Genomic DNA, 140,899 nt, shown 5'->3' on the forward strand with positions numbered 1-140,899 from the left:
CCAAATGATTCATAACACTTAGTGCCCCATCCCCACGACCAGGGCACATCAGTATTATTTCAGTATCAGACCCACCCCCCTTCTGAAAATCTCTTTCTCAGGTGATACTATAATGAGTCCCACCCTTGCATTTCCCTATGAATAAAGCAAGGTTCAATGCAATGTAAGATGCCCAGTTGTGTTTAATTTCAATAACACACCTTAAAATGTTAAATTCCATATTATAAATATATGAGCATTCTGTTCCCGTGCGTGGAAGCAGCATTTCCTTCAAAACAGGATGACAAGGGGGTTGTATGGTATATTAAAATTATGAATCTCTTGTGCAGAATGCAAAATTATAGTGCTACCTTAAAGGCTGGCCCATTATGATTATGATACATTGTGCTCTTGATCTTTGTTGCAGATATGCTTCTTTGTAGGGCGTTAAATTATTTGCACAATTCAGTTGATTCAGTAGATAGACCATCTGTGTGGCAAGGTTAAAAGCTTGTGAACCACTGATGAAAAATCAAATGGCCTGTTTTCATGTCAAGGCCATATAAGATGCTACCTTTACTAGCAAGATTATTAAAAAAAACAGCTTACATCATTCAAAAACAGTGAAATGTCAGTCAACACTTATCAGAAAAAAAATAATCAAAAAAGGAATATTAAGACGAAAGCGCTTAAAAATTTAATGAGAATTTTACCCACAGTTCTCTGCAATTTCTTGTTAAGCTAATCAAACAGTCTTTCGTGAGGCATTTCTTTCTTTCAACCAGAAAAAAAATAATACATTGCAGTCCATAAAAACACGGCAGTCGCACTGTAACAATAACTTAACAAACGTTGTCTACTGTGTGCTTCGCATGGTGTACTGGGAAACGCACATACATGTTTACATGTAGCACGTTAGCAATGATGTATAGTAGAACCATCTTAAAAGGCCAAGTTCCACTGTTATGGACAAATGGGGCCATTGTCCATATACCACTGTCTGTCTGCCAGGGCTCAGTACTGCCCTCTGAGAACAGCAGATATTAACCTTGGCAAACCTGTATGGTGTTTATTTCTGAGTCCACCAAGACCAAATTGCTGTACTTGATTTACCCAGTTTCTGCGCTATCCTTGTTAATGAATTCTCCTGTTCTCTCAGTGTACACAGTTGTTTTAAGTTGTTTTTCAGCCATAGTTTGTCCTCTGCTATTCATGATGGTGCATGCCTCTGACTCCAAATGCAATCTCCACGCATGAAAACACAGGCTAAATGCAAGACCAAACACTCATTGCTCTTTTATGTGTGAACAATCTATGCAAAAAGAAACACCGGAGCAACAGTTAACACCTGTCGGTCATCCATTTAACTTATCCGTTATCCAAAAGCTAATTGTCTGTTCTTTTGTTCATTTTTTAAATCTCAAAACAAGATGTCTTAACTATACAGCAAAAATTAATTTCACTCTACAGTTCCCATATTTTTGGAGGGGACTGCATGTAATTGTCACATAAGTAAATGCTTTAAAAATGTTTACAAGCTGTGGTTGCAGCTTCTTAATTATTCTGTAGTTGTACTCTTACCAAAAGACAAATTCATATGAAGATACAAGTTCTGGTATTAGTAAGATCATTAATTTGGATCCAAAAAACATATAAAGTTGCAACCTGCAAAATTATAATGCATGTCATTTGGTTTGGTAAATATTAATGACACTTTTCACCATACATGCATATTCCACTGGGAAGTAGAGGGAGGTACTGAATGCAATGCGATTACCCAGAAACCAAGTCTGATCCAGTATTGGAAATAGCAGTTTCCTGAATATAGAAATCATTTCATATGGTCAATATGGTGTTTTCCTTTGCAAAACAATGTAATAGTCTCAGTCTCAAATTGGAACTGAATTGTTTTGGTCTCGGTCTCCAGTACTTTGTCATTTTAATTAGGAATGCCTTCATACTGTCCCTTGGGTTTGATTTGGGTTTTTTGTGTCATTTCATTTATCACAATGCAAACTCACTTGCAATGAAATGGATGCATTTCAGTCCTACTCTGTCACATTTTGTATCCTTTTTGTATCCTTTGTATCCTTTTGTTACTCATACGATGAGTAATTTCACAAAATTAAATTCAGTTTAATATTGATATACATAGAACAGAATATATGAAGAACCTGAATACACACACACACACACACCCATATATATCTGAATATATTCATTTTCCCCCCGTGAGGAAACCCCCCCAATTCTGCCCTCAGACTGTATCAATGAGTGATGCATTTAGACAGATCTATTTAAAGATCTTTCAGTACACTGGTTAGTAATGGATTTATGCCCCTGAAAAAAAAAAAAAAAAAAAAAAAAAAAACTCATAAGATAATTAATACTGGAGATAACTGGACAGAAATACTGCACCGTGTCATTGACATTATTGTACACCAAATGACACCTCCTCCCCCCATGCCTCACATGCTCTCTGGAAGCATTTAAGATAGTGTATTTCAGAGATAAAGTCTACACTATACTTATTAGCTCAATCTCCTCAAAGCACCACCAAGTGTCAAATGAAATGCATTATGGTTACGCTTGAAATTAAACTGCCATATTGCCACGCTGGTATTGGATTTTGAAATTACACTGTTTCCAGTTGCACAAAGAAGAATAGACATTGCTCAATAGTTTTTACACACTGAACACTGAATCCAAAAAAATCTATAACTGGTTTTGACCAAGTGTGGTATGAATCTGTATTTTTATATAATGTACAGTAATTACAGTAATTACTACTATAATCAATGCTCTTCATTTTTAACCCCAATTGTATGAGGCATTTCAGCACCAGGTTTGAAAACCCCTGCACATTAGATGTCTACAATGGCTCCAGGTTGTCTAGGCTTTATTGATTGCACATTTACCCCAGCATATGCTCTTTACTGATGGTTGAATGACTCGTGGCAGTACAGTGTGCTTGTGTATCGATAATGTGCTCCTGCATGAGAGGCTGCCACCATTTCATGACCCAGATCCTGTGTATGGAATAGCAGACAAACTTCAAACAAGGAAGCAAACAAACCAGACAGACTTTAGCTCTGGAGCAAGACTGCAGTATACCAGCCAACACATATCACTTCCGGAAAATTTCCATTAAAAAGTTACCATTTCCTAGTCTCAGATAGTGAAAATGTTCACGTTTTTGATGATTAATGGCAGGTGACTACATGTCCTATTAAAAATTCTGTATCTATGTCCCTGCATTGCAAACCATAGACAGCGGAGTCTGTTTGATTAAGAGCTTTTGTGATAGTGTCCCTGTTACTGTCACTGCAGACACTATGGCCATTTGTACAGTATAGCCAGCTGCTGTAGATTTGTTTTTTATGCTGAATTCAATGGCAGGTGCAGCTGACCACAAAAAAGAAAATTCGGAAAAATAGGTGGGTTTATCTGCCCGTGGATATTATTTTGAAATATCAGCCAAACATATTTACAGTTAAATGACAAAAACCCTAATGTATTATGTAGGCTATATTACAAAGAATTCAGGGTGAAATTCAAGGTCAAGGTCAAGTTAATGAAATCTTTGGTTTTGTAGTCTAATTCCTCTTCAGGTGCAATACTATTCGCTTAATTGTATCACTGTGAAGCAAAAAAAAAATTTGTTGGTGTGTATCTATACAGACAAAGAATTATTCCCTGTGTCCTTGTTATAACGGAAACAGTAACATAGTTTGTTGTAATCAAAATTCATTAGCAAAGTGCAACTATAATAGAGAAAATTATCATATTAGAAAAACTGAGGAAAAAAAGCTGTCAGCTGCTGGTGTAGCTCCTTATTATCAACAGGTGCAGGAGAAGTTAATTCAATGCATCTCCTCTCGCAAGCCATCGCCAACAAGCATACACTATGATTACCAACAAAATCAGTGGGCTTTATTAAAATGTTTGTAGAAACAATTGTATATTGTTCTTGAAATAATTTATTACAAGAAAGTTATGCTGGATTCATAAACCGTGACTGACATGTAATTTCTGTTCCCATTGTTGTTCATGAATGTTGATGAATCCCAAAAGTTCCCAAATTATGTGTGGCTGCTTGAGATTTCTAATCAGCACAGTTACCTGCTAAAATAATGCCTTATAAGGAAGAGCTTTGCCCATGTGAATTTGCGGAAATTATAAGCAAAGTAAAATGAATAATAATAAGAAAAATGTAGTGTAAAAACACAATCAAATATTAATAAAATGATTGGGCTTACCAAAGAGCCAGCTATATCTTACAGTCCCATTCTGTGATAGCCCACAGTGTTATTCTGTTTCACGATTTAGCCAACGGGCATCAATGCTCAAAAGTTCATTCCAAGCATCACAGATGAGCTGCACATGATGAATGCTAATGATGTTTGGCAGTCCAGCGATACAAAGGAAGTTTTCTTCGTGCAGGTTGTTGTACCACAGCGTACTGAAGCTGAAAGTACTTGGGTATCAGTTAGACTAAGGCATCCACCATGCCAGGGAGTGTGTGGCAGACAAAGGGCTGGGACATGCTGCCAAAATGCCCCAGTGGCCAAACAGCAGCAGACAGCACCTGGGCACAGGGTGGAACTGGGCACTATTTGTTTGCCTCCACAACTACAATTCCAGAAGATTACAGAGTGGCACAAGAGCCTCTCTTGGCAACCTAGAATGGTATATTAGCCATTTGCCTCTCTCAGCTAATTATCTATTTACTATATTCTCTTCTCATGGCACCATTTGTCAAATTCTCCAGCAAAACCAAATCTGCAATTGCTGCACATTTAAAGCTGTGATAATGGCTCTGAATACAGTGTATTTATCTTTATATGAAACCTCGCTAAAATTAATTATGTGTTCATAATTAAGGTATGCCAAATAGGTTATGTTCGTTAACAGGACTACAGACTCAAATAACAAGCATAGCCTACTTATTTTCTTTATTGTGGAGTGACTTATATGCTAATTTATGTAACTGAGTGAAAGGTAATTTTGCAAAAGTGATTTGATGTGATTTCCACAAGAATGTGTGTGTGTATGACCATAATATTTGTAATAATGTTCTTAAGCACGCTATACACACACAAATCTGTGTGCAATGAAAAATGAGACCCAGTAAAATGTTCATTTTGTCATCTGGAAAAAAGTATATAAAGTAAATGTTTTCTAATGGGATTCAATTAAGTATTTGGAGACAACCATCCCCTTGTCTACGCTACCAAGAAAATAAGATTTTTAAAAAACCTTTTAAAAGGAAAATGGACCATTGAAATACACACCCGTCCTCGTTGGAAGGGCAATTTTGTGTTCTAACACATCAGTGCCTTATTCTCTTATGAGTCCATTTAAAAAGAATGAGCATGTCAGATGTTAGAAATTTAAAATTAAAGTAATTGGCTGACATTTCAGTCTATCACAGGACTCAAACATTCTAAATTGATTGTTTGTTCAAAAGTACAAGCTTTAATAAAGCCTCCAGTCTGGCCATGCTCTGAACTTCAGAGAAAATATTCAGAGAGGGTTGGGAACTGCAGGTGACTCAGAGGCAAGACTGGGTGACCCAGCGAGTCAGGGCTCATGAAATCACTGTTGTCCTCCCTGTCAGACAGTTTTAATAAAAATAAAACATTTTGAGTTCAGGCACACTAAAATAGACCTGAGGGCCAGTGATTTAGCTCGGCTGGTAAAATGCTTGACTGAGCACACAGCCAGTACACCATGTTCAGTTGGTTCCCCCTCCTCCACCGCCACCCCCTCCTCTCCACCACCCCTTTTGCCATGATTAACACCAGGTATGGACAGAATCCTGACTGGTGAAACACTGATGTGAACTGACAAGAGTAATGAACACCCACCAACTGAGTGGACAGCTCAGCACAGCTGAGTCTGATTGATTGTCATGTGACCTATGGTCTTAGGTATGTGAACTCTTTCCTTTCTTCTGTCCCTCCTCTGAAAAAAAATCTATGGCAGACATGCTGTGGCAGACCAATTAGGGCATAATTACCTTAATAGATGAGAAGCAGAACACTAATAAACAGGCTAAACCTTAAATCATGAGACAAAAGATGTAGGTGATTAAAACCAAATGGTGAAGAAGTGGTATGTAAATATTCAGCTGCCGATTTATGTTTTTGTTTCATTGTATTTTTTTTAAACTGTATTTTTTTCAGGACAGCATCAACCTGGCCTTGTAATGAATGATAAACATCAGCAAGCCAGTTCATAGCTTTGCTGTTGAATGAGGCCCTGTACTTTACAAGTGTGCTTTCCTCTCTGATACCACATTGATTTTGTTGACATTCTTATGTAAGTACAAGACGTTCATGTTTAGCCATTGTTTTCCCACAATTAAGTGCAAACCAAAAGTCTGGTACAAAAATTGTATTTTCTTTTAATTACATTTCCTGAGCTGTGTGGACATATCTTTACTTTGATGTGCAATATTGTAGATGTGCTTAATTTATGTTTGATAAAGCATGTGCTTTTGTTTGTCAGTCATGCAATGCTGAGAATAATTTGGATCAATTTTAAGCATACAATTTTTTAAACCACTTTCCCAGAATATTGAAGTCAGTACTTAAATCAAATGAAATACCTGACAGATTGAGCGGCTGTTGTGATTTGCTTGGGATTTTCATTATCATGGGGGGTGGCATTATTTGCAGCCCTGTGCTAAACATAAACAGGGCAGAAAAATGTCATTTTTCAGCAGAAGACATCAGCAAAGGTCAGATAAGATACAGTTTCAATCTTTCTATCTGCTGTTTATTTGATGGATGCGAACAGTTTTCCTCCCTCATGGATCAAGTGTTTTGCAGGGAACGATTTGGAGAATCAAGGCACACCTCATTGCTTGCCATTTAAAACAGCTAAGTGAAGAATTTGGTTTATCAGATGGAAGATACGCACTGGCCTAAAATCACTAAATAAAGATTCCATGATTAAATATCACCATGTCCACACAAATAAAGTTGAGTTTACATTAACTTAAAAGTAATGAGTTTGCTGCCATTACCCACAAGGTGTAATTGTGCAGTTTGTGCATCTGTTCGGATATTTTAAATATACAGTACTGGCACAATTTATGGAAACACTGTGCTGAAAAAAGTAGTTTAGTACTCTCAAAACTTGTATATGTGCCCTTTCTTCTGTTGTTGTTTCTCGGAGCCAAATTCATCTCTAAAAATGTATTTGAAACAGTTATAACCATGCAACCATCCATAATTTTAAATTATGTCGACAAGCAAAAAAACTATTTTATATGCATGAATGTTAGATTTGTTTTCTATAAAAGTACTGGACAAAGAAATATATTTTCAACCTGATTATAAGATTTCCAACTGTAAGATACATTAGACTGCTCAATTATGTAGGTAGGAACTAGTAGGGATGTATCCGAATCCGAATACTATATTCGGGAAAGCACGAATAATGCGATGGAAACAGATATTTCTTCTACCCGAAGTTTCTCATTATTATTCGGATTCAGGGGAAAAAAAGTCAGCTGCATGTAGAATTCTAATAGCCTCTATCTAACGTTACACGGGCAGAGAGAGTATCTGGAACTCCGGCACATAGCAGCTGCCTCGTGACGGCAAACATATCATAAAGCAAGCTGGCATTCAAAACCTGTTTCAGAGGGTCTTAGAAAGACGTTATGTCTGCACGACCACACCATTTAAAAAGCAAGACAGTGCTAGGGAGAAGAATTTGATTGACTTATGGTTTCATGCAGTTTCATTAAATAATGTAATGACAAAAATTGTATGATATACATGGTATAAACTAATTGTATGGTATAAAATGAGAAGGAACAATTTTTTCTTGATAGAATCATTGTTTTCATAGAATTAATGATCAGAGGTTTTTGCTTAACAGTGGTGCAAATAGAACTACCAACCAGAGTTTTTGCATAACGACAGTCCAAATAGAACTACCAACCAGAGTTTTGCTCGACGGTAAAATAATATGCCCAAACACCCGCGGAAGAATATTTCACTTTCAGCTAATTAAATCTATGAAAATAAATAAATATAAAAGTAACCATATAGTCACTGTTGGTAACCCGTCGTATAAGTGGAATAAACCTCTCCGGGCTGTCCCGTTATTGGAAAATAATGTACTTTGGGGCATGGTTAAGCGAACCTTGGCTTCGCCTCGGCCGCATCACCACCCCCGTCATACATGTAAGGAATAAACCACGACCGGCTGTCCTGTTATTAGAAAACCCTCTGAAACAGGTTTTGAATGCCTTATGATAGTGTGACGTCCGGGGGCTGTTCCGGCAGGCTGCGCCAGCAGCTCCCAGATTGCACGGCGTGCAGACTTTTGTAAATAGTTCGTGTGGGACTGTAAATTGTAAATACGTGTAAAAAGTTAATTTATCGTGTGTAAATATGTGTTCTCGTGCTACCTGAATTGTGTTTGTTGCTTTTTGTTTTGTTTTTAAAAACTAGGCATTGGAATAAATATAAATAGCTATGTGTTACCCTGAGCGAACCAGCAGTGCTGTAGGCTACAGGGGGGCTTCTCTGCTGTTCGCTATGGCGAAGTCTGAGTCTTACTTCTTTATTTACTTCCAATAAAGTTTCATTGAGTTTCGAACTGCCAATGAGCCTCACTTGTTACCGAGCCTATATAAAAATTTTTAGTTTTATGTCAGAATGGTCTAGCTAGCTGACTATTGAATTGTCTTAAAAAAGCGGTTACTATAAACGCAATCGTTCACAAAAATGCGGATGAAACTGCGTCCCGTAACCGTGAGTTAAATCAACACCTCTTCTATTGTCCAAATAAGGAACGATTCTGATTTGCAGGATGCGTAAATAAAGCTAGCAACAGTAACTAGAAATGTGATTCAACGTTGCCATCAATTGTGAAATTGGATATTGAAAAGGGGAGGGGATGTAACAACAATTCAAAGCGAAAGAATAATGTTACTGTTTAAACTGCTTTAGAATGCTGGATTTTGTAGCGCATTGATTTAAGAACTGTTAAAAGGCTGAGGTGTCCCTTTACTGAGAAATAATGAGTATTTAGCCAAGCCGTTGTATAATTTCCAATAACGGGACAGCCCGTTGTGTTTATTCCTTACATAACACTGTTAACAAAACAATGTTAACAAATCACTTCAAGCGATGACATCCCGTTTTTATCAACATTAGACATTACAAAAGGGCGCATGCCACTACACCATCCAAAATGTACAGCCAGGGCAAGATGAATTACCAGAGTTGCACGGAAAGGTAGCCTGCGTCTAACTGTTGTGAATGTCAAACATTGTGAGGTAATGCAAAAGCATTGTGAAGGAACGCAAAAGTAGCTAAAAAAAATATATCCCCACCATGGCCCTTAAGGGTCTAGCTTTTTTTCTTCCAGTCCAGTTTTTTTTCTTCCAGTCCAGGTTTTTTTTCTTCCAGTCCAGGTTTTTTTTTTTCTTCCAGTCCAGTTTTTTTTTTCTTCCAGTCCAGTTTTTTTTCTTCCAGTCCAGTTTTTTTTCTTCCAGTCCAGGTTTTTTTTTTTTTTTTCCTCGCAACAAGTTATTTCTCAGTAAAGGGACACCTCAGCCTTTTAACAGTTCTAAAATCAATGCCCTACAAAATCCAGCATTCTAAAGCAGTTTAAGGGGAGGCAACACCGTCAAAAACAATGGTTTTGGTTCCATATGCCAATTTAGATATTTTTTGATATTTTGCGTCTATAATTTAGCTTGACTGAGGCTTTTGAGTCTGCATTCTGCTTTTAACATTGTAGAGTCTCAATTCTATTAGCTAAAGCTTGTGCTCATGGTAAACTCGTGGTATTCACAAAAGCCAAGAAATCTATATCCTTACCCTCTATAGTAACAAAGCAAGGCAAATGTATAAAAGCATAATGCTGTAAATACTTGGGTTCTTCTGATTGATGTTTGCCGAACGTTCAAAATAGAAGGCTTCTGCTTTACAAGTTTCAATGTATGATTTTTATTTTATTTATTTTGTCACCTATAACAGAAATTTTGGCTGCTTTCTTGGCCAGGTCTGTTTTGCAAAAGAGATTCTGAATCTCAAGTGACTAACCTGGTTAAATAATTAAATACAATTTTTAAAATGCTAATTATTTCTTTATTTTAGTTTTATGTTGATATTACATGTATTACATTTGTGAATTGAGACATTGTGAAAATGTTATGTGATAAGTGAGGTTAGTGTAAGCCATACTGGCTGGAATGTCTAAGGCAAAATGGAGACAAAAAAACAACAGATGCTGTTAAGCATTTAAAATGACTCTTACCTATTTAAGTCTTATGAATCTAATTATGGGCTCAGCATGTATTGTGGCACTGCCTGTAAATTATTATGTTCATTCAATGTGAGGCTACATTTTTCTTCTGTGCACCTTTTATTTCCCCAGGGACTATGGAAAAAATAAAAACTCAAACAAAAATTATTCAATCCAGTGTAAATATTAAATTCCATTGCAGATCCAGCACATTACTGGTACTCTAATAAACTCTGCCACGTGTATTTCATATTATATCTAGAATGTGACAGGCTATGTTGCATTGTGAATATCCATGAGCAAGCTGATATATTTCTTGTTAGTGACAACACAAAAGGGGGTAATAAACTTCTCCCTTCTGCTCCAAAATATCCACAGATCCTAAATGAGGTAAATAACTACATTGGGTCTCTGTGCCTTCTCGGGATAGAGTGCGCCTTTGAAGGTCTTGAAGGCTACTCTTGCCTTTGGTCTTGGTCTTAAGGCAGGGGTGCACAACATACGGCCTGCGGGCCACATACGGCCCCAAAATGAATCGTATCTGGCCCGTAAAGGTAATTCAAAATGAACAACATATTGAAAGAAAAATAAATAAAATATTCCGAATAATGACGGTGCTGCAACGCCATTTAGTGACCATGCGTTATATGATAATAGGTGGTGACCCAAAGAGTAGCAGTGCTCCGCTTTATTCGATCGTCATCATCAATCGTCTAACTAACGTCGCTCTCACTTGTGTGAAACTTGTGAGTGTGGGAAACTCAGATGGAGAAAGGCTACATGCAAAATGTATTTATCAAAACCCTGCACTTCTTCCAAAAAGAGAAAAATTGACCTGGAACAAAGGAAATTCAATGCAGAATGGACAGACAAATATTTTTTATCGAATCGAAATCTGGGGCGATAACGTGTTTATTTTGCCTTAAGAGTGTAGCTGTCGCCAAGGAATACAACATATGCCGACACTATGAGTCAAAGCATCCCAAGCTTAAAGAACTGTAAGGTGAGAGCAGAACAAAGAAAATACACTCCTTGACAACTCAGCTGCTGAGCCAGCAAGAAGTTTTTCAAAAGATACGTAAGGAATCCGAGGCTTGCACCATTGCTAGCTTCAAGGTTGCGCAAAATCTGGCCGCCCTTTTACCGACGGTGAGTTCGTGAAAGAGCATCTCTGAACCACCGTGAATTCCAGGGTTTCCTCGAGAGTATCAGTGTGGCTTACAGTGATGTTGTTTACCATACAGAAGTACGCTGGCTGAGTTGCGGAAATGTTTTGAAGCAATTTTTTGCTCTGCGAGATGAAATCAAGTCTTTTCTCCAAGAGAAAGGAAGAGACACGTCCGTCATGGAAGACGATGATTAGATTGCTGATCTTGTATTTTTAACAGACATAACAGGACACCTTAACGACCTGAATCTGAAATTGCAGGGCAGTGACAAACTCATTTGCGACTTGTTTGAGGCGGTACGTGCATTTGAGATGAAACTAGGTCTGTTCACAAGTCAGCTCAAGAAAGGCCATTTGACACACTTCCCCACGTCAGGATTCCTTTGCCGACAAGCCACATGACTGGAGCCGTCATACACGCGCCCTTTAAGATTTGCAAGAGGCCTTTTCCAGCAGATTCATGCAGTTTCGGAATGAACGAGCTGCGTTCAAGCTCTTCGCAGATCCGTTCTCTGCGGACCCAGAGAGCGTTCCTGACTATGTCCAACTGGAACTCATTGAACTCCAATGTTCCACTGAACTGAAGTGTCGACACAGAGAAATGCCCCTGCTGCAAGTTTATCAGTCACTGGACCAAACACAGTTTCCCAATCTCTGCACAAAAGCACAGAAATTAATCTCAATGTTTGGGAGCTCCCACATATGTGAACAAGTGTTTTCACTGATGAAACTGAACAAATCGTCCTTCAGAACAAGACTGACTGATGATAACCTGCATGCAGCGCTCAGAATTGCTACCACCTCACTGGAGCCAGACATCCTCCACCTGGTGTCAGAGAAGCGCTGCAGTATTGCCCACTGATTCAACCAAAAAATAGGCCTATATATTTTATTTTTTTTCTTTTTCTTTTTTCCAATGTTCTGGAGTCGGACTCAGAAGTTGAGCATTGTTAATGTGAGTAGCGAGCCTATACAAATAATTGCATTCTGACATGTCTGTGTAAATTGTTTAATCATTAAATTTTAATAATTAAAATTTAAATTTTACATACATTTTTGTACATATGCATGCTGGTAATCGGGGGTCGTTGACCTGTTGTGGCCCTTTGTCTGGCAATTTTACATAGAACTGGCCCACATGGAAAATAAGTTGTGCACCCCTGTCTTAAGGCCATAAGTCACTGATGATGTTTTATGTTTGAGGTAGTCTTGGACCATCTTCACACTTCGGAAGCTTTGTTTTGGTTTGTGGTGACAACTCATAAGAATCTGGCTGGTTTCTGCTTTGGACTTTGGACTGCTTTCAAAACGTTTTACCCTATTGAAAAATGCTGCAGAAAACACTACAGAAGGACTACTATCCCAAATAAAAAACATAATCTTAATTTCCTTCTACAGAAAAAAAAAGTAATTTCTGTGATTAACATGGAGAGGAGAGGGCTCATGAAATCACTGTTGTCTTCCCTGTCAGACAGTTTTAATAAAATAAAACATTTTCAGTTCAGGCACATTAAAATAGACTAGCCTAGTGAAGGCTGTTATACCTTTGGCTGTAATCTGGTTCTTTCTAAAAGTGTGGGGATTAATAGATCAGGAGATAAAAGTATACCCCATTCACAACCCTCACCAGTACTGACATGGAACACGCTTAAGGTTAAAACTCACATCAAAGTTGAGGACATCCAACAGATTTAAAGCTTATCTAACTTAGCTACCCCAGATCAAACCCACCACCATTGCTTTCCCCCTGGGATTGTGTTATTAGTACAATACATGGAAAAAACGAACACCTGCAATACATCTGCATTTTGCACTTCTCCATTTCCTTGCATATCTGGGGCAGACTGTGCCTCATTGTGGCCTTAAACCAGCAAACTCTGCAGCCCAACATTAAACAGACTCTGACTAGAGACACATTGCCAAAGAAATCAGGTTTCCTCCACTTAAGACGTCATAATCCTACTCTAATGGATGACATCACCTTCCGGTGACATTTTTATCATACGTACTATGCTGCTTGGTTCTTCATGGTTCAACAATTCTGTCATTTGGTATTTACATGAGCAGTTCAGGCTTTTGCCTTGCACCATTGAGCTTGCAATCTTCTTGTCGCATAGGCATTGTTCTGGCTTTTGTTCCACTGTCTGAAATTAACACAGTATGCAGGCAACATCCTTGAGAGAGAACAAGTGTGACTCAAGTGATTTTTAGAACAGATGCGAAAAGATATTCACTCAAGCTTTACGTGGCAGATTGATATAGCATTAACAAGGTTATGCAGGGGCATTGAATCCCAGGCAACAAAGTGCTCACTCATATGAACTTTTGAGGTTGGGCTAGAATTGGTTTGCAGGTGGAAAGGTGCAAGGAATGAATCTCATACTACTGAATTTGCATCCCACAAAAAATGGAACCTTCTCACTTCCTGAGCATTCCTCCTTTGCTCCTGCAGTACTGTCCCTACAGCACTCGTGACACTCCCTATAGCATGACCTTGTCTAGCATACTACAGTCCTGGAGATGTTTCATCACATCCAGATGCTCTACTCAGGAACAGACTTTCTTAATCTTAACAAAAGCAGAGTAATATGCAGAGGTCCAAGAGATTTCAGAAAATCACACACTCTTGCCTATTTCCATGAAGGGATAAGAAGTAAAGAAATTCAAGGTCTTTAAAAAATTATTATCTTGTTGGAAGCTGAGGTTTTTTTCCTGATGAAAATCACAGTAATTGACAATGAAATATTCAGAGAGAATCATTACTGTACCCCAGAATCATTTGGGCTTAATTTAGAACAAATAAAGTTCCCAGGCTTCTTAGTCACGCAATTCTAATTAACCCGAGCGAGATTAAAAGGACCTAGTTGTTTCAATAAAGTACTTCTAATAGGCATTAGAATAATTTCCTTTCATATAATGCAAATTCAAACTGAATGCCTTTGTAGAGAAATGCTGGGTAGGGCTGTAATGCGGCAATGAGCTGCAGAGACTGCACCAATAGAGGAATCAAACAAAACACACAGATCAACAGGCCTGAGGGCTCGAACCATTCAACAAATGATCACATCACTTTACCAGTCACGATGAAAGATCATTTTATTTAGACATTTTCCTTAGAGGTCTTTCTTGCCACTGTAGCCCTGATTCTGATACAACAGTTTATTCAAGTGAATTAAGACTTGAATGAATCTATCCCCAAATCATACAGCTAAAATGCTGCTCTTGTAACATTAAATAAATATATAGATCCTGTATAAAATTTGAATCAGTCTTTCCAGGAGACTAACAATAAATTGTTGATAAAAAATAAAACATAAGAGAAAAGGATGCAGAAGCTTATTTTTAGAAGGTTCCAGAGTCACTGCATACACTGCCATTTGTCTTAGTTTATAATTCATAGAGATTAGGCTAATTAGTGTCAGCATATACATTTTTTGTGTAGATATTTTCCGTCAGTAAAACAAAAATGAAAATGAAACTCAATAAATACATTTAATTATTATTATTCTTTTTTTAAGATTACATGATTTTTTTTACATGAAAAATGATTTTTTTTCATTTATATTTCTATTTATTTTCTTATTCATGTTTACATTTTTCCCTGCATGAGGTAGGGATAAAAATCATCAGAAATCTGTTTTGTCATTAACCATCTGGTCTCTGCAGTTGTCATGGAGCATTTACCCCAAGACATTCTGAGTTTGTCCACTTTAGTAGGTCGTTCATGAAAAATAACAGATGCTCCTCACGGTTTGATGTCCTCTTTCAGACATGTAATGTCAAGTGGTGTTGTGGTAAGTTGATGAGCATTACAGTAATGTGGAGGGAATATTGCATGTTAGCCTGTCCATCTTCAGTGGAAATCCCTATAGCTTAATTTGTACTTAAACAATTACAGAGACTACCCTAAGTCATCATGTCTGCATGACAGGCAGACCACAGGGTTTATTCCCCTGTGTTTAACAAGACATCTAACATCTTAACATATGTGCCTCTGCCCCTTCTCATACCCCAGGAGATCTCTTTGTAACCATGGTTACTGATACCCTGGTTACATTCACATTAATGTGGCAGAATTTTTGGTCTAGAAGGCATGCTCCACTCCCTGGGGACCCCGGTTATCCTTCTGCGAAACAGCCTTATTGCCAAAGTACAGAAGTCGCACAAAGATCAGGCTGAGCATCAGTGACGCGACGTGAGCAGGTGTCTGTTTCCAGAAAGTGAGGGAATAAGCAGAAACTGTGTCCCTATTAGGCCGTGTCGATCAGGGTGTGGGACCACAATATGAAAAACCTGGCTCCGTTTCCAAGACAAATCATTCCCAGATGTGTGAATGATTTGCGATTACCATTAGTGCTGCTTTACCAAGTGGATCTGCAGTTCTATGGCCAAACAAAAAACCTCAGACATTTCTCCCGCTGTTCTCTCAGCAGTTCCCCACAACGTGCCTGTGTTTTTGTCTGGTTCCCTTTGCCAGTGACTACAATGATATTTTTTGAAATTATTCCATGACATTTCTTTCATCTCTTGGTGCAGTATGTTTGTCCCAGTGCCAGAAAGAAGCCTTTTCACAGACACTGCTACTACTTCAGATTCCCCATAATCCACCACGGGGAACAGGGACTGGTTCAGTGACCCATTACTGTAATGTGCTGCAGTGGGACAGACACTGCTGCTGTGACCTCTGCTCCACTGCCTGACAAAGGACAGACAATTAATTCAGAAATAGCCTACATCATTCTATTTATAACATTTAATTATCAGCAACAATGTTTTGCTGACATAAAAAAATAAAATTGAGGGTGATGAAGGTGCCCCCCCCTCCTTTCCAGCACCCTTGGTTTGCATAAACTCTCTCTCAACCCATCCCATTTGCTCTTACTCACAAACACAAACTTTGCCAATAAGTCAATAGAGCCCCTTTTTTTCATTTTTGACATGTCCTCTTTAGTTTGGTTCAGATGTGGCAACCAAGGTAAAATACTGGAGCAACTAAGGTAAAGAACCTTCCTAAAGAGCACAACAATGGAGACTACAAGCGGTGGACTCACACACCACAGAATACAGTCATTGGCTACTTTATCAGCCACACTAAGTATCAGGTAGGACCCATTTTTGCCTCCAGAATAGCCTGAATTCTTCACAGCATGGACTGAACAAGTTGCTGGAAATAGGCTATTCCTTTGGAATAACAAAAACAAAGATCAAAGCACTGTCCTTCAGTATAAACATAAAAATGTCTTTATTGTTATGGCATGTCCAGAAAGGAGATTATTTTTTAAAAGATGCCGTACCTACACATTTTGGCGAACAAGCCTTTGTCAGGTTATAGGCTACCGCAATAAGTATAACTGTTGCTTTTAAGCTACAGAAAATTAACAGGAACAATCGATTTACAAGGATGAGCCAATAAGGAAAACATTCCCTATTGGTTAAGGCCACATGCTTTAATTGGCTGTGATAAGGCAATTAAGGAAACAACTCTTGCTTGTTAAGGTAAGAATGCCTTTCCAAATGTAGGCTACTTCATACAAATTAACTGAAGATACAAAAAAAAAGATAAAAAATTTTAGGGGGGAAACTTTACTTGTGATATGTGTATAATATGATTTACTCATATTTCCTTAATAAATTTATGAAAACAAAAAATTATGAACCTGCTTTACCCTGCCTTCCCTCTCTACTGGTGTAATAGAATATAATGAACTATGATCATCCAGGCACTTCACCACTTTATAAAGCATTGGTAATTGTGGTTATTGCCCAAACATTAGTACATATGGGGAAACTCTGACATTCGGTAGTGTTGTAGGAAAAAACCAGTTGAGCGAGACATTCAGTCCACCTATGTTTCCTTTTTGGTGGGAAGGTACACACAATATCATCCATCATTACATTAAAACATTCACACTGCCCATTACCTTGTGGACAGTATTGTTTTACATGTCTTGGTGATGTTATAAATAGCACAGAGTGGTTGCACCAGCCTACTCTCAAAACACCAACCCTGGTCAGAATGCATCTGACGTAGAACTCCAAACTGGTAGAATCAACCAGCAATCTACAAGCACTTAGGCTACCATCCGGGCTGATTGGTCTTTGGTCAGCAAGGCAAATCAATGGCCAGAATGTCCAGCGGTCTCTCTGCCAACAGGTGGCCCACAAAATTATGCACCTTCAGCTGGGCTGCCTTTGCCAGTGCACACATTTGTACACCTTCAATAAACTTGTCTGAATTTGTCTGGTCAATAATGCTGGCATCCTACCAAGCTTTTAGTCTTCGCAATTCCTTGATGTCCATAGTCATTTGGCAAACTGGTGAGGACTTCCTCTGGGAAGATTGGTAGGTAAGATCAATTAAAAAATTTCTTGACCATCCTCTGGAGGTTGAACCTGATGATACAATGTTCCACTTATTTCTACCAAATTTCCCCACTGCCTACTTAATTCCAACACCTCAGGTGGCTCAACCTGCCTTTCTCCATGGTTTGGTGCCTCTTTTCTCCTCCAGATCTTCTATAATAACCTAATAACTAGATCCCCTTAATGCAAGACAGTAAGGCTATTGCTAACGCACCCTGGAAGAGCTGTTACGGCATCCGGTGTTAGCATGGGCTGGTTTTGTAGCCAAGTACTGGTGCCATGTACCTCAAGCAGAATAACTGTTGTTCTGCAAAAGAGTCTGCATATTTATTTGCTTGCCCTGGCTTGTATCTCACTTCCAGGTCAAGATTGGCAGGTTGACCTATCCATCTCGGTAGCGTCCCTGGCTGAAAGATGGTCTAACTCTCCAAACTTCTGGTTCATAAAAATTTTATTTGAATAATCTGAATATGTTGTAGCTCAATAAACTCACCATAAGAGCTATAAAGGTGAAAACAAACAAAACCATTACCATCTACTATAATTTCATATGTAATGTCAAACACAGCAAACTGTAGTCTTATAATAATGTAATATAACAAAACAAAAAACATTTGATCTCAATAGCCAAAATCATGTGTAAACTTTACACTGATATTAAATCACTGTTTACATTTCACTCATGAATTGCAACTGATTTTGTCTGAACAAAATGGCACTCAGCTCAGATTGATGTATCGATAGGTAGGCCTATTTGCCACACGAAAGCCCTTTAAATAAATCACAGTTAGTATAGAAACTAACAAATATCATTATAAATTATAGCCTACATGTAACGCACATATGCAAGTTAGCTTTTACACATGCTCAGCATTATTTACTACAATAGGCGTTTGAACAGTTCAGCATTCAACAAACCCACGGAGCTAGCTGAGTTACACGCGCACATATGGGCGATGCAATGAGCTAAAACAGCGGCCTTGTTGGGTAACACATTCGCTTACAAATCTACCAAAACCATACATTAAAGCTATAACTTCACGCAATATTAAACACAATATGAAATGAGACAATTACAAACCTTATGTCCATATCAACAATTGCTAAAAAATAAAAAGAAATTACATTTTGCTTTGCTTGGAAATAGTTCTTCCACCGTGTTTTTTTCTGTTTGTCTCAACTTCCTTTTCGCATTTGCGCCGATTACTGGGATGTTAATTTCAAATTAAAGGCCCAATAATACAATTACAATACGATCACGAATACGAAAACATTCTGGAAACAAAAGGAAAACAAACAAAAAATAACTTAACATGAAAGTACTGCCTTGTTGACTATATTAGGCCAAAAAATAAGGGTCAGTTACAATATCTACTTCGGTGCTCCCAGGTGGTTGTTGTTTGTGAAAACAATACACTTGTGACCAAGTAGATATTCTCTAAATGTATCAGCAATTGTCCACTTAAATACCAACAACTTCATTGAGCTGTAATTTTGTACATTACGCTCTGATGGTCTTAGTCCACGACTTGCGAAACGGGTTAGATCTTGCCACCGTGGTCCTGAAATAACACTGCAACCAAACTCTTGATATCTGGCATCAATTTCCAAAACTAGTGGTTTTAAGTCAGCATATGCCAAAACTAGCTTTTGATTTTAGACAAGTCTGGGGCCATCGTGATGGATTTCAAGTCTCGTCTGTTACAAAAGAGTACAATGGTTCTGCATTTTTTGAAAACCCCACACAACAAAACACTGATAATAGCTTGCAAAACCAAGAAATTAACATTCCTGAACATTCTGAGCTCTCCTCTATTCAGTCAATACAGCAACGTTTTTCAGGACCAATTGAGACCCCTGCTGCAGAACATAGCCAAGTGATTTCACCGTATAACATAAGAGGCAGAATTTACGCAACTTGATCTTGAGGTTATGCTTTAACGATTTAGTTATTCTTTTAAACTGGATACTAAAACTAAAATAGTTAAAACTGTAGGATGGACGGAGTGTAGCACAGTGGGTAAGGAACTAGACTTGTAACCGAAAGGTCGCAGGTTCGATTCCCGGGTAGGACACTGCTGTTGTACCCTTGAGCAAGGTACTTAACCAAAATTGCTTCAGTATATATCCAGCTGTATAAATGGATAGAATGTAAAATGCTATGTAAAAAAAAAAAAAAAAAAAAGTTGTGTAAGTCGCTCTGGATAAGAGCGTCTGCTAAATGCCTGTAATGTAATGTAGGTAAAAATGTGTTATTCATTTTCTGGCCAACATTAAAATATTTTAGTAAACATTATTTTAATGAGGCAGCCATGGTTTCCATATAGGGAAGTTCCACAAAACATAAGGCTGGTTGCAAAAAAGTTTGTCATATGATCAATCCTTGTGCCTAATGTTCACCTTCTGTCTGACATTGTTTGCCTAATGTTACGCCTGGCTTACACTAACATACCCTCTATTAGGTATACATCTTAGTCCTGAGCACCATTACATCGTTCTCAATGCACAAACTTGAGCAACTGACGTAAATTACTCCTGACTGAACATTCACAGTTAGCCCTTAGTCCCTGGCAGAGGTTTTTATATACCCAGCCCCAGATCTGTTGCTGTAGTACACAGGCTCACATCTCAACAGTGAATACTGTAAACACTTCATCTTAATTTGACCATCCTGGCCAATAACACAGGGAACAAACTGAGCAAGTACAGTTGAGATGAAACAGTGGCAGGTATGAAAGCAAAGCTAAAACAAGAACTGCTGATGTATGCACTGTGTCCGTGTGGTGAATGTACAATGAAACATCAGAAGATTGTTTCTTCTGTAAACTCTGATAATAATTAGGGAAACTGCATTAAAAAACCATTGAACTAACTGTAATTTGTTATTCAGTGTAATTTAGTGTAGGCTAAATAATTTATACAGCCTAATCCCAACAGACTAACTGTGGTTTTTTAGTGTACCATACATCCACATATAAAGTCATATTTTTAATGTTCATGCTACTCTTTTCGCTACGGTTATGTTTTGAAAATTGAGATGTACTAATTTATAGCCCTGCTGAATTATACAGACATATGTTCTCTGAAAATACAGTTTTTTTTTTCCATTTACTCAATTATGCATTTTAATTAGAAGCTGAAACTCCATTCCTCTTTCTGCAATCAGCCTGATCATACCTGGAGCTGTGATGTCGTGTGGCCATTGGACTTTATGATTGCTGCATGGTGGGGGAGAGAATTTGACATAATTCTTCTCTCAATGTATGAAGTCACAAGGAATTTGAGGATTTGTTTCATGCTGCTGTGCATGGTCAGTTTTTATCAGTTGGTAACATTTTTTTTTTTTTACACAATGCAATGCACTGTTTTTATCTTTTGGGCCATCACTAATTTTCTCGCTCAGTGCATTACCTTGCTTCATACCCAGGTCAAACTGGCCTAGTCCATTAATTAGTGATATTCATTCAAATTGCTCAGTGTGTCTGAATAAATTATTTCTGAGTACAGGGAAAAAAGAACATGTATGCAAAAAATGGTCATGATATTGGCATATTAATTAGATTAATAAGAGGAAAGGTTGACACAGACCAAAATAGATGTGTTGAGTACCTGGAATCTTCATGATTCAAATTTGACCCCACTGAAATAGAAAGCCAGACACCACAAAGCTAAGTCTTCAGGTCTCATGTACATGGGTTTACTTGCTTCAGCTTTGTTCATTATGCATTTTGTTTCAGCATTAATTTACTAGTTTCCCTTTTCCTCATCCTTTGCTTCTACCACCTTCTATCTCTGTGCATTAAACACATAGCGATCTCATCACGGTTAAAGCTTTCTGCTGCTAAAAGCACTTTGTACTCTGCAAGAACATCATCTGTGGCTGCTGGGAAAAGTTACATCCCTCAAAATCACTGCAGTCCTGAATATCATTTGCTAGTGAAATATAGGACAAACTTGCTCAGTGGTTTCCCCTCCCCAAAGACTTCTTTCTACATATTTCAGTTACAGAGAATGCATTGAAGAGTTGCTTTATTCAGCTGCCATTCTTTTAATGTTTTCAATCTTGAAAAGAATTCACTTAAAAGCTGTCAGATTTGAGTTTTACTGATCTGTTTTTTTCTGTTACAGGGTTTCACTGTATGAGGAATCCAGATTTCGGCTGGGCCGTTATCTACAAAAAACAATCTGGTCACCTTAATAGAGTGCACGGGATCATGTCTCAAAGCAGAACCCTGCTGCCAGGATTTGATCCACGAGTTCAATCCCCACAAACCCCAAAGGACAACTGTATTGACAAAACAAAATTAGCGAGTCGCTTTTTTGGTGCCGCTAAAAAAGAGTTTAACTGCTTGCAAATTTGAGAGGTGTTTATGCAAAATCTTTTCACACAGAGAGGTAAGGTGACAGGTCATCCAGAGAGGAGCTGGCTGACTGAAGCAATGAGTGACAGGCCTGTGCTTTGGGGTGAGAGTATAATTTAATTTATTTTATTATTATTTATCTTTCTAATGAGCCTGTGTCCTAGTCCAAGGTGACGGGTGAGGCTTTCATTCTTTTTCACACCTTGTTTTTGGAATGTGCTCACTGGAGCAACAAAGGTGGTGTCATACCCTGCTCGAGGGCATGGTGGCAGTGAATGGGAAAAGAGAGGGACTGAGACTTTTAAACACAGAAAAAATATTTCATTTTCAACAAAGAAACATGAGTTCTGCTTTAATAAAGTGTTAACACACATGATCAAGCAGAAGTCCTTCTTTTTTTATAAACACTCCTTTATATTTTTTGAGAGAGGGGTGAAGTCAATACATGAACTATGACTGCCTTTGAAAGAAGTACAAGGTACAACGGCTCAGATGGGGAAAATGTACACAAATCAACAATATCATATTAAGACCATACACTGGCCCACATAGCAGTGACAAGAAGCAATTATGAAAACAAACCCTTTGAAGTCCCATACAGTTTTCCAGAAATAATTTAACAGAGGTTTGTGGCTAGTTGAGGCAAAATGAATAGTTTATGACTAAAGTGCATAGTGTCAGGCTGCTGGGTGGCTCATTCAATAAAAGGGCCACTTGCAGAGCATGAGTGATCACCACAGTCTTGGCTCAAATTCGGAACCTGCTAGATGTCTTTATGTTCATCTCCTGATCTGTGCCTTTCTATAACTTTATCCTCAAGTTGTTTTGTTAGCTCCTTGGTCTTTATGGATTTGTGCCTGAATGATACACTACCTGAAGGAAGAAGCTTACAAAGGAAGATATATTTAATTTCATTTCATTTTTATTTTGTCACCAGTAGGATGTAGGTCTTGAGTGGGACAGTACCTTGAAATTGAGAGCTGGCCAGCTTAATTTACAATCTAATCCAGTTGATTGCATGCTGTGTGGAAATGTTGCTCTGGACAAGGGGGCCTGCTCAGAAATAGCAAATTGGTAATACATATTCTAAATTATTTTCAGTACAGGACAATATTGACTTGTTACCTCATTGGTGCCATTCCTGTGCTCTAATGATTTTGTAACTATAACTGAATATGAACTCATGTTGAATAGAATGGCACTTGACAGACTCTACTGGCAATTTATCCTCAATATTGAATTGTCATTAGCTGTATAATAAAAGCAAGCATCGAGATTTGTATGACTTCACTCCATTTAGCAGAGGCATTTGTCCAGTGTAGCTTATGGAATATAACGTTGGTACACGTTCATGGGCATAAATACCAAATTTAAACATTTAATTATAAATCAAGTCTGTGAATAGTAACACAATAAAAGACGCAATCATGAAATTAAACTGAATTTCACAGCTATAAAATAAAAAGTGACTTTTTACGTAATACAATTGCCTTTGATGACAAAAACATGTTACATTGAAAATATTTTCCAAATTATTATTAATTTATTGAGTGTCCCTAGTACTGTTGGTTTCAGCATTGTAGAACACGAGATTAAAACCAAAAGTCCCAACAGGGGACAAGAATTGTTGGGTCTTAGGATATCTATGAATCACATGACCCACAGAGATGGTAAGTCTAGTGTAGAGGTATCAGGAAGTCAGGCTGGAGTGACATTTAAAATTCCTCTTTTGACATTAAGGGCTCTGTTTTCAGGAATAAATGTCGTACGGCATAAAAACAAGCCAGGAGAGCCCCTTTGCGGAGCAACCCTTTTTAATGATCTGCAAAGCTACATCCTGGCCATTTTCTGAATATTGTTTGTCTAAGCATTTCTCCACTCCAGTCCTGAGATTGGTGTCTTACTGACCAGAAGCTCACAAATTGTGTTTTGGGTCACACAAACACACTCAATAATGTAAAAAGGCTGGCTGACATGATGATGTTGAGAATTGATCTGAATGATGATGTTTTCTTCAGAAGGAAACCCCAGCAGCACACCACTGCAATCCGCAATGGGGTATCACTTTTATGTGTTACAGAAATGTTTTGCCAGTTGTACAAGCTTATCTTTTTGGTGCATTTCTTATTGAACATGTTTTTTTTGCCACTAAGCTCATTGTAATGTCTAAAATAATTTCCCCAACCACCAAATCAACTGGGGAGAAATGTATTTAAAAAGGTACAAATATAGCCTTGATTGTGCCAATGACACAAAGGTATGAAACCATGTTGATAAACTAGAGTAACACAATTATAGAGCCAGACTTCATACCTATCACCCCACTGTGAGGGAGAGCGGCAAGGGCAGCAGTCCATCCCTGACCACACCCACTGAACTCCAAACCAAGGAAACTCCTCAGCTAACGTATTATACTGAGAGAGCAACAGAGGGAGAGAGGGAGGGGGATGTTTATGAGGAGGACGAGCGTATGTTTTATTTTAGAAACATCTTCATTTTGAACAAAAAGTGCCTGCGGCTTTTTTCCCCTGCTTCTCACTGATGATTCCACATGGATTTCATATCAAGCTCTAAAAAACTCATTAATACTGAATATTGCAATTAGGAAAGAAGGCTGAATATAATGGATACAACGAAACAGATCTGACAGTTTTATTCCGTTACTTCCTAATGTTTTCCTGATATGCAGCAAACATGACAATGTTCACACACAACGTGCATGTTGGCGTGTGTTACATGGACTCTATTGGTTCAGTATTGCTAGGTTAACAGACTGTGTAGCACTTGCCTGAGGTCATTACTGTGGGTATGTAAATTCAAGCACAGTGCGGAATCATTGCAACGTTTTTACTGCAGTGAGATATTCTTTGTGCTTTTGTCAAAGGTCTGCTTTAATTTTTTATTTGGGTTTTTAGCTAAGAGTGCTGTTTCTCAGTCTTACTCAAGAAGCTCAGTGATGTTTCATCTTGCCACCGGCCGACTCAGATTGGATGTGGCCTAAAGGATAAATAAAAAGGTTTGAACAATTGGTTACTGGTCCTCACTTTGTTGTTGTATCCCACGGTCACCTTCATCACCAGGAATTTTAGCAATGAGAAAGAACCGCTCTAAATCATCCTTTCACAGCCAGAAAGAAAGAGACACAGGTGGAGGTAAAAGAGCGATAATCATGGAGGGCACCTCCATCTTAATATAGCTGGTTCCAGGCAGCAGGATTCCATGAATCAAACTCATACAAGCTGTAGACCATATTTCCCATCGAAATGCAAGGTTACTTCTTCCACATAGACGTCTCCCCTTAAATGTTTCATTAACCATCAATACCTTTGCATGTGAGTGATTCTGACCGGATATGTGTGTGCGCGTATTTGTGTGTGTCGGTATGCATGTTAAAATGCTCTGCTGGCCCAAGTTTAGGACAGTGACTGATGGTGCACGAGCGCCAGAGAAGGAGCCCAGACCACTTATCTCCTTTGCCTCCTGGCATTAGTCCGATCCCGCAGGCAATCTCGGGAGACAAATTTCTCTGCGAGGCCACCAAGGCACCATCTGGGGGAATTTATGAAACGCTTGACTCGACATGAGAAATGGAGAGAAACAGAATGGCAGGCGGGCCCAGCTCAATCAAGAGTGAAGGACTAAAGAACGAGAGATACTGTAAGCAGCTCATAGATTCACAGCCCAATGAGCCCCAAAGGGCCACCGCACCAGACAAAATTCCAGCACAGACCTGACAAGTGAGTCTCGACTAGCAGCATGTAGAACACGGGTGAGGAGGGCTGTATCCATTTCCAGATGTCACACCAAAATCTGCTCTTATTTATTTGATAAACCTTATGTGATATTTTAGATAAATTTCACTATAAGCTCATAAAAGACAAAGACTAATGATAATTGAACCAGGATAATTGGTGTACATAAAAACTTGCATACAGACCAGCCCTCCAGGACCAGACATGCCCACAGGAGTCTGGGGAGTTCACTAGCTTTGGTGGTTATGGGAGGTATTGTAACAATAGCACAAAATAATTGCAAAAGGCAAGATTCTGTATTGAAGCCCATTTTAGACAAAATACTTAAGCACTAAAATTTCTAATACTAAATTGGCAACTGTATACATCAACATACGTAAATGTGTGCACATCACAACTGACAACATTCATTACCACAGTGACTTTCTGCCACTCTCTATATTTCATTTTGTTTGGCACGCCACTACTTAGGCCCCCACAGAGGATTTCTTTTTTCTTATGAACTTCTTCAATTAGTTTCAGTTTCACAATTTCGGAAATTTTGTTATTTCTTCACACTGCCATTGTTTCCCTCATTCTCCATTATGAAACATCAGGGCTGTAAAAATGTACTCTCTAAATACATTTACTCTTGAACATGAATTTTTTCATGTTCGCCTGAAGATTCAAGACTTAACTATTTTTCAAGTGGAGGAATTTAAAAGAGCATATAATATTTGCAGTAGAATTTACTAAAATTTGGCTAATTAGGGCATGCATTCAAAGCAGAGACTGAAGAAAAAAAAATTTATGTGGCAGAGCTTGACAGCCCTAATCTAAGATATGAGAATAAGTGGAATATGGGTCTGGATAAAGATGAAACAAGAAGCGCAGAGGGAGTAGAAAAACTGTGAGATGGACACATTCACTTCCTCCTGAAGCACTGGTACAATCTAATCCTCTTATTGAGAGAGCTAAGCTCTTCTTTTCTGGAAAAAAGAGAGCATTTCAATCCACAGAATCTGACCTTCACCTATGATGAAGCCACATACAGTAGCGCATCAGTGCTTTTGCTTCAATCGTCCTTTCTTTTTCAGGGATTAATCACAATTGGCCATGTGATATTTTTTGAAAATAAGCCATGATGGGCCGATGTGCCTCAGGGCCTTTTCCAGTGCTTTTTATTAGTACAATTCCGCAGTCTGGCCACTGCCGTGCCCAGTTCTGTTGTCTTGGCTATATCGTTTGCCTCTGGATGCACTGTTCCCCTTTTCATTGAAAAGTCATTTAGCACTGGTGTATGCTGGACGAAAACAGAACCAACTAAAATTTGGATGGGTTTCCAAAATTTTCTAAAGTATGCTAGTCGTTGTGTCAGCAATAGACTGTGTATTTGGTCCTTGTAATTTTTATAGGATATGTAACTTAAAGGGGAATTCCACTGCAAAACAACATATAGCTCATTTAACAGAGCAAGGCGTAACTGATTAATTCCCTCTATGTGGCTGGCCAAAGAAATCTTTGTATTGGCAGCAAAAGGTGCAAATTTGAGTAGAGAAATACGACATAATGATGTACACCTTTACCCTTCCTCATTTATAAGAACTACAATAGGCAGGTAATTTGAATTTGGAGATACCTCCAACCTAGGAGAAGGAGGCACCGAACTCATGACAAAGAGAGATTTGGGGTAGCTGCTATTATCACAATTGCCATGTCTCTTATTCAAGCATTTGCTGATAAACAAAGCTCTGATAAACAATTGATAAAGCATGCGCTAAGCTTCAACTCCTGCGCTATGTGAAAACAAAGTTAAATTAACTGGGTATGCAGCAAAATAGCTAAGCCATAATTTCAACTTGAAGAAAGCCGTAAACTATGTTAGAAAGCTATGTACTGTATGAGCTTTAAGAACACTAGCCTGTATGGTTACTGTAACGTATATGGGGTTTCCAAGCAAGGGCAAAAAGTCCCAATGGCTAGAAATTAAGATCAGTTTTTCACTGTTTGTAAGGTAAGAAACTGTTTTTTTAGAAAAACGGCACATTTCACATTTGAAATTCAATTTACGTACATGCTCTTTTTCAAATGCTCCTGAAAAACGCTTTCAGCCCAATGGAAATAATGCATATTGAATAATGACTTTTGCTATCCTATGTACAAAGAGCAGATTGATTGCTTAGGGCTCAGAGGGGGATTTTAACGATATCAATACCATCACTGTAGTATTAGCAGATGTTTAAGTTGTTGTGGACAGTTATTGGATTATACAATACCATAATCATCAACCTGGGGTGTCAGTTTCAACCCTCCTTTGGGGAAGGGGACTGCCTTTTTATTTCTTTTGTTCTCTAGTGGTTTACCTATCACGGGCGTCACTAGGGGGGTGCGGATTGCACCGGGTGACACCGTCAGAGGGGGTGACACCAAAATGACTGTTTTTTCCAATGTGTCCAAATCAACAGAGAGAGTTTTTTTTTCTAATGCGACGAGTTGAAACAGCTAGTTTCTCTGATGCAATGTACTGCCGGTTGATTTAATTCGCGGTATTAATGTGACGAGAAGCACTTTGCATTTGAATGCATAACACGCAATTCCTCGCGCCCACACCCGCCCCCCGGCGCTACCGTGTTACCCGTCTGATTGACTGATGTCTTCGTGGAATGTTTAAACACTACCTCTGTTTATTAACCCCCCCGCCCCCCGCCCCACATTGCAAAGGCTCATCCTTTCAGTACCAAAATGTTCCTTATCCTAATCTTGTTAATTAATAAGCTACCAAATACATCTCAATGTATATGTCTTGGGAAAGGCTAAAGAAACCTCTTGAGCCTTGATTTTGTCAACAAACGTGAAAAAATAGTCAGTTTACTGCCTTTACAATTTGCTATTGATAGAGCTTTTTAAAATACTCAGACCCTTTTTTGCATTTTATTATCTCAGTGCTTGAACTCATAGCAAAGGCTCAGAATACTTAAGCAATCAAAACATTAACATTTTCTAAATGCAATTATAATAATTTGTTACACTGCTTTGACAGTGTGGAATAGGTTGTGTAGATCAAATATTAATTCCAATTTAAAAGTGTCATATTAAGCTGTGAGGCAACAAAATGTGAAATCTGTGAAGAGGTGTGGATACTTCTGCAAGTGACTAGATGCTACCGACTTGGAATATAAATGTGGGAAAAAAGAATGTTTAAATATAAAACCATTGCCAATGTGACTTAGTGGAGACGACTGCAACCTCTGTTTCAGAGCATCCCTGGGTTAAGTGCTGTAGCCAGGGCTGTATAAATAGCAGTTTAGCTGCTTCTTGAAATTGCTTGTGATTAAACATTCAAGAATTACCAGCAGGGACAAAGAAACAGCTCATGCATTAAAGTGTCTATGTTTAGCTGGGCAAATTGCATGAATATTTATGGGATTGTAAATGCCTACCTCCCCACTCGGTGCTGTATGGGTAGAGATTTGATAGTGCCAGGGGTACCAGTGACATCAGGGGGCCCAGTCTACAGTACTGTTGTACCTTCGTTGTTGAACTGCCTGAATTCTTCACACAGTAGAGGGGGAGATATTTAACATTATAGACTTGCTCCTTCCAAATATCTCCTACAATCTGGATTTAAAAGGAAAGGAGGAAATGCTATGATAAATTTAAAAGCACTGTATTAAGACTGAGATTTAAATAATTGTTCAGTACTCATGGCTTACTTTCTTTTTAATTATGAAAGAGACTTATTAAATGACAAATGTTTTCCATTTAAATTACTTGGCAAATCCAAAAAGGCTGAACATTATCATTTCAGAGATCAATTCTGCGGATATTTTCACAATGCAATTTGACAATACACCAGACAGAGGCTGAAGATACTTTCCTGTACAAAAGCAGGACAAGTCATTGAAAGCCTGAGTAAGAAATGTGTAACTTCACAAATAAATGTGTAATATAGTGATGTGCCAGCATGTGAGGAGAATGCTTTACCAATGAGAATCATCTGAATCATTGCAAAAGCTGAAAAATGCAGAATGTCTGTCAATTTTTTTGTAATGACTTATTAAAATTTCCAATACCTCCTACCATAATCTACCAAGATGTCTTGTACAGCTCAGCTGGTGAGCTACAGAATGAAAACAGTGCCTGCAGTGGTGACAGCAACACAAACAGGGGAGAGCTTTTCTGTGCTCTGATAGAGTAATCAGGGACTGCCAGAGATGGAAAAGATCTTCAAACTCAACCAATCATTACAAATTTGAGGAAAGAAAAGTTGCATAAAAATTGGTGTAAAAATAATACTGAGTCACCTTTTCTTTGTAACCACATTGCAAATTTACCTTAGCCGAATAAAACAGCTCAATTGCCAAAATGAGCATCAGAGGAGGGATGAGACTCTTGCCCTCTGCAACCTACCTGGCTCTCGCTCCACTAAATTAATCCCATATGGCCTACAGGTAATAATTTCTTCCCCTAATTTCTGGATTTCTCCCACCTGATTTCAAAACAGCTGTTATCGCTAAAACACTAACTAGGCTACTAATAGCATCACTGCATACAGACTAAATTTTCCATTCCTTTTTAAAATATGTGAACTTATGTCATGTAAATTCGACTGGCTAAACTGTTTCCTCTCTCAAAATGCACCGGAGAAATATTTCTGACAGGCATTACAAAGCTGTACGTTGCATGGTTTTCATATACGTTCCAATTACAGTTATGATTTTTCTAGACTTCCGTGTGACTCTACATTCCCTTCACCAGTCTTTAAAATCAGATTAGTTACAACTTCCAGTTAAACAGGCAAGGCAGTCCTTACTGCACATACAGTATGCAGAACAATAGGTGAACCACTGCGTCGCCTTTTGAAAAGATGCATCCACTTGGAGTGGCATTCCAAATGGTTCTATGCTGTATAACAGAATGAGATTTATATATTTTTTTTTAAATTTAAAAACTGCTTAACAGTCCTATGGAATATTTGCTGATTATGAACAGAGATTCAGCCAACTTCCCTAGGGCAGGGTTATAAAGTTGAGTATTTAAGTCTCAGTCATACAAGGTCCACCTCCCTCATTGTCTTATTTCTTAGAGACACTTGTGAGATGTACTCACCATATCTGACAGGGTATTTGTGACAAATTATATAATTCAACATCGTCATTCATGTGGATCATTAAAGTATCCCTTCCATCAGTGTAGAAGGATTATAATGAAATTCAGGTGCTTGCCAATTATCCCAAGTCCACTTAGCTCGCTTATTCTTGAACTTCCATGTTCAACTATCTATTGTATGCAAAAATTGCCCTACCCATTTCATCTCTATAAAATGAACTGCTGATCATGGAACATGAATATTCATAGTGTTAGTATATTTTCAATTCCTCTGCATATGTAGAGTCACGAGGGACCAGTAGGACATGAGTACAGTCAATTGTTCCGAGCACTTTCAGTAAAGTGTGTTTATATATGGCCCATCGTTTTAAGATCTCATAGTGCTTCAGAGTCAGGAAGAGGTCACCTTAAACACCATCAGTGTTTAGCACCCACCAGGGTGATGCATGGCAGCAGTTTTGTTCCAGAATGCTCACCACACATCAGTAGAGAGGGAGGGAACATTAAGCCAATTAAAGTGGGAGAGAGAGCAATAATTTATGTCACACTAGCATTCAAAGATCCCAACAATTATCTGTGACACTAAATTACGTTACGCCATGAGGGTAATCATCAAAAATTATTTAGTTTGCAATGTTATGTCATCAACATCCATTCATACAAGTAGCTACTAGGACATGAATCAGGTTTAGAGTAAAATATTGCATGCTTGGCCAGATACATTTATTTTCAGTCAGTTTTTAATTTGTTTACAGTCACATATCACCAGTCACGATGCCATTCACATGCATTGTCACATACTGAATCAAGAGGACATTTTGCAGTGGTCACTGGATAATACAGCCGTATATACTGTTGCTTATAGGATCAAAGTTACTACGCATTTACACAAAAAGCTAGTGTCTTATCCTCAACAAATTCTTATTGTGCTTCCCAGTCAATTGCATATGGAATGGGTGTCTATAGGGGAGATGTTATAGTAAAAGAAAAAACCTTCTTTATTTGCCATAAAAAATCAATACATATCAATTGATATCAATACATTTATGCTACATTTACATGAAACCATTATTATATAGATCATACCTCATAACCTCATTGACCAGCTCTTAATTTGGAATTGCATTTGTATTTCCCACAGACAGTATTTGCTCACCTTACCTGACTTTTCCACAGGCACCTACAACACTGAGCTGTCGTCTCACTTTACAGGGATGTAACCTTCTGCGTACCTAAGGTTTCAGACAGCAGGTTCTTAGGTTTGTTCTGATGTAGCCGCCAGCTGATTGATGCAAACGGGCGGTCGGAAGTAGGGTGAAAACAGCGCATCATAATGCTTAATTAATGCAGTTAAAGAGCTCAGGACACTGCAGTAACAATTCTTTTAAACTAACAAATAGAGCTAACCGAGAAAATGGGCATACGGGTATATAAAAGTTAATCAAATTGCCGGTAATGTGAAGCGCCGTTGTAAGCATTTCAGATGGACGGGGAGTGCAGCACAGCACTTCTGATGAGAAAGCAGAGGGAGAGATGGCAGAAGGGCGCTAATCACTGACACGCAGGCTTTTGCATAATAAGCCTGAGAAGAGACTGCAGGAAAAAACAAAGAACACTCAGGGCTCAGGTATAAAAGGACATGACAGAAATGCAAATGCTTCTGAGGCTGGAAGTCAAAGTCTTAGGGGTTTCTTCCTCCAAGACACGTGCGACGCCAGTGAAACATAATGGCAAGGATTTTTCCCCTATAGTTTTATTTGTATTTCACTAATTCATCAAAAGATTAAATAAACCTGTCTTCCGTGTGAATTAATTTCCTCCGCGAGACATCCACACGGGACTGGTGATTTCCATTTTGCTTGTGCGCATTAAAGCGACGCATCGACTGACCGCTGCAGCTTGTGTGCAGGGGAGGGAGGTTTATTTTGGCTCCCGGTCGGGGAGAAAAAGAGCTTTGCTGCGAAAGCGATGATGTAAGGTGCATTCTGCAGGCGTCGTGCTGAATCCTGGCCCTGAATACTAATGACGTGTTTTTTGGTTTGTGAAGGTCGCAGGAAAAGAGCAATACAGAGCCACAGCTTCAGTGTGTCACTGTCAGTGTGCTTCGGGGAAGAGGAAGCAAGAACACTACTGTCTGTCCAGGTAATTTAAGAGAGATGAGGGGCTTCTATAAAATCATCAGAAATAGAACCAAGGACCAATCATATGTGTAGCATTTATGTAGACTCGGTGCTGAACTAAACACATTGGACCATGCATTGTATAACAGCGGTGAGAGATTTTAACAGAAGCTGAGACACTGCACAGGATGCAGGTGCCAAGACAAAATGCTGCAGTCCCAGTTAGCCAGTAAAGTTCTTTCAACAGCAATGTAATTCTCAAGCGGGTGCATAACAATAAAAGAACAGAAATACTGTAAAAAAATGAGGAGAATTTTGGATAACAGAGATTGCACCAGTATAGAGAAACAGCTTCTGCACCAATTGGTTGTATAGTTAAAAGCATTCATCATCGGTCACCTTCATAATTAAGTGAACGCTTCATTCAGACAATCAAGCCTCTATTGTGTATATTTTATACATACAATATTCCAAGTGCTCCCTACACATGGGCATTTTTAAGATAATTGTTTTTCATTAATTTCAAGATCTGATGGAATAGCATACTGAAAATGCTAATTATGAAACAAAATCAATTTCGATCAATCAAAAGCTCCCTAAAAATCTTGAAACTTCAATGGAAGTTTTCCATTTGGAAAGTGGGAAACTATCATCCACACTACATATTATAGGGAGTTGTTTTGAGAATATGAGGAATAATTTCATTCATCAAAATGTCTAGGATGATTTGTGAATTGTAATGATGAACAAATGTGAACAAAAACATATTCTGCGATCTCGGGCTATTTGGGGTGAAATAGCCAGAGATCGAGCATGCAGTGAGGGCTTTCTGCCCGGATTCTTTTCCCTGTGAAGTTAATTGGCTGCTGTAAGTTATTTAGTAATGCAAGGTACCGTTTACTGCTGGTTTAATAAACAAACTCATCAATTTGGAAGAGTGATTCTCAGTGCCATTTTGGCAAAGGAATGGACTATTTTAGAGTTTAGCTGGTTGATTTGTGAGTTTGTGGCTTTGACAGATCAATGAATTATGAAATTTCTGGTTTGCTAACATTTGGTTATTCTTTACTAAAACTGAACAACATAAATTCATGAGAATTCCTCTTTAACATTTCTTCCCTAAAATGAACTGTTAACGCATGAATTAGGCACAATTTTATTTAAAGAGGGTCTAAGCATAAAAACAGTTGTCTTAGCCAACATCTGGCTTATGGCCTATAGGTGACCCATTTTAAAACAGAAATGCACCTGGATGTTTCCATAACGAAAACATCTCATCAAGTATACTACTGAGCAACATTCATTTTTCAAGGTATACTGGAAATATGAATTTGGAAATATGCATTTACCTAGCAGTAAGAGAATGTGTCATATACTGTAACACATGACACAGAGCTAGTTTATATTTTTTGTGGACTGTTGCTGTTGGGAATGCATTTGCACTTGGGTGTCAGGTGTTACAAAATGTCTATTTTTCCAGCACCAATTCATACAGTATGAATTGGTGCTGGAAAAAAATAAAGAACTTCATAATAATGTTTAAAGTTATTACAATGTCAGTTTACTGCATCATAAAGCCATTTTAACCCTGATAACAGAATCTACGTCTCATAGGTAAATTTTACACTCATGATTTTTCTGCAATGATCAGATAAACCAAGCAGTACACGGTACGCAGGAAATTTTCAGTGTGGGTTACAATGTTTCTAAGCTGCCCTTAAACCATAAATGGAAATCATTATTTGCTCTCCCTCCAGCATTGTGCAAAAATTAAATGCAACTCAGGAAGTTTAATTTATGTGTTCAGGGTCATAGGGAGGGTATTATGTTTCTTGTATTTATGAAATGATTGTCCTTCACCAAACGCACATAAAGTTGAAAGAAATCCTTTGTAACATGGACATGCCATGAAGTTGAAATAGTACAAAAATAAATTGACCAATTTGAGGATTCTCAACCAATTTTCAAAACGAGTTACTAGTTACTTTTGTAGTTAATTACGAAACACCAACTGACCGACTAATAAGTGATAACATGAAGCTGGCACCAATGATTTCTGACAATCTTGCAGCAAGTGTGTACGAAATGATTGTGAAGCAGTGGTAAACGATTGAAATAACATGCGCAACTCCAGCAACAGTAACAAGTGGTTGAAGTTTCAAAATCAAAAGGTACTTGCCATCTACTAGGAACAGTCTACAAATGAAATACATTAATAGGCTGGTACATTTACGTACTCACTTAATTAGGACCATCATGGAAAGAAAGAGAATGCTTTTTTGCTTTTATCAGAATGTTGTCAGAAATAGAGAATGCTTAAATTGCATCACTAAAATAAAACAGTTACCTTGTCTGTTTTTACTTCTTAAAAGTTTGTTTTGGTAAAGTACATTGTACATTTACAAAGCTTAGAATCTTTGATGGAGCATTTGTTACCATAATGGAAAATTCTCAATGGGCAACACTGCTGATGGGCAGTCAAACATCTGATTGCAACAAATGACAAGGACAGGAATCTTGATCCCATAACATTCCGGAATCTGTATAGGCCTACTCTGCAAAAAGTCTGGTTTTGCAGCTTGGTTGAACTGCAGCCATCCCCGTTGAATCTAAATTTCTAAAGCTCTGGGACATCACTGAAAAACAGTGAGAGCCATTATCTCTAAATGGAGAACAATTGGAACAGTGGTGAATTTTCCTAGAACTGGTCTGCCAGCCAAAATTTATCCAAGCAGCAACACAGCAACAACTCATCCAGGAAGTCACAAAAGATCCCCTAAGAACATCCAAATAACTGCAGACCTCTCTAGCCTCAGCTAAGGTCAGTGTTCATGACTCCACAATAAAAAAGTATCTGGGCGAAAATGAGTTTCATGGAAGAGTAGCAAGGTAGAAACCACTGCTAACCCAGCAAAACAACAATGTTCATCTCACGTTTTCAAAAACACATCTGGATGATCCTCAATCCTTTTTGGGATAATGTTCTATGGACATATGAGTCAAAAGTGGAACTTTTTGTTTTACATGGGTCTGATGTAAAGCAAATACAGCATTTCACAATAAGAGCATCCTACCAACAGTTAAGCATGGTGGTGGTAGTGTGATGCTGTGGAGTTGCTTTGCTGTCTCGGGACCTGGACGACTTGCCATTATTGAACAAACTATCAATTCTTCTTTGTACCAGAAAATTCTTAAGGAGAATGTCTGGTTTTCTGTCCATGAGCTGAAGATGAAGTGGAAGTGTAATTTAGTTATGTGGCAAGATGAATGTGAATTTCTTTTCAGCCATTCACATCTGGAGTGGCCTAGTCAAAGTCCTGGCTTGAACCAAATAGAGATTCTGTTGCAGGATCTGAAACGAGCAGTTCATATTCGAAAACCTATCAATGTCTGAATTAAAAGGGTATCTTAGACAGCAAATAAGTGGAGTGTGTCTGTATGGCAGCCGGAGGATACTGGACGGGCTTACCTGACTTGCCTTGGACTAACCCACTATGTCGTCCACACAACTTTGTCCGTTTGCCCCTCATTCAATTTATTGAGGGTGTAAAAGAAATGTTAAACACCAGCAAAGGGGGATAAATGCCACTGATTCCAATTCCATGATCCATCTGCCACCCTCTTGCTTATGTTCCTCTCCAGCCTGTTCAAGATAAATCTCCATGCCAAACACGCCTAGGTCGTGTTCAAATCGGTGCACTTGCCTAAGGTTTAGGACCCCGGCAAAGAGATCAACATGGGGGCAGAAGTTGGTTTAAAAAAAAAGGTATTTACTGAATTCATTAACTAGAAAAAAATAAAAACAGCAACAAGGCAACAGATGAAAATATACCAGAAGAAAGTAAACATGGGGTACTAGTGGCTAGGACAAACATGAATGAGAACATGAAGACGAAGCACTGAACAGAAGAAAAGCAGGAACTTCAATATACTGAAAAACACATGCAGACAATCACTGAAATGAGAAGACACAGGCAGACTGGGGAAAACCAATAATCCAATTAGCAAGACAATTAACAGACATGTATCAGGAAACCCAGGGAATGCACTGAAACTTAGGTGAGGACAAAAATCAGGCAACAGGTAGTAACTGGCAATCAGGAACTGGAGCTAAGACATAAATATTTGAGTTTCATCTGACATGAAATAAATTAACCCATAAACAGAAAGTATTGTATTTGCATTAAAAAGACAGTATTAAGAGAAAAGCCAGCTACATATTGATGTTGGTTGATTATATTGCACCATCCTGATTTAATTTGAAAAGAAGACCCTAGAGCAGACCTCTCTACCAGAGCATTTTGCCTCATCGTAAATACAGCATAGTAAAGTCAGTCATAAAATATCTTGTAAATACTGTCTGTGCTATAAACATGGCCTTAACTGGCCCACTTTGTCAATTCTGATCACCCAAAATAATAGACTCCATGTCAAGCAAACATGCTTGTCTGGTTAGGATTTATTTGATGTTTCAAGGAGATCTGGATAAAGATCATGTGTTTTGCACTGTGTAGACAGCAAAATATCAGATATGCCAAACATGGGATATGCTGTATATCTGGCCCGTTGAGTGGTATATCCAAAAGTCATGGTTTTAAGTCGTTACATGGACCTGACTGGCGTCAAACTGACTGGTCCAGTGCCGAGCAAATACACAGAGGATAACGGTTCAGTTTTGTATATCTTAGTTTTGCAAATTGATTCCCAACATTTAGGTTGCATAGAATACATTAGTAGGAGCTTTAAATGGTTTGCACAAAAATATTTTCAAGCAATTCCTTTAGAACAATGGCACAGCATACACTGTAGGATTTTAATCTCTTCAGTGACAATGTTCCTGCACATAGAATGCTCTTTTAATTAAAAAAGAAAGGAAGTGACACCTTCAGCCCTTCCCCCATTGGTAGTAAATGGCTCTCACAGTAGTTATGAGTGTAAGGGGCTGCTCTCCACTGTCCTCTGTCTCTCCTCTATTTTCCTGGCAGCTCCAGATGTTTCAGTCTTGTAAGAAGGGCAGGGGCCTGCCCCAATGCTGTGCCTGCCGCATGCCCCAGTTCTCCATGCGAGAGGGCGGGAGGCACAACGCATCCAGTGCAGGCCCAGTGATGGAGTACCGAGAAAGGAGACGTTGAACGGCAAGGATCTCATCTCCTTTCCTCTCACATTTCGCACTAGACATTCACCCCTTCATTTAATGCAGTGGCTTCCTCATTCTCCTTATTTGCCAGTTGCTACTGCATCACATCCTGGGAGGTTTTTTTCAGGCCAGATGTTTTACTCTCCGTCAAACTTCCACCTCTCTAGCTGCTGTATGTTGAAAGCATTTTCCTGCCAGCGCAGATGCCTTCCTAGCGTTTGTTCGACACTTTGTCACACAGTACCTTTTATATTATAGTTGGCATGTTGGTCTGAGATTTTTCATTGAAGTGCAACACCTGCCACTGAGGTTCTCTGGAAAGGGGAAACCGCTCTGGAGGAGTGACAGATACATATTCTATTATTTCTTCGCACCTTTCAAACTAGAAAAGGGGCTTGTATGACAGTACACACAAACAGTGTATATTATAAGCCTCTGCCATGTTGCATGCACATGAAAGTGGCACAGGACAGGGGATGAAAGAGGGGGATTTAAGTGATAAAAATGATCTCAGATTGGGAGTGCCTCATGAAGTGGTGATAGTTAGTTGCTTAGACTAACTATCTATCACCACTCTGTCGGGCACTGCCAATCCGGGATAAGTTTTATCACTTAAATCCCCTTCTTTCATCCTACATATATGCCTCCTGTGCCACTGTCATATTACATGTACCTCCATCCAGCACTTACATTGTACTTTGTATCATTGTCTTGATGATGTAACTTGTCATGCCTCGTAGTTTGACTTAAGCACAGGTTAGGTCAGAGTCATGTTTACTGTGTGAACTGAACTTAATGTGTTCACGGCTAAGAATAACTGTTACAAAATGAGTATTGTACCTTATCGGACCTGTGTTTTGTCATTGTTTCAATGACATTCAGTATGCACTTATTGCTTTGGATAAAGGCGACTGTCAAATAAATGTAAGGTAATGTAATGTAATACCATGCATTATCTCTCTTTTCTCGGAGCAGCAGCTTTTATTGGCTTATAAAGGGCCCTGTAGTGCAAACTATGTTTCCAAGTCTTCCACTGGCTGACTCAGCAGGCTCTGCTGTGGTTGCAGTCATTTTGTAGGAGAAACGGTATCTTAAGAGGTGCCTGAAAGGCTTAATCTCATCTCCCCTGTGACTGGGCTGATCAGTTTACTCTTCTCTTCTCTTCTTACCCATAACTACTTCAGAATATGACATCATCAAAATTGAACCTAATGTTCTCTTAGTAGGGCCTCAACCTTGTTGTACAGTTACTATCATACTTGCTGCAACAATGGGGGTCCTTCGTATCACTCAGGTTACCTCTCCCCAAGTATTAAAGAATTTAAATATTAGAAAGAGCATGAGAAATGTGCCACATTCACTATACAATTTGGCTGACTTCAGGATCCAGAGTATATAGATTCTCTTCATGTAAGCAGTTTACAGAATCTATTACGTGTATGTTTAACTTCATTTATTTGCTATTGACCTGTAAATGTATGCTCTGCATACATCTGGGGCGATATAGCTCAGGAGGTAAGACCGATTGTCTGGCAGTCGGAGGGTTGCCGGTTCAAACCCCGTCCTGGGCATGTCGAAGTGTCCTTGAGCAAGACACCTAACCCCTAACTGCTCTGGCGAATGAGAGGCATCAATTGTAAAGCGCTTTGGATAAAAGCGCTATATAAATGCAGTCCATTTACCATCTCAGTGGTGGGGATGCAGCACTTTCCGGTCACGCTAGTATTTCTACATTTAATTAACTCTAATTGACTTCTTTCTTTGCAATACATGTAACAAAACAACAAAGGCTATGGTGTTTTCTGTTTGAAAGGCACCTTTATTACATCTGTGCTTTGGCAGATGATTGCTTGAAAGTGGTCTTTTTCAGTTACACTGATCTCATAGAGAAGTCTCTGAAGAGATAGCACACACAAATGCACACATACACAGAAAGTCAGGTGGTAATATTGGTGGTCAGGCTCAAGATATTGGTCAGGCTCTAATGCATAATATATATTAGGCCTGATGTACGTAATACATAAAACTCACAATGCAAAATGTGGCCTGACGAGGGTATGTTGGTGCATACACAGTCTGTGTGAAATTAATGTCTTATTTACGAAGGCTACAGGTAATTACGTAATCAGCAAATGGGAACGCCTTCTAATCACATTTTGCTTATGAAGCAGAGCTTAAAAGGCATGGTTCAAAAGCTCATTTTTAGTGCACTGAATATCTTCAATGGATGTGGGGAAACTATCTTCTGGTGCAATGTGAGAGTGTATCCAGCAATACAGACAGCACAGGAAAAAATGTGGATCGTGATATTCCAGCTGTGGTCGCAATTGTCGATGGACTCAATCCAGATGTGAGAGTGTAATGTTGCAAGAAGTTTAAGGAGTTTGGCTACTGCCTGGATGGAATGGGAACATTGTGTGGGCAGTTCTAGGTAATCTTTTATTTCTCACAGAAGAGCAATTCTTTCTATGGTTGGGTGTTTGTTGCAGGAGTCACAGATTCCATGATTCCACCATTTTTCCATGGTTTTTAGTGCTTTCCATGATTTTTAAGCTGTTTTGGATGGTAGATATTAGGCAGACTGCAGTCAGCTGTTGTAATCAAATATTTGACGGCTTCTGTCAAGTCTTGATGCTGCTCCCTCCTTCTCCTGTAGCTGTGGTATTACATTGTCTACAAATGCTCCATCAAAGATGCTGTTATTTGCCCAATACTTCCTTGAATGCATATGTATTAAGGAGAGAAATGCTCCTTGCAATGACTCAAATAGATGACGTGCATACTGTTCTAGCCATGTGTGCCTGTTTGATAAATAAGATGCATGTTTCTGGGGCAGAATGCATCATATCTGCGTATGAAAATAGTCGCAAAAAGGCTTAGTAAATCTGGCGCATTGTCCCTATCTATGATTTGAAATTCAGATCCCTAATGCAGACCCGGTGCCGTGGGTTAGATGAGAAGAGGTTGCCCAGGGCAGTGTGGGCACCTGGCATGAGCACCCAACCTGAGTGGCAGGGGCAACGATGAACTGAGACAGTGCCTCATTTCCAGAAGTGGCTCTGCACAAGGCACAACTGCCCTGGGGTCACGCAGTTTCTAAAAATACAGTCCAGTCCCATGAGTCAGTGCACCAAGCAATGGCGTCAGCTGGTGGGGTTGATGTGGCGCCATGTATGCAAATGTGCACCCCAGGGAAATGTCATGCATGCAAGGCATGGAGTTTGCAGAGGATAATTATCAAGAGGCTAATTATTCCTATTCTCGTTGAGGAGGGAACTAACACAGAGCAGGGACATGACATTGTAAACGGACGCCATTCACAAAACTCTTGCCCTGGGACAGTGTACATCCATCTCTTCTTTGTGTTAATCTTAGTGGAATTACCACAAAGAACGAACAGATGCAGCTAGCATTATAAGGCAGCACCATTCTACAAGAATTGACTGTGTTTCAACCTCAGAAGACAAAAAAAGGCTTCCACAAACCAGTTTGATTTTTGTCCAAATGACTTGCAACTCAGTAAAGTAGCAGTTGGAATCACTGGAATGCTTTGATCCATGTTTGCAGTTTTCAGGAAGTGCATTGTGAGAACTCTCATCTCACTCTAATGCTGCCTTTGGAATATGTGTCACTGTGCTTTGTAGCCTGACAGTTCATACAACTGTAAAATTATTACACGCAGTCATGAAGTCAGAAATTGTAGTCTTACTATTGTAGGAAAAGGTCCATCAGCTGCCCTTGCTATGAGGGTTGTTGTGGGTATCTTGCAATATTTTGCACATAAATCTCAAGTAAGAAGGACTGGTTCATTGTAGAACCACATTTTAAATTACTCACATCATCCTATAAACTGGCCTGCTCTCCAAATTTCCTGTGAACATGGTCATGTGGCAAAGAGAAGATCATATGATCCTATCTTCCTCACAGTTAAACATGTTTTCACAATGCATTCCCCAGTTAAGTAGACAGAGCCTTGGAAATGGTGCAAAATGGTGTGACCTTTTACTTTTGTTATAAAAGGAATATGTTTGGACACATGTGGCCATGCCATGAACCTCATGTGATAAGCCCTGCTGCCTGCAGGAATGGAAAAGCTGATTCACGGTGGTGAGAATCTACAAGCCTTCCAGCCACATCACCCACATCTGGGTGAGACCAGCGCAATCTCAGGGGGCAGTCAGAACAGAATCACAGAATTGGGTCCTTGGTAGTGAGAAAATTTACATGGAATGTTTGCTATTCCACATTACGGTAGCAAGCAGGACTGAAAAAACATGCTAAACATCATGCCCAAAAGGTGTCACCTTTCTTAATTTGCATTACATTTTAGTGATGTTACATATCGACTCATTGGTCTTGGAATGCTTTCAGCCGGGACTAGCAATATCACCTATACAAATCAAATGAAAACACTGCAATTATACATTGTAAGTTGCTCTGAATAAGAGCATCTGCTAAATTAATGTTATGTAATATGACTGTGACAGAGAGGCAGCACTCCTATTGAACATTTTTTCACCTCCGGTAGCAAGTTTTTTCAGGAACCGTCATTTGAAGTCCGGACATTTGAAGTACGGGGGAGGAACGCAAGTGATTCTTGAGATGGAGGAAGGCTGACTCACAAGCATCTGACCACTTTCACCTCCCATCCACTTTTTTTTTTGTATAGCATATATAAACATTTCCTTCCCCTCTCGTTACCCCCCCCCCAAAGGTTCCTGGCACAGGGTAGATGCCTCAGCATTGGGCATCGGGCCAGTGCTGGCACGGGGTAAGTCTGGAGAGGAGAGACCAGTCCTGTACCTGAGCCGAAAACCAATGCCAAGAGAGACAAGATACTGCACTATTGAGTGCCTTGCAATCAAATGGGCCTTAGACAGTCTGCAATATTATCTTCTGGGCAGGGAATTTTATTTGTATACTGACCACTGAGCGCTCACCTGGCTTCAGACAATGAAGGATCACAACGCTCGGGCGACCTGATGGTATCTGGCCTTGAAGCCATTCAAGTTCCACATTCGCCACAACATTGTCACACACACACACACACACACACACACACAATCAAGTTTTTCAGTCATCAGAGCAGTTGTGTTGAGTACTGCTCATGACCAGTAGTGTGAAGCAAGTGGTCAGGACAGCACTGAATGGTACCTGAACAAATATACATAGCTAACTGCATGCCAAAGAAGAAGAAGAAGATATACTTTATTGAACCCCTTGGGGTAATTTGTCCTCTGCATTTGACCCAACCTAGTTACTTAGGAGCAGTGGGCAGCTGCCTCTCTTGTGCTCAAATACTACAGAGCAGCAGAGATTATCATAACATAACCAGAGAGAGAGTGGTGGTTGTTATAGCAGCACAGGGTGGACTGAGAGAGAGAGGGAGGGAGAGAGAGAGAGAGAAAAAGAGAGGGTGGGAAAGAGAGATAAGCTATGGATTTTATATTCCTTGCGTTAAAGGATGCTTTGTGTGAGAGAGAGAGAAAGAAAGAGAGAGAGTGGCGGTTGTTATAGCAGCACAGGGTGGACCGAGAGAGAGAGAGAGGGTGGGAAAAGAGAGATAAGGTATGGATTTTATATTCCTCACGCTAAAGGCTGCTTTGTGTGTGTGAGTGTGTGTGTGTGTGTGTGAGAGAGAGAGAGAGAGAGGGAGAGAGAGAGACTTGTCCTTGGTGACGATGAAGGGATAAATTAAAGATGCTTCTGCTGAGGAAACTGCTCCTCCAGGACCAGGCATTTGATCCGATTCCCTCACAGCACTAGTGCGCATTATAAGAGGAGGTCAGCAGCACCTACTGTTGCATATGCATTCCTGCTTAGTGTGGCACCTGCATCTGATTAAGTTCAACCTTAATTAGCCTTCCTTTGCATCCCAGAGTGCCTACAGTACTGTTATAGAGAAAGAATCTGTTCCTTTTGCACTTTACTGCATTAGTGAGGTTATGTTCACATAATTTTTATAATCTTTTTAATGTTCCCACCAATCCTTTTATTATAAAGACATGTCAGATGTAGTTCTTAAAACTCTTGTGGAACAGTTCCATTCCAAACTTAAACCAATGCCCAGGCACAAACAGACAACTGATTATACATCATTATAATCATTCAGGCTCAATTTGAAGCTCATATTTTAATGTAAACTAATGTCTGCTAATAAAGGCTTTGCCTAATATCTGTAATGGACATTGTTATTTAAGTGCTGGGATGTCCATTACTGATATCTAACATGAGAATGTGATTGCACTACATACAATGCACAGCCATTGTGAACAGCACAATATATTGCAGCCATCAGTGCGCTTTAACTCATACTGCTTGTTATAGTAAGGTCCTGCAAGGTCCTGCTCCGCCATCTGTGTCAAGGAACATTGGAAACATGAAGGTTACACACATATGTTCTTTGCCATGTGACCAAATAGCTGACCAATACGTACACTGCAACAATATTTTGGTATTCCTTTTTAGTGTTGAATGGGAATGTAGGAATCAGTATTTGAGATTTGTAGAAAATAAAATCAAATGGAAGGGGGCTAGGGATGGCAGGGTGGGAGGGGGGGGGGGGGGGGGTGGCAGGAAATTATAGCAAGAGATGTATCTTTATATGTAGCTTAGTCTTTTTATTGCAATTTGCTGGTATATTGTTATTTGGTGTTTTTTTGAGTTTTAAGATGTGATGTGCCAGTTATGCCGGGCCACAAACAGAAGTAATCTATTGATGACAAGGCACAAACCTCCTTCCATTTCCTGAGATTGTAAAATATTCCCAGGTCACTGTGAATGTAGCCACAGCAGCCCAGTGCATTCATTGTGTCTACATCATAGTTGCATGATTCCAGTGGTTCACTGTCTAAAAGTGCCCCCAAATCCCACTGCACTCCTGGAGCTCTTAGGTCTCAGGAAAGGTTAATAAGTATTTGGGATGGTACATGGGATGGTAAAACAGAATGATCACGTCACTGCCCCCTATCAGGACCCATGCTTCTGCATCAGCCAGGCAGGAGCAACAAAATTATCCTGCCTGCTTTCTTGTGCCAACTCCTCCTGTGATCATCTCAGCTTCAAGCTTCCTGGGAACTTGCAGCAGGAGAAGCAAGATGAGCCAATGAGCTGCTGAATGACAGGGCTCTGGGGACTGTGAGATGCAGAAATGCAGAATCTATTAAGGCGTACCTTTAAGTTCAGAAAATATGCCAACAAATCCCTGGGCCAGGCCGGCAGATATCTGATTCATCTGAGACCTGCATTTAACTCACTTCCTGTACCAACTCCACCCCCCTCTCAACCTGCCCCACAACACAGCCCCCTCTGATGTTTTTGTGTCAGTGATTATGTGGTCTCTCTCCTGGGCATAATGGACTGTTTTTATTTCTTTTTTTCAGATTTGATTGTACTTTGATATGGAGTGCAACAACATTCATTAATGACACTGATTGCACATGCACTGGTTTTTCCTTTGTAGCATCTAGCATGCTTTTCCATGCATAAATAGTGTGGTGTCGTTGGTTTAATACAAACATATGATTTTTGGCTTCACACAGTCACAGTATTTAACTGTTGCTGAGAACAACAATCCTTTCCTGTAGGTTAAGTAAGTTAAATGTTCAGCTAAAAAAAATGAAGATTTGTTAAAATCTTAAATGTTTGGTTCAGAACTAAAGATTTAGCTTGTCTCAGATTGACCAGCAACTAAATATAATAAATGAAAATTTCTTGGGTTTAAATGTTTTTGGAAATATATGTGAATTAGTCATGCCCATTGGTGACTGGCAGGGCTGATTATGAGAAATGGCCGGGCGAAGAGAAGGGGGCTGCTGTGAAATGCAATGTTACAAGAGCATGATGACTGACAAAATGCATTTCTCTTTGGCACAGTCTCTTTAGATACAGGCCGTCCTTCATAATCATGTCATGTCTGATGTTCAGTATGTGGGTAAGCACAATCTGTTGTCTAAAGAAGTCTGTTTGGTACAGACACATTTCACTCCAGGTTAACATACCTAGCAAGCAAAATCATACAGTATGTAATTCCACTGCCTTTTGTAAGTAACAGTTACTAACCTGTTCACTTGGTTGCCAGAGACACTACATTTTCTATGTGGACTATGTGGACACCCCTTCTAATTTGTGGTTTCAGCTATTTCAGCCACACCCATTGCTAACAGGTGCATAAAATCAAGCATGCAGCCATGCAATCTCCATTGACAAACACTGGCAGTAGAATGGGTCGTACTGAAGAGAGTGGAGACTTTCAACATGGCACTGTCATCGGATGCCACCTCTCCAACAATGCAATTTATCAAATTTCTGCCCTGCTAGTGTTGCTCCAGTAAACTCTTAGTGCTGTTATTGTGAAGTGGAAACGTTTAGAGCAACAACAACTCAGCCGCAAAGCAGTAGGCCACACAAGATCACAGAACAGGGCCATCAAGTGCTGAAGCGTGTGGCGGGTGAAAATCGTCCGTCCTTAGTTACAACATTCACTGTACAGTTCCAAGCTACCTCTGGAAACTACGTCAGTACAAGAAATGTTCACCTAGAGATTCATGAAATGGGTTTCAATGGTCGAGCAGCTGTACTGTACACAAGCCTTAAATCATCTTGCGCAATACCAAGCATTGGCTAGAGTCATGTAAAACACACCGCCACTGGACTGTGGAGCAGTGGAAACACGTTCTCACGAGTGATGAATCACGCTTCAATATCAGGCATTCCGACAAACAAATTTGGGTTTGGCGAAATGCATAGCACCTACTGGGTCAAATAGTGCCAACTATAAAGTTTGGTGAAGGAGGAATAATGGTCTGGGTAATAATGGCTGTTTTTTTTTTTTTTCTAGGCTGCAGGTTCAGCGTACCTTTAAGCAAGTCCAATCTATCAAAACCTGTTTATTGGGAAGTGAAAATTAATGTTAATGTTGAAATGTATTGGTCAAAGTTAAAAATAATTCCCTCTGAACTTGCTGAATTGACCATATGCTACACTATTCTGTACGCACACAAATATAATTCAGCTCTTCACCTCTGTATTCCGGTTCAAATAAATATAGTCGGCCATCAAAGTGATGAGGTTTGACAACATCCTCGTAATAGTGTGATGAATGATTAGCTAGTGCAACATGTTCAGATTTTGGATTTTCAACATTATCTTATAAAGGTAGGCTAATCCACATTAAAGTAAGTATAATTTTAAATTGAAGATCTGCTGTCCTTTTATGGAGTAGCTGTGGCCTGCCAAATAGCCTACATCCACCCGAGCTGAGTAATCAGAGGTAATCAGAAATGGGGCAAATACCTTTTCACAGAAATAATTTAAATAATTTTTAAAATGTGTTTTGTGTACACTCAGGTCTCGTTTGTCTAATATTACATTTGGTCGAAAGATCTGAAAGCATTCAGTGTGACAAATATGCGATAATAGAGAAAATCAGGAAGGGGGAAAAAATACTTGTTCACGGCACTATATAATAGTAAGAGCAGGCAGGACTGTCCCTGCCATTGGATTCAATCTTCTTGGGCTCCTTTACACTCGTAATAGCACAACAATAAGAAACAGCTGAATCCACAGATTCATTTTATGCCATGGGTTTTGACGTGGTTAGAATTCTTCCCCTCACACAGAATCACCTGTATCACCTGTGTGCTGTATATGTGATCATGTGTAGGCAGTAATCACATCAAATAAAAAGGCTTATAATTACTTTTTAAATATGTTGAGGAGATTAACCTAAATTAATTTGAAGCAGCTGTTGCTGATAGCATTTTTGCTGCATTGAAATGAACAATTATCATTGCTATGCGGCAATATTAGTCCCATAAAAAGTCAAACGGTATGTATTTATAGTCAGTTCAATGCCAGATTCTGAAAATATGTTCTAGCCAGTTCCAAGGAAGGGTAAAAATGCAATATTTAGTCAGCCCTCTAACAATAATGCTGGTAAATATTTGTGGTGGAATTTAAACAGATTAATCCTTGTTCATGAATTACAAAACATCCCCATACTCAAATAATCATTGTGGTTAAGCAGTGGACAATCCTGTAGCCTCAATAAACACAGATGACATGCATTGGTCTGTGGCCTCAGCATGACACAGCGAACTGAGCAAAGTACCACAGACCTGGTTATGGGTTTAGGACTGGAAATCTTTGGGAACGGTGTTGTATTTGCTTTTGTTTATTGAACAGTAATTACTTTACAGCCATCTGGCCATTAGAATATGTCAAATGTATGCACAGCAAATGGATAAGGGCAACTTTCAGTATTGTGAAAAAGTATTTCCCCCCTTTCTGATTACCTCTGATTAATTAGCTCAGTGGATTTGAGCTATTTGGCAGGCCACAGCTGCTCCATGAAAGGACTCCAGATCTTCATTTTAAAATTATTCTTCCTTATATTAGTGCCATGAAAAAAATATTTGTGTGTTTTGTGTTTAATACTGCATTTTGTCTAAATATCTGAAGCCATTCAGAGTGACAAATATTCAATAATAGAGTAAATCAGGAAAGGGGCAAATACTTTTTCATGGCACTGTATAGGAAGTATAATTTTAAAATGAAGATCTGCAGTCCTTGTAAGCAGCAGCTGTGGCCTGCCAAATAGCCTACATCCACCCTAGATGATTAGTGGCATTCATAATCACAAAATCAAAGGAATCCAAGCCATGCTTCATTTCCTTCTGCAACAATGAATCGGAACAAGAAACCTTGCTACCAGGGAATGTGAATGGATTCAGGAATGTGCAGCGTGACTGTTTTCTAAAACCACTATAATCTTTACTTTTAGAAGCAAAGAAACAAAGTAAAACAGCTGTGTGATACCTGTAGTAGAACTCATTCAGAGTGAGTGTTCATTCTGAGTAAGTACTACTCCTGTAAGACAGAGGACCACAAAACCCTGAATACTTTACAATGTGTGTCACTGTAAGGTAGTCAGAAACTTCCTTCATCACATACAAAAATGGTTAGAGGCAATTAGGAACATACACTAAAACTGAAATAATATTTTAAAAACTCCAGAAAGTGAACTATCCCTTTAAAGTACATTTCTATTGCATTGTCACTATCACTTTCCTCAGACTTAATCATTGGGTATTTTATTGTGTGGTTCTTATACAGATTTTATTTGTTCATCATTATAAAAATCTTTACAACTGTATCGATCTATATAACATGGGAATTCCCTGGACAGCACAAAGGTAGTACTGACACCAGGAAAGGGAAGCAAAAATGGAACCTAATTTGAAAGACAAGACTGATAAAACCATTTTCAACATGTCCAACCTGACATACATCACAGGGAAGGGTAATCTATATGACATTGCCAGCAGCAGTCTTTCAGAACACTGTGGATATCTAAACCTTTTTATTGCTTGTTTAATAATCATCCATCTTGTAGTAGAGAGAGGGTAGAAGAGCAATCACCACGGAGACCTTCAGATAGAGCTGTTTAAATTATCATTATGAATTCTCATCTCAGTCAATGCATTCAAGCTATTCACATAATTTGTCTATAATTCAAGAGGTGGAAAATACATTGTAGAGAGAGTAAGAGTTCACAATGCCAGTGAATTTCAAATAACAGTTCTATAGCCTTCTTACTTGACCTGAATGTCATGATAGCGCTTCCCAACATGCACTGCTATTCAAAACGATATTGTAGTGTGCATGGTTTCATTTCAGACAAAATGTGTTCACCTCAACAGGCTAATGGTGCGGATTATTGAGGACTCGACTATTATCATAAAAATAAAAATTTACTTTATTTATGGAGCACCTTTCATACAAGTTGTTTGTAGCCCAAAGTCCGTCACAGAAAACATTATTTCACAGATCTTAAAATGCTATCTTTCAAAGAGAAGTGGAAATACTGTATGTGGCTCTTGTTCGTTGCTTAATTATCTGTACTGAGGTGGTCAATACACTGCAAACATAGCCAACTAATTATTACACGCCGTCGATGCGTGAGGGAGACACGATAATTTCAATGTTATTAGCATGGCTGTAACTAAAAACATTTGTGGTTGCTTTACTAAAACCGTATCCTAACTTGACAGTGTTGCCTAGCTGCACCTGTTATACAAGAAAGGTCGCGTTGAATTTGAGGGAGTATGTAGCATGGAGACTGTGTCCTCTAAATAATAGCCCTTCAGAAATATTTTAGCAAAGTAAACTGCGTAGAATAAAAAACTGCATCTATGAGGGAAAATTGAGACCAATTTGTCTAGAAATCAATTTCGAGGACGGCATTATTTTTTACTATTTTTACACATCATAGATATTGTTACGCGGTGTGTATGTGTGTGTGTGCGCGCGCGGATAGCTGCATTACAAGTTCCCAAACTGATTCCAAATTTGGTAGGCTACTTAGGCAGGTTATTTGCGATATGTGTGTTCCAGAAATCAAGTATAGCGACGAGATAATACCGTCGCTATACAGAATTTTCTGTCAAGCAGCGTGGATGAGGTAACTAAAATAATGACAGTAGGTTACTGCAACTACCTCACATTATCACCAACTCATTTGATGAAGCATCAGATAATCCTTCCCGAAACTAGTCCAAACGCATTGAACGATTGGGCCAGAAGGAAATAGTAAAAAGACGGCAGGAAAGGAAAATGGGAATAGGATACGTACAATTCTGAAGGGTGGGGGGGGGGGGGGGGTGTCTACAGGGTCGAGAGAAAGCGCATGTCTCATCTCCCTCAATGCAGGCAGCCGCTAGACTGCCCACCACTGGTGACTTTCCCCCATCTTGCATGTAACGTTAACCACCGGACGGATCCACACCAGCGGCCGTGGGCACTGCGGGAAAAAAACACCCGGGATGGATTGCTAGTAGTCGGTTTCTCTTCATTCTCTCTCTCCGTGTGTCACCATCCTCAATGTCTCTCAACAGTTTTTAACTAAACAAAATGAGGATTAATTGCAGGCAGCTTCTCTTGCTATTTTCTGGCTTTTGGCGGCTGACAATGGGAGCTTTTCCGAGCAGCGTTCAGATTGGTAAGTGAGGTCTATTTAATGTACATTTTTTTGGCCGCTGGAATTGCCTTACGAGTTTTTTTTTTTTTTTTCGTTCTAAGTGACAACACTGATTCATAAGTCTTTTGAAATATGTCTTCACATGCAGTGTAATCAAATAACATAAACCAATCAAGGCATATTTTAAAAGGCTAGTTGTTCGTTCGCATTTATGGTTTTATGTCAAAGTGTTAAACATATATTATATATTACTGCCCTAGTCTCATATATGTTTTAGCATGCTTTGTTCTGGCAATATATTTCATTTTAAGCGTCACTGCAGCATTCTCTTCGCCAGTCTCGGACGGGATGTTTCGCCTGCACAATCGGATCATTGATGAGCTCCCTTGAAAGTTCATAAACGATTACTGTTCTATAGTGGTTTAATTCGGCCATTTCAGTGTACAGGATTGTTATTCGTGTTTTTTTTTTTTTTTTTTCTTTTGACGGAGCTGGTTTAATTTATTCCAGTATTGCATCATTTATTGTGAAGTAGCAAAGACCCTGCTCATATGAGATTCCTGTCGCTGTCTCAACCTGCAGATAAACTTCACATGTGAAATATCGTGTTAAATATGGTCCTTTGATTTCACAAGACGTTCGTTTAATCGACGCAGTATTTGTACAGGAATTACATTTCCCCACTTGGCTGTATTTGCAGAGGTTGACAGGTATCTTATAATTTTATTCGTATAAACTGAAACTTAAAAAAACGTTCCATGCGGTCATTCTCGGTTGAATTTAAGCATTCAAACAACTCGTTTTTCAAAACACTTATTTCCTTGCACTATATTAGATGTATATTGCCCCTGGTTGACTGGCGTAAGAGATATATGGGGCACTTAAATGCGTATTTGTCATTACTGTTGATTTTCAAATGCAAAGCATCCTTTAGCTCGAGGAATATAAAATTCATACCTTATCTCTCTTTTCCCACCCTCTCTCTCTCTCTCTCTCTCTCTCTGCAGGTGGGCTGTTCATCAGAAACACAGATCAGGAATACACTGCATTTCGTTTAGCAATCTTTCTACACAACACCAGCCCAAATGCCTCAGAAGCACCTTTTAACCTGGTCCCTCATGTGGACAACATTGAGACAGCCAACAGCTTCGCAGTTACCAATGCCTGTAAGTAAGCGTGGGGACAGACGGCGTGCGTGTGATTCGACCGCAGTGGTGGAGGGGTGGGGTGTGGGTGTAATAGCGAGGAAGGTTCTGTTTGTGGCCACCAACTTCACAGTTATGGAGGTGCCCCTGTCAGCACCTCTGAGAAGTGTAATTCAGCTTCAAGCATCCATTCATCTTGACCTTGTTTTTACCAAGCTGCTGCTGCATGTGTATTCCCTGGATCACACCCAGTGTCAGGGATCTGATCATCTGCTATGCTGTGGGAACATTACATTCCTGGGTTGCTGAATGGCATGCATTTCAAACAAATGCATTTTATCGGCCTCGTCCGTGTTCTTGCTTCCAATGGCAAAAGGAAGCCACTGTCTGTTCTTAACATGGTTGTTGTAGGTGTGTATGCCATTGTGAGTGCATGTCTGCAGCAGAGTGTTTGTGTGTTTGCGTGAGGGGGATGGGGGATGGGGAGGTTTGATTGGGTGAGCTTTTCATTTATTGTGCTCAGAATGCAGGTTAATTCTGTCATTGTTGTTTGAAAGCCGTTGCTGGTGGCCCCTTGATTTTGGTCTTTTGGAGTAAAAATGGCATCGGGCCTTATTATGGCGTGAATTCAGATGTGCCTCGGGCAGCGTTGGTCTGGGTACGTAGTGACTTGGTCTCTCTGCTTTCATGACGCCACATGATGGCTCTGCCCGGCCCCCCTCCCAGGCTTTTGTCATGTCCCATCATTCTCACGCTCGCTCTTCCCTGAGGTCGGCGCGGCTCGGTCGCTGTGTGGGTTCACACTCGCGCCCACGCACAGCGTCACACGGCGGTGGTGCTCATCGATGTCAGAACCGAGTGAACCCTGGGCATTCGGCTGCCTTCCCCTGCGCTGGATGCTGCTCCTGTTGTTTTTGTTTTCTTTCGTTTTCTAGCGGCCGTTTTTATCCCTCATCGGGGAGACATTCCACTGCGAAGGGATGAGTAGCCTGTCCCGATGATTCTTTACCTCCAGGGTCAATACAAGTAAATACTAAAAAGCAAAGCAATTTTTCTTTTCTCTTTTATCTACAGCGTGGTATTAGAAAATCAATGGCTAAATCAAGCGCAGAATGTGCGTGGGTGACTGATGTTCTAAAAAGGGACGCTCTGACCTTGAGGATTTCCTGGTTGCAGAAGCGTGAAAAGGTCATAAACCGTGATACCTTTTTAACAGTCGGTTTCATTTAAGAATTGCACACATATTACTGCACGGTCCCTTGATATCGGCACTGCTGGATGTTCATCTCCCACTGCAAAGCATAAAGCCTCTTATGACGGTGGGAAGCCGCAGAAGTCATTTTGATTGCATTCGCAGTATTCCCCTGTCTTGACAAGCAAACCATGTGAATTGGAGTGTCTTAGAATCACTGCATCTTTTCATCTGGAAATGTTAAATTACTGGCCATGTTAGTTTTTTGTACATTCCAAATATAGATTATGAAATCTCAGTGGGAGCTAAACTGACTGGAAGAGCTCCAAAATTCCTTTTGAGAAAGGACAGAGACATTTTGCCTTTTTCTGAAGAGGCATGTTTTCATTTTGCCAGTGAACTTGGTTAGCAATGTTCAAAGGAACTGCCATTACCTTCACAAGCAGAATATTTTTTAAATCGTATTGACAGACACCCTTCATGACTATTTTACAATTTAATGAGAAACAGGCAGAATAAGTTTGATGTATGTGTATATGAAACATGACCAGAACATTTCCGTGTTGTTGAAACTTTTTTCCTTGTTGTACTATCTCAAAACCAAATAAATATCATAGCCGACCCTGTCCCTCATTGTTCTTAAAACATTAATTGCTTACTGAGTACCTGTTAAGGGTGTCTTTAGAGGCACCTGCTTTGCCAAACTCCAAATTTAGTTGTCACAAAAAAATTGTTTCATGTGCATAAAATATGCATGCATATTTGCACTACAGTGGCTCATCATAGAAGATGGAAGATAAACAAAAGTGAATGAAGATATGAGGCAGTAAAGCATTTTACTGTTGCTGTTTATTTAAGTGCTGTGGGTTTGCGACTGCAGGGTTGCTGAAAATATCATCTTCGTCTCAGAGGATCTGATATCATGCCTTCAATATTTTTGTGGCGGTGTGGGGAGAGGTCATAAAGAGAGGTTTTCGCTCACATCTTTCAGGATTACTTATCACTGGGAATGGTGGGAAACAGAGACATTAACCCTGTGCCGCCCACCAAGGCCACACTGCCTGCGTTGACTTTGAAAAAATACGTTCTCTGGACTGGAATTATCTTTCTGGAGTCAGGCATTCACAGGGCTCACTGAAATGATTGACATGCAAAAGCTTTAAGTCTGAGCTCTCATCTCATAGCTGCTGTCCTTTGGCGTGGCACATGCATGGCCAGTGGTGACACTGGCGGTTCCATTTGCTAGAAAAACGACATCCTGGAGAAAACAGTTGAGAGACAGGGGGAAACTGGGAGGGACCCAATAAACTGCAGTCTGAGGGACGTGGCTAAGGTGATACACCTGCTTGAACCATGAGTTAACTGGTTCTTAATTGGCAACAAGCGAGAGTGGGTTAACCTGACTGCGAGTTTAATCACAGGAGAGCAATTGTGCACGTTATGAATTTTTGTCCCCCCTGAACTGCACTTTAAAAGACTCCATTAAAAGAGGAAGACAAACAGACCCACTTCCCGTAATGATCGCGGGCCGTATGAAGTGAGTGAGTAACAAATGAACGGACATGCTGTGCGTCCCTCCGAGCAAACGCGGCGCGCAATCCATGACCGGATCAATGGACCGCATGGCCAGAGGATGCTGGGAAGCGTGTAATCGAAAGGGACTGCACTGAGCGGGGGCTCTCGATGCCCGGCTCGGCCCGGCTCATCTGTCACCGTTTACATTCAGATTAGAGCATAAAATGTTGTTTCCTTGTTTTTTCCCCCTCTTCGTTGAGATTTCGGTGTCAATCGACAGCGACTGCTTGGGTGTTGGTGCCACCGTCCCCCTTCCTCTTCTTTTGCTTTATGTTCTTAAGATTGATCTAAGAGTAACTGTTTCTATAAGAGCCACATATTCAGGTGAGTGATGCACTCAGTATTCTGTGCTTTGCCTGTGAAGGCGGTGGGGGGTGGGATATCTGTTATAAGCATTGTGCTTTTTGTTCAGACTGGGCCTCCTGAGCCCGAGGGGGGCAGGTAAACGTGATACAGACATTTGAAGAGTCGGGATCTGGCTGTTCTGAAAGGGCACTGCCAAAAGCATGGAGGGGCATCTAGGCACCCTAAAATACCCAGACCAGGTCTCCAAATATTTATATAGACAGCCTTTGAGGGAGTCTCACAGTCGCAGTCGTACTATATCTGCCCATCATCCTAATAAAAGGTTATGGAATTGTAAAGCGCCTCATCAAGAAGCCAAGGTACTGGATGTTCCAACGTACAAATCTCTGTTATTAAATCACACAAAGGCACTGTTCTTTCCCTTCCAGCCCACAATTCTCCATTCAGCCTCCGTGGCTTCAGTGAATGATCTCTTGGATTCTGCCCACGTCCGTCTGAAAGAGGGAGGGAGGGAGGGAGAGTCAGTGGATGGGGCTGGTCAGCAGTAGCTACCCTGAACGCGTGGAGAAGGTCCTCCAGAGGCTGGTGTTGTGGCGCTCGGTGCATGTGCTGAGTGTGTACGCACGGTCAGTGACTGATTGCACTGCAGTACAGACATGCCATTCCTCTGCACCCTGTTTGAGTCAAAGTTTGTTCCAGGGTCCACCCTGTTCTGGGTAGCGCTTTGATGAAAATGAATAAAGCTTTGAAAGATCCTAACCTTTTCTTCATGGGGGGAAGAGCTTACCTCACTCTCCAGAGTGCAATGAGTGTGCATGTGCTTATTGTGTGTTTTAATTTAAAGCATACCCACTGACTTAAGATTCATTCAGCTTTAATGGATTGAAGGCATCACTGCCTGTTGGTCATTGCCCTTGTGTGGTAGCTGTCAAGATATATATATATATATATATAGAAGGATAAGTGTTGCCACATGCATAGCAAGGAAAATTATAATGGAATGTCAGTCCAATTTTCTCCATCAGTGGAGGCAGCCACTTTAATAACAAGGTGTTTCCAGATTACTTACCACCCCTGTTAAAATATAAAATAGATTAGACTTGTCATTTATAAGTGTGCGATGGGGAAAAAAAAGTTTTCCTTGCTTCAAGCTGCAAAGTCATTTGTTTAGAAATGCGCACAGCAGGAATAAAGTTTTGTCCCTGTCCGTGGTGCTGAAACAGCACAAGCGCACCGAGTGACTGTGAACTGCAAATTGTATCCTGGTAAACAGAGACATGGACTGGTCCCTGAACTCAGCATGCATAGTAAAATATAGATTGTGTTGCCACATACCCTTTCATGTCTAAATTATAATGCTATGTACTGATTGTAAAAAGTGTTTATTAGAGTTGCCAGTACTAGGCATCCACAGGAATGAGGGGGACCACAGGACTCATTTAATCCCTTTTATATATTTTAACCCCAAGGGCGGCTGTCCTCAGCCCTCGGTGCTGACTGGTTATGCAACAGCCTAGACTGAACCCACTCGTGTCATTTTTATTTAGACTCTGCCTGAAAGGACAGGCATTAATACAGGGTCTGAGAAGGCACAGTGTAATTTTGCTATAAATATATTTTCCCTAACTACTGCTACCCAAGGGAAATGGAATATCAGCTTACAGGGCACAAAATCATTTCATTGTGTGTTTTTAGCTTACACAAATGTTTTTGCAAGGACACGTTTGGAATATTTTATCTATCCATTGTATTTGTTTATTTCCAGCTGAATACTGTCAATGTCAAAATTTGTATTGATTCAAATGGTATTTGATTCATTAATCATTCACTTATATTAAGCTGTGAGCTTGGGTCATCGTTAATATCAGTAATATTTTTATCTGCTTTTTACTGGTTGCCTTTAGCTTTAGATGGGTTTCATGAAGTTCTTTTTCTCCATCAAGTTAAACTGCACATGTAATTCTTGTTGTGAAGGCATGGCATATTTATTAGCCTATGGAGAAGTATTGTGATAATGAGCAGTGTGAGTCCATGCCATTTCCAGAAGCTATAGAATAGCTGACCGTTCCTGACCTTTCTGCTGTCCTGGTGCTGAGACCCTGTAGACAGACCATAGCTTGTCTGCCATTTTGATATGAATGGAGTCTCTAGGTTACTCCAAAATAGTCTATGCATATAATGGAACATACACAGAGGAAATGGCTACCGTTTATATGTTTTGAAAATCTTTTTTTTTTTATCAGAGAGAGAGTGAGAGAGAGAGAGAGAGAGAGAGAGATTTAAGGAGTTTACCCATTTCTACAAATTCAGATTTAATGTGTTCTAATTAGGGGTGTACAATATGTTGATCTTAGAATGTGAAAGATTGAAATTTCAGATCTCTAAAATTTAGAGAGATTGGAAGTATCATTGGAAGGTTCAGAGCTACTGTACATTCCATCAGAACTGTTTAACTGAACGCTCGCTAATACTGCTCCTAGGCTCCATTTTAACCCCTCCTGCCCCATTGCCCCACAAGCCAATAGCATCATACATAGCAGGCAGTACCTCTTAACACGAAATACTGGATTGGATAGCTTGTTTACCTGATTAGCATTCTTTTGTAATACCCCTCTAACCTGAAAGCATACCGCAGCATGGCTGACACAGAAAAATAATTTAATTTCCGATTTATGGTCTAGTCATACTTCAGAGCCCTATTTCAGCCTCACTATGCATTTCATCCTCCGCTGGAAGCTGTGCTTTTTTATTTATAAAAAACCTGACTCAAAATTCCTGCAATTTCAGCATTTTTTAGCTGTTTTTATTTAGCAAAAATGCATGTGAGTGCTGTTTACATTTTGAAACAGGTGTGGTATTTATTAAAATATGTTTGAATGAGTGGTCTTTCCGTTATTCTTTCATTAGCATTTTAAATACTTCAATGCTATAGGCAGTGTTTGTTTTCTTTTGGGTCTGTATTTTCTTAAAATGGTGCAAATAGAGAATTGTATAGTTACCAGTTTGGTTGTAGTGTACCGAAACTTGGAAAATAGTCTTAGAAAAGCAACCTGAGAAAAAAAAACATAACCCATATTGTGAATTGGTATTTATCCTAAAAAAATTGTGATATGACATTTTGGCTATATCGCCCACCCCCTAGTTTGAATGAATATCAAAGTACAGTCTCAATTTTCAATGTGCTAGACTGTCATTCTGTATTCAAACAACACTATGTCACACAACTGAGTCGACCTTTGCTCTTTCATTTTGCAACCAGCAAGCAAGCATGACTTGACATATGGGTCAGTTTACATGTAGTAACTGACAGCTTAACAAGCTCTGAGAAACGAGACATTCATGCTCCCCTGAACCCCCATCAGTAATACAGATGAGACACTCTCTAATACAGGAGAAGGTATGTTCTGTATATACCGGAGCTAGTGATGTAATTAACCTGAATCTACGTAACTTCTACTTGAACCACATCCATCTGACTCTTGCTTTTGCTTTTGGCATTATAACAGCTATAATTAGGCTTCATGGGGAATTACATTTTGACTTACTTTTAAAAACCATAGTTTCCTTTCCTGGCATTACAAACCCAGCAGTTTATTTCTAATAGCACATTTTCTCACTTCATTTGTGCTTTGTAATAATAAAACTACAATAAATACAACTGTGCTTGAAGGGCTACCCTTGTAGCCTTAATTGATAGAAATTAATAATTTATAGGTGTTTTACCAAATTACGGAAAGAGATGCAACAATTTTTATTTCTACCATTACTTTGAATAGATTGATATTAAATTGTCCCCGGAATGTGCCGTCACTCAGGTGACCACTTAACCTTCACTTAACTTTCTAGGCATGTAACAACGCTCACACAGTATTATGGGCTGTCTCTTGAGCTATTGTAATGATAATAGGTGAGGATATTGCATTTTATTTCACTGGGTATTTATGGTTTGAACCCTCTGGTTAGTGTTAATTTACTGAGGTGGTGTCATCTTGGGTGAGATATTGGGTACAAAATCCATTGATTCAAAAGGCAGAAAAATAACGAGGCAAGTCGTTTGAAAAGGTGCAGGGAATTACATGAATACATGTTCTATCCAAACTGACGTTCATGTACCATAAGTGTGTCATTGTTTCTCCTATGTCAGTGTGACCCAGCTTCATTGTGTTGAGTGTCCAGTTACATGTGTTAAAATATTCATATGCACAGATTCACCGAAGAATTGTGTTTTGTATGGTGCATCCAACTAAACAGTAGTGTGGTAAGGTATATAATCTAATCCTAGCCATGTTAGAGCTGACTGTGGCTGGCAATCCAAAATGAGAAATTTTCTCATATTAGCATCCTTTACTATTTCAGAGCATTTCAAAACCTCATAGCTCATCCTATCTAGGCATAGTCCTAGTAAATTGATGGGCCCAATGGTCTGGTGTCAAATCTAGACTGTGTCAGTGCTTGACTGCGGCGTCACCCAGGGGTGGGGGGTTTCAGGCAGCCGAAATGATTGTGTCTCATCACGCATCGGCGACTGCTACTGGTCAATGGGGTGCCCGCAATTCTACCTCTTAAGCTGTACTTAAAATGTCTTCCTCCAACTCATGTTTGTGCAAGCTCGACTGACCAAATATAGCATGACACGAAGCTGTGGTTGACATCACATGCTTCTAAGGAGAACACCACCTTCTCCAAAATTAGGGCATTCCAGAGTGCAGAGAGAGAGAAAAAGGGGGGGGGGGTAGAAAAATAGTGAAAAGAAAAGAGGAAAAACCACCCTTCAATTATGAAAGATTTCAAAATTGACTGGTCAGATTAGATTATATGTGATACTGTACCATACTGTGCAAGAACAACAAAAACAATTAGCTGATTATAGTATAGTGCAACATTTCCCTCCAGTGCAATGGCCACGTTCTGTGACCTGTATAGTAAAGGGCCGATTTGTCATATTCATGATGGCATCTGGAACATCGGCTGTGATTCCTGCAGCCATCCCTTGACTGCACAGCCATGACTGCACACCAAGCATAACATGATATGGTCCAGGGGCTAAAAGCCAGTTCCAGTGAGTGGGTCTTGAATTTCACAGCATTGCAGACAGCAGTATACGGTGGTTTGAAAGCACATTTCACTGTGGAGAAAGATGCTCTACTAATGCAAACACAGAGTCAGGAAGCCAGGACAGTGATCCATAACTGGCTTTCTCTGGATATTTTCTCTCTCTCTCTCTCTCTCTCTCGCTCTCTCTCTCTCTCTCTCGCTCTCTCTCTCTCTAACACACACACACACACACACACACACAGAATGAGGCTGGTTAATGAAGCAAACACTGCCTCTGATGATTCTTGGAGAACACTCACAAAAGGATTTTCTTCCCAGAGCTCCAGGCAAGTCTCCAGTATTTCTCCTAGTGTTAATGGGTCACAGGCAGGCTGGAGAAGTCTCAGCTGAACACAGGAGATCGGGGTCTGCTGAACGTCTAACAGGGACTAGGGAGATGTTCCTGATGGAGCAACACGGTCTCTAATTTGGTAAGCTTGTATTGGCCAATTCTTGTACCACCACATAAGGTTCTGCACCAAAGCCTCATTGACTCTGATTTTGAGGCTGCTGCTGTGGTTATCTTTAGGTCTGATTTTGGCTTTCAAATCCAACACCAAGATCATAATCTATTTGGAATCATGGTGGCAGGCTGCTCATTCACTCATTTTTGTTTTGCTGACCAGTACCATGCGTCATAATGACCCCGAAAGGCTTTTCTCAGGAGATTTGGTGGACTGTGTGAACTTTGATGATTCATTTGACCCAAATGGTTGCCACTCTAAATGCCGCAGCTGTTCTGTTGGGTGAATCATACCAAACTGCAAAGCCTTGGGATTTCATAGACAAATTGACCTCACAGAAAGTGGGACCCTGCTATTGTGGTATTGAACAGCTGTAATTTCCCTGGTGAAAACACAGCTGTATAAATGGGTAATGTGTCAAAGAGTGAAATATTGCACCTTTGCCCAAGCAGGTAATTAATGTAACAGTGTATACAGTGTATAACAGTGCTGGGGTTAAAGACCCACTGTGGGGCCGGGGGGTGATGGCAGGTAGAGAGTGTGCACCAGCAATTGGCGTATACAGCGTCTCCATGGAGACATTTGAAAAAATAGTTTAGTTAGGCCCTGTGGGAAAGTGAGCAGAAAGGTTATACCTTCACATTAACAGGGCAGTTGGGTCACATGTGATGTTGTGTGCCTGAGGGAATCATGTACGTGTTTGTGTGTGTGTGTGTGTGTGTGCTTGTCAGTCTGTCTTTGTGTATGTGTATGTGCATGTGTGTGCTCTCATATCTCAAATCCTTGTCTCTTAGCTGAAAATACTGTGTGCATCAGAACAGAGTGAGGTTGAGTATGGTCTATGGTGGCTTTATTAAACAACACAGATAAATTCAATACATAAAATAATGGAACAAATCTCATTATAGACAGCAATGAGGTCACAATCAAAATAATTTCTGTAGAGATTTACAGATGTCTGTTCAGATTATTTTACTCACCATAATACTTCTGCCTCAACATGAATTTCTCTATATAATTGTATAATTATACTCTTAATACCAAACCATAATGCCATCTAGACACTTTGGTATTTTCTTGTGATTTGTTGGATGGGTAAGCCTTGTGCTGTTGATACTGTAACTTGATATGTGCATTATGCAAATTTTAGAAATTCTTATAATGTGGAAAATGACTTCTAATTGTCTGAAATTCCCTGGATGAAGTTGCATGAAGTACTACAGCAGGTTAATCAAGTGAGCGTATAAGTATAAGGTCATGCTTTAAAATTTAGTATTTTCATTGCTTGTTTTAAAGTCTTATTTCCTATATTAGAAGGTATTTAACCTACATGCACTGTATGTTTAAAACTGACACACATTCTACAATAAGTGCTGATTAAAACAAGTAATATGAAACTGTTATAGCAACTTTCTGTGTAATTGTGCCATCTCTCACATCTCTCCAGCTGATTTATCTCACCTTGGTTAAGCTGTCAGCCATTAGGGAAATACAAAGTTGGGAAGGTTTTTCCAGACACATTTTTTGTGAAAATAATAAGAGCTCTAAAATAGAGTCTTCACACACAGACCCAGTTACACTGAATTAATATTGATATATAGATACAGTAGGTGTCAGTCAATAAGGCAAATCCTCCCTTATTTTATTGGTTAAAAAAGATTTAACAGTGCTTCATATTTAATTAACTGTGTGCCCATCCGTCATTGATTTTCAAATGAAACTATGTTTCCATTTATGAAATGCTTGATTCTAGTTTTAAAAATCCATTTACTTTTAAAATTTCATTTCCAAAGGTATGTTCGTCCAATTATTTAATTATGTAATAGCTGTGTTTGTGCTGGACATAGCGTTTTTGTGGAAAACAAACCTGTTATTTCTGTCCAGTTACAATATGGTTCAAAGCCATGTATTATTTGCAATTTAATTGGTATAGTAGTAATGTGACACATTCTCCTTATTTAAAGACATTGGCCAGAAAGAGGTAATGTGAAATTAGCACAGAGATAGTTTTATGCCCTGATTTGAATCCTGTTATCTGACAACGGGAGTTTTGACGTTGCATTATCATGTGCAGCCCCAGTACGGAGAAATAAATCCTGCTTACATCAGTGTATTGAAATGTTTAGACATTAACCATCCATCCAAAAGTTGCTGTGTCATTCCAACGGAAGGGCAAAGCTAGCCATTCATCCTGCTCATTTCACTGGTCCCAAATGAAAAGTGACACAGAAGTAACTGTGAATATCCCAATAAGAGAACTGTGACCTTTAATGTTCAAGGAAGGAACTGCATTTCATGTTGTCCACATAAATATAAGGGGAGGGGGGCTGGAGTGGCCTGTAATGTCCACATTCAGAAAACAGAAAGACTGTGTCCTGTGTTTCCCAAATCTGGATGAAGGTGGCAGTGAGGTTGTGTGTCTGTCCCAACCATCCCCCTCAGCTTGGCCTTTGTCCCATAGAGAACATTTCCTCTGCCATAACCTATAAGCTGCATAAGCCATCTCCCAGGCATCCCATGCGAGCCCTCCGGTTGTGAGCGCCTGTGGAGAGATGAGCGGCCATGCACCTCAGACAGTTGTTGCCCTACATCTTTATTAGTGTGCCAACCAGTCCTACGATGGAGTCTTCAATCTCCCAATGTACCTTACTTGCCTGTGCTATCCCACCTTTTCTCTCATATAATTGGGCAGAGTTATACTGACCACTCCAAAGGTGGTCTTTTGTGACAAGTATTTGGTGCAGTGCTATGAATTAACATTGCACTGCTAAATACCTCATTTATCGGTATAAAGAGCCCTTCCAGTAAGCAAAAATCTTAGTCTTCAGTTGATGTACAGTAATCAGTTCATTATCCTCCCTTATGCATCTGCCCATTCTTCCCTAATCTGGTCTCATTGTGTCTTTCTGCTGCTGCTTTATTCTCTCTCTCTTTCTTTCTCTCTCTCTCTCCCCTTCCCTCCCATTATTTCCCATTTGGGAATAAGCAGCGAACAAATTTCATCACAGTTACAACTTGTCACTACACCTCACTCAGAGAGTCTACCACCCGCTGCAGTAATTATTAATTTTATTATTAGCTTTTCTATGATGGGCCAATATTGTCCAGTGGGATTTCTTTAATTTCCCAATGTACCATTTATCAGTCTAACGGGTAGAACTCATTGACCACATTAACATGGACAAAATATTGAGATTAATGATCCTAATTCTAGTAAAAGTCATATTACCATTATTCCATTTACATGCACCATGAAAGGAATAACCCTTATCCCAGGGTTAGGCTGAATATTCCGTTTACGTCCTTATGTCGTTGCTAATTGACGGCTCCTGGAAATCCTTCTGGTATTGCTTTGCTTTGTTCTAGTGGCAGTTTGGTGTAATGATTAGGGAACTGGACTTGTAACCTAGAGATTGCAGGTGTGATTCCCCGGTGCATGCTTAACCTGAATTGCGTGAGTACAAGCTCCTGATCTATAAATGGATACTACATAAAAATGAGAATGTTGTTTAAGTCACTCTATAAAAAAGCGTAATGCCCATGATGTTTCTTTGCCTTAAAATGAGGCCAATTATTAACGTGTTACACATTGTTTTAACACAATTAATGAAATTTTATTTTGAATTAATCGTGTGCGATAACCGTTGACAACTGGGTCGGCAGTGTAGTATAATGGTTAAGGAAGTGGTCTTGTAACCTAAGGGTCACAGATTCCCAGGAAGGACACTGCCACACTACTCTTGAGCAAAGTACTTAACCTGCATTGCTTCTGTATATATCCAGCTGTATAAATGGATGCAATGTAAATGCTGTGTAAAAGTAGTGTAAGTCGTTCTGGATAAGAGCGTCTGCTAAATGCCTGTAATGTAACAACCCTACATGCATTGCTTTCAGGGTCTTCCACCTGTGTCTAATTTATGTGGTTTGATTGAGCTCAGCATCTTTAGTTTTGTGTGCTACAGCCTTAAATAAATCGCTATTTCAATGTTTTCTGTGTTGTACAACGTTTTTGTTTGAATGCAGAAATTAAGATTTCTGTCTCATCTTCTGTCCAGAAATGGGGACTTTGTGTCTGGCACAACATCTTTTAGAGTAAACTAGCTGGCTGACTTAAACACTCAAGACACCTTGTGGAACTGTACATGCATAGACTTTAAGAGGTGCAAATGGAATAAGATGTTTACATGCTTTTCATTTGCATATTATTACAGGCATATACAACCTATTTTATTCAGATTTTGCATGTATGTTTTCATTTTCACAAGAGTATTTAATTGGGCTACTGTATATCATAACCCAAATACCTGAGTTTTCTGAATAAGATCATAATAATGATGGACATGTACATAATGTGTCAGTTTTCTCAAACAAGCACTTCAATCATAGTAAAAATGCAAAAATTTGGGAAGTGATAAATCATTTGGTAATCATGAGTTTTCAGCCGACAGGAGTCTCGACTGGAATGCCATTGGGAGAGCTGTGCACTTGGCTACACTGTTGCTCACTGCTCCAACTTGAAGCTGTGCTTTACAAAGGCGTTTCAAGGCTTCAATCAGATAGTTTGCAAAATCAGTCAAACAGATGTTTTTTCTCAGTTTAATTCAGAAGTAAATACTGGAAGGATCATTTTTACGAAACATTCAGGGATGTACAGAGGCACACTGAAATACGTAAGTGAATTGACTTTAGTTGGTCTGCAGATTAAACTTCTCGTTCAAAGATGGACCGAGTGCTGGACTGATAAACCTGGATGAAATGATAAGCTGCAATAATAAGAGTTATAAGCAGTGACTGAGAAATGGAGAGATCTACATATCTGAACATTCTTGTTTGTCAGCCTGCAGATTGAAGGGTTGATTGTGGTTGTATAAGAACAGGCAATGGGAAAGGAGATTTTGTTGGCATCATACATACAGCGGCCACTGCAGAGAGCTCCTGCCCTCTCCTGCATTCCAGTCCTCCTCCCCGCTGCGCCGTTCCCTTCCACCTCCCAGCATACGGGTGAGCTGCAGAGCCGAGCCTGATTCCACTTCACCGCCTCGCCGCATAAAGAGCGCACCAGCGCTCTGCTCGTCCATGGGCTCTGTCCCTGTTTATCTGCAGTCGGCTTCATTCACCCCACCCCCCCACCCCTCTCTTCCATTGCTTCCCCAATCTCTGCACTGTTTTGTACAGTGTGTACGGTGCGTCTAGCGCCTTGGCTCAGGTTGTTGATTTGAGTGCTAGGCTAGGCACTGCTGTTGTTCCCTTAGGCTAAAACGTTTGCCCTACCTCTGCGTGAACCAGACCAGAGGCCTGGCTTTGAGAAGAGCAAACGTAACACTTCACAAGACTGTTAGGGATCCACTGCTTCCACTCCTTTTCCCCCTTTGTGTGGAAAGTTCCCTTAATAGATATCCTGAGGTGATGTTCTGCTATTATTACATTGGTAATACAACTACATTTTCTCAAAATGTCACTTCCTGACTAAAAAAAAAAAAAAAATACAAATGTGCCATTATTTTGATAATAATCAGCCAGGCAGCTGTCTGTCAAGGCCTCACAGCCCTCCCATCCTGAGTAAAGAAGTCTATGGTGATTCATAGAGGGCTGCTCTCTGTTGTGCAGTGCCTGTCCAGATCTGCGTCAGAGTGAAAGCCCAACCAAGACTGATGAACGCACTGGCAGACGTGTCCTCAACTCCCTCCCCACTCCAGACAGTTCCCCCTTTACGCGTCTCTGTCCTCCTTTGCCACTGCCAGGTTACATCTCGGGACCAAGTGAGACGGAAAATCAGGCTGATGGGTAAATAATGATGCTAATAAAAGGCACCCAGAGCAGTGCGTGGTGAGTGGCAGTGTGCAGTAGAGTGATAGGTGAGAGGAGAGATGTGGTCTTGTTAACATTCAAAGACAGCATTCTGTGCAGTCCTAACAGCAAAGTAAATAAATAAATAAACCCGGAACTGTGATGCAGTGATAAAATAGACAAAATAGGACAGAGGCAACATCAGGACACAGCCAGGCCTGCCAATGCAGTTGTGAGTAGGGCGGCTATTAAAAAAATGAAGATGTACCTAGGGTAGCTGGTGCCTGACTACACCTCCGTCCTGGCTTCATCATTGAGACAAAATGAAAGTATCATTTTTGCTGCATAGGTGAATTGAAACAGAATATCTTTAATATATTGTAATTCACATAGAATGCAGTTTTATGGACCATGCTAGCTCTTTTTTACAGAATCCATTTACATTTCATATTTTGCAGCTTTCAAATTTCAAAATAACACTTAAGGAACCAAGTGCAGTAACTTCACATCTAAAAAAACATTTTGTCCTTGTTCCTGCACTTTGCTGTACTGAAACTATATTTGGAGAAATCTCTGAACCCTGATTGGCTGTAGCCTTGAGCCTTGCAGGCTCTCTCTCAGAAATCAGTCGTGTGTGTCTTTCAGTAGAGTTGGAACGGTTTATCCCTTGTGTAGCAGCACAGGACAGTGGTCTCCTGAGTCCAGCAGTCATCTTCCTCACATTTGCTGGCAAAAATCTCAGCTCTGAGTGTGTACATTGTAATTCCCCCTTGGCGTGGTGCTGAATACAAATGCCATATTCGGCAACACTCGGATAATGCGTTCTCTCTGAATGTTTTCTCCTCCAGAATTTGGATAATATTTTGATTCTGATCTTTTTTTCCCCACCTCTAATGCGATTCGCTCAGACGTCAACATCAAGTTTGTCAATTAGACACATACATACACACCTGCAGTGATTATAATGGTAAAATCAGGATTTTCTGGCATTATATACAGCTTCCGAGTTAAACTCAATCCACTTCCGGTTTACACCACGCCCACTTGTTTTTATCCAAATACAAATAAATATGTTAGTTGAACAAACACAGATACAAATACAAATAGTGGCATCTCTCTCCACCCCCAATTCCTCTAGATGCCCTTACCCCAGTATAGCTTATATTTAATATATTACTCATTAGACCACTGAAGCATGCACTCTTCGATTACAGATTGCACTGCCAAATTGATCAGGTCATCTTGGCCCAGGAGTGGGTGTCACTCAATACCTACTTACCCTACCCTCCATGTATGCTGCTCTGAGCATCCAGACTACAACACTATCAGGCTACTGTACATCTGTTACTACAGCCTCAGATCTGAGTCACACATCTTATGTAATATCTGGTCAGTGAGAACAGGGAGAAAGAGCATATCACTGCCAGGAGAAGTGTAGAACAGGAACATGAGTTGTCTGGTGAGTCTTAAAAACTTCTCCGTCTGAAACGTCAGCTGCCAAATACCGAAATGACGACGCAACCTCAGGCAGATCAATACTGTATGCATCATGAAACAGAGCCGGTGCCTGGAGGAATTTAATTCTACAAAACCTTCAGAGCAGCAGCCTATAGTCTTAATTCACATTACACACTTCTTGATATGACAGTGGAGAGATGGCTCTTAAGGTGAGCTGTGTTTTAAGTGAAAGTAGGTTCCATTACAGTTTCTTTTTTTTTTAATTCAGTGTGTAATTGTTATTTTTCATTAAAATATCTTGAAAAGAATATGAGTATCTTCGTGCTTGGGTGTTTCAGCATATACTGTAGTTAAAAACACAGTACAGTAAAGATATCTTACAATACTACATTTTCATTCCTGACACATACAATCCAGCTGGATATACAGTATACTGAAACCATTCAGGTGAAGTATAGTATCTTGCTCAAGAGAACAATATTAGTGGACCACCTGGGAATCGACTGCAAGCTCTAGTTCCTTAATTGTTACGCTACACTACTACCCTTGCCACATTGTCAGCTGTTTCCATAATGCTTTGATTAGGTGAGAACATAAGACATCACTGTGTAAGGAAACTCTCTGTATACCCATTGTTGTGCAAACAAATGAGAGGCAATAAGGCGCATTTACTTTATAAACTTATGGCAGGAATGAAAAAACATGACAGGCACAGTGGAATATTATCTTTTTGTCATTTTCTTGGTTGCCTACAATCCATTTGTTCAAAATGAAGAGAAGTGAGACTTCTCTCTGCCAAGTCACAAAAGCAGTGTGATGCAGTGTCAGTGGTGTCCTTCTCATTGTGGGAAAAAATGTTTTTATTGCTTTTAAGTAAAATATATATATATATATATATATATATATATATATATATATATATATATATTATATATATATACACACACTTTTCACTAACTGAAGAGCAGGTCAACTGAATGCCAGTCTACGCTGCCACAGTTATGCACTTGCACACGCGTTCTCCCACTCTTACTTCGGACTGCAGCCAGACGCTGTCTGGGGCCGCGTGTATGCGGAGGAGTTATAAGGAGAAGATCAATGCCATGAGCTGAGACAGCGTGGGAGTTGCAGCTTATGATTCTGGACAATTTAGCAAACCATACCTATCTTCATTCACAGTTAACAGTATGTTTTTTAAAAGGTTCTCTGGAAAGAAGCACCGATGGTTGAAAGCTCAAGGCCTGCTCCCTTATCAGATTTCTACCATTTGGCAATTATTTAAAGAGTATAACCTCAGTGTAGACTGAAATGAGTTTCTGGGAAGACCCAGTAACTGTGGGCCAGATTTTTGTACGTAAAACTTGCAGCACAAACTGTGCGCTGATCAGGTTATGTTGGTACATTTGCAGTCTGCCTAAAAGTAACGTCTTGTTTACTAAGGCTACAGCTAATTGCACCATCAGCAAATGGTACTGCCTACTATTTGGTGGTAACTGAAACATGGTGGTGGGGGTGTTATGGTTTAGCCATGTATGACTGCCATAAATACTGCTCACCAGTCTTCACTGATAATGTAACTGCTGATAGAAGCAGCAAAAATGAATTCTGAAGTGTACAGAAGCATCTTAGCTGATCAAGTTCAACCAAATGCCTCCAAACTCATTGGGTGGCGCATCTTCCTACTGCAATACCATGATCCCTAACATACTGATATAGCAACAAGGAAGTTCAAAGCCAAAACTGGAAAATTCTTGACTGGCCAAATGATTAGCCCAATCTGATACCAGCTGAAAATGTGTTTCATATGCTGAAGAGAAATGTAATGCAACCAGCCCCCAAAACAAGCAGGAGCTGAGGCTTCAGTACAGGCCTGGAAGAGCAGAAGATACTCAGACACCTGGTTTATGGGTCAGAGACTTCATGCAGTCATGGCATGCAAATGATATTCAGTAGGCCTACTGAACATGACTACTTTCATTTACATAACATTAATAGTTCCTGAACATTATGGTGCTCTTAAATGGGGAGCTATGTATAAAAAGTGTTTTCATTTCTACATGGTGAAACTAAAGTGTATTTTAGTTTCAGTAAAGGTAAAAGCTGAGCATGTGCACCTTAGCCTCATGTAAATTGTTTGATTACAAATCTAAAAATGTGGCATGCAGAACCAAAACTAGAGAAAAATATGCCTTTGTCCCAAACATTCTGGAGCTCACTGTAAATGTATAATGGCTTGCTCTGTCTAATTGACTCCCCTTATAATTTTTATAAGGCCATAATTTTTAGGCCAGATAATCGCATAAATTCACTAACAAATGTTATGCATGTTATGCAATTAAGAGAATTCTACTGTATTAAAGTATCAGTCTAATATATTATTTATAGCAATTTACATTATCTAGCTGGCTTATCTGCTTGATGATGGCCACTGAGAAATTTCTCCTAGATGCACATAAACAAGAGGAAACAGAATTTCTGAGCAATTTATTAAATTGGAGTCCCATCTCCTCATTATGTTATCAATTCTGTATTTGACACCAATGGCCTACGTTAATCTGTAAGTCTTACAATTATCTAAAAATAAATAATTAAAGAAATGAATAACACATAATAAATAAAAATAGAGTTTTTACTGCAGCTGTCACCTCAATTACCCATCAAGGCCAACTAATGATTAATCCTTTGAAAAACCGCTTTGTAAATGCATTAAGATTGATGCTAGAATTCCTTGGAGAACTGTTGTCTCTTATTACATTCAAGTGAAAGTGATGTATCCATTTACTGCTTTCACTTGATACTGCGTTGTTATATGCATGCCAAGCTTTTCAAAAACCAATATATATAACACTGGGTGCATCATATATAACATTCTACCAATGTTACCAAAGCATTGAGCAAAATATTCTACTTTTATAGCTACAGTACCAATGTGAGTACACAGGCACAGCAGACTTCAACAGAGTAGCCTACTTGTCTCTGTACCTAGACATATAAAACATTTTAAAATTCCACATTTGTTGCATTTTTAAGATACTTCCAAAGAAACTGATACCTGTGAGCCTCAGATGACATTAGATAATTGAGAAATTATAATTGTCATTGATCCGTCTCCAAATTTGCTAATATTCAGATTTTAGTTTTTTTGGGCCCTGCACTCTGAAACTACAGCTCCCACTTTGGAGGATGCTTTGTGATCTAAGCTGTGAGTCAGATGAGGTGAGAATGAATGGCTCTACCTGACAGGGAGCAGGAGAAATTGTGTGTGTTGTGGGGTGGGGGTGGTTGTGCCACAGCAGTATTGTATGTAGGTCATCCCTGTTTGGGTATTGAGTCTACCACTGGCCACAATAGTCAGCCATTCAGTCTGTAGTCATAGAGAAGAATGTAGACGGACTTTCCTTCGAGGGCTCTGACTGGAGTGGAGGACAGTTTTGCCAGCGAGGTTGTGCCATTTTAAGTGTTTGCCTCTCATAAGTGTTGAGTAAAGTAGAGAAGATGTTCTGTGATTTCCCTGCCAAGCTCCACAGTGTAGTTTTAGGGGGAAAATGATTAATGAGTGACTATAAAACATAAAGAAGACTCCTGGGTAACACAAAAATAACAATCCACCCCAAAGAGAAGGCACAACAGAATATTTACAATTCCTTATATAATCACTGGCATCATTTACATGCTGTTTGTGCCAATAAAGCAATGAGAATGTAATTGAAGGGAGCAAAGAGGAGACAGATGGGGGGGGAGAAAGAGAGAGAGAGAGGCCTTCCTATAAGGCCTATCTGTGAGGCACTGCCTGAATGCAGAGCATCAGAATCGGGCCAGACTCCATGAGGACACACAGTCCAGAGTAGAGGGATAAACTGTGCCAGAGAAACTGTCTCTCACTGCCTGTATTATACATCTTCTTTGTCATAAGCTCAACACTTCTGCTTCCCTGTGTATTTGTAATTACACAGTAATATTTCCCCAATGATGAGGTTTTGTGTTTCTCTTCATTTAAAATTTTGCTTCATATTTCAGTTTTTGGCACTTTGATGTTATTTTCGGTTTTAGTGTGTTCTCAATTATCCAGTTTTATGTGCAATCAATGATCATTTTTATGTCCAGCTGGCTTTACAATTGTGGATCTGTGGGCATTCGTGCATTGTGTTTTACAGCAAGAAAATAATGAAACAAAAGGCAACGTGCAGCAATGTTTTGTTTCTGGAGGTTGTACATATGAACACATTAACTTGAGTGCATGTATTCACAATTAAAAACATACTTTCAGTAGTCATACCATGAAAATACTTCCTTCCGAGTTCTCAACTGTTGCAAACTCTACTCTCCGAAGGGCCCATTTAGTGATGTATTAATGTGCCTATAGGAAACTGTCTCAAGTGGCATGCACAAAAACTGGAATAATAAAGCAGAAAGTGAACTATATGGATATCATGTATTCTCCTGTGTTATCTGCATGCTGATACTTTGGGCTGTCCTCATCTCCTGGCTTTTTTTTTTTGGTCTTTTTTTTTCATTTTATATTGGCTGTCTGTCCTCAGGGATGTCTGCGAGTTATGTGTGCCCTCATTTCATCTGGCTGACACGTTTTCATGGATGTTGCTCTTTTCTTGCTGTGGAAAGATCCAAAGAGAATCCTGACGATAAAGATGGTCTTCCTTGGGATGGAAGAGAATAGACTTGCCACGTCAATACGTCAATGCACGTGCTGTTTTCAGGGAAATTTGGATACATCCTCTAAGGAATTCCTTTTCTAAGAGGGAGTTGTTTCAGTCATCTCTGCAGTGTTCAGTATTTCACTGAACTGTCAATATTCTGTTAAAGCAGAAACATCTGATTGCAGTCAATAATGCCTTTAAAGAGAAATTAAAAGCAGTCATTTCTCCCTTAAAAAAGATATGCTTATTTAGTGCCATTAATTTTGCTTGATTGAAAAGACATGGTTTGTTTTAAAAATCAATATGTGAATATATAAATATATCTGGCCTAGTGTAAATCCACAATGATCGGAGTATTTTCTGATAGTTAAGAGACAACTAGTTCTGTTGAAAGAAGAAAACGACCATTTTGTTGTCATCGTTGGTATTTCTCACCACTCAAAAATCATGATCACTAATGTGCTGCAAGTGAAGTGTAATGAATATCAAAATTAGAAGCGTCTGTGGTCCTGACAGGCAGCAAATTACTCATAGACCAATGATCCAGTTTTCCTCAGCAGACAGCTCAGGTTATGTAACTAACATTGTGATGGTTTTTATTTTTTGGCGGAAAAAAAAGTACTTCCTTGATGCGCAACAAGGGGAGCAGGTTTTTTTCTTAAATCTGACTAGGAAGGTAGTTCTGTACAGGAAAAAGGCTTTCAGCATGTTCCTCCTAACATGAATGACTGAAGTAGCCTAAATCAGTAAGACCCTGTTCTAACTCACCCATGTCTGCTACAGCTCTGCTCCACATGCAGAAGGCAGCTGATGCTCATATTCCCAGTAGGCTTATAGGAAGATCACAACACAGTCATTTCTAGACTCTCTTAGCGAACACTGGAATACAAATTTTCAACCTTCCATGATCCATAGTGACATGTCAGTGATGACTTCATCTTTTTGGTATGTAAGGTGAGGCATGGGGTGAAGTGAGTGGGGGGGCTTAAACCCATATATTCCCAGTGGTGTGAGGGTAGAGTAACTCATGCAGACCAAGACTCAAACTGTCAGCATCAGTCATGTGGAAAGCTTAACGGCACCTCCTGCCCAAGACGACATAGCTCTGGTTCTCAAATTACCATAACATATAGGTTTCACAGTTTCACATTCTGTGACCCATTTATACACATTAATTCTTACTGGAATCATTAGGGTGAGCAACCTTATGCAGGGGTTCAACAGGGTTGCTGTACCTTGAGCCAATATGAGAGGGCAAGATGGAGTCCAGATTGGCAGGGGTCTCCAGCTTGCAATGCAGAGCCAAAAAAAAGTGGGTGGCGAATGTAAAGTGGCCCACACATATGTATTGATTGTGAACAGAGCAGAATTACTAGTTGACCTGCATGCTCATTTGAGTGGAATGTTGTGGATGTTGTTTAAAGGGTCATAGCTGGTTTAGTGCAACATAAAATGGACTCTTACGCAATACAGCAAGGCCCAGGACAGTATTTCATTCTCAGACCTGTGTTGGCAAAGGCTACGAGACATCAGGCTCACAGCATCTTTGCATAGGCATAATGTTCCTGTTCAGATGGGTAAAGTGTTTCAGTACAGCCTCACTCTGTCCCTATGCTGATCATCTCATAGTAAGCAGCTGGTGAACCAGGCCGGAGCCTCTCAGGTGCCTGTGGGAAGAGGCTCTGTGGGATTCTCTCAGGTGTTGCTGTGATACTGTTCTGTGCATGGGTCATTTCAGGTGTCTGGACAGACTCTGTGGGATGCGTCTCTGGTTCTCCCATTGAATGACATGTAGAGCTTCACCTCTGACGCATGTCCTCTTTCACAAAATTAGTAGCTATGAAAAGGATAATCTGCAGTTTCTGAGTGTGTGCTTACTGCAAGTGAAGACTGATCAGTGTGGACGGGAGTTTCCATAGAGACATCCAATAACTACCCCATCCCCCCGACCGCTACCCCCTCCCCACTGAATGCTCCTAAGGGGGACTCCTTCCTGCTTCAGTGGAGATAGGCACCAATGTAGGGTAAGGGTCCCCCCTGGGACAAGAGCAGATGTAGAAAATGGAGGAGGGTCAGCCATGTGAATTGCTCCTGGGATTTTGTGGTGTGTGTGTGGGGGGGGGGGGGGGGGGGGGGGGGCATTAGTGGGTATGAAATGTTCAAATGCTCTAAGACCAACAATGGTCTTCTCTCCATGCGGTATATGCACAAATCTTTTCTTATAAGTCGGTATTTGCAATTTTCCTTTTAACTGCCTATTCCTATTAGACAGAAATGAAAAAGCGTGATTCTATGATGCAAATTGCATCAATAGATTTGAAAGAGTCATAAAATATACAGTCATTCACACCTGTGTCATGTCTAGAATGCACTCCTATTATGCAACCCTCTCCAAATGCTTAAGGCCAGTCACGATCATGTGTGGGATTTTCACAGTTCATCCATCGCAATGTTTGGCAATGTCTTTTTAGGCGTCATCTTAATGATGTAGCTCGCCGGATTAATTTTGACACCGGCACCAAGTTTTGCAGTATTTTATGCTAGTGCCAAAGCTGCTATTTCGGGCATGTATGTTAATTAATCACAAACAAACTATGTTTCAAGTGAAATGTGTGCGTTTGCCAAAAGCCTGAAAAGGCAGGAAATTAGACTCATCAGTCATAACACTAACATCAGCCTGCTCTCCATCAAGGTGTATCAGCACAGAGCTATGACAACTAGCTATATGTCTGCTGTACTTTAACAGCATGTGCTTGCCATTGGACAGATTGCTTAAGATTCAAACCTTCTCTCGAGACTAATTCATACTCTTAGAGTAGGTGCTCTGAACAGTGTATTGGCAATAGACTACCAGATTTGGTACGTTTGTAAAACATGTTTCATTTTCAAAATGCCCTATTTTGGAAAACATATGATGCTGTATTCAGTAGCGGTTGGTGAGCAGAAAATTGGCCAGGCTGAAAACTTTCCTTTAAAATAATCATTTGTCTCAACCTGTTTTCATTCATTTCCCATGATTAACAAGCGTGCCAATGATCTGACTACTCAAATGACAAGTAACTCACACTTCTTCAAATAGTATTAGGGAGATTAAAAGATAAATTCAATTTTAAAAAATCTGTTTTAATCACTGTACACTTAATGAAAAAAGATATACTACTGTTAACTACTGCGCTATCTTTCAGTATAACCAGGAATAACAAAACCTGCACTTCAAGATTGTAAAGATTTTCATCGCAGATTTTCACCATGAAAAATTTCTAAGAAATGAGTGCGGAGACGGAAGAGGTCTACATGTATCCACAAATAATGTTTATAAAATGTGCACAATTTTGCAATGCAAATAAAAATCATTTTATTACTCGCTAAATGCTAATTGAGGAGAGCTGGCTGCATCTGATGGTACTGAGTATTTTGTAATCGCTGTATTGATAATCAAGGAAATTAGTGAAACCAATAATCAGTTTAAGAAGGTAAGTTTCCGGCCTCACCGATTTTCAGCTCACCAATCGCCACTAGTTGTATCACTCTTTCAGTCCACAAACTGCATCCATGGTGTGCAGTTTTTTTAACTATACAGCATACAATTTTTAAACTAGTGTGATCACTTGAGATCCGGCATTAGAATGTATCTTGTAGTGTAGAGTGTATATTCATTTCTTAAGGATATGAATCTAATTTTCAACTGACAACTCCAAATGTTCTGTGCTGATACACCTTGATGGAGAGCAGGCTGATATTAGCATTAGGGGTGGCCCATTTAATTTCCTGTCTTTTGAGGATTTTGGAAATAATACCAAGAATTAATTAAGCCTCCCAGTGTAGAAATCAAGGGAATTAATTACAAAAAAACGAGGTTTTGAGTGAAATGTTTGCCCACATAATTTGTTTTGGGTCTGTCATGATGCTTCAAGCGTAGGTCCTCCCCTGTTCAACCAGTCTATTTCCAGCCTGGACCGAAAGCGCCGCCGAAAATGGGTCTCCGGGTTAATTTAGCTCAGTTTTGAAAGGGTCAGACGGTCTTGGGCCACACATTATACACAATATATAAATGAAAACAGTTCTGTATACGTAACGGAGCGAACCCTCAGTTTCTGCCAGGACACTATTTTTTAAAAACGATCGGGTTTTAACCGCGTATCTGCTTATGCTAGCGGTTGTTTGGCGCGAGTACGCCGCTTTCATAAATGTAGTGCGCACCATTTATGTTTGCCGGTTTGTTCAGTAGCGAATGTGTTTGAGTTGACATCCGTTCACCACCATAATGTACTGCAAATGACTTAAGCATACACATCTGGTTTCAAACATTAAATATATTCATTTTAGTATAACATGTTCAATAAAAGCAATGTTAGGAGTTGCTACTTACCGTTGTTTATCCAGTTTGTTCCATGTTCAAACTTGAATGACGTAATCCGAACGTCACGATTCTGTGCAATTTTATTGGAAGCGCTGGACAAGAATAATTGGCTATTTTAGACGGGGGAAGGCCATAAAGTCTATTCGGTAATATTTTTTTCGTACCAATTAGATATGTGATTATTAGATACAAAGTAGCAACTGATAATATATGTATAATGATTCTTATGTGTAAAAAACATACTTTTCTTCTGAGATAAGTGAATATTGAATGGAAATGGTATAGTCCGGATAATGTGTAGTATACGTGCAGGTCATTTGCTGTCAGTAGTGTGGCTGGCAGTAGGTAGGTATAATTGATGTGCTGATTCTTTTATTTTGCATATGTATATAAATGTTGGTATAATAGTTGGGGGCACTTTAAAAAAAAAAAAAAAAACACCCCACTTGGGTTGCACAAGTTTGAGTCTCATCACCAAAGTTCATTGTAAAATGCGCCAAACGACCATCCATGTAACAGTATACAAAGTGATTTGAAATAGACTGGCTAAATAAGGGAGGACCCCTTTTCAAGTAGTAGATTGGTATGACTGGGCCAAATGGCGTACACTCTCTGAAAGCTGCCCCGATCTTGCCATTGACCATATGAGAATTTCAGAGCTGCAAATAAGAAGCTGGGGTTTAATTTGTGTTTTTGGGCATGGATCATGTACTCAGTAAGGACCAAATCACTTCATACACAGAGTAGGCCAATATGTCTGTTATGTGTGGCCCAAGATTATTTAATTTTTAACCAAATTAGTTCCACAGCTCCAGAACTGTGTCGCAGGCAAATGTGTGAAGCTGGATGGAAAAGTAGTAATCATGGCCTGTAACCATTGGCTCAGATAGCCTACCATAGGCTACAAGAGTTAACATAAGATTGCCTCAATATTATGTTAATTAAGACATGTGCAGTTCGCATCTGCAGTGCATTGCCACTGAGGAATAGAGAGTACTGTATATCAGGAATACAGATTGCCAATACTCTATGCTACTCAAAACTACAGTAACTACAAAAAGATCTGTACTACTACTTTGATCACTGGCACTGATCTGTCATTTTGTAGGGGAAGAATTACTTTTGAAAAGGAAGCCTCAACTCTTGAAATAAACTGTAGACACAATTATGGACTCTCTTTTTCACAACATGGAATTTAAGCTGTTCAAACCAGGAAAAGCACCCATGATATTGAAATGCAGAAGTGATGCCATTCTCAAGAAGAAGGATTTTCTACTTATCTCTTTATCTTCTTTATCTCTGAGCAGTTCAGTGTGCAGGATTCATTATGCAGGAGTGCCACAAAGCTAGTGTAACTACACATCAGAATATTTGAGTTTGTTCTAAAAGCAGACAGTCACAGTATCAGCTCAAAGGCAGTACTACTATATAATGAGCAAGTTCCTTCAACAGAGCAATCTGGTGGTTCTCCCATTAAAACCGCTTCAAACAAAACAAATGAAAGCAGAGAATGTTTTGGAACATTTATGTACACAGAGGTCATTATGTTTCTTCACACTACATGTGGTACACATACAGTGCACTGTAATGAGAAAAGTGATGTATCACAGTGAAAAGGGTATTGGAGGGAGCTATTCACAGTGTATACTGATGTTTTACACTAGTATGAGCCTTTTTTGAATATTTTTTGAATATTTCTCCTCCTACCTTTCCCAGAGAGCTATAATCCTTTCCCTTTCCATCAATAACTGAATATTATATTTAGGCAACATTGAAGCTCAGCAAAACATTTAGCCATGGAAGTATATTTCTTTGTGAGAGATCATTGCAGTACATGCTTGGCATATGATTATCTGGTCACGGGATGTATGTACATAGTGGAGGACACCATGAAATTGTGGTATCGTTTCCCATCATTTGCCCTTGTAAATACTTACACCTCTTAAATAACACTAAGTGTTTTCATTTTTAATGAGAGCATATCTCATAGGATTAAGTGATAAATAGTAACCAAACCATTGAGTTTTATTGCTTAATTGTTTGTTAAAATGCTGTTAATTATATGCCTCACTGTGCCATTGTTTCCTGCACTGTTGTTACATCTACTTTATGATCTCTCTCCCCCTCTCTCTCTCTCTCTCCTTCTCTCTCTGCAGTCTGCTCGCAGTACTCACGTGGGGTCTTCGCCATCTTTGGCCTATATGACAAGCGCTCCGTGCACACCCTGACTTCCTTCTGCAATGCACTGCACATCTCGCTCATCACACCCAGCTTTCCCACGGAGGGCGAGAGCCAGTTCGTCCTGCAGCTGCGGCCCTCCATACGGGGCGCTCTCCTCAGCCTGCTCGACCACTACGACTGGAACCGCTTTGTTTTCCTCTATGACACCGACCGGGGTAAGGGCTGCTCTCTTCCCAACAAAGCCAGTGGTGGGCAGGGTAGACACAGTCTGGTAGTCTGTCGAGAGTGCAATGAATTGTGCAGCTGGGTACGAACGTTTGGAAAATGAATACCTCATGGTTTTTGTCTATGACATCTTTATGTGCTCCAATGGATCTGGGTCACAGGAATGTTTATGCAACACTGGCTGAAAGCAAAAAGGAAGTGGTTTATACAGTGGTAATCAATGGGATAATGTTGAAGTTCACACTGTTGGGCGACGCATGTGCCACAAAGCAAACTTTACTCATAGAGATAGTTTTTATTTAAAAATGCGTTTAAAATGCCACATGTGGAATGGGGCGGGTGGGGTGGCTTCCCTTGGGTTAGGACGTCACTAAACCAACCTAGGTTCTCAACAAAATTAGTTGATTAAAATAAAGAAATGAATGAAGCATGTTTGCCTTAGGCAAATCTTGGTTAAACTGACTTAATATGGCCGACTTTTATTTAAGTGTTTGTGTATGGGTACGTTCATATGTGTATGTGTGCTTGCATTTGTGTGTGTGTGCGCATGTGTGTGTTAGGTGAGTAAGTATATTCAATCTGTTGCTCATAAATATCTGGAGAACAATTATATTTCTGCACAGAATTGGTAGAATTTCACCAGACGCATCAACAAACACACCTGAATGTTATTACTGATAAAATGTCCAGTTGGGACTTGTTGGAGGTCCACCAGACCCTGTTACACTAACACATTGCCTTGCTCATCTCAGACCTTTGTGTTTCAAGGACCCCTTGGCTGTATGTTTGAGCCCTATGGCTGCCGTTCTCTGTTTGACACATTCTACTGTGTGTGTGTGTGTGTGTGTGTGTGAAAAACACCACAATGCATGCCCACGCACAAAAAAAAAAAAAACACACACACACACACACACACATACACAGACACACACACACACACACACACACACACACATACACAGACACACACACATACACAGAGGAGGAGGTAGACACACTGCTAAGAGAGAAGAACAGCTGCAGTACTAACACCTGAAAGAAGTAACAGATAACAGTAACTGTAGGGCATTACAACACAACTAATGGAGGGAATACCATAGGGGTAACAGAACAATGAATAACCACACTGAAGGGGATAACTTGACTTCAAACTGCTAAAATAACCCTACAGCTAACAGTGGAATGACTAAGCCCCCAACCTACATAGGATGAAACAGCCCTACAGCTATGGAAGGATTACCATACTTCTAACAGATGAGGGAATTTCTATGCAATGAGTGAGATCTGAAAATACCAGAGCAAACATCAGAACTGGGTCTCTTATTCAACTTTTCTCCTTTTGTTGACCAAGGCCTGAACTGGGTGTTGCAGACTTGGGTTGGTTGGGTTTCCCGGCCGGATACTGCCAACCACCGCCCCCCCCCTCCACCTCCCTGGCTCACTGTAGTAGAGCACCCCACTGCACCTGAAGGCTCAGCTCTTCTTATGTTTCTCTGTTCCATTCCATGGCTGGGGTCTGGGGACAGGTTGTGCTTGAAGGAAAATCCACACATACGATTACGGTATATTATCTTACTTATTCACTCAGCTGACAATGCTGAAACACACTTACATATTTCACATTTCATCTGGCCCTCTAATATCAATGCTTCAAAGGAGCACTCGAGAGCCATTGAATGTTCCATAACAGCATGCAAAGGACATAGACAATGAGTACACTCTAAGACAACGCATTAACAACAGAGTATAATGGGGCTTGTGCATGTGCACATATGTGTATCCAAGTGCATGTGGCCATCTCATTAATCCTCACATTACCATAGAGATTAGGTTTGAGAGTATTTTGCTCATGGCTACACAGAGGGCAATGAGAAGGTTTTGAGGCTGGTGGAGTGTGAAAGCCCTTCTGGAGAATGGTTCATAAAAACAGAAAAACTGAGGCACACAATGATGAATGGTTTTTGGGTTTTAAAGGTTAGGTGTCCTCAGGATTGGGGAAGTTACGTTGTATGCGGTTCACCGCATTCTACGAAGCCCCTGTGGAACACTACTGCCCCCTAATGGACACCATTTAAAGAGAATGGTGTTCGTGCTGTGATTAGGGAAGGATGCAATTTTGATTTGATGTTGTCCTGTGGTGTTGCCTGAAGCAAAAGAAAAATGTATCAAATATTTATCAAGAGCAAGACATCAGCTATGTATTTTTTTCTAATATTTGAGTCATTTGCAGTTAACATTTTAATGTGGAAACTGAAGGGTGCGTTAATTATGTACATAGAAATGTTTCGGGATTATGATTCTCAAAAATGCATGACTGAGGCAAGTGGGACTGAAGTGTGCATGATGTGGGTAATGTCTGTGTGACGTCATCTGTATGGTAGAGGTGGTGAGAGCGAGGAGTGTGACTACATAACTTTTATTTATCATGTAACTTATGACATCACCAGTGTGTGAAGCTGGGATGAAAAAATATTATTGTAATACCACCATGTGCACATGGATTTAAATCCCACATCTTTGAAATTTATACTTGTTATCTGCATACACAAGAAATTTATGTTACTACAATGAATGGCAAATGTCCCCCCTAAATATGCAGCTTCAAGCACAGGAGACTGAAGTATATTTCACACGGTTAGTTTGCACTCATATTCACATACCAAAATGGGTCCCTGGGAATATGTTGCAGATGTTAAGGATTTTTAGGAAATAAGCTTCTTCTTTAATTGTTTGAGGTGTTAGGCCTAGACTTTGAGAGGATATAGCTACCTTGGGTGGTAGTGTAGTATAGTGGGTAAGGAACTGGCCTTGTAACCTAAAGGCCACAGGTTTGATTCTGGGGTAGGACACTGCTGTTGTACGCTTGAGCAAGTATGTATAAATAGATGCAATGTAAAAGTTGTGTAAGCTTGCTTTCTAAATAATAATTGCCAAAACTATTGATTTTATGGATCATTTCGCATGCAAACCCCACATAATATGGCTTTATGACTAAGGTTGGGTATTGTTTACGTTTTGATGATACCGCGCTAAAACAATACTTTTGAAATCTGAACCAATAGATCTTCTTTAAAATAATGAGCAAACGATGACATTAAAGAAAGTCGTTTTTATTGCAAAGGAAAGTTCCATATTATTTGCATCCATTTGAGTAAAATACAACCACACTCAGACAGTTTCGTTCTTGGCATTTTGACCGAGTTTAACGTTAGCTAGCTTGCTAAAGAGTCGACAGAGCAAGTATGAGGTTGTATGGCAACCAGTGCCATTGTGCTACTGGGTTTTGAATCCAGTTCAATTTAGTAACACATTCCCCCATATAATATCACCCATATCATTCAAGAAATTAAGTCAGCTTTACAAAATTTTACAACATACAACATAGTAAATATTAATTTAAAACAGACAATAATTAAGTAAACTTTACTTATTTGACTGTGAATGTTAAGGTTTACAGATAAGCAAGTTTAATTAATATTTAGCCAGTATAATTTTCTCAAAACTTTTTTTGAGTATATTATATATTGTTTCAGTGAAGATTTGTTTACATCCATCCATTATCTATACCCACTTATCCTGGGCAGGGTCGTGGGGGGTGCTGGAGCCTATCCCAGCATGCATTGGGCATGAGGCAGGAATACAACAAATTGATAAATGAATGGCATTGAAACACAGTTCTGTTCATTATAGTCAGATAGTTCAATAAAGTAATGTTGTAATTTTTTTTTCATAAACCTTTTGCATTTATTTTGTAACAGCAAATGATTTACTCAGATCCTTAGAGTTTTCTACTTTGACACACGTGGAAATAATAAAGGAATAATTAGCTATTTTAATACTGAAAATAACTTTCCTGTTCAGTTGATAGTTAGCATTTAGTTGATAGCAGTTTGTGTGTGTGTGTGTGTGTGTGTGTGTGTGTCTGAACCCTCAGATGGGAGGAGGGAATGCATCATGCTTCTTATGTGAGCTCCTTTATTCCCTCTTTACAAGTACAGACACAAGACATGCTGATATGGTAATACAGGCTGTCATTCTGTCAGGGAGTTCAGAGGTCACCATTGCATCCTACAGTGATGAGTGGAATTCAGACATACCGTGGAATGCAATTAAGAACCGCCATGGCTTGTGAATTCCATCACTTCCCTTTGCAATAGAAGACAGGCTGCTGGCCTTGTAGAGATTCTGCATTACAGAAGACATTTCAACACATTAAGACTTTAAGGATCTTTTGTACCGTTTTTGGTTCCTATGGGCAATTACAAAAATCCACTGTAATATACCACACTTATTAACCCAGACAATTATGGCAGGTACATTTTCAGTTTCATCTCTCTGCCAGTGTTTTGCTACTTTCTCAGCTCAAACTGTTGTAATTCAGCTAACGAAAGCGGCAGAAGCAGTTTAAAAAGGACATATGTCAAATACCTGGACAAAGCAATGGGATTTGCAGCTCAACACAGTGCAGGTGGCTTTGATGAGCAGTGAGTTAGTGGGGAAATCCAGATCAATCAGGTCACATATCCTTGTTAAAATCAGTCTGGACTTACCTTTCCCTGTCTGCGAACTCATCAAAGCCTCTGAGAAGTTTCGGTTATCTAGAAGCCCCCAGCACACAGTGGGTTTCTTTGTTGTCATGTGAGTCTGAATCTTCTGCAGTCATCCATGTTGCGGTCCTCCGTCCTGCCCTCTGTGCTGCCCTTCGTCCTGCACCTCAGTCCTTGCCTTCGGACTGTGGGTCATGATGACAGAGGACCTGCCTTAAACAGCAGCAGGAGCAGGAGGAGGAGCAGGAGCGGGAGGAGGGGTGGGAGGAGGAGACTGCCAGACTCTGATGGCGAGCATGAAAGGCCGTTTAAGAGGGACATCTGTTCCACTTGGCCTCAGGCTGGCTGAGCGGTGGGGGAGCCACAGATGAGGGAACCACAGGGGCGCAGAGACAGGATGTGGGACGCGGGGGAGTGGAGGAATGTAGATGTAGGTATACAGAGCAGCAGACAGAGGAATAAAGGTGCATATGGCAATGGAAATGTGAGGGTGGATGAGAGCCAGGAAATGGGGTATGAGGTGATATTATATAGAGGGAGTGCGTTACTAAATTGAACTGGATTCAGAGACAACTTCATTGGTATTCCATTATTTGTATGCAATTCCAAGTAAAATAATTGTATTAACTTCTTTATTGTATTCAGAAGTATGCACCTTCCATAATTTTAGTCCCATGGGTTCTGTCATGTTTGTACGATATGTACTCTGGTTAAGTAAATAATGTTGCTATAATTTCAAGGAGTTGAACATTGGTCCTTTTGGTTCAACAGAATGGACAGACAACCACTCGAGATTTAGCAATGATGAAAGCCTTAATAAAATAGCAGATTTTCATGCCTTTTTTATGCAAGGACCGTACCACATACATGTTTGCCATGTGACTTTCCCTCCTAATCAATCAAACCACAATCTGATTTCTTTGCTATTTTGCAGTGACCCAGCCTTGCCTTCTGTGACAAAGCAATTTTTGTGTGCAAAATTAGACTGGGGACATGTGTGATCAATGCAATCATCTTATCTTATGCACTGTGTGTGTGTCTTTGTGTGTGTGCGTGCATGTGTATGTGTGTGTGTGTGTGTCTGTTTTCAGGATACGCGATACTCCAGGCCATCATGGAAAAGGCAGGACAGAATGGCTGGCAGGTCAGCGCCATCTGTGTGGAGAGCTTCACCGATGCCAACTACCGGCGCCTCCTAGAGGACCTTGACCGGCGTCAGGAAAAGAAGTTTGTCATAGACCTGGAAGCAGAGAGACTTCAGAACATGCTAGAACAGGTGAAGCAATACGACGGCATGTTGTAGGACATACAGCATAAATATTGTCCATGTCAGAAAACGCAGGAGTGGACTGCTTCACAGCTAACTGGGTTCATTTCCAACAATTTGTGCATTGCACATGTTTGTTGCATAGTGGTTACTTGTTTTTATTGAAACATGACTCTAAAACTGACTGTGTGCCTTATGTATTTAATTCTTCTGCCATTTTACCAAAGAAATTAATTGTCCGTCAAATTAAATAACAATCATTAGAAATATGTCAGCAAGTCAATAATATACATGGGTAGCACTGTAAAATATCTCAGAATGTGTTTGTTATGAAGCATTGTCAGCACTTTTTTCTGTGGTGTCTCAATGTAGTTTTAAATGGAAAGGTCCTGGTACCTACTGTAGGTCATTATAGCCGCGTTTCCACCGCAGGAACTGTCCCCAGGAACTAGGAACCTTTTGAGGAATTCACTGCGTTTCCACCGCAGGAACCAGGGTCTAAATTAAGTTCCCAAAAAAGTCCCTGCTCGGGGGGTAGTACTTTCGAAAAGTACAGGAACTTTTGGGGTGGGGCGCAAGCGCTGAACATTTCTGATTGGTCGAGTACTCGCAGCATTTTATTTCAATCGCCATTTTTAAAAATCTGCAGCCGCAAACTGATTTATTATTTCAAAATAATAACTTGAATTCAGATATTATGTTATGCGGCGCAGTAGCCTACTTTTGGTTATAGCCTGCCGACGTCTACAGATGAGAAATTAAGATTGAGGATTATTTTGTGTGCTCTTCTGTTCTTTTTTTGCTTTAGCATTAAGTCTGTTTTATAAAATATTAAGCATTCGTGCTGGGACAGCATATTACGTACCGAAACATTCAAACGATTTAATTCGGTTGCTGAATATTTTCATCCGGGTTTTCTTTGTTAGTACGTTATAACTGACTCAAAATGCTTGAGACATCTATGTGAGGTATGCGGTAGTTCTGCGTAATTTACGTTGGGGATACAGTAGCCTAAAAGCAAACTGGAAAAAATCGCCATCCGCACTTTTTGTCAGGGTAAAATAACAGGTTAATTCTAGTAATCGTCCCTTTTGCTTTTTCAAACTGCTACAATTTTACTCTGTAGTTCTGCAATTCCACAAAAAGACTAGCAAGACTAGACATATGGACTCAATTTATGGTGCATGGTTCGCATCTGCAGGGCACGCTTCAAGTATTTAGCTGCTCCGCTAACAGTAACTTTAAAAGATGAAAGCAAACAGTGGCTGTACCACTGCAATATTAATTTAAATTTAAAAGTCCTAGTTTTCATTCTATTTATTCTTGTCATTTTGCGATTGTATGGAAATGACAATGAGAGTCGAATGAATCAATTCAACTGCCAAAATTGTTTACGACGTTTTTTGCTATAAATGTTGTTACCAGTTATTTGTGGAATGTGAATGCATTCTGTTACCTCGGATGTCAAGACATGAAAGTGAATGTTCGCATAAAAACATAATGTGTTTGAGAGGATATATAAAACAGTCACAATCTGTATATTGGTCTGTTATATCCTGTTTGTTGCATAACAACGGTCCAAGTCGAACCACCAACGAGAGTTTTGCTTGACAACGGTAAAATAATATGCCCATACGGCCGCAGAATAATATTTCAATTTCAGGTGATTAAGTGGATAAAAATCAATAAATACTAAAGTAACCATATATAGTCATTACTGGTAACCAGTTGTATAAGTGGAATATACCCCTCCGGGCTGTCCCGTTATTGTAAAATAACGTACTTCGGTGGCAGTATGGAGTTACAGAAGAAATCATAGGACAGATGGACCGACGACGACGTCGCTTTTTCATACGTCAGTGGACTAATTTGCCTAATCGTTGCGGGACTTTAGACCGCGGTGGAAACGCAGACAACAATGGGCTGAAGGAACTTTTTAGTTCCTTGAAAAGTAGTTACTGGGACTAAAAGTTCCGGGTACTTTGGCTGGAAACGCGGCTTATGAGAGCTGTATATATTTCTTCGATTCAAATAATATGTTCTGCCTTAATCCAGAGAGAGGTTACAGGTTCACTTGGTCTAAGTTACTAACCAACTTTGGTCCCCTTCAGGGGGTAGCGTTTACAGTAGAACTACTTTGATTTCCAGAATGAGGCCCTAATCTTCCACTGCTCTGCAGTGTAGCTTTTGCGTGAATGTAACTTTAGCACACAGCTGTTTACAGGATCATGGCGAGAACATACAAAACTTATATTCTAATGCAGGCAGCTCACTTTTATTTTCTCATGCCTTATGCCTATCGCATAGCAGAGGAATTGTGTCACCTCCTGTCTGTTGCTGCTTTTGTAGTCTTTTGCTCAAAATAACAAGGGGAAAAGAATGACAAGAGCCTGAGCTGCATGTAAGAACACAGACTGAGGTGTGAAACCCGTATCAAAATATCCTGACATTTTCTGAAGGAGTATGTCTCTTGCTGTAGCTACAGCGTAGGATGTTCAGTAGTTATGCTGGTCATTTTTTGGAAGCATGTTAAAAATTATAGCCAAGACGAGCAAAAATGTTCCGCCTGCTGTTATCTTTTGAAACATTTTTATTGAGGAGGGCAATCAAGTGTGCTCTGTGTCTATTGAATTATAACTGCTATTTCCCACAGTTCCCTCAGAGACTATATTTCCTCATTTGCTACTGATTGCTGACCATTTATTCATTGTGAGACACAGCAGTCTAATTAATCACACTTGGAGAGGACACCCCGCGCAGTTGTGCGATTAAGCACGCTAATCCATTTTCATTTGACGTCTTTTTTCTTTCTCTTTCAGATTGTCAGCGTCGGAAAGCATGTCAAAGGCTACCATTACATCATGGCTAACTTGGTAAGGAAATCTTTTTTTTATCCCCTTCATGCTCTTCCTCCTCTTTCGGACTGTGAGCAAATTGGCTGTCTGTTTCTCCTCTTCCTCGCCCCTCTGGCCGACTGCGAGCGGATTAGTGGGCAGATTTCTGCGGCGCCCAGAGCTGGGCTGGGCGTGTGCCGGCGGGCTGGCGGCATTAGCGCAGCAGAGCGAGGAGAATCCGTGCTGTCAGATCCATCCTGACCAGCCAGAGAGCATGGGGCACTTACAGCAACAGCATCATGCTGATTAGATTCAGATTATCAGTCAGGAGATGGCAAGAGAAAACACTTCAACTCTCTGTGACTAAGACAGGAAGAAGAGGCCTGTCTCTTTGGTCTTATTATTAGCGTCAGTGTTGTGAACCTATTGTAACATAGGAAACATATGCCTGTCTCCTTGATTTTATTAGTTAATATGTGATGATTCTTCAAGGGATCTAATTTTCGGACTCCACAGACATTGTGAGATATATATTCGGGAATATTGGGAATGACTGTTATGTATGAGGTCATTAAGAGGTCATGGAGAGGCGGTATGAATAAAGATAGGGAGGATCACGGTTCTTTATGGACCTTTTGGGCTCTTTATCTCACACTTCTCTTACCTCCTCTCTTTGCGTCCCGCTGGGTGCAGGGGTTTAAGGACATTTCCCTGGAGCGCTTCATGCACGGTGGGGCCAATGTGACAGGTTTCCAGCTGGTGGACTTCAGCACACCCATGGTCATCAAGCTCATGCAACGCTGGAACAAGCTGGACCAGAGAGAGTACCCAGGGTCTGACACCCCACCCAAGGTACTGCAACTGTATGGCAATCAACCTAGAGTGACATGGGAGACTGGAATATGTTTTTGAGTGAGGATGGTCTTAAGCAAAGGGATTCTAGAAGCTTGTGTGAGAGCACTCCACAGCAATTTTATTCTAAAAGTCTAGGAAGCCAACCACTCTCACTCAGTTCAAAAGATAAAACAGTGAAATGTGCCTTAGGATTGTGTAATATAGAAGAACATGGTGCATGCTGGGATATATGAGGGCATATTCTGCTCATTTCTCCAGGTGCTGCTGCTATTGATTTATGTTGGTGGAGTTAATCAATTTCAGGGAAGTGGCACCGAGAGTCCTGTCTATTTTCACCTTTCACTGGTCATAAATGCCTCAGTTTTCTAATAATGAAATCCACTAATAAATGTCCAAAGAATGAGACCTAAATCACAAAATGAACTCTTTATGGTAGCACAATTACCAATAAAATGTATTTTTTAAGTTGGTGGACTATGATTGCTTCAGAGTAACTAGACCTTCACAGCAGCACTGTATTTAGGTGTACAGGATTTCAGGAGGTTAACCTCCCCCACAGATTTAAATCGTCATTGTTTTCTGCTCTGAATTTATGTGTGTGCACCAGCGGTGTCAGGTGTGGAAGGGGGTCAAACATACGACCTCTCTCATCTGTATGTCTCAGATGAGATCCGCCCAGTCTTATACATCAGTGTGACAGGCTGACCCAGTTTCACTGAATGAAAACGTGATTAAAGATGTCATAGTGGAAAAGACAACGGCACTGAAGAGGCAATGAATGTAAGGGGAAAAGAGAGCTGTATTTAGCCTGTGATTTCCAGAAAGGCTGATATTTTGCAAGAATCATTTAAGCCATCTATCTTTCCTTGATATGGCTGTTGAAGTGCTATTTAAACATTTCATTGTATAGCAACAGTAGCATAGATACTGAAATGTCACTGCAGAAATCTCTCACCTATTTGTTGAGATGTTAAGATGGTTGCGGCTTTCCATAGGAGTTTAACTGGTTTGGTTGCCAATGCAATATCAACAAAACAAACAACATTCAGCTGCATCCACCTTTTTCAGGATGCAGCGTGCTGGAGCTTGTGAGGGCTTACCCGCACAAACTGGCTCAGAGATGACTGGCACTGACCAGTCTGAACCAGCAATGGAAGGAAGTCCACAAGCACACGAGAGAGAGAGAGAGGTTCAATAAGAGAGGTCAATAATAATCTATATACTCACTACATAAATAGGCACAGACGAGTTGAGTCAGTCCAAAATCATAGCAGTGATGACTTACTGTTTTGCTCGAAAAGGGGTAGCAGACACAGTGTGCCTTTTGTGATGTTTTTTGTGTCTTTAGCTGTGTGGCTACCCCCCCAGTGGACAGCAGATGGGCACGGTGGCAAGCCGGCCGAGCACAGTCCTGCATCAGCGGGCCAATCAAAGCCTTTAGCCTCCCTCGTGGCCCTGTGAGCCCCATACCAGTCCTGTGCAGGGATTTAAAAGGAATTCCACTGAGTGGGGGGTAATGAAACCAATTCCCAGGGGCACTGAGGGATAAATGAGCTCCCACCATGTTGATAATTAAAACGGGGTTGTGATGCTGCCACAGACATCTCTGCGTAGTTGACTGGATCTCATGGCACCCCTGAGCCTGTACTGGCTGAGCCATGTGCAAACGGAGGGCCAAATTAACCTCCATTTTTTTACATACACGTTCGTTCTGATACATACTCAGCGTGGTGATTCTTCTCTACAGTGACTCACAATGCACAGCAAGTGATGTGCACGTCATTGTACACTTTCACTGTCTACTGCATGGATAGTGTTACCGACATGGCCGTAGTAATGGCTGGTTGTGTGCCTTGCTCTTATGAGATTCACCCCTCATCCAGAAAACACAAGGGCTTGCGAATGCCACTTTCAATTGTCTTGCTGCGTTTTGTGGAACAGTGTGAGAGATTTCCTCGGTTCTGCATTATTATCTCCCGTTCCGCTCCAGTCTCCAGCCATGCTGTACTGTCTGCTGTAATTCATATGGTGCCTTTATCAATGCAGTGAGCAGAAAAGGCGGCCATTTTGTCTAAATCCAGATCTTTAAGAAGAGAACAACTATAGGAGGATGGATACACAATGTCCTCACCCTGGTAATCTGTTTTCACTCCGACAGTCAGGCCTGAGAGTCGTTGTGCTGTTCTCCGCTCACTCTGCTCTGTGGAGTGATAATCCTGTGCATACACTCATGTCTTCTTGCCCTCTTTCTCTCGCTTACTTTTGGATCTCTCTTTCTTTCAATTTTTCTTTACATTTCATAATATCTTTCAATTTCAATTTGCATACATACAACATAAAATTACAATACAATATCATGTATTATTTAAAAACAAAAGCAACTAGTACAGTGGTGAAAACAATACAATAAAATAATGAATCAGAAAGATTATACAGCTGTAAAAATCCTTTGAAGACCCTGAGTGGCCATAGTGTTCTTTTTTTTTGTATTGGCTTCTCTATCTTGCCAAGCAATGCTTGCTGAATCTATACCTTGTCAGAATTTGTCCTTATTTAATATCTTTTACAGTTGACAAGTAGTTTGCTGCAGTGTAGTTTTTTTTTTTTTTTTTTTTGGGGGGGGGGGTCCAATAGCACTCAGGATGTTTTGTGTTTTTGTGTCCCAGCAGGTCATAGTTCTGTTTTTATTGCCACATAATTTGGTTTACTCTGATTCTCTGTGCCTTGATGATGCTGGCCTGAGGCTGCTTGCTGTTTGTGAGTGATTGCAGTGAATATTAGCTGGTGAAGAAGGTTCTTATTTCTGCCGAGCCATTTTAGAGGCTTGTGGTAGTAGGAATGGGGATGACAGTTTTTTTATATGCGTGCCCCAGTGCACTTGTTGAGTAACATTAATGTTAGCAAGAAAGCATAATATGCACTGCACCATACAAAAGTACGTATTAAAATATAATGTCTGAAATGCTGAAATGTATTATTAATTGATATAATGTATTATTAACATAATGTACTGTACTGTATGTAGAATAAATGTGAAATGGCATCTGCTTTTTTAGCTGTATTCAGCAATATTCAAATATTGTATCCTCTGGTGGTATTATTATTATTATTACAAAATTATATAACATACATTATATAACAGAAATTTATACACAATAGCCAGCTTCAATATCTATGTACTCTTTGAAAAAATTCAAGTTTATTCACAGACATTTATTATAGTAATAACTGCCTACAGACTGGTATTATTCTCTAACCCAAAGCTCTATGTATGCTCTAGCAGTTGAGTAAGTGCTTTTTCAAGTGAGATTTCCCAGTATTGGAGTGCACTCAAACTGGTCTAGTGGTTAGCTAACATCCAGTACAAGGTATGTCATAATGGAGGTGGTGTGTCATTAGCACAGCATTGCAGTATTCCCATCCTTATCCTGGTCCTCAGTACACATCGGCGCTGACCTACGATGGAGTGATGGTGATGGCGGAGGCCTTCCGAAACCTCCGCAGGCAGAAGGTGGACATCTCCCGCAGGGGGAATGCAGGAGACTGCCTGGCCAATCCAGCCGCCCCCTGGAACCAGGGGATCGACATGGAGCGCACGCTCAAGCAGGTGATGCGCTGAGCGGGATGAGAGAACGAATGGGTGGATGAAGTAGAGGGGAGGTGTTGGAGAGGGAAGGATGAGAGAACAGAGAGGAGGCTGCAACCAGATAACGCTGAAATGCTATATGTAGTCACACTGCTGATGCATTAGTGCCATTATTTGTGCAAGATGTAAGGAAGCCAGCAGCCTTACTGATAGTAATCCTGAAGCTGTTTTTGAGCTTTTTCAGATGAACAATTTTTAAATTACTTGCATCGTGTGTGGATGACCACATCTACACATACATCATTATTTCAATCTTTTGCGGGAAACTCAAGTAGGCTATTCAGATTATGATACTGCCCGTGTAAGCATCTTATTCTGCGAAGCAAAACCCGGGTAAGCCCTTATTCCGAATATACAGACTCCATGTAAGGTTGGATTTTGTTCTAGGCATAGGGCGCCATCTGTCTTGAGGGGGCAACCAAAGATTCCATAATTGCACCAATACTCCCCGCCCAATGCCCCCCTGCATAATCGGAATATGACCCTAACTAGACTTTGGAATATGGTGTGCATGTAAACATGGACAGTGATTCAATCTATGTTCTGTGATAGACAAAATTGTTCAAACACAACATAGAAACATTCATTTTTCAATCTGTTCTTACTGCCACTGTTGTCTAGGTGCGACTCCAAGGGCTAACAGGAAATGTTCAGTTTGATCACTATGGACGTAGAGTCAACTACACGATGGATGTGTTTGAACTGAAAAACAATGGGCCTAGAAGGGTGAGTTGTCCACTGAACCGCATGTCTCTTAAACATGTGGGGGTTCATCAGATTTAGAGGGTCACAGCTCTGAATCCAACCAAGGGCTGCAATTATCCAATAACACATTATCCTTCTGAAACATAGCCGAAGGGAACTAAGAACAGAAGACACATTTAGTAATTTTTTTTTTAATTAAAGATCTAATTTTAACTGCAAACTGGTGTAAACAACCTGCAAGTCAAAACCAATACTACATTTCTTAAATAATTAAGATTAACAACCTGAGAGAGAGACTGACCCACATAGCAGACCTATCCACAGAATACCCAATTTCCCCCTCCAGATTAAGTATTCAAATTATTGTGTGCACACATGTTATGTCATATTGGGTGGCTTAATTAAGTACACTTACTGATTCACTAATTGTTATCTTAAAGGGAAAATATGAAGCATTGGAATATGAGCACTATTCAGTATCATTTCTTGTGATTTAAACAGGCCTGCTGATTAAGGGTGATTTTGATGAACATATTCCACCTACGTTTGTCAGGTGTCAGGGCAAAGCACATGTAGATCTGTAGTGTTCACAGTCACTGTAGTCTTACACCACGCCACCCCAGCAGTTAGCAGGTCCTGTGTGATGCTACATGTTTACTAAATGCCGAGGCTCATTTGTGGAAATGAATACAGGCCCCGGGGCAGGGCTTTCAAAATGGCACTGAATAACTCACTCTGATTGGCCTGTCATGGCTAGATTTGTGCTGATTGGTCAGATCTCTCTGTAAAATGCCAATGTTAGCTAGGCTATTGTGAATACATATTGCCTACACCCAGTCATTCCTCTGTCACACACAGGAGTAAATAAATACAAAACATTACATATAATATTACGTACAATAATATAACATACTGAAAGCCAAGGAGAGGAGTGATGAAGAGGGAGATCATGAGGAAGGGAGCCTCCATCGATCAGCAAGCAGAGCAATCTTGACTCCCTGCCACACCTCCCAGCTCTCAGCGGGGTCCCATCAGGACAGGAAGGCATTTTGTTCCTTGAGGAGATCAATCACAGCAGGCCCTGCAGATTACAAACCACTGTGGACATTACGTTATCCCCTGCCTCATATCAGGCTCCTGCCAGCTACCACTGCCTTATAACTTCTATGAGTGTGTGTCCTATGACACACACACACACACACACACAGACACACACCCTTAAATGTCCCTGTCTGCCTTAATTATTTTCAGCTTCTTCCTAAGACTCAAATTCCTAATTACATTATGTCTTATCTCCAGATCGGTTACTGGAACGATGCTGATAAACTGGTCCTGATTCAGAATGAAGTATTACTACCCAATGAAACTTCAGGCATGGAGAACCGAACAGTTGTTGTTACCACGATAATGGTAAGCCACCCGCGCGCTCTCTTGTCCTGTAGTTTCCCAGGCTCTGGCTCTCTGGTGGTAATGTGACTGATATTAGCTTGCTTTGCAGTGTGAAACCCACATCCGCACACTCTGCCTTTATTTATTTGCTCATCCATGACAGACCACTTTGCTCAGGAGCACAAATGAAGTGTTCCCCACGGAAGCAATCAAACGCGCCACAACCTAGGTGCGGGTCCATTTCCCGAGGGCTTTACGCCGCACTTGTCAGTCTGATAAGAAAGACATGGTCTGCACTGTATTTCAGTACATTTCACAGCTTAACACACTGGGGAAATTAAGCAGTTCAGTTTCATCATGTTTTTCAAGCTTTGCTTTGTTTTGTTGTTTTTTTTCTCTTTATTTTGGATAGTCTTGTTCCTATTGTAGAAATTCATAATGAAATAATGGAGGGAGAAGGAGCGTGTGTTGCATGGTATTGAAAAAATGTCCCAGTTTCCTTTTTTCTTTGAGTGGAGAAATTTAAGGGCACGTGGAGAGTTACGCTTCAGTCGAATCCTCCTCTTTTCAGCCCCTGGTGAAGAACAACCCCTTTTTCAGAAACTGATCCAGAAACGGACAGAGCCTCCAATCGGGGGGTTTATGAATGTGTTTCCGCACACCTGCAGCCAGTGGCACAGGCCCAGCTTTGCGGGAGAGAGCTGCTGAGATGGACTGTACCTGTGACTGCGCCTCCTTCAGGCCGATGAGGGGACTGGATCTTTGCTGTGTGAATGTGGCATTTCCTACACCCACAAGGGTGACTGACCTCTTGATATGAAGCTTCTGCAAGGATATTTTTTCCCCTGTTCTACCTTTTCTTCATTCCTTTTTATCAGACAAACATCTTACGTGTTGGGATACAGCTGTGAAAGTAGACTTATTTGTTGGAGTGAGGTGTATTCTAACCAAGCATGGATTGTAAACTTCAGCATGTTGAACTACAGTGGCTGCAAAGATAATTCTGACTACACAAATTAATTTCTCAGAGTTAATTATTCAAACTTTCATTAAAAACACAAGACATCTTATCTCAAAAACATTTGAAATCCTCAATTGCATTGGTGACAAGACCACAACCAGTGTTACAGCTAGATGAAGCTGGATGTTCAGTGGCATTAAGTCTAAACAAGCCTCTGAAGTGTGTTTCTCCATTTTTTTAAAATCCTGCCAGGTTTCCTTCTAACATTAGCAGAGTGTACTTATGGGTACTTGGCTTTGCTTTGTATCTAATAACACACTAAACATGGTGCCAAATTCATGAATTCACTCTCAAAGCTCTTGTGCCTGATTGCATCAGCATAAGGGCATTGTCTTTTTATAGTGGCTACAAGGACACATTTGCAGTCTTGATAAGTGATTTGCTCTTCTTAAGTAGCTGTCTTGCTTGTAATATTTTTCAGCTATTATTACTTTTTTTACCTGGGATATGAGCATTGAAAAATACAAAAAGATTATGTGTGAGCTTTTCGTTTTGCACAGGCAAATGCTATTTTTCATTGTCATGTTTTGGGTTATTTGTGAATAACTAGATCAAAAACAGGCAACTCTTGCTTTCTGTAATATCAGTTCAATTTAATATATGTTAAATGCTAACCAATGCTATGTACATTGTGATCTCTCTAGTTAAATGAGAAGTTTCCAAAATCTTGTTAAAGATCTGCCAGTTTCTGTTGGTTCCAGAGTTTCCAGGCTGTAGTATGAAAAATATATTGTCGGTTCATGAGATAAATGCATTTAGAATTAAACATAAATATAAATTAACACTGAACATCTAGTGTAAACCAAATTATGTGCAAAAATTGCTCTTTTTTCTCTGGTGTTTCTTCATTTTCACAAGTATTGGATCATCTGTAAAATATATTGAGCAAATATCATTTTACTTTTTTATGGGTGGCAGTGTAGTATAATCGTAGGGAACTGTTTCATTAAACTATATACTACAATTTTACATGACTAATCAACTGGGAAGCATTTAAAATTTTAAAGAGTCTCAGATTTTAAGGAATATAACAGTTTATATGGGAAACTAGAAGTGGAGTATAGCAAAGTTCAGTTGACTGTTAAAATAAAAAAAGGAGAAATTTCATAATTTGAAGTATGTCTGTGAAAAATGACAATTGAACTGTTAAAATGATTGTAATATTTTGGTCTTTTTTAATTGGTAAGAAATAAGGAGTGGCCTTGTATTATTACTACGGTGTTTATGAATGGCAGGCAGGTTTATACTTTTTATTTTAAAACTGGTCATGCACTCATATTTTTTTTAATTTGCTGCTGTGTTGAATTAGCAGTCATTGTTACTGTGGTAATATGAAATGCTTTGTTTCTTCTTTTTATTCAGTTTCTCACTGCAAAGTAAATGCTTTTATCAAATGCCTGACCAATGCCAGAGCATTGCAAAGGACGAGTCACTGAGCACAGTCTTACCCAATTATAGCCATTCACTTTGAGTGGTGAACAATGGATGGTTTGAAATTGCTTTTAATTCAGCCTATTAGAAAAATTTGAATGTTTATCTGCACTTTTTTAACAAGCCCTGTGTTGTCATTGTATTTCTCAAACTACAGCTTTAGAATGAAAGGTTGAACTCCAAATGCAGCATCATTGTGGGAACTTAGTGCTTTTGCTGGTGTCTGTACAGGATTATCATTTTGTGTGTGTGTGTGTGTGTGAGAGAGAGAGAGAGACAGAGAGAGAGAGAGAGAGAGAGAGAGACAGAGAGAGACAGAGAGAGAGAGAGAGAGAGAGGCACTTCATGTGTCACTCTGAATTCCCTGTTGTGGTTTTCGGATCTTTATAGCTGGAAGCGACTGATTTAATTGTTGTAGAAATGTCGTGTAGTGGAACCCTGCTCAGCTGTCTCACCCGGGCCAACTGATTCATCTGACAGCTCAGCCTGCGGTTTACACAAAGGGGAGCGAGATGTCAAAATGCACTGCTGTTGAGCTACTTTATATATATTTGGAGTTAACAAATTTCCCCTGAAAAAAGCACTGTGGTTACATTCATCTGTTGCCTTGCTGGGTAATTAAGAAAAATGTATTTTAGACTGCACAGTGGAGTTAATCCTGCATTTGCTTTTGGCAGCTGCTGTGAAATGACTTTGCGAATACAACTTGGCTTTTGCTATCACTGCTCAGCAGAACGAACAGACTGTAATTACTGTCTCTTCCCTTATGCCTTTATCTGTCACACAAATATTGAAAACTTGACTATGCATTTTTGCAATGCCTTTTCATGGAAGAGCTTACTCTCTATATATACATGAGATTTTCACTCTGCAAAGCTGAAATGGTATGGACAAAGTGGGATGAATTTAAATATTTTTAAAATGCATTGCTTATAGACTGCATAATCGTTATCACTCTGAATTGGTCATGATTTTTACACAGACTTTGAATTTATAAATCTTGAATGTACTTGAGAAATGAAAGTTTGGTACAAGAAAAAGGAAATTTTTACCATACCTGTAAGTACTATACTTTGTGCATTGTACTTGTGCAAATCTGTGTGTGTGTGTTTGTGTGTGTGTGTGTGCGTGTATGCGTGTGTGTGCGTGTGCTTGTGTGTGTATTGTGTAATTTGTGTATAAATTTGTTTATGGGTGTCAGTGTTTTTAGTATGTTTTAAAATGTATGCAATTAAATTTATTTTTGGGGGGCTGTCAGGGAAGCATAATACAACTGTAAAAACCAATAAGCATATTCAGCCTATAATTCTGCATCACAGTTTGAGTCTGTCTTTGTTATGCAGTATTTTCTATAGGGACAATACTTCCTATATATAAGGCAATATTGCTTGAGGGAAGATGAATGCTTGTTTAACATTGAAAAATCTAATTTGCTTTGCTGTTTTCTATTGGATAGTCAAACCATTTATTATTTATGGCAGCATTTATTCATTTAAATATTGTGTCATAACACAAGTGTTAGAGTACTAAACAGGAAATGTGTGTGATGTTGTTCACTGCCATCCTTGGTTTACCTTTAAAATATGGCCTTATGATTCTAAGTGAGTACTTATCTGAACTGAATATATAATAACAACATCAAATCAAATGCACTTTTATGGCCAGATCATCCTATTTAAAGACCCTATAAGAGGAGATGGATTGACAGCAGGTGCTGGCACAGTTGTTTTTGACCCCACTCGTAATCAATTCTGGTTTAATCTACTTCAGATTCAGATCAGCTCCCCTCCTCTTGCATGCAAACTAAAGTGTAACCGGATGGCCTGAAGTGTGTAAAATATTTTTGTTGTTGTTTCACTGAATTCTCTGCTGGTTCATGTAGGAATACTTGTATGGAACAGATGGCCTTCAAATGGATGGTAAAATCGACTGCATTTATATAGTGCTTTTATCCGAAGCGCTTTACAATTGATGCCTCTCATTCACTAGAGCAGTTAGGGGTTAGGTGTCTTGCTCAGGGACGCTTCGACACGCCCAGGGCAGGGATCGAACCGGCAACCCTCCAACTGCCAGACAACCGCTCTTACGTCCTGAGCTATGTCGCCCCGTAAAAATAGTGTACAATATTTGTTATGTTTAACATTGATTAAACCATTGTTCATCTCATACTGAGGATTAAACCTTCATTGTATTTTTCAGCACATTTGGTTTCCTTAACTTCGTAAGTACTATGTCTGTATGTTATCTCTCATGCTGTCTTGGGCTGTCTGGGTCCATTGTTGGCTGTGAGCCATTTGAAGGTCAATTTGATCTCCTTTGGCATCATCTGGTTGTTGCAGGAAGGTCCATACGTGATGCTGAAGAAGAACTGGGAGATGTTTGAAGGGAATGACAAATATGAGGGTTACTGCGTAGACCTGGCCTCTGAGATCGCCAAGCACATCGGCATCAAGTACAAGATTTCGATTGTGCCTGACGGCAAGTATGGTGCAAGGGACCCGGACACCAAAATCTGGAATGGGATGGTCGGAGAGCTTGTTTATGGGGTAAGGGATGGTCGAGGATACTAGTACACACGGTTAAGGGCTGGTCAAGGGAAACGTTTACAGTATGATCACAGGTACTAGTGAACAGGGGTAAGGGGTGGTCAGGGAAATAGTAAAAGGGTAGTCAGGGGAACTGGTGCAGGGTGGTTGAGGTGATCAGGGGTACTGCCGTAGAGAGTTTATGGGTGATCGGGGTACTGATGTAGAGAGGTTAGGGGTGATCAGTGTTACTGGTGTTATGAGGTTAGGGGTGATCAGGGTACCGGTGTAGAGAGGTTAGGGGTGATTAAGGGTACTGGTGTAGAGAAGTTAGGGGTGATCAGGGATACCGGTGTTGAGAGTTTAGGGGTGATTGGGGGTACTTGTATAGAGAGTTTAGGGGTGATCAAGGGTACTGGTGTAGAGAGATTAGGGGTGATATTGGGTACTGGTGTAGAGAGGTTAAGGGTGATATTGGGTACTGGTGTAGAGAGGTTAGGGGTGATCGGGGTACCGGTATAGAGAGTTTAGGGGTGATATTGGGTACTGGTATAGAGGGTTTAGGGGTGATATTGGGTACTGGTGTAGAGAGTTTAAGGGTGATATTGGGTACTGGTGTAGAGAGATTAGGGGTGATCAGGGGTACTGTTGTAGAGAGGGTAAGGTGATTGGGGTACTGGTGTAGAGAGGGTTGGGTTAATCAAAGGTACTGCTGTAGAATGTTTATGGGTGATAGGGGGTGCAGGTTTAGAGAGATTAGGGGTGATAGGGTTACTGGTGTAGAGAGGGTTAGTGAGGCTCATGTGTATTGGGCAGCTGGTGGGTGGTATAAGAGATTTCCATAGTTCTGATGTATATGACTTAAGGAAAGTTATTTACAGGTGCTGAAGGGGAAAGGAGGGGTGGGTGTGTGAGTAGTGCAGGTTTTTGTGAATATCGGTACTCAGGGAACATCATTCACATACCTTCTTTAAAAGGAGGACTTGAGAGTAGCTGTTCTTATTGCCTGTGGCTCAACAGTTCCTGTCAGCACTTTACTGCTTACAACCTTTCTTTTTCCCCATGTGACAACACTTCTGAGGACACTTTTTGTTAAACTGTTCCTTCCGACTTTCAGGCAATGTGTTTTAATGCATATACTGTGAGACTGTCATCTTTCAAATTTTTGCTGCCGAGGGCAAACTTGTACTTCTTTTTTTATGTGTCAGTCGGCTATTATAAAAGTTTAATTTCTTTCTTGGATTAATTTTGATCTTCCAAGAGCTGAGGCAAGAAGAGAAATGTAGCTACGTCACAAGTAATCTAGTTTGTGGATTTACAGCAGAGCTGTATATGCACCCAGACTTCCAGGGCTGTATCCAATTTCCATCTTGTGTAGTAAGCATATTTCCCAGAATTTATTATTTAATTTCTACTTTAGCTGTGAATTAAGTTTTTTGGATTAAAGTGCCTTTAAATGTGAACAGGCAAAAGATTGTTCAATCACAAAATGCTAAGAAGTAGGCAGAATGAAAGTGAAAATGTGCTTTGTCCCCTTATTTGTCTACCACAATTAGTTGAAAATAAAAGAAACAATAGATTTTGACAGGATTTCCAATACTTTTGTTTCATCAAAATTATTATCAAATAGCTGCAATGAGAGAATTTACTAACATGGTTTGGCTACCCTGATTTTTGAATGCAGTTGGCTTTTTACACTTTCTCCTGTCCCTCCACCACACCAGTGTCTCTATTTATGAGACTTACCTGGTTAAATAAATAAAATACAAATGTATGAAGGGCAATCGGTCATATTTTCCAAGCATGGCTGCATATAGGTTTTTTCAGTCTGTTTTGGCTTTGTCTTTTTCAACCGATTTCCCTTCAATGGCTGTTCAACACATTTATCATCCATGACATCCACCCTGATAGAGTTCACTGTAGTAGAGTAGGTGAAGCGTCTTTTTCCTTTAATGCTGCTAGACTGTGGAACAGCCTGCCTCTACAGACCAGAGAGCCACCAATGGTAGCTCGTTTTAGAAAACACATCTTTTTGTCAGCTTTTAAGTTGATTTGAGTTGCTTTTGTTCTTTTTTTACCTTTATTACCTTATTTTCCCCAGTATAATTTTTATTTGAGCATTTTAAATATTGTTTTATTTTTTTGTAAAAAAAAATAACATGCACGAAATATGTTATAGAAATAAAGTGTATTATTTTATTTTCGTTAACAATTATTAAATTCATTACCCCTGCGACAACAAACAGTAAATAATTCGAAATATATTTATTCAGTAGGTTTTTGGTTGAATTGCTCATGTGTTCCAGTTTTTAAGTGGTGTAAAGAAACTTAGCTGACAATTCTTTCATCTTTGCAGAAAGCAGAGATTGCAGTGGCCCCTCTGACCATCACGTTGGTGAGAGAGGAGGTCATAGACTTCTCCAAGCCCTTCATGAGCCTGGGCATCTCCATCATGATCAAAAAGCCCCAGAAATCCAAACCGGGCGTCTTTTCTTTCCTGGATCCTCTGGCCTATGAGATCTGGATGTGCATCGTGTTCGCCTACATCGGCGTGAGCGTGGTGCTCTTCCTGGTCAGCCGCTTCAGCCCGTATGAGTGGCACACCGAGGAGCCGGAGGAAGGCACCGATGGCGAGCCGAGCGACCAGCCGCCCAACGAGTTCGGCATTTTCAACAGCCTTTGGTTTTCGCTGGGCGCCTTCATGCAGCAAGGATGTGACATCTCCCCAAGGTGAGTTTTAAGCTGCTTTCTGTTTTGTGGCCCAACAAAGATTCCATGGTGCACATACGTTATTTCCCTTGTATTTGCTTCCCTGAAATAATGAAGGAAATAGGCCATGCAGTTTACATGCAGTTCCACTATCTAACTCCCAATCATTATGTACTAGTTGGTGTGTACCTTGTATATACCATGTACTCACATGGAATTTATACACACCTTGTAGACATACTTTATGCAATTTATATGAACCTTTTAATGTAACAATGTTTTAATATGCATGAGATTTGGTGCTAGCAGGCCTTTATGGAGTTTTACTATCCCTACTATTGCTGCATATTGCTTTTTCCATTCAGAGGTTTTAGTTTACGTACATTTCAAATGCACTAAGAAGGGAAAGCCTAGCATACTTTTGGAGCACCATGTTACACAGCCTTAGAGTTTCATTTATTGATGACCTTGTTTACACGTTTAGTGAATAATTGATGACTATCAAGGTCATCACTGCAGGAAGGCAGAAAAAAAATCTGCCAGGGAGTTTCAGAATTTTATACTGACATTGAGCTGTACTCTGGAGAGCATTCTGGGAGATTTACATCTGAAAATCAGCCAAGGGCATAGAGAGTCTTATGATAATTATTCAAAGAGTGAGCAGTGGCTTTTATTTTGGCAATGTGTGTCTGTTGATTGCCCATGTCATGGAAGCCTTCTCATGCACTGTGGGTAATGTTCATGGTGAGCTTTTGCAGATCTGTTCCCGTGCTTCTCCATGCATCTGAACACTGTGACGCTTTCCTCTTCAATCTCATGCCATGACTGTAGTACACTGTGGTTCTGAAAAGCCGTGTATCCTGCTGACGATCCTCTTTTGTGGGGTGTGGCTGAGGGGTGTGGTATGAGGGGTGAGGGGTCAAAGGGGCCATTGTACCCATCACAAAGGAGCTGTTTGTGTGCATTCACACCTATCTCACAAGTCAACACTGCAAAAAATCACTTTGTCCTGCCAGATGCTGCCTCATTCGTCTTTAGTCTTTGATGGCTTTGTTTCATCACTTCCTGCCAAACCAGGTCCAGGGCCTGTTATACAGTGCTTCATCCTTTTGCAGTTGCAGCATGCATTTCCTGTTAGAGCTCTAACATTTTTCAGTTCTCCGAGGAAAAAAGCGACTGTATTTTTCAGCCCTCCCAGATAAGTGGTCACTCAAATGGCAGGACAAGGAGAACAAAGGAACAAAAAAAACAGACGCACAAGGACTCCAAGGTACTTAGAGCACAATCAAAATAATAGTGCCGCCTATTTGTGTTCTATAGCTTCTCCACAAAGGGGCTATAGCGGACCTATGATTTTGATTAAATTCAATGAAACATTTCCATTTAGGTTTCACGTGTACAGAGACTCATTTGTATATCTGTGCATAAATATGATAAGGACCCCAGTCAGCATACAACTTTCAATAAATAGCCCTTAGGTGCTCTTGCTCTTGTTGTGTGCTGCCTGGGAACAACATCCTCTCAGCTTTGATATTCCGCACCCAGCCAGCACTAGACCATCTCTCATCTAGACCGACTACTGCTACGATGCAATACTGTAGCACATTGATGACGTCACTGCGATGCTACAGTAATGTTGTGAGAGCGCCATGTGTTAACATGGGCAGCCTGTGTGAATGTCACCTTATTCCTAAAGATCCTGCGGGCATGAGAATCCCTTACAATAAGGGACGGAAAATACTACAGGTCAATCAGCTTGCCCTAAAATAAATTTGCCAGAAGACATGTGAGTGAAGTCGAGGTAACCCATACTTTTGAATCCCTGAAACACACTGTTTCTGTGGTCCTGCTGGCTGGCTGTGGTCCGATGGTGAGATGTGTCTCTCATCCAACAATCAGTCGCATTGCATACGTTGTTTATCCATGGAGACAGCCCTGCAGCGAGAGTCTTTTGAACATGGTTGATTTTATTTTGTCTGCTCTCTGACAGTAGACATAAAAGACATTCACTCTGTCTCCTGAGGCATCCTCTTCCAGGGCCCCAAGGTCTGTTTGTTTGCTTTTTTCTGTGGAGGAGGAGCTCACCCAGGTAACACCATTTGTAACCGGAAAATAATAAAATCCTGCAGTGTTCCAGTGCTCAATACCAAGAGACCCTTGTCTACAGTCTTGCTGCCAAGCCCCAGTCCTGGGGTGGCACTGTCCAATAGAGTTTTCGTTTTTTTAAATCTCTGCACTCTCAGACTTGGGAGGAGTGGATTTATCGATTCAGTCGAGATTATTTGAATGGGAGGGGTTCTGTGCAGGCTGAATGACAGGCCCTCTGGGGATCACTCTTCTCAGGTGTCTGTTTTTGATCTTATGTCTGTCCAGAGATGATCATTTATTCATCTGAAATAATATATTACCTCTGTGTGCTTGATGCTGTCAATCATTAATAGCACATACTCATCACTAGTATTCCATACTCATCTGTAGTAAGAATAATTCACTTCACTCAGATTAAATGCTTGATAAACAATTAACATTTAATGGCGGTAATTTGTCTCATCAGTGTTCATACTCTGGTTAGGCAGGTGAAGGGGGGCCTGTCCAGAAGGCTGAAGAAGTATCTAGTCAATATAAAGAGTACTTTACCATTGTCCATGTGAAACATGCTGATAGTGATGGTACATCAGTATACCAGTGCAGGTGCCCTGTTTCTCTCAGGTGGTCCATGATCAATTTCTATTTGGAGGACATAATTCCATCATGGGGCGAAGATGCTTGAATTCATTAATTCAAAGTAAGACATGTGAAGGAATACATGGAGCTGAAAATCACTTTTCAGTTTGATCTGCTTTAATCTTCCCTCAAGATCAGTCTACCCTGCATCCTTCCAAAATTAAATCTCACAGCTAAATTTGTTCCAGCAAGTCCATCCAAGTCTCTTTGAAGGAGTTCAGTGGTGAATGTGAAAGTATTGAGAACACTAGGCCGTGTCTATCTTGGCTGTGGCTATGCATAACTAATACAGCAACAGGTAAAATGAAAACTGCTGAAGTGAGGTCAATGCTTACAATTTAAAATAAATCCATTTTGTGTTTTTTAATGTATTTTGGAATGCCTCTGCTCACCATATTCCTTTTTCATTCATTTTCACAGTTGATATTGAACTAGATGTACAGAGAGATACTGTACATGTTATAGTGTGAAGGTTTTAGTGAACTGAAGCAGTTACTATGGGGAACAGAACTCTTATGGTAATCCTACTGATCCAAAGGGCTCGGTGAAGTGGAGTGCTGAGGCAGTGGCTCATTTCGGAGTCAGAATATTTATGCTAATCTACGTTAATAGCCATGGGGCCCAGATTCCTGCTGTCCTGTGGTTGTTTCTTCTCCTGTGGGAGAATGTGACTGTTAGAGCTGATGCCAATAAGGTAATTAATTGCCCTGTATGTGTATCTCCAGTAACAGTAGGTCTCCTTGGAAACAGAAGAGAAGAGAATTTGAGTAAATGGGCACAAATGATTGCTCTAACTGGGGAAATGTCCTTGCCTTCATAGGGTGGATGAATCTATGTGTCAAAACTTTACATTTGTGGTGGATTCCACTGAGGTCCCAAGGACATGTTCAGGCTTCTGTCTCACTGATTACATTACATTACATTACATTATAGGCATTTAGCTGACGCTCTTATCCAGAGCGACTTATAACAGTGTAACCAAACTCAGGATCAAGTCCACTTAAGTCCATTGAATAAAATGCAGATAAAAAGCCTTTACTGTAGTAGCATACAGTAAGGAGAAACAAGATAGTCTGAACCAAAAATTTTTTTTTTTTTTTTTTTTTTTTTAAATAGTTATGGGAGAGGGTTTAGGAAGGGAGAGAGGTATACAGAGAAGAGGTGCGTCTTGAGTTTCGTTGAAGGTGCTCAGACACTCTGCTGTTTGACCTCCACTGGAAGATCGTTCCACCATCGTGGGCCAGAACTGCAAAGAGTCGAGACCTGTTGCTGCTCGTGTAGGGGGAGAATCAGCGCCCTGTAGTAGCGATCGGAGCGATCTGGCCGGTTGTAGGTCTGATCATCTTCTGCAGATAACAGGAGCTGACCTTGACTGCTTGGAAAGCAAGCACTAGTGTCTTAAACCGGATGCGAGCTTGCACTGGTAGCCAGTGGAGGGAGATGAGGAGGGGAGTGACGTGGGAGTCACGAGGGAGGTTGTAAACCAGACGTGCTGCTGCATTCTGGATGAGCTGAAGGGGTCTGGTGGCTGATGCTGGGAGGCCAGCCAGGAGGGAGTTGCAGTAGTCCAGACGTGACAGTATCATTATAACTTATGTAGTGCCCAAAGGATGATGTGACTTGTCTGAGCTGTGTGCGTGTGCTCACGTGTGTGTCTGTGAGTGTGTGTATGTGTGTGTGCATGCATATTTACTTTTTTTCTCTTCCCTTCTATCACTTCCTGGTAATACACAAGACCCCATGTTTGAGCTGCTACCAGCTGTAGTACATCTTACAATAGTGGCTCTGCTGTGCATTGTGGGTGAAAGCACCAGGGAGCAATAACACTGAGTGAAATGAGAGATGGCATTGTTCTCTACTGATCCGGGGAACATTCAGCAGATTAAACGTGTTGTAGAGAGCGAAGGATGTAGAAGCAGGAGTTATCAGAGACAAAGGATGAAGGTGTCTGCAGAGAACAATGACTAATGATGCTCATTGTCTGGTCTAAAACTGGGTTTTAAACAGCAATGGGCATATTCGCTCTTCTGTCACACTGTTGTTGCCAGGGCCTCCAGTTCTGCCATAATTCTCCCCACATAGACTGTTCTTTTATCAAACTGACCTTGAAATGTTTCCCTTTACAACAGTCTTTCCCCACCTCATTGCGACTCAAGGACACCATACCATTGGGTTTTGAGGGCAATTCTCTTCTTAAATCAGTGTTCTTTCATTTCTCCCCTTTTCTGAAATATGAATCCAGGATTGTATTCCGTGTAGTAGTAATGAATGAAAGGCTCAACCTGAAAAAAGCAACCTGACAGATTAGAGATGATTAGATTAATTTGAGAGACTGCTGGGCACTGTATCATAAAGAGACAGAAGAGGGTTTGTAGGAGAATGAGAGAATTGAAAGCAATTTCACGCAATAATACTTTCATACAGCAAAAAGATTTTATTCTTCTCGCTCTTAGTATGTGCACTGAATTGGAAAATCGGGCGGGTGTGACTGGCCCGCTCCGTAATCACATCAAAATTAAAGTTTAAAAATACCTCTGCTTGTACTGAAGCTCAAATTACTTTCCCGCCATGCATGGCCAAATTGATTGCTAGATATTCGGTTCTACATCAGAGAGGGACAAAATCACACAAATACTGTATTAAAGTCTTATGGGTCCGCAGTCTGCCGCGGGAGTTCTGACTGATGCTTATTTTGTCTACTTCAAGGTCAGCTCCCTCTCTCTCTCTCTATCTCATTATATTTACGTTACATTTAAAGTTACGATACTGCATCACAGGGCGACATGGTGATGCAGTGAATGGTGCTGTCTCCTCACAGCAAAAGGCTACAGTGTTCAAATCCTGGCCTAGGTCCTTTCTGTGTGGAGTTTGCATGTTCTCCCCATGTCCATGTGGGTTTCCTCCCACAGTCCAAAGACATGCAATTTTGGTTAATTGGAGAGTCAATTGTGATGGATTGATGACCTGTCCAGGATATATTCCTGCCTGTCACTCAATGTGTGTTGGGATAGGCTCTTGCCCCCGCAACCATGACCAGAAGAAACCAGTTTAGAAAATGGATGGATAGACATTACATTACACATACATATACATACGGCAATGTACACATAAAGTGTGCATTATGTTTACTAACTGTATGTAGATATTATCTGTCCTCAAACTGAAAAATTAAAAACGTGACAGAATTTGCACAGTGTTTGCTTACACAGACATGTCAGATTGGAATGTAACTATGTCAGAGGCCTCAACAGGTTTCACCACTACTGCTTCTGTACATTTTACATACACTGATCTTGTTGCTTTGTTTCAAACATATTCAACAAACTGTTACCTGGAGAACATGTACAGGAGATCCCCCTCTTATAGTGTGATATTCCCAATAATTCCAGTTGTGATCAACCTATGCAGACGGGCATTATTAAAAACTTCAGGCTAAACGTTATTCATTGCAAAGGCTTTTATGGCCTTAAAGTATACATTTTCTGACATGAACATCCCATTAATTAACCATTGACCAGTGCATAACTTAAACATGAAATATTGCCAAATATTGGCATCACTCCCCTTACAAATGCCTTTGGTGAAGGGATCACAAAAATCTGCTGTTTTATAGCATTAGTTTTGATAAGTCAAGAGGTGACTTTGAAGCAGATATCACCTTGTAAGCTTCAATAGCAGAAAGAGTGTGATTGTTTATTCCCTTCTTTAAAGCAGAGGTCATAAGTTAATCTGTCAATTTGTGTTATACAATGCATTTCAGTTATCGACAGTTTAGCTGCCAGGCTGTCTGCTCTGTCTCTCCCAACAAGGCCATAATCAAATGTGGTTTAGTTTCATAAGGGAAGATTATTGGCAGCTCCCTCCAGGAGGTGATCCCCTGTCTAAGCTGTGCCTTTCCTGTCTGCGACTGTTCTCATGGATCCTCATGCATTATGGATAAAGAAAATAACGCAATCAGAACACCACCGCGGATGAGGATCCTGCCGTTTTACGCTCCCTCCCCCACTGACTAAAGCGTCACTCATTTACTGCACTGTTTATTTTTAACACTAGTGGCACCAAGCCTTTTGATTCCTCAGCCTTCTAGCTTTTTCTTTTTTTCCCAAATGCATAAAATTGTGAGCAGTTTCAGGCTGCAGTATCTCTCTAACATGTTAGTGGGAAAAATGACAGGAAGGTCATTTGTCATTTTAAAAGTAAAGAACACTCCAAATAAAGATGTTCTTTGGAGCAAGGGTCTTTTAAATGTGGCAGAAAGCATGACCAAATAAATACCAAGAAAAACCAGAGGCACTCCTGTTCATGACTTCCTGTAGGGTGGACATAACAATGAGCCTGAATACAACAGCTAAGAACACACTTTGAGTACACGACATTAGGATCACATGCTGTTATTTTTGTAAGTCCCTGTAATATTAATATGGCTGCAGCTTCCTCTGGTGAAAATGTTTTGTGTGCTTCATGTCTGCCTTGTTATTATTAATAATGATCATAACCATGTGTAACAGGCTGTTAAAATATTTTGTTTTGCGTCAACAGTGTGCTACAGAAATATTATTCTACAGAGATGCCATCCTAGCTCATCACAATTCTGCAACAGAATAGACAGAAGCCTGAAGCACTGCAAAATTCTTTTACCTTGTTATTCGTGTGTTTGTACAGAAATGGTGTGCCTTAAGACTGCTTTCAGACATAAAGAAAGAAGTGAAGAAATCTATATGGGTGCTCAAATATTTTTTGTGAGGCTGGCAAGTTATAATCTTGTCACATACATTTATTCATAAACTGAATTTTGACACAGCAGGTATAGCAATATGCCTGAATTGTGGTGTATATATTAATATATGTTTATGTACACAGTGCAATGCATACATTTTTGGACAGTGACACAATTTTTGTTGTTTTGATTCTGTATTTACATTGGATTTGAAATAAAACAGTGAATAGCTGAGAATGTGTACTTTACCCACATGTGAAATGTTTGATCACTATCTAAAATTTTTAAAATATCTATATAGTATTCACATGTTGTGAAAGTGCAGATTCTCACCTTTTACTAAAGGGTATTTTAATACATTTTGGTTACACCATATATAAATTTCAGCACTTTTTATACTGTACATAGCCATCAAGGGTGTGTACGGCTTCACAAGTATTTCTGATTAGTCAGTGTGTTCAGTTGCTTCTTTACTGCAAGCATGAGAGCTTTCAGGATCTTGATTCCAGGCTTTTGATTGCCTTTGGAGTCTGTTATTGGCTTTTGTCAGCATAAGGACCAGAGTTGTGCCAAAGAAAGTCAAGGAAGCCATTATGAGGCTGAGAAGAAGAAAAAGAACAGAGCCATAGGCCAAACCTTAGGCTTACCAAAATTAACTGTTTGGAACATCATTAAGAAGAAAGAGCTTTGGAGAGCTCAGTAATTTCAAAGGGCTTTCAAAGGCTAAGGAAGACCTCTTCAGTTGATGACCGAAGAATTCTCACCATAATGAAGAAAAGCCCCCAAACACCAGTCCTATTCTGCTGCTGCTATCAGCAGCTATCATTATGGTGCCCTGAAATGCAGGCTATGAATTAAAAGTGCTCTTTATTTCTACATGGTGAAACTTAAGTGTTTTGAATCACCCTTTAATTAAAGCTGAGAATGTGTACTTTAACCACATGTGCGTTGTTTGATTGAAAATCTAAAATTGTAGAGCAGAGAACCAAGCATTATGGAGCTCACTGTATATATATAGTTTGCTTTATTTCAAAGGTGCTATACATATACCCATACACATTTATTAGTTTGTATAAATGGTATAATTGGGAGACATCTGGGAAGTGACGTATCTTACTTGATAGTACAATGTTGCCACAGAACACTCTCACTTCTCTGTGGAGATCAAACTCTCTCTGGCTGACCTTTAGTCTGACTGACTGCCCATTCACTGTGCACCTGTTTTTCCTATATATAGTCACTGAAATAAATAAAGCTAGTCCAGACACAATAGCAAATGCAGGGGAACTGTCTATGATGTGGTAAACCTGATGGAAACTCAAACTATTTTAATTCTTTATCAGCCATCATTGCAAATATCAGCCATGTTGACAAAGTGACCGTGATGTCATGTCACATTGATGTCAGTGTCAGTGTATCTGGCTAAGTATCATAAAAGCTTGTGTATGAAGTGCAGTACAGTATTTTGGTCAGTGTGGCTACAGCCACAAGCACACAGACACACGCACACACACACCTTTTAATCCTCCCCCAACCATGGGGTGAGTGGGTGGTGGGACATTTAGCAGGAATTTAATTCATAGCTAAAACACTTCATTCCCAGCTCCCTTTAGCAGAGAAGAGGAGAGCATGACTGATAGCTATTTTGTCACTGTATTTGTCATTATGCAGCTATTACCCTACAAAGGGCTTTTTTGTCCCTATTTCTCATACAGTGTACATGACGTATGAATACATGGCACCAAATAAAATCAGACTAACACGTGGGTTTAAATAAAATGTGTTGTTGCACTCCTGGGGTTCTGTTTTTCTATCTCTTTGCTGCAAGCAGAAAGTGCTTAAATAGCTTTATTTGTCGTTTTGATGTTTCTACACACCCGTCTTGTTTTGGCAGTGAGGATATTTCCTCTCTTGTTTCCTTTGGCTCAGTCGGGAGCTGTCACACTCTCATTACAGAAACAGAAAAGAACAGCCCTACTTTCAAACAAAGGCTTCCATCTCACTGCTGTATACTGTTTTATCTCTCCAGGTAGACAGAAAGGGTTTGTGCTTTTGTTTTCTGCAGTTTTTCCCATCTTAGATAGAGGTGATGATGGAAGCAGCTCCTATTTGTGTATCATAGCTTCAGGGCTCCTCCTTGTGGCAGTTATGAAAAGTTCAAAGTCCAGTGCCTTCACAAATATCAACACCAGGGGTGCCCAGTTTTATCCAAAAAGGGCCGATGTGGGTGCAGGTTTTTTTTTAAACCCAGGACTATGACACCTGTTTCAACTAATTAACTAACCGTGGTCTTCAGTCAATGCCTTGATGAAGGCAGTGTCTTAATGCTAGGCTAAAACAAGAACCTGCACCCTCATCGGCCCTTTTTGGATAAAATTTGGCACCTCTGATCTGGAAAAGTTTAGCTGATGAATTATCCACTGAGTTGTTATTCATCAGCCCCAAGTTTGATGTGACTGAGCCCTTCCCCACTTGCCTGTAGGTCTCTGTCTGGGCGTATCGTTGGAGGCGTGTGGTGGTTCTTCACCCTTATCATCATTTCCTCATATACGGCCAACCTGGCTGCCTTCCTCACTGTGGAGAGGATGGTGTCCCCCATTGAAAGTGCTGAGGACCTGGCCAAACAGACAGATATAGCATACGGGACACTGGATTCTGGATCCACCAAAGAGTTTTTTAGGGTAAGTACCACACTGTGGTCACACACACCCATAAAACACTTCAATAGATTCAATAGTCTGTTGTTTACAGCTCACTAAACTGAAGTGCACAGTATACATTTCAGAACAACAGCAGCATTTTTTTGAACCAGATTAAATGAAATGTGATTAGTGGGAGTGTGTGTGGAGGGGACACGATGAAAGTCAGCCGGGGAAATATATTTCAGTGTTTGTACTTTTTAATTTTGTTTTCTTTTGTAGTGTTAGCTGAAGTAGGTTGCTGCCTCTAGAGTCATGATAAGAGCTAGCTTGTTTAGTTCCCTGCGGGATCTTGGTTCTTTACACAGTGAATTAATCTTTTCCCTCCTTGGAAGCTGCACCATGTGGTTACAGAGATTGTGGGTTTGATGTGCACTAGGAAGCTTTACATTTAGTGATTAATGCAATAAATTATTGGGCTTAGCCGCAGAAGGACTGGGCATTGGGACATTCTGCAAATCAGAGGGAAAAAACCATTGTGACCCCAAATAATACCCACAGCAGCCCATATGTTTGTTAAAACAAAACTAGGATGCAGAATAAGCTTGATTCTTATTCTGTATCACAAGAATCCTTTCGCATTTTATTGGTTAAAAAGAGAAGACGTTTTGAAAGTTATGATTTTTTACAAAGGTGGTAGTCTCCCTTTCAGAAACAGAATATATGTTAATATATACTGACAATTATATACAAATTATACTTATTATTACTGCTGTACAATATTGCAATATATTACAATATGTTTATCATCACATTTTCCAAAAGTCATACATATTGACAAGATATTGCAGTATATTCCATTTCTGTTGCCCTCCTGTCTGAGAACCGTCTGAGTTCTCCCTCCTTCACAGAGATCAAAGATTGCGGTTTATGAAAAGATGTGGGGCTACATGAAATCCGCCGAGCCCACGGTGTTCACCAAGACCACGGCGGAGGGCGTGGCGCGGGTGCGCAAGTCCAAGGGGAAGTACGCCTTCCTGCTGGAGTCCACCATGAACGAGTACACGGAGCAGAGGAAGCCCTGTGACACCATGAAGGTCGGAGGCAACCTGGACTCCAAGGGCTACGGCGTGGCCACGCCCAAAGGCTCACAGTTAAGGTGGGTGGAATAGTATAACAATATGCCATGTGTTGTTATCTTACTCCACCCTCCCTGATGTGCCTGCCTTCTCTCTCACTGCCAATCACATGTGTTGTGTATAGATACCTGTGCATCTATGGAATGGTATCTGCTTCCTTTCAATTTTTTTAATTTACAGAACTTCGTGCAGGTAACTATGTATTCGTGGGTGTCTGCTTTTCTTGAAAGAAAAATGTATGTGTTTCTGTTTTGCCTTTGTTTGGTTTTTTCTGTATTGAATATAACTATCTGATGGCCGTGTAAATGTGCAGCATAGTCTGTCGCTGCCAGACTCTCATTTTTCTATGCCACATGATGGAATTTACAGATCTACAGGAGAACCTTGCTTACAGGAGGACAAAAATTGAATACACCAAAATTGTTAAATGAAACTGTTAAATGAGAAAAAGGGACAGATGACCATGGAAAAAAGAATAGGAGAGAGTGTAGAGTTTCCGAATGTTTGCTTGTGTGTACGTGAGTTCAGCTAGAATGGAAAGCAGTAGCTTCTTGTTGCAGTAAAAATAGATTATCAGTCGTCATCTCTGTCTCTTTCGCTCTCTCTGTTTTCTAGTTCCCAGGGGACTGTAATACATGAAGCAATATTAATGAGTGCGACTCCTGTTTGTAAATCCCTCTGAAGTTGCTCTGTCGAAAGAGAGCCTTAGCAGACACTGCAGATCTTACATGCACAGTATTGCCCAATATTTTAGCAAGAAAAGCCACTGACAGAGGACGATAGTTCTGTCCACCAGTGATTTCAGGAATTATAGTTTTCTGTCAATTCTTTTTCAAATAATAGTCAGTCTTTTCTTCAGAGCACTTACGTGGCCATGAGTGTGTGGCGTCAGACTATGGCTGTTCATTTACACAGCGACAAAAGCACACCACTGTTGAAATGAATTAAATATGACATAATGAATATTTCTTTTTTTCTTTTTCAGTTTGAGATGCTTCCTTTTCTCTTTTCTTTTGTTGTGATCGTTTTTGATGTTGTTGCAAAACAAATTTCACTGTGTGCTTTTTGCTCTGTGCAAACGTCTCTTGAATCCAGTCTAAAAAGTGCTTATGAGTGATAGATATACATTATCAGTGACCCATCAACCCTGATTCAGTGTGATTGGCTGTGTTTTTTCAGATGACTCACCATATTCACTCAAGAACAGCAAATAAGACTCACCTGAAACACTGAAATCGGAAGTATAGCAAAATAGTCTGTTTATTTACTTTGGGCACACTTGATATGTTCCCATTGAACATGTTTACAGTGAATGCAATTGACAAGTTCACAGGGTGCAGATGTAGGAAGGTTAGTTCATGCAACAGTGCTGGAACAATAGAATCAAGGCTAATTCTGGGAGTAACTTCTGTGTAATGTTGCTGTTCTGCACCACAGACTTCCAGTTAAGCACATCCTTGGCTGATAGAAACAGAAATAAGTGAGAACATGTGGGTTTATAATAACAATACATTTTTTGATTTGTAATATATTTTGACATATTTTCTGTTCAAGCTCTGCACACAGATACTTACTGCAGTTGCCTTACGAACAGGTCTTACTGGTTGTTGTATTTGTGTATTTTGTATAATAGACCAGAGAAATCCCTGTTAAGTTCAGACATAGCAGAGTGATGGGTCACTGTGACATTGTTCTCTCAGACTCAGTGTAAATCAGAGTAAATTTAACATTTAATTTGAGATATCATACCGGTGCTGTCATAGCACTACATGAGAGAGCACGTAAATTTGCGCATTGATTTGCAACCTTGCCCTGACAGCAGTCAAAACGTCTGTACTGGTACAGGCATTTAAGTGTAGAGACTACTGCAGAGATTATCCTTTGTGGTTCTGAAATAAGACAGCAATAGAGTAAAAAAACTGCAGAATGACTGAAAGCTGAAACTGAGGGAGTTGAATCAGAGTATGGAGCACACTTGTAGAGCTTTCCACCCCTGTCCTTTCTTTGTTCTTCCAATTGGATGTTCATATTCTGACAAATATGTTTTATCGTTTCAAGAAGTGCTGTTAACCTCGCAGTTTTAAAACTGAACGAACAAGGCCTGTTGGACAAATTGAAAAACAAATGGTGGTACGACAAAGGAGAGTGTGGCAGCGGAGGCGGTGGTGAGAAGGTTAGCCACTATGTCACCAAATGCGGGTAAACAGTAACCATGGTAACCAGCACATCTGCCATGACGACACCTGTATCCCACCCACGATGGGCATGTAGCCCTAGAAAATTTTTTTTAAATTCTGAATAAAAACAAGAGGAGAGCAATTACTGTCAAAACAGAAATATTAGCCTTCACGGTACAATGTGCATGCACTCAACTGTATATCCTTAAAATTGGGGATTTACAGTCAATAGCCAGTGGTATTAAATTATAAACTGATTTGATACTGTCATTTATAAATATTTATATTAATTTTCATCTCTTGTTAAAATATAGTCAGCAGTGTTGGCGATTTTAAATGTTAAAAAACCCAAACAAACGAAAGGCTTCAACAAAAGCAACTGGATTTGTTTGTTTGCCAATAATTCTGCGTTCACAGTAATTGCCTCCATTTCTTCCCAAAAAGGCCATGGCAGCATGTGCCTGTTACCTTAAGTGATGGAGCAGGTCCCACTCACATGTCTGCAGCTCCCACCCCCCAGTCTGAGAGCACACAGACATGTACCCACAGTGGGGCCTCTGCTCCCTCACTTTCCAGTACACTTGCCATGTTAGCTTTAAATGAATAACATAAAATAACATGATATATGATGTTATTTATGTTATTTTCCACGTGGTGAAGAACGCCCGTAAACCTTGCCGTATTGAAACTGAGTGAATCAGGCGTCTTAGACAAGCTGAAAAACAAATGGTGGTACGATAAGGGGGAGTGTGGACCCAAGGACTCGGGAAGTAAGGTCAGTCTGAGAGCTCACTGTTGCACACACCCAGACACAACCCCACAGGAAGTGAAGGCCACTATACGCACGGCAACTTTGTGGGCAACTGTTGCCAGCAGGAGTTACCTGGCAACAGTTGCCAGTAAAGTTGTCGTGTGCATCGTGGTATTTAGACGATGCAGTTTGTGTGTGTGAGCCTGAGTGAGCGAGAGAGAGAGAGATAGAACGAGAGAGAGAGATAAGAATACAGTATCATCAGGGATGCATGAACACTTTTTATGCATAAATATGTAGACATATGTATAGAATATAAATATACTTGTCATATGGATAGTACAGTCATCACTGCATTGCTGTATGAGTATTGTCCCAACAGAAGAAACTTAATTGAAATGCATAGCACTTCACACCATGGCTGCATGTGCTTCCAAACAGTTCTGCAATTCATTGGAATGGGACTATCTATCACTATTTCCCCTATGCATTTTAGTCATATTCAACAATAGCAAATTACAAATGGTTCAGCATGACCAATTAAAATGTATTTACTCAGATATGTCTTTATGGCATCTTAAATTAGCTCTGAATTACCTATGTGCTGAATTGCAACCTTAGACCAACATTTAATGACTCATATTTTAGTCCATAAATTCAGAAGTTGTTTAAAACACTATAAGGAAACACCAGCACTGAGGAAGTTGTAATAACATGAAAACTTTTCTATTTATGAGAAATTACCAGGAGCAAAAGCATAGCAAAGTCATGCATTTCACAAGTAGAAAATGGAAGCTTGTGTGCCTCAGGAAGTACTCACTCTTACCCTCAACAAAGCAACTTTTTTTAAATTAGAAAACAGTATTAACAGTAGCAGCACCACTACAACTGTTTTACAAGGCTGTTTTGAAATTGTGTTTGAGTGTCTGTGGTGTGTGTGTGTGTGTGTATGTGTGTGTGGTGTCTGCAATGTAGTTTGTGTGTGTGTATGTCTGTGCAGTTTAGGTTGGTTGTGATTGTGTGTGTGTATGTGTATGTGTGTGTGTCTGTGCAGTTTGGTTTGGTTGTGTGTGTGTGTGTGTGTATGTGTGTGTGTGCCTGCGTAGTTTAGTTTGGTTGTGTGTGTGTCTGTGCAGTTTGGTTTGGTTGTGTGTGTGGTGTGTGTGTGTGTGTATGTGTGTGTGTTGAATGTGGTCTCACCACTCCCAGCCCCACTGATGGCTCTCTCCGTGTGTTTCCCCAGGACAAGAGCTCTCAGGCTCTGAGCCTGAGCAACGTGGCCGGGGTGTTCTACATCCTGGTGGGCGGGCTGGGCTTGGCCATGCTGGTGGCCCTCATAGAGTTCTGTTACAAGTCCAGAAATGAGGCCAAGAGAATGAAGGTGGAATCGACTGAACAAAATCTTACCCCCAGCCCCACTCCCAGTCCCTGCCCCAGCCCTGCACAGAGCACCCAGAATTTAGCCACTTATAGAGAAGGTTACGACGTATATGGATCCGAGGGCGTAAAAATCTAGGGGTAGGACTTAGGGTTTCCTATAGTAAGTGGGGTGGTGAAAGTTCTCGTGACGCAAATGTGTGATGTAACCATGTGGCCAGTGGTACAAGCTTCTTATTTTTCTTTCTTTCTAGATGTGATGTCTTTTATTTAAATTGCTTCCCTTTGCAGCTGTCTGCGGCTAACTTGGCAATTGTAGATTTGGTTGCGTCTTTTTGGCTGCAGATTATGTGTATGTTATTGTCATTCACAGGCACCTGCATTGCAATCAGTGTGCCCTCTAAATGGGCTACAAATGAGTATTTGGGGGTGGTGCAAGTGTGCTCTTCTTAGGCCTCAAGGGCTCTTCTAAATTCGGACAAGTTGTCAAATGACCTGTCATTCTAAGTAAATAGAGTTCAAATTCGAGTTTGCTCAACTTGGTTTCCTTGTGGTCTTCTTTAACCCATAATCACTCTCATAACTAGGGAGGGAAAGCTGGCTCTGTAAAGACAATGACTATTAAATATTTAAATTGACTTGGGTGATGTAGCACTTGGCTAGACAGGAACCCAGCAGACATGGCAGCCCTCTAGGGATTGGGTTTACTAGGCAGCCAAAGGGGCTCAATGTTTTTCCTTGCTATAAAACAGCTTTGATGACCAACAAGGAGTGATTTCATAGTTCTTTTAAAAAGTTATTGAGTAATTAAAGGAACTAAAGAAAGAAATAACCGGTAATGCAAGTTACCAGGTTGTATGATTTATATATTTTTATGTGCATATATAATAGTATATATTAACCAGGCATTTTAGAGAAGTATTAGCATGATGTGCACTGTATACACATTATTCAATAGAGAATTTGGTATTGTGCTAGTATTTTAAATGCCAGGTGGCTAGAATTTGTGCTTGTGTATACTACTCAAATTACAGTTACTCTGACACACAACTCTATTCTACCTACAGTTAATTCATCATAGTCCATATCCTTGATATGCTTTCACATGTTTCAGGAGAAAATCACCACTCACACAGAGGATTACTATTAGTTAACTGTGTTAATACATAGTATCATTATCATAATGTGAGAACATTTATTATTTGGAATGAAATATGAAGTTCCTAAGCCTGCTGAGATCAATTAGCTCGTAAAATATGTTGCATTAACTCCTTAAATTGCAGATACTGCCAGTAACCTTAGAAATGCAGATGTCTAGAAGTGTGTTTGTCTTCAATTTGCTTTGGTGTTGACTGTTGCCTGCCTCTTAGCAGTCTTTACTGTGTGTAGTTCTGGCACAGAGATTATGAGTGAACTCATGAGGTTTTATCTTGTCCCCACCCATCTATTGCAGCTCACCTTCACAGAAGCCATGCGGAACAAGGCCCGGCTGTCAATCACGGGCAGCGTGGGAGAGAACGGGCGTGTCCTGACCCCCGACTGCCCCAAGGCCGTGCACACGGGACCCTCTCTCCGACAGAGTTCAGGCCTGGCCCTGGTGTCCTCGGACTTACCGTGAAAACCAAAAATATCCTAGTGCCTTAACAAAACACAAAAGGGGGGAAAACAACAAGAACGAGAAAAAAAAATGACAACAAAACCTGCTGACCAAGCAAATCAGTACATGAAACAAACCATTTACGAATAGGACTCAAATGCGTATACGTAGGAGGAAAACGACGATGTGAGAATTGACTGATGGGATCGCAGCAAAGACTTACAACTTAAGATAGACAAAAAATCACCTGTACTTTCGATCAGTCGCCACTAGGATGCGCCGGATATTGCGGGCAGCGTTGTGCGGACGGCCGTGACAGAGCTGCTCTGCTGAAGCCTGCCAAACTGCGGGGATCAGGGTCAGCCACTCGAGCAGCGATGGGGTCCAGGAGAAAAAAACGACCAGAAAACTGTTAACTTGAGACAAACTGTGCTCTTCAGCAATCTTCGCCATTAACTATTTCATGAAAGAAAATGGTGGACATGGCTCGTCAAGCGCTTGACCGTTGCCTTGCCTAAAGCGAGGAACCTCAACAAACAGTCAATAAGCCCACCGAATATCCATAACCAGCATGGGTAGCAGTCCCAAGTGTTGCTGGAGTCAAAGAATTATATTAATAAAATGACAAAAATAAAAATGATAATGTTGATTTAAAAATACTAATTACACAGTGTACTGTGATAAAAAGTAAACCTGTAAATGCTGTTTAAAAAGAAACAATAGAGATTATTTATAATGTGTTTTAAAGAGACAGGAGAAGACTGTAAAACATGCTTGCTTTTTAACAGGTGTAAATAGTGAACAGAACATATTTCTCTTTTGTAACCATCTTCATGAAATAATTCATTGCAATAATGGATGTAAGATGGCACCACTCACAATAGGAACTGAATCATCATAGAAATCTATTTAAAATGAAAGGACATAAACAATGTTATATTTGCTGTGTCATCTCCCCTGTTGAAACTCTCCATGGACTGTTCCTGTCTCAACTCACACAGTGAATGTTAGCAGTGGTCTGAGCCCAAACCATGCTGATCCTAACCACAGTCTGAATCAGACAACAATCCGACATTGTCAACACACAACTTCACATCCACTTTTCCATCCCGAAAACAAGCTGTTTCTGTGAACACGCAAGTCGAGAGTAACAACAGTCCACTGTTTTGATGTTTGTAGATTGCGCATTTTAAGTTGACTGTATGTTTATATTCTAAAAGCTGTTAAAATTTAAGCTATCGGGGGGAAAAGAACAAAAAAAATTAAAGAAAGGTTTATTTTTTCATTAAAGCAACTGTAACTAGAGTTTCAGATTTAAATAATTTTTAATAAAAAAATCTAAATTAGACACTGTTTGTAGTGTTGAGAGCCATGGCCAGAGCGAAGCTTGCTGCTTTGGCCTTTAAGTTAAATACACTGTGGATTTCCTTTATGCCTTTATACCGGTCTGCTCTCATATACCTGCTCTTGGAATGTGCGTGGGATAGAAGTGCTGTAGAAAAGTACTGTTCAATGAGTAAACAAGGGGAAATAATTAATCTACTATTATACGATGTTGGACCTATCAGGAGGTCCGAACACCAAGGCATCGAAAGGACAATCTCTCAGCCCCAAGATTTCAACTGAACACTTCCCCGTCCTTTATTGATTCCATTTTTTTTCCTAAACCTGCTTCAGCTTGTATTGCTGTCAGAAAGTGCAATGTTTTATTTTTGCAGCCCCCTCCAAACACACAGAAATGGAAGAGACAGACAAGAGCTGTTCTTGAATTGTCAAGAAGACTTAGGAGCGTATGGCAACAAGGCCTACAGTACAAAAAAAGGGTACAATTCTCACACCAAGTATTGGTGTCTCCAAACGTCTGTAAAGCTAACCTGATTGGCGTCCTATTTTGGCTTTAATTGTACATCTTTATTTTGATCTTTTTTAGTAAAATATAAATTCCAGCATCGTGGTCTTTGTGTCTTTTTGATCGTCTTCCTGATGGAATAGAAATATGCCACCTGCAGGAACTTCAGAAAGAGAAACAGTGGCATTTGGGCTGAGTGGGTTTTGTCCAAGTACAATGTTACCTCATTAAATTGGCATAATGTTCATTAAGTCCATTCCAAACCTATAGGTATTAGCTTTCATTTTAGATATTTTTAGGGTACACATGACAATCTCACCTTATTGAGGTAGTACTGGATGCAATGTTCCTCTCAAATTAACACCCTTGCTAGAGCCATCTGAGGGCAGTGGAAGATCAATGAGGATCGTATGAAATGGCTTCTTTTCTGACATCATCCGATCCTTCATTAATCACAACTTATTTTGTCAATGGTGCATATTACATGTGGACCCAAAGCAGCCTGGGTGTACTGTGAAAAGAGAATTCACTGTAGAAGCTGTCTGTAATGACTTCATAACCATGCTGATGAGAAGAAATCGTGGTTTTGAAATAATTAGGACACCATGTCAAATTAGGCTGATCCGGAGTGACTAATGCTTGCTTATATAATATGAAAAATATTCAAAGACGACGTATTTTGACATTTTAAAACAAAGTGTCGCTTGTACTGTTAACACCTAATAATCGGTGAGCGTAAAAGGCCAACAAATCCACCACTATAGTGGGGCGTTTTTATTCTGTATTTTCTGAAATGGGCCTAATCAATAGCAGTACATCTGTATCGTCTTTTGAGTTTGCCAGCTTTTTATGCACAAAGGGCAGTACGACACAAAATAAATGACAAATATTTACAAATTACTGATCGCAGTATTTATGTAGCAAATTTGTATGCCGACACAAAAAATCACATGAAAGCTACCCATGTTACCAAGCAGTTAAGACTGGGATTCCCCACCAAACAGCAGACTACAGTTCAATCCGGAGTACCAAACATTTTTTATCCAAACAGATAATTAAAAACAATCTTCTCAAACTATGTTGAACCAATGCAAAACCTCCCGTTCTCAAATTGCTATGCGAAATTGCAAAAACATGAGATTGTTTATTGAACCCAGTCAGTAAACTCCTTCCTGAGTGTAATTATGTCTCAATAGTGAGTTTCAACATGCTCTGATAGACACCCACTACAGCATAAACAGTTATGTTAAAAAAACAACATGTAGACAATGAAACATTGTTTTATATCTATAAAGCTGAGAGGACATTCCTTTGATCTGTACTTGTGGAATCAAAAAATCATCTACAATCAATCCAGACCTGTTTTTCAAAGTAAATATTTTTGTGACGATTCATTAACAGTTTTCATTGTCGTACTGTAATTTATGAAAAAGTGAAAATTTCAAGTCATGTTGCATAATGAATAACCATTTTTTTGTTCCACATCGCATTCCTGTTTATGAAATTTGCATGCGTAGATATCAAAATTACGAGGACTTAACATGCAAGAAATAATACGGAGGTTTGTATATCTTGAAAAATAATCTAGTGAGCTTATTTGTAATGCACTATGGGGAAAAACTAGAAACATGGAAATCATATAATCAAGTATAAAACGTCATTTATACAGCACAAAGAATTCCCAAAAATTGTGCAACACTGAAATGGACGTAGTCCAGACTGAAAACCAATTTATGGTCCTTAAGTCTTTCCGTTACAACTAATTTTACAATTAAACGTACTTAGTAAGTAGAGAGGCAGGTCCATATGATAGGAATACAACACATCAGCCACAGAGCAGTATAAAACAGATGCTATTCTTGTCACCTGTGCTTGACTGCTGAAGCAACATCGCCCCCTGGTGTAAGGCCCATCATGCCATCCATCCTGAGAACTGGGCCTCGTGCCCAAGCCTCTGAACAATGTGACCCTGCACAAGCTGCTGGCATCATGCTCTGGCTACACTTCAGCATCAGTAACATTAGCACAACAAAGCCTAAGGGCACAGCTAGAAAAACATATAAAAGGTTGAGATAAAATAAATAATGTTTACCTCTGCATGAAGGACAGAGCTAGTGCGGTAAGCTATAAGGCTTTTCCATACTATACGAACCAGAAGGCCTGATCATTCAGAATTAGTCTGACTGGAAAGGTGAGGGGTTTGTTTGAGGGAAGTAAGGTTACTGCAGTGGCCCGAAACCACAGAGATGAAGAAGCTAAAAAACTGCTCTCTACTGTGCATTTCATTTCCATTAATAAAGTAAACCACACCCTGCCCCCATGACTCTCTCCCCTTCCACATCCAGATGTGGGTAACCTGGCTTCAAAGAGTAAAAAGACTGACCATGTATTTGCTCCACCAACATGCACTAAACCAGCTGATTACAATAATTAGTTCTCCTATCATACTGAAGAGTTATGCTAATTAGAATCAGCTGGTTTAGTGCATGGTGCTGGAGAAAATACATGGTCAGTCTTTTTACTCTTTGAAGCCGGGTTACCCACCTCTGTCCACATCCACGTCCACTACCTCCCCAAAGGAGGTTTATGTGCTGCAGATTCCCCAGTCATGTTTCAGTCCTATTGCCCTTGGTGGAGTGCCAGCTGCTGTCCATCTTTCTGTAGCTGCATCCTCTCCCTCTCCACCTGAAAGCGCTCCTTCTCGATCTGCAGGCGGCCAGACTCAAACTTGAAGAACGTCAGTGTCTCCTTCTCCAGCTGCAGCCTCTCCTTCTCCAGCTGTAGTCGCTCCGCCTCCAGGCTGGTGGCAGGCCGCTGCTGGGCCGGCGTTGGCGGCTGCCACGCCTTCCTCTCCTTCTCGCAGTCCTCGGGGGAGGCAGGCGGCAGTCGCTCTGCCTGGAAGACCAGGCGCTCTCTCTCCACCTGCAGACGATCCCTCTCCACCCGCAGGCGCTCGCGCTCCACCTCCACCTGCTGCAGCTTCTCCCTCTCCACCAGGAGCCGCTGTTTCTCCACCTGCAGCCGCTCCATCTCCACCTGCAGGCGACACCTCTCCAGTTCCAATCGCTGCTTCCCCACAGCGATGAGCAGGTCCATGCTCTCTACACCACCCAACCCTAACACCAGCCCTGCTACGCCCACACCCTCCAGCTCTGCCGTCGAGCCACGGGCGGCACTGCCCTTGGCGCTACCCCGCAAGCCAAACTCGTCGATGCGAGAGAACACCTCCGGTACACACCCCTCCCCGTCTACGTCTGGCAGCATTAGCAGGAAATGATCTTCCTCGTTCACAGAAGAGTCTTCATACTCTTCTTCTCCACCCTCACCCTAAGAGAAGCAAAAATCAGTAACTCACTTATGTGCAACATGAAATTACTTCAGTGTTCTTTTTCGAATGCACACATTTTCTGTGTGTAATTACATATAGCCTAGTATTAATTCACAAGATAACAGTACACACAAACACAGACATACAACTCCAAAGCAAAATATGCTGTTTTCATCCTCGATCTGCACCTTGGCTCCAGAAGACAGGTGGCAGCTGCTCTTTTCCACGTCAGAGAGATTCTGCCAATCACAGTCTAGGTCCTTGGGGAAGCCACTGAGGTCCGGAGGTGGGTCTCCCCTGCTCAGCACATTTTCTCCACTGAAGGATAGATCGTTCTCATCCTTGAGATCAGACAGCTCCGCTCTGACTTGCTTCCTCTTCATCAGCACCCTCCAGTCCAGGTACCTCCTCTTGACCTCGGCGGCAGTGCGTAAGTCACCCTCGCCCAGAGCGTTGACACAGTCTGCCACCTCCTCCCAAGCCCTGCGCTTCAGCTCCTTGACGGCGGTGTTCTGCTGCTTGGAGAATAGGATGTGCCTGCGCTTGCGTATCTCGCAGATCAGGGCCTGCGTCTCCTTCGCGCTGTAGTTGCTCTTCCGCTTGCGTTTCAGGTGGCTCATGTGCAGGAAGTCCAGCGTGGTGGCCAACGAGGGGTGGCCAAACCTGGAGAAGTCTGAGGCCAGGAGAGCATCCAGCTTGCTGACTGTGGATGAGTGGTCACAACCACCAACGAACCTATTAAATCTGCTGCGTTTTGAAGTTACAGGTGGGAATGCCACACTATTTACTGAGGAAGTATAAAAGAAAAAGAGTGAAGGTAAAAGTTAATTACACTTCTAACGCAAAATAAAAATAATAAAATGTTGAGAGAAAAAAATATTGGCTACAACTATTTTAATGTTCTAATAAATACTGCACTTTAAAGAAATTTTGCAACACAATTTAATTACTTTCAGGTAGCTTGTGAGCATGATCATACTGGCTGAGGTACCTGGATAAAACAAAAATGCCCATACCATACGTCCAAGTTAGCTATAAACATTCGGCAATGTTCTCATATAACAAATCATTACCAGTACATTTAGTAACCTAATGCTTTTGTAATAGACTCAAAAAAACTCACTAGCCTGTTAGTTGCCGCGAGTAGCATATCGACCAAGTTATCACTCGAATTTCTCTTTGTGACCGTTTATCAGCTTTTGTAAGCGGCAAGCAGTGAAGCTATGATAGCTAACAAATTACAATGGGATGTTACTAAGCTAGCATATACTTACCAGCGCTTGCTGGGGTTCACAAAAGGCTATTTGACAAAAAGGGACGAAGCAACGAAGGAAACGCAGTTATAATCGAACAGTGTGGTTCGTAACTGGCTAGCTTAGCTGGATGTATATCATGCAAATACCAAAACACATAACAGCTTGGTACCGTGGAGGCGTGAAAGCTACGAGTGAGAAGGAGGAAGGGAAGCTAACGTTAGCCACAATAAGCGACTTCCGGTCTACAAATGAGTGGAAAAATTCAAAACAAAAGCTGTATGTGTTGTGTTTTATTTCTTTTTGAATGTATTGCTGGAAACCTTGCGATGGATTGGTGACCTGTCCAGGGTGTATTCCTGCTCGGAATACACCCAGTGTCTGCTCGGATATGCCCCAGCCCCCCACGATCCTGACTATGAGGAAGCAATTTAGAAAATATATGAATGGACGGACGAATTATTACTGGACAGAAGTTAAAAAAAGACAAACAATGCCATAGGGTTTCTTCACTCCTCTGCCCCAAGAGCCTACCTGTCTCCTTGTTGTACAACGGTGGGGCCTCCAGAAGGAGCCTTAGTAGTGCATGGTCCCACTTCACAGCCCTGTCTTGGAGGCCCTGTAGAGATCCTCTGCTTTTTCAAAAAGTAAACCACTCATTTACCTCACTTATTTTATTTATCACTCAACTTAAAAAAAAAATTTAAATGGCAGGAGCCATGATCAGGGAAATTCAAATGATGTTGTTATGATACAGAAAAAAATAAAATCTTTGCGTTACTACAGTGGTTCTCAGTGAATTCACTTGGGCTCTTGTCTTTTCTGAGATATTAAATGAGTCACAAATTTTCTAAAAATACATTGTCATGCCTATAAATTAATATTACAAGCTACAGAAATCCCTCTCATGCTATATTGTTCTCTCTCATATTAGCACCAAAATGCCCTCACAACACTGGTCGAAGAATATTGGATATCTAAGCCGCTTTAACTAAATTTCATTTTTGCGGGAATGTTGTGAACTTTATTGTATTAAATATTACTATAGAGAACATAACAGGAGGCTGTTATGGGAAACACAACATTCTTCAAACATTTTATCATCTGAATCCTCTTTTTAAAAGTCAGACTTCTGGTGGAAATTAGGTCTAAAAAATGTTCTTTTTGAACTTTGGATGGGTTTCAAAGTACTTATGGATAACAATTATTTTTCCTATAGAACAGGTGTTTGGTTTATTTATTTTTTGTACATTTGTTGTATATATTCACCGTTGAGCAAAACAGTTTTTGTGCCCCTTCTACATTTGTGCAGTTCAATTATTGCCCAAAAGAGGGCATAAGATATTTTTTAAAATGGCAATGCTGACTATAATTACTATAATCTTCTTACTGTCATACATGGAATTCTGTATTTCCATATTCGATATCAGATCGCTTTCTTTTTGCTCTCGGAAAATTGCAATATGTTTGCCCTAGGATCATACGCAGCCATGACAATATTCTGTTGTTTTGCCATTATGATTGGAATAACTTGCTGCAGAGGTGCAGAGGGATACAGGGAATAGAAACACAGGATGGAACTTTTGAGTATTTTAATTTGCTGGCCTCCAATTCCCTGAAGCTAAGAAACTGAATGTTGTTCATGGATCTTTTTCTCTGTGGTATGACTCACACCACAGAGGCCAAAACACCCAGACTAGAGATCCCTGTACACTTGGAACCTGAATGGCCACTCATAGATAGATTCCAGAATGGCAGAAGTGCACGTGGAGTTGCCTTCCAAATCCATTACACAGCCCTACAGGCTTCAACACTCTTGTCTTCAAAACCATGGACAGCAATATCGTCACCTTGACAGAAAGCTATGATGAAAATATTTCATGGTCACCGCAATTTTCCTAGCACGGTTTGAATATAGGGTAACACTGAAAAATCTTCCTGCTTCTTCCTGCAATAAACTCAAAACTGGCAAATAACATAGGTGTCGACTTTTTATTACATTAAGCTGTTAGTATAAATACATAAGCACCCTTTGTCACAGTACGGTAGATTTGTGCACATTACATAAGCATCTGCATTGCTAGGGTGTCTTGCCTGGACATCCAGGCCTTAGTAAAAACAACACAGAAAACAGGTCAGTACAACCACCTCACAGAATCCATCATGCACAGTGATCTTTGTGGCTTGGTGAGATGACATACATTTTGTTTCTTAAAGCACTTTTATACAGCAGGTATTCATTTATTCTTTCTAATGCTTTCTACATAATTATTGCACACTACGGTAAAGCCCTTCAACTCAAAAACACAAATTCTCTTTTGTGGCCATTAAATATATGGTGTATTTACACAAGAACACAATTCTCAAAAAATGCTGAAAACATCCTAATTGCCATGAGAGCGACAGCATCAAAAGGAACATATTTCTGCAACAGACTGACATTTACACTCAAGTATTATTACACAATACTGCTGAAAGGCTTACGCATTCACATTTAAATGTCACTTACTGACTTAATACTTAGAAAAAATGTATAGTGGGTGTGCCAAAGGAAGATATTACATTGCTCTTTTCAGATAAATAATTTGGATGTTAAGACAGTAAAGCATTTTCATTGTAGCTGTGACTAAACTATAAAAGCATAATCATAGCTGTGTCAAAAATTCATGCAGACCCTGTGACCGTTAACATGAGGTCATCAATGGAACAACATATCAACTTATTAATAATAGCTAAAAGTTAAAAGGGCTTTACCAGACTATACACCGATAGCAAGTTAAGTTACAAAACATGCCTGTTTAATACTATATATCAAAGAAGATGTTTAAATGGAGATGCTACAAAAATATAAAAAACAGTCCCTAAAATGAAAATAAATATCAGTAAAAATGCATATGTCATGGTGCAACAAAAAGTCACAGTACAGTGAAAGTGCAAACAGTGATCTGGACGCTCAATGAAAATCATAGTTACAATGTGCTGTGGCTAAGTGTTAGTCATACGAATGAGGAGCCAAGCAAACAGCAGGCACCAGTGTTGTTATCAAACCATCCAGACAAACTTTGAATTATTGCTTTGGCTACTAGAACAAAGAATAAACATTCCTCAATTTTTCCCATCAATGTTCAGCTAACTTTTTTGTTGCACAATCATGAATCTAGTATAGTAACATTCACAAAGAATACGCCTTTAAGTCCCTGTTCTTACAATTGCTTGTTACTAATATTTTTGGCAAAGAAACACGCAGGTCTGATAGCTCGGCTCCCACATTGTGTCGTTGAATTCCTTGCGTTATTGTTACCAAATTGGCACGTCTACCACAACTGAGAACTGTGACACGAATGATCATAACATGGGTGACGTGATTGGCTGGGAGCTGTTTCAGGTGATTGGCTCAGCAGGGCCATGAATTCTTGTTCTCACTTTCTGGCATGGTAACCATTCTCTGTTCTTTAGTCCATTATTTTTTCATGCACTGTCTCATATGCCATGATCATCAACATACAGCAAATACCTTCTACCTATTCTTTTGTTTGAAATTTCCTTTCTCTTTCCTAGTTCCCCAGTGGTATAAATAATTGCTTTGCAACTTCCCTGCTAGGCCTTTCATTAGCTTCTGTCATCCTCTCTCAATGCAGCGCTTTAAAATACTGTAACACTACCCAGTTTCTGTATTATTCTCCAAATGTATCCATGGTTTTTTTTCTTGACATTTCATGTAAAATTTTCCCCCCATGTAGACTGATCTCATAATACATAACAGTGGTAATAAGGATGATGAAAGCAATAAATAATAAATATAGGTAACTGAAAGATATGGCACGGCACAGCACTGCCATGCATGCATACAATCAGCATGGTCTTTAGTGATGCTGGTGCTGGGCTGCAGCAAGGCAGGTGTGGGTGTGAGGGGAGGGCGGTGACTTTGTGGCAGTGACATGAAGCAGCTGGCAGGGTTACAGGAAACGGGAGTGTGGGGGGGGTTAAACGTTTGGGGACAGGCCCCTGGGATCGGAGACGACTACAGGTTAACCAGGTGGAGGTCAGAGGCAGCAAAGTGAGGGCACAGGGTCATGTTGGGGTTCTTCAGCTGCTTCAGGACCCTCTTGTGGAACTTGGCACGGACATGGTTGAACTCCATGATGTCAGAGGGGTCCTCCTCCGTCCAGAACTTGTGGAACTCCTGCATGAGGTAGCCTGAAAAGGAAAAGCATGCTGTGAAACGGGGCCGTACAGGGCAGGTTCACGAGAAACAGGCCACCGCAGGACAAGGAGCTGTGATACGGGAGACCAGGGGAAAGGAAGTGCCTGCTGAACAGGGTAACACTGGGCTGAGACAGATTATATCTACACCTGTGGTAACCAGCCCTGTTCCTGGAGAACCACCATCCTATAGTTTTTCATTTTAACCCCAATCTGGCACACCTGACTACTAATGGGGCGACATAGCTCAGGAGGTAAGAGCAGTTGTCTGGCAGTCGGAGGGTTGCCGGTTCAAACCCCGCCCTGGGCATGTCGAAGTGTCCTTGAGCAAGACACCTAACCCCTAAATGCTCTGGAGAATGAGAGGCATCAATTGTAAAGCGCTTTGGATAAAAGCGCTATATAAATGCAGTCCATTTACCATTAATTAGTAGCTTAACAGAGATCTCTAGCTGTTGAATGAGGTGTGCTTTGTTAGAGTTGAAGTGGACACCTACAGGACGGTAGATCTCCAGGAACACGGTTGGTTACCACTGATCTATACCATTTATTATCCCCCTCCAGTGATAGCAGGCTGCCTCTTACTCTTAGAGATGTGTACACAGTGTAGCAGCACCAATCTGTGGAAGAGAATTAGTTAACTTTTATACGAGTATACATTTTTTTTTATGTATGTGTATGTATGCCGTTGTTTGTGTCTGGACCTGCTCTCAAACTGCTATTGAATGCACTGGCCTGTCATTTTTGAGCATTGTCCTTGGTATCATTTTATGAAATCCTGATGAAGGCTATATGCCAAAACACATTGGTTTAACAATGATCAATTACTTCTTCATTTTATCCAAGTGTACGGCGACATAGCCAGGAGGTAGACGATTGTCTGAGTGAGGTTGCCGGTTCAACCGCCTGGCATGTCGAAGTGCCTGAGCAGACACTAACACTAACCCCTACTGCTCTGGAATGAGAGCATCAATGTAAGCGCTTGGATAAACGCTATAAGCAGTCCATTTACCATTTACCATCTTTTTCCGCTCATTGCTATGGAACTCACATTTGCATCAATTCGACTCGTGCCAGAGCAAACATACTCACAGAAGGTCTGCTGGAAGTGGGCCAGGCTGGGCATCTCTGGAGCCACATTGTACAGGTGGGTCTTCAAGGCACCACTGACCAGCAGCGCGTAGGCCAGGTCAGTGATGTTGATGCCCACGATGGCGAAGGAATACCTGCAATGGCAATAGAGGAGGTCTGCGTCATCATCACGAAGGACAGTTCATTTCAACCCACTGAGTATGCTGCTCAATCTAGGTTTGAGGTTAACATAATAAACCTCAGCGTTAATGATGATGATTCCACCCCACATTCAGACTAATAACAGCGCAGGATTCATGACTTGTGGTTAGCAGATGGGTCCTTAGCAGGTGGTTTCTCCCCTTGGGTTAATGTGACTGTATGTACTTTGAGCTGACATTGTGCACTGAGCATTGTGCATTGTGGGTAATGACGGAGCTTAACACTACTGCTGCAGGACATTCTTGATCAGGGTGCAGCATGGTGGATTAATCACCTTTATTGGGCATGACAAGCTGTGTGACAAAAAAAGCACACATCTGCACTGTGAGAGATAGCACTGCAGTGTGATTCAATAGCATCTTAGTCTTTTCCTTGTGCTATCAGCAGTCGTTTTACACCTCCTTCACCTGTGCTCATCCAAAAGTCTCTGACTGTTCAAAAGCAGGCTGCCCTGTAAATGTCAGTCATTCACAAGCTGAACTGCTATTGTTTTTGTTTCTTGAAAAGAAAAATCCAGCAGATTCTCATTGTTTTTGTGTGAATGAGAAAGAGAGGGAAAGAGTGTGCACGTGCACATGTGTGTATTGTGTATGTGTGCATGTGTGTGTATGCATATCTGTGTGTATGTGTGTGCATGTGCTTGTACATGTGAGTATTGTACCTTATCGAACCTGTGTTTTGTAGTTGTTCCAATGACCTTGATATGCACATTTGTACGTCGCTTTGGATACAAGCGTCTGCTAAATACATGTAAAATGTAATGTAGTATATGTCTGAGCATGTCGTGCATGTGTATATGAATGTGTGTGTGTGTGCATGTATATGTGTGCGCATGCGAGTGCGCATGCGCGTGTGTGTGTGTGTTTACACATGTATTTTTGTGTGTTGGCTGATGGTGAAAATCAGAGTTGTGAAGGCAGTACACAGGGACATGGGGCAGCTCTCTGATCATTATCCCTGACTGACTGTCTGACACGCCCTCTGATATCAATCCAATCGATCCCTCTGCATCTACAGCTTTCAGAGGGAATATAACTGAGGGTGATCATAACATTCCCCGAATCTCACCGTGGACCCAAGAGCCTTACATAAAACATGGACTGCATTTTCATTTAAAGCTTGGAGGGATCAAGAATCTTTTGAGGCAATGTAATCTTTACTCTACAAATTTTTCTTACCATATATTGTACGTTATGTAACATAAAATCTGATTATGTATTTTGTACAATAAACTATACATTATACCACACGTGCATATGCAAAAGCATAAATAATTCCAATATTTCTAACAGGTAATGCCTTCCTTGTTGTTTAGAATTTTTGCTTATATATTTTAACTCATACTGCATGAATACCTTTTCATAGACAAAATAATTATGGGTTCAGGGTAGTTTCTGTACAGCAGAGCACAGTTAGCATCCAGATTCGAGGGCCACACTCCAAAACATTTTATGCAGCCCAACACTACATTGAAGCCCACAATAGGCAAACAATGGAACCATATGCATATGTATTTAACTAGGAGAAATCATTGCAGGACTATGATTTTTTTTTAAATATCCAGTATAAAATATCCAGTAAATTGCAACCAAGGTCATTTTCAGATGGGGGAACCATAGATAAAAGCGCTATACAAATAAAATTGAATTGAATTGAATAGATACTCACCCAATCGCTTTATCAAACTTCTTCTTCTCCCACTCTGCTTTGCTCAGCTTGCTGTGGAACGAGACCACACCGTACAGGAAAACAGCGCCATCAGACTACCAGCAACCAGGAACTAACAGACCCCAGTCAGACTGCATACATCCGGGGTCACAAACTTTCAGCACTCAAAATTAAACTAATCTGATAACTGCAACAAACAAACACTCTTCTGTTTCTGTTTTCACAAAAATGTCATAAGAGACCTTTTATTAATAAACTGAAACAGCAGAGTAAACACATTCTCTTAATTTCTTAATCAATCCTCTGTTCTGTATTTATTTTGGAGACCCGTGAATTTTATTTAAAACAGTGCAAATGAAAACTACAGTAAAAGGTACAGAATGGAAAATATTAAATGGCTTTAAATGAATGGATGCAAGACAAAATGATGAAATACCTGGTGGTTCCCAGGGAAATGGGCCTACTCGAGAGAGAGGAGTGACAAAAACGAAAGAACACACGTTCAGTGACAGGATGCAGTGAAACCTAAGCTAATCAAAAGCAAACTGACTGCAAAGCACAGGATCTCCGGATGCTCTGGGTGTCTCTGACTTTCAAAGTGAGCAAACCAAGCATGGAAACTGAGTGAAATGCAAAAGAACAGAGACGTGACAATTTGGCAGATGAAGTGAACCCAGATGATTTGCCTCTCTTTGCTGGAAGCTATTTTGGTTCATCAGTCATTTTAGTTTTTTCCTGCTCATCTCAAATGTTGTCATTTTGAATACTTGTGTCTGACAAGCAATTGTTTTGACTCAGTACAAATAACCCCAGTTAATATGAACTTGCAAAAAAAGACATAACTGGCAATATTATCTTATTGTCAATAGAGTGAAAGATATGCCACATGTCAGAATGACTGAAGTTGATTGGCGTTTTCACTGTGACCTCGCTGTGACATTTCGGGGCTTGTGGAGAAGAGGTGAGGATCAGGTAGGTGGGGCTAACCTGTGCTTGGGCTGCAGAGAGTCATGAAGAACCTGCAGGGCAGCAGCCTTGTCATGCTCGGCAAAATATCTGCAGTGATAAAGAAAACAAGAGAGAAAAACAAGGCCAGGATTATCAATACCACAGTCACTTTCAAACAGACGCCCAGCAGTTCTCCTTTCTAACTGCTGCTGCTGCTGCATCCAGGAGCAGAGTAGCCCACTTCCTCTCTATACAGGAAGTGTCCCTGAGTACACAGGCACACGCACACATACACACACACACACTCACGTGCACATACACGTGCACACACACACACACCCAATGCAATCATTGCGCTCTCTTTTATAATCTGCTGTGCTTGCCAAGTCATGCAAAAGCGCTTTTAGACCTCAATTTGAATTTATAGTAAAACAACAGTTTAATAATAATGTCTACACATTCCCCACACATGCACACATACAGTATACACTCACAGAAGGTTGTGTAGTCCCAAGAGGCCCATGCCCCTGAAATCAGTCTTCGGGTCACTGCCTTGGAAACCAATTTCACACCACTGCTTAGAGATGCGTCCGGTAAGAGGGGTTTCAGGCTGCAGTGCCTTCCAAAGCTGCAGGAAAGAACAACAAGATGAAACTGCATTTCAATTCCGTCAGTTCAAGAAATTCATTCAAATTGAATTCATAAATTTAAATCGAAAATGTTCTTTGCGGAATCTACAATCGATGAATTCATTTTCAATTAATTTCTTTAATTGGCTGAACTGAAATGGAATTAACCTCAACCTGGCAGAACATTCAAAATGGCGTCACTCTGAGCAAAAACAAAGACACATATTTGCAAGGTGCTAAAAAAGATGACAGCTTCTAAATACATAAAACACCACTCAGACTCTTGTGACATTCTTGTCGTAGGAGTGAAATGTCTCTAAAGCGGATGTGCATAAGGACAGATGTACAGGCATGAGGTAACATAAGCCTTTCTGAACCACTTTGAAGCAAGGGTATAAAGGTTTGCAGCCTTTCTCGGTTAGCATGAATAGTTGATCATACTAAGAATTATTACGTTTGCGGCTAGAAGTTAATATGGTTCTCATACCAAAAATGTTTCGTCGGGTTTGTGATTCCGCAGCAGAAGAGAGCTTAAACACGGTGTGTACATAAAGAGAGGCATGTGCAGACAGGTGCTCTACCTTCAGCAGCATTTCCTCATGCTCAGCGTTCTCACAGTCATACGGCTCCCTGCGCAGCTTCTCCACCTCCAGCACCAGATTCCTGTAGCCCACAATCTGGAAGAGGCTAGCCTGGAGAGAGATGCCTAACCTGGGCAGGCAAAGAGAAGACAGGGGTGAGCAAGGGGAACCATCTGTGCATCCTGAAACACCGGACCGTAACCCAATCAGAGAACAGGTCTAAGGCACTATTCCACCTGGAGATACATAGATACAGGTGGGAAGAAAGATGTGGCCATCTCACTCCTCTTCTTGGAGGGATACTGTATGTTGCACGAATACAGGGTGTCAGTTATGCTTCGAATATGCCCTGTCATTTTTATTCAGCTAAATGAAACCTGTTTGCAGAATATGCCTGACATTGCTTACTGAGGGTTAGTGTCAGGATTGATCTTTTTCAGGGTCATGATGTCATCAATTGTCTTTTCCACAGAGTCAGGGTGGGCACTGACTGCAGACTGCAGGAGCTGATGAGGAAATGATACAATAAACATTACCACAAAATGTATCGCATTACCATATTACACAATGTGTAGGAGTAATGGCCCTATAGATTGACATTCTTACTTAAAAACCAACAGTAAATGTTAAACATAAACACTCACTCACCTCATTCTTAGAAAACCTTAGAGAGGACTCTGCCAAGACAAAGCAGATGATCACATGGGCAATCAATAAACAATTTCCAACAGATATCTTCACACAAAAGGCAGTAATTCCAGTTTTCATTCACAGCATTTAAGGACAGTGGCTGATCTTCAGGCAAATGACAACACTGATAATCACCTATCTTGAGTGTCCTGTGAGCCCCTGGTTTGTTATTGTAGCAGATACGCTGCAGCTCACACCGGCCCGTGACCTTTCGGATCACAAACTTCAGAGTGCGCCACAGACATTTGCAGTACAGGAATACGAAGAACTGCGTCAGAACCCTGTGGATGAGGAAAATGTTGGGTCACTGTTATCAAGCCAATCAGATCAAGATGAGCCATATGTTACATGCTTATAAAAGTTCAAAGAAGATTAACAAGCTTCCCTACAAAAAAGGGCAAAGTTTTTTTGGAGTTTTATTTTATTTTTTAAAGGACAGTCAGAAATTACAGCAACTGTAAAAGACTGTGCCTGAAAGCTGAAAGACTTACTTGTGCAGCCTGCAAACCCAAGAAGCACAGTCACAACGCCCCCAAAAGAAAATTGTGCTTATCATGTGATATTCACAGCAGTCTGGTTGTTTCTTCTAGGCCTTCTCATTTAAAGTACTCGAATAAGTTTCAGCAAGACGGACAGCGTCCTTTTGTCTGTGCTGATCTCCTCTCCACAGACAAACCATCGTGAGTCTGTCTTAGACAAGCTTCAGAAGCACAAGTGAGACAGAACAGAAAGTAGGACACAGGCTGGATACATTATGACCTTGTAATGTAACACAGCCTTGACAGTTTGCAACAGAAATAGGCTGTTTTTGCAGACAGGAGATGATACTATTGTAGATCTATTTAAAGGTGTCCGCATAATCTATGTATGCAAAACAATGAGTGAGACTTACATGGAACTAAATAAGTGTAAATAAATAAATATTTAAAATTAAGTATACTGTTTTATATATATAAAGTCCAGCTTTATATGAAGGTAATCATCTGTTTTTCATCTCTAATTTATGACATTATTAAATTATTTGTTTTTCAACTCCTTTACATCATATACTGTAGGATAGTGCTGACCTACAGTAGATGGTGTGGCATTCAAAGAGGTCAACTTGCAATATGAAGGTGGAGTGAATAATTATATATAAACAACTAAATTGAAGGGACAATAGGTTAAACCCCTTTACTAATCCAGTATTAAAAGCAAATATCTTTGAAAGAACTGGTCAAAATAAGCCTATTGATTATTTTACTGGGCTGACACACAATAATACTTGGACACACTTCACAGCAACTCTGAAGAACTCACAACACATCTGCAAAACGTATTACCTGTTACACACTCAGTTATTGTAATATTGTAAAGTGTCATGGGGTGATCTGCTTGTAAAGTGCACTGATTTCCTGACCGTTTTTATGATCAGTTGATGAAATGCAGCACAGTGTAGTGAATGGGACAAACCAGTTAGATGGTGAATGATTAAAGATCAGTAGATCTGTGAATTAATTCAGAATCCACACAGCATTAGACCCAAAGACATCACTCCTTGTATCTCAAAATATGTATGCTGTAATACACAGCACATGATAATACTGTCCAACAAATTATCAATAAGATGTGTTTAAAATATAATACAATGGCAAGTGTTTTATGTTGCAGGTCTTCTGGGTGTGATCATTCCAGACACTTTTCAAATGAAAACCAACGGTGAACACTAGACAAGCATATTAATTAGCGCTGTGCTGAGTGGCCGCACAAAGCTCTCCCCGTTTGTGCGCGGAGCAGAGGCACAATAAAGAGGCAACTCCATTAACCACTACCAGGGGACCCGTGAAGGCGCAACGCCTTTATGCGTGCAGGCACGCGTTGTAATTAAGGACATAACAAGCCCCATTTAATCGAACTGCTCCGAGCAGCATTCATAATCTTTAGTAACCAAAAGGCCCGCATCTGCTATCCTGACACACTGTAAAACAGGCTACCATGTAACAAAATATTACATTTTACGGTCATGTTCTTCATTCTATTATTAGATAATAGGCCCTTCAGGAATGGGACCAAACCTAACTTTATTAGGGACATATATGCCAAAATTAGGCCATTTGCCTCATTTCGTGCAGTAACAGCGCATGCACTGAGATGAGAGTTTTCGATAGCTCTGTACATGGTCTGAACAGAATTATCCTTATAAACAGAGCTATACTTAAATGTTATTATTATTATTATTATTATTATTATTATTCATAATTCATAATTCATGGTTCTTGTTTACTAAATCGCAATACTAGGCCCAGATAGCAAATCCCAGGAAATTGTAGGCTACTGTAGACAAGCAGACAAGCGTGCAGTCCAATCAATGTGTTGTAGAATAGCTGTTTCATGCAAGGTGGGTTAAATATTGTAGCCTATAAATATAGCAGAAATATTACTTTTCATTAAATTCAAACATTGTCTTCGTGCGCTACACACGATTAAAATAAAAATAAAAATAGATAAAATATTCAATCAAGAAGGCTACAGTAAATTTCTGTGCAGTATATTATTGTGAATGTTTAATAATAATATTACGGGTATAACAACAGTTCATGCTGAAAACTACTAATACGTGTTTTGAACATGCACGCCAACAATAAATGCTATTCGTAATTGATAAATGGTTTTATTAATAGTCGATCCATTACCTACCTCAAAAAATGCTTCATTTTGTTTATTTGTTAATCTTCTCGGTGTTTAACTCAAAAGCAATATGTAGACGATTCACATTGAGACAAGCTGCATGGGAAAAAAGAGGAAAATCAGAAAAACCGACGACCAGCAACCGATATGAATTCCGTATCCTTACTGAAACGTAGCGTAACCTACCAACATGTCGCGGTTTAGCGTCTGTCAGCTGGTCTACTCTATATTCTTCACGACAGCTCGTGCGCGTCTTATAAGATTAAGTCTTTGGTCCTTGCGATTCTAATAGCTCTCAACCATTACGTTTTAAAATTATAAAATGGCAAACGTGTCTCAGTTTTACCACAGCAATACATAGAGCTATTTCAAAGTGACGTTACCATTCATTTGCCCCAGCAAGCACGCACAACACAGTAGGTAGCTCTTAATCAGGTAAATATATTCATGGTGCATGTTCAACGAGTGGAAACAGTGCCCAGTCAAACTAATACATATAAACGCAGGACACATGAAATTAATGATGGAAGAAACGCACGATTTCGAAGACGTCACTGCGATTCCAGAGGCACCCGTCCTGTTCACTCCATGGCAGGTACCCGTTTTTCCTCCATGATGAATGTGTTACTTGAGAGTAAGCAGACCAGTCGCCCGCGCTCGCACAGCACTGCAGAGATGCAGTATTGCTGAATACAGTGAATAAGCCCCGCTAACCAGACGTCAGCCTCTGCTCCTCTCTACCTTCAACCTCACGTGTCGCTTTATCAGGGGAAAAATTATTTAAATAGTGGCTGGCTATATTTAGATGCTCATGTCCTACATATTGCTCCTACCTGTAGAAACATTTGCAATGATTTGTAGGGTCATGCTATTGTCTTATTTCCAGTAGCTTAAACTAACTTATGAGCGGATAACCTACATAATGAGCTTTAGGACGGTGCCTGAGGACGATCTTTATTTGCCTTAAGACTTGTTAAAATATAAATTCCTGGAAAACACCCCATAGCCTATATTGGTGACATTTGGTATCATATTCTAATGTAATTCTTGGCTACCATCTCATTAGAGCAGCACACTCATCCATCCCTCTCAAAATACCCTATGGAGCTTGAATGGATGAGTGTGAGGGCATGTTCAAATGTACGGTTATAGCGAATCTGCCATAAGGATGCTTACAAAGTCGGTCGAGAATTTGCTATATGCAGGCTATTTAACGTAGAAAACACTGAATTGTTTAAAGAAAGGTTGTATTTTTCCGTTCTTATTTCGGGATTTCAATCGAGCTTATTTGAGTTTAAAAACAACCCTCTGCATGATTCATTCTCATATCGATCTGTATAGACCTGTCGTCGCTAGGCGACTGAGTCCCAAATGCATTTGCACAATCACCAGTGCAACATGTTGAGCAGACAAGCTCAGAGACTGATGATCAGAAGTGACGATTGCCATGTTCTTTATGCGTTTATCTGTTTACCTTCCGATATACTTTTCGTATTAGTCCGGCAGGGGAACCGTTTGGCAAAAATAAGGCTGGTTTCTTTGTGGATTAAACATTTTCCGCTTTTAAACCTTCGAAGACTAGGTTTTTTGGGATTTTTTTTCAATTGTCAGTGATTTTTACACCAGCGTCAGACTGTTAATAACATTCTAAGCACGTATTTGTGCTCTGACACCTTACCGAGTTAAAAATGTGTCCCACTCTAGCGATGGCCTACGTTGGGCAGAAACGTTATCACATAATACAATCGGTCATCATCTGGAACTTGTCTATACTGTCATCCTGCGTTTACATACGCCAGAAATTAAGGGAATTTGTGCTAAATATCTAGTCGATATTTTGTTCAACCGCATATACAATCTGGGTAGGCCTACCTGCTTTGAACACAGGGTACTCTACCATTCCGCACTCGCGGACCATTGTCGACGGCTAAATATGTCAGGCATCTACACGAAGCATATTTTTTCTCTCTCTCTCTTGCATACAACCTCTTAAATTTTCTACCGTTATTTCTTAAAATCGCACGTGTTTCATGTCATAGGGGTATCAACTGGTTAGAAATGAGTACACTCAGA

General features: G+C 40.3%; 3 protein-coding genes across 14 annotated transcripts; 1 reads left to right on the forward strand and 2 right to left on the reverse strand.

The window, feature by feature from the left end:
- The first annotated feature begins 50,931 nt into the window (after positions 1-50,931).
- On the forward strand, positions 50,932-121,666 carry LOC135263162 (glutamate receptor 4-like). Of its 8 annotated transcripts, none has more exons than XM_064350836.1 (16): positions 50,932-51,246; positions 52,233-52,391; positions 79,418-79,657; positions 85,306-85,490; positions 88,301-88,354; positions 89,009-89,167; positions 92,610-92,777; positions 93,438-93,542; positions 94,821-94,931; positions 99,702-99,908; positions 102,244-102,617; positions 112,520-112,718; positions 113,588-113,835; positions 115,874-115,988; positions 117,987-118,283; positions 119,574-119,707. In XM_064350836.1, the coding sequence occupies exons 1-15, from the start codon at positions 51,159-51,161 to the stop codon at positions 118,257-118,259; spliced, it is 2,685 nt and encodes an 894-aa protein (XP_064206906.1). In that variant the 5' UTR covers positions 50,932-51,158; the 3' UTR covers positions 118,260-118,283; positions 119,574-119,707. The 8 variants fall into 8 exon arrangements, with proteins under 8 accessions (XP_064206906.1, XP_064206907.1, XP_064206903.1 ...); XM_064350837.1 differs by lacking the exon at positions 115,874-115,988 and adding an exon at positions 116,653-116,767 and having other exon boundaries at positions 117,987-118,261; positions 119,574-119,663; XM_064350833.1 differs by having other exon boundaries at positions 50,933-51,246; positions 117,987-118,124; positions 119,574-121,666.
- Positions 121,667-122,463: 797 nt separating this feature from the next.
- LOC135263163 (myb/SANT-like DNA-binding domain-containing protein 4) lies at positions 122,464-126,441 on the reverse strand. 3 transcript variants are annotated; one of them, XM_064350842.1, is made up of 3 exons: positions 126,320-126,441; positions 125,083-125,681; positions 122,464-124,893 (listed from the first exon to the last, which is right to left on the reverse strand). In XM_064350842.1, exons 2-3 carry the CDS (start codon positions 125,512-125,514, stop codon positions 124,186-124,188), a joined length of 1,140 nt encoding a protein of 379 aa, XP_064206912.1. In that variant the 5' UTR covers positions 125,515-125,681; positions 126,320-126,441; the 3' UTR covers positions 122,464-124,185. The 3 variants fall into 3 exon arrangements, with proteins under 3 accessions (XP_064206912.1, XP_064206911.1, XP_064206914.1); XM_064350841.1 differs by having other exon boundaries at positions 126,169-126,410; XM_064350844.1 differs by lacking the exon at positions 126,320-126,441 and adding an exon at positions 126,018-126,115.
- Positions 126,442-128,125: 1,684 nt separating this feature from the next.
- LOC135263164 (ELMO domain-containing protein 1-like) lies at positions 128,126-140,138 on the reverse strand. Of its 3 annotated transcripts, none has more exons than XM_064350845.1 (12): positions 139,365-140,138; positions 138,836-138,922; positions 136,295-136,440; positions 136,118-136,146; positions 135,878-135,975; positions 135,470-135,599; positions 134,754-134,887; positions 134,299-134,367; positions 133,748-133,771; positions 133,312-133,362; positions 131,443-131,576; positions 128,126-130,344 (listed from the first exon to the last, which is right to left on the reverse strand). In XM_064350845.1, the coding sequence occupies exons 2-12, from the start codon at positions 138,850-138,852 to the stop codon at positions 130,169-130,171; spliced, it is 1,008 nt and encodes a 335-aa protein (XP_064206915.1). In that variant the 5' UTR covers positions 138,853-138,922; positions 139,365-140,138; the 3' UTR covers positions 128,126-130,168. The 3 variants fall into 3 exon arrangements, with proteins under 3 accessions (XP_064206915.1, XP_064206916.1, XP_064206917.1); XM_064350846.1 differs by lacking the exon at positions 139,365-140,138 and adding an exon at positions 139,013-139,296; XM_064350847.1 differs by lacking the exon at positions 133,748-133,771 and having other exon boundaries at positions 139,365-140,133.
- Positions 140,139-140,899: the final 761 nt, after the last annotated feature.

This window comes from Anguilla rostrata, chromosome 9, assembly GCF_018555375.3.
Source record: "Anguilla rostrata isolate EN2019 chromosome 9, ASM1855537v3, whole genome shotgun sequence".
Lineage (NCBI taxonomy): Eukaryota > Metazoa > Chordata > Actinopteri > Anguilliformes > Anguillidae > Anguilla > Anguilla rostrata.

Coding starts and splice junctions, on each gene's coding strand:
- LOC135263162 (XM_064350833.1), top strand. CDS start 51,159: ATGAGGATTAATTGCAGGCAGCTTCTCTTGCTATTTTCTGGCTTTTGG. Junction 94,932..99,701: donor TTGTTGTTACCACGATAATG/GTAAGCCACCCG, acceptor TGGTTGTTGCAG/GAAGGTCCATACGTGATGCT. Junction 118,125..119,573: donor ATGAGGCCAAGAGAATGAAG/GTGGAATCGACT, acceptor CATCTATTGCAG/CTCACCTTCACAGAAGCCAT.
- LOC135263164 (XM_064350845.1), bottom strand. Junction 133,772..134,298: donor TCTCTGCAGCCCAAGCACAG/GTTAGCCCCACC, acceptor TCTCTCGAGTAG/GCCCATTTCCCTGGGAACCA. Junction 131,577..133,311: donor AAGTTTGATAAAGCGATTGG/GTGAGTATCTAT, acceptor TTGCCATTGCAG/GTATTCCTTCGCCATCGTGG.
- LOC135263163 (XM_064350842.1), bottom strand. CDS start 125,514: ATGAGCCACCTGAAACGCAAGCGGAAGAGCAACTACAGCGCGAAGGAG. Junction 124,894..125,082: donor ACCTGTCTTCTGGAGCCAAG/GTGCAGATCGAG, acceptor TGCTTCTCTTAG/GGTGAGGGTGGAGAAGAAGA.